General features: G+C 43.0%; 13 protein-coding genes across 25 annotated transcripts in view; 5 read left to right on the forward strand and 8 right to left on the reverse strand.

Moving 5' to 3' along the window:
• The window catches only part of LOC117586714 (histone-lysine N-methyltransferase, H3 lysine-79 specific), a 48,069-nt gene extending 43,336 nt beyond the window's left edge, over positions 1-4,733 (reverse strand). For 2 of the 3 annotated variants that reach the window (XM_034276990.1, XM_034276992.1), the window contains exons 1-2: positions 4,473-4,733; positions 3,477-4,011 (exon numbers count right to left, since the gene is read on the reverse strand). The gene's annotated coding sequence lies outside the window, so the exon portion shown is untranslated. The remainder of the gene's footprint in view (positions 1-3,476; positions 4,012-4,472) is intronic. The other variant, XM_034276991.1, reaches the window with a different exon arrangement.
• A 3,766-nt stretch (positions 4,734-8,499) lies between these two features.
• LOC117586169 (transmembrane and coiled-coil domains protein 2) lies at positions 8,500-30,592 on the forward strand. Of its 2 annotated transcripts, XM_034276078.1 has the most exons (10): positions 8,500-9,012; positions 25,354-25,553; positions 27,869-28,537; positions 28,607-28,671; positions 28,739-29,253; positions 29,324-29,444; positions 29,519-29,623; positions 29,694-29,807; positions 29,880-30,055; positions 30,123-30,592. In XM_034276078.1, exons 2-10 carry the CDS (start codon positions 25,406-25,408, stop codon positions 30,247-30,249), a joined length of 2,040 nt encoding a protein of 679 aa, XP_034131969.1. In that variant the 5' UTR covers positions 8,500-9,012; positions 25,354-25,405; the 3' UTR covers positions 30,250-30,592. The 2 variants fall into 2 exon arrangements, with proteins under 2 accessions (XP_034131969.1, XP_034131970.1); XM_034276079.1 differs by lacking the exon at positions 8,500-9,012 and having other exon boundaries at positions 25,410-25,553; positions 27,581-28,537.
• Positions 30,593-31,966: 1,374 nt separating this feature from the next.
• LOC117586190 (E3 ubiquitin-protein ligase RNF13) lies at positions 31,967-37,187 on the reverse strand. Of its 2 annotated transcripts, none has more exons than XM_034276116.1 (8): positions 36,861-37,187; positions 34,774-35,123; positions 34,443-34,710; positions 34,189-34,382; positions 33,927-34,122; positions 33,494-33,856; positions 33,284-33,434; positions 31,967-33,217 (listed from the first exon to the last, which is right to left on the reverse strand). In XM_034276116.1, the coding sequence occupies exons 2-8, from the start codon at positions 34,885-34,887 to the stop codon at positions 32,869-32,871; spliced, it is 1,635 nt and encodes a 544-aa protein (XP_034132007.1). In that variant the 5' UTR covers positions 34,888-35,123; positions 36,861-37,187; the 3' UTR covers positions 31,967-32,868. The 2 variants fall into 2 exon arrangements, with proteins under 2 accessions (XP_034132007.1, XP_034132008.1); XM_034276117.1 differs by having other exon boundaries at positions 36,842-37,187.
• Positions 37,188-37,677: 490 nt separating this feature from the next.
• On the reverse strand, positions 37,678-39,822 carry LOC117586050 (general transcription factor IIF subunit 1). Its single transcript, XM_034275894.1, has 4 exons — positions 39,675-39,822; positions 38,696-39,609; positions 38,030-38,620; positions 37,678-37,968 (listed from the first exon to the last, which is right to left on the reverse strand). The coding sequence occupies exons 1-4, from the start codon at positions 39,696-39,698 to the stop codon at positions 37,767-37,769; spliced, it is 1,731 nt and encodes a 576-aa protein (XP_034131785.1). The 5' UTR covers positions 39,699-39,822; the 3' UTR covers positions 37,678-37,766.
• A 54-nt stretch (positions 39,823-39,876) lies between these two features.
• On the forward strand, positions 39,877-41,620 carry LOC117586052. The gene is made up of 2 exons (XM_034275895.1): positions 39,877-40,086; positions 40,142-41,620. Exons 1-2 carry the CDS (start codon positions 39,952-39,954, stop codon positions 41,582-41,584), a joined length of 1,578 nt encoding a protein of 525 aa, XP_034131786.1. The 5' UTR covers positions 39,877-39,951; the 3' UTR covers positions 41,585-41,620.
• A 21-nt stretch (positions 41,621-41,641) lies between these two features.
• Positions 41,642-44,388, reverse strand: LOC117586049. Its single transcript, XM_034275893.1, has 3 exons — positions 44,223-44,388; positions 43,759-44,153; positions 41,642-43,693 (listed from the first exon to the last, which is right to left on the reverse strand). Exons 1-3 carry the CDS (start codon positions 44,376-44,378, stop codon positions 41,737-41,739), a joined length of 2,508 nt encoding a protein of 835 aa, XP_034131784.1. The 5' UTR covers positions 44,379-44,388; the 3' UTR covers positions 41,642-41,736.
• Positions 44,389-44,463: 75 nt separating this feature from the next.
• LOC117585886 (HEAT repeat-containing protein 3) lies at positions 44,464-46,438 on the reverse strand. Its single transcript, XM_034275640.1, has one exon. It carries the CDS (start codon positions 46,362-46,364, stop codon positions 44,481-44,483), a length of 1,884 nt encoding a protein of 627 aa, XP_034131531.1. The 5' UTR covers positions 46,365-46,438; the 3' UTR covers positions 44,464-44,480.
• A 261-nt stretch (positions 46,439-46,699) lies between these two features.
• Positions 46,700-52,621, forward strand: LOC117585884 (transcription elongation regulator 1). 5 transcript variants are annotated; one of them, XM_034275635.1, is made up of 8 exons: positions 46,706-46,998; positions 47,069-48,618; positions 48,681-49,014; positions 49,078-49,228; positions 51,039-51,431; positions 51,500-51,864; positions 51,917-52,246; positions 52,305-52,621. In XM_034275635.1, exons 1-8 carry the CDS (start codon positions 46,814-46,816, stop codon positions 52,429-52,431), a joined length of 3,435 nt encoding a protein of 1,144 aa, XP_034131526.1. In that variant the 5' UTR covers positions 46,706-46,813; the 3' UTR covers positions 52,432-52,621. The 5 variants fall into 5 exon arrangements, with proteins under 5 accessions (XP_034131530.1, XP_034131529.1, XP_034131528.1 ...); XM_034275636.1 differs by having other exon boundaries at positions 47,069-48,609; XM_034275638.1 differs by lacking the exons at positions 51,039-51,431; positions 51,500-51,864; positions 51,917-52,246; positions 52,305-52,621 and adding exons at positions 49,566-49,753; positions 49,844-50,220 and having other exon boundaries at positions 46,701-46,998.
• Positions 52,622-55,104: 2,483 nt separating this feature from the next.
• Positions 55,105-63,277, reverse strand: LOC117586070 (serine/threonine-protein kinase PAK 1). Of its 3 annotated transcripts, none has more exons than XM_034275920.1 (8): positions 63,212-63,277; positions 59,345-59,631; positions 59,111-59,265; positions 58,035-58,200; positions 57,349-57,966; positions 55,707-56,461; positions 55,422-55,640; positions 55,105-55,360 (listed from the first exon to the last, which is right to left on the reverse strand). In XM_034275920.1, exons 2-8 carry the CDS (start codon positions 59,502-59,504, stop codon positions 55,277-55,279), a joined length of 2,157 nt encoding a protein of 718 aa, XP_034131811.1. In that variant the 5' UTR covers positions 59,505-59,631; positions 63,212-63,277; the 3' UTR covers positions 55,105-55,276. The 3 variants fall into 3 exon arrangements, with proteins under 3 accessions (XP_034131811.1, XP_034131809.1, XP_034131810.1); XM_034275918.1 differs by lacking the exon at positions 63,212-63,277 and adding an exon at positions 62,825-63,171; XM_034275919.1 differs by lacking the exon at positions 63,212-63,277 and adding an exon at positions 60,103-60,224.
• An 862-nt stretch (positions 63,278-64,139) lies between these two features.
• On the forward strand, positions 64,140-65,033 carry LOC117586328 (nuclear receptor subfamily 2 group E member 1). The gene is made up of 2 exons (XM_034276319.1): positions 64,140-64,764; positions 64,822-65,033. Exons 1-2 carry the CDS (start codon positions 64,140-64,142, stop codon positions 65,031-65,033), a joined length of 837 nt encoding a protein of 278 aa, XP_034132210.1.
• A 159-nt stretch (positions 65,034-65,192) lies between these two features.
• On the forward strand, positions 65,193-67,630 carry LOC117586022 (pre-mRNA 3'-end-processing factor FIP1). Its single transcript, XM_034275857.1, has 3 exons — positions 65,193-66,654; positions 66,720-66,946; positions 67,014-67,630. The coding sequence occupies exons 1-3, from the start codon at positions 65,313-65,315 to the stop codon at positions 67,542-67,544; spliced, it is 2,100 nt and encodes a 699-aa protein (XP_034131748.1). The 5' UTR covers positions 65,193-65,312; the 3' UTR covers positions 67,545-67,630.
• Positions 67,631-68,108: 478 nt separating this feature from the next.
• Positions 68,109-120,742, reverse strand: LOC117586021. 3 transcript variants are annotated; one of them, XM_034275856.1, is made up of 15 exons: positions 120,327-120,742; positions 101,482-102,604; positions 98,308-98,687; positions 86,200-86,299; positions 76,953-77,063; positions 75,979-76,846; positions 73,016-73,106; positions 71,947-72,959; positions 71,713-71,889; positions 71,456-71,648; positions 71,128-71,392; positions 70,892-71,069; positions 70,801-70,812; positions 70,443-70,729; positions 68,109-70,370 (listed from the first exon to the last, which is right to left on the reverse strand). In XM_034275856.1, the coding sequence occupies exons 2-15, from the start codon at positions 102,245-102,247 to the stop codon at positions 69,613-69,615; spliced, it is 5,199 nt and encodes a 1,732-aa protein (XP_034131747.1). In that variant the 5' UTR covers positions 102,248-102,604; positions 120,327-120,742; the 3' UTR covers positions 68,109-69,612. The 3 variants fall into 3 exon arrangements, with proteins under 3 accessions (XP_034131747.1, XP_034131745.1, XP_034131746.1); XM_034275854.1 differs by having other exon boundaries at positions 68,109-70,729; XM_034275855.1 differs by lacking the exon at positions 70,801-70,812 and having other exon boundaries at positions 68,109-70,729.
• LOC117586023 (trichohyalin) lies at positions 77,439-79,333 on the reverse strand. Its single transcript, XM_034275858.1, has one exon. The coding sequence runs from the start codon at positions 79,234-79,236 to the stop codon at positions 77,635-77,637; it is 1,602 nt and encodes a 533-aa protein (XP_034131749.1). The 5' UTR covers positions 79,237-79,333; the 3' UTR covers positions 77,439-77,634.
• Positions 120,743-134,049: the final 13,307 nt, after the last annotated feature.

Genomic DNA, 134,049 nt, shown 5'->3' on the forward strand with positions numbered 1-134,049 from the left:
CTTTGCCCTGCATTTTCCACTCTCCTCTTTTTCGAGTTCGTTCCATTCTTTGGGTTTATTGTAGATTAGAGATCTATGGGAACAGCAATTTTCGAGTTTTTCTACATCTATTTTGGTTTCAGTGTTCGCTGCATTTGAACTTTTATCTTATCCCATTGCAGTCCCCCCCATCTCTATTTCTCCCTGAACATATCTAAATTTAAGTTTAAATTCTCTAAACATTCGAATAATATTTTACAGCAGGTCGGGTCGGCCCCATACATCCCACAGCACAGCACAGCACCGCACACCTCCCCCACATAGAATCCCTCTCCCATCATCATTATCTTTTTGTGTAAGTTTCTCCTTGTTCTTTTTCCACCAATTTATTCATCTATTTCTGTGTCTCTTTTCTGTGTATGTTGTATTTATGGCATTGTTTCGCTTTCGAGTTTCCGCATCATGAAAAAGTGCATCGGCAGCAACAGCGGACCTCCAAAATCCAACTATTTTCGTATCTCACAGACACACAGAGACACAAAGGCAATTGCTGTATGGCTTCGATGGATAGAGCATCTATGGATGCGACGATGGGGCAGGCAGCGTGGCAGTGATGGTATGCACTTTTCTATTTGCTGTTGAGTGATGCAAAGAAAACTAGAAATTTTCCTCAATATTTTTTTCATTTCATGATCCCAAAGTAAGCATTAAAATGAGGAAAACTTTTGTTTAGAAATACATCTAAAGTGTTTCCCTCAAGAGCAATGTCCTACCCCTTATTCCATTTACTTTCCTTGTAAATTTCCGTTCTGTTCTCCCATTAATTACATTTAATTCCACTATAAATGTTGCAAATGGGAATTAAAGTAGTAAAAACAGGGACGAAGTGAAAAATAAACAGTTTCCAACACAAAGAGGAATGACAAAAAATAGGATGCATAGATGGTATTAGCACAACAGACTTTATTAATGCAATAAACATTGCAAGGCAACCTTATTTTTACAAGTTTTTATATATTAATATTAGGAGGTACGTGTATGCAGATCTGCACATACACACACATATGCATATGTTTGATATGCATACTATCAAAAGCTTCCATAGGGAAGGAAAAGATGGAGCAACCACTAACGCAGAGTCAATGCTTTAGAGATGGAAGCAGCACCAAAGGACGGAGAAGGCGCTGAGCGAAAGGCTAAATTTTGGGTACAGAGGCGTTGCCTACCCTTAAATGGCATTTAACATAAAGCTAAAGTTTGTGGAGTTTGAATGAAATCTGTCAACCAATCGTTTCTGCATGGAAACGATGGACACAAAATAGTAACCATTTATGATCAAAGACGAAATCTGCTTAAAATCATCATTCCATCTCTGTTAAAAGGGTATCCATGAAGGCGAAATAAAGTGGGAAGCAAAAGCTGCGGTGCTCAATGTGGTCTGCCTGCACGTCTCTCCATGCCGCTTTAGTGCATGCATGTTGACTGCGCCGCCTAAAGCGGCCGTTGTCTCTTGCAGATTTTTTTTCTTTTAATTTTACTGTGTCGGAGTGTGAGTGTGTCTGTTGTGTATCCAATGCAGCAGCAGTGCCGCAACAACAAACAGAAAACAATTATTTTTGTTTAGTTTGCCCACGTTTTTTCCCTGAGTCTCTTTCTCTCTCTCTCTCTCTGTACACCCACTTAATTTTCCGTCTTCTTTTGTGTGGATTTCTCTTTTGGCACTTACTTCTTTTTCCCAACTGAAAGCAGTCGAAGAGGAAAAGAGAAATTAATTCTGGAGACGAATTCAACCCTCTCTTTCTCACTATGCAAAAAGCATAAAAGAAAAAACAATTGCAACTGTTAATTGACAGTTCCACTGTGCATGTGTGCCTGTGCCAATGGTCTGTGTGTGTGGATGGTGGATTGTGTGTGGACTGTGGCCAGGTCGGGGACTCAATGGGCAAATGGCACGCATTAGGTATGTCAGTGGTTTAGATACCAGCACGAAAAGCACGAGCACATGAAAGGATCTTCACATACACTATAGGAATTGATTTGAAAAATCTCAAATAATATCACTACGATATTCAGTAATTTGCAATTACTGTTATAGCTTTTGCACTATTTTCGGCTCATATTAAAAGGATATGCGGCTTCGGAAAGCTCTAGAAGACCTCATAATTTTTCACCTATCTCTGACACATATTGGTCCTATATCCATCTCCCTCTTCCACTCCCACTGTTCTCATATAGATATCTTGCCATGGATGTGTTAGTCTCTCTCTGTGTGTGTGTGTTGGCGATCTTGGCATCAAGTCTAACTAGTTGGCCATAATTGGTTTTTGGTCTTTGGCTTGTAATAAAACAAAAACCAAAACAAATAAATGAAAGACCGGGCTCTAACTTTGGTATTTTTGCTGCACGAGTGTCCAAGTTTGTTTGTGTGAGTGTGTGCGTACAACTTTTTGGTTCTTTTAATTGGATTTTATAGACTGCCACCGACAGACAGCATACATTACTTTTGATGGCAGGCAACAACGACATAGCGACAGGCAACAAGCGACAGGAAAAACAGAGAAAAACACACATTGTCGACAGTAGAAGGGAAATGCATGTAAATGTTTTAGATTCTTATTGGCTTTGCCGCCGAAAGGCTAATGGAGGAAAATGTCGCCAACTAAATTGAGAGATTAAATTTCCTCTCCTTCGAATAAAAGGATTTTGTTAAGTGACAGAAAATGCCTTCAGCTCCGAAGTTTCGAAGGAAATTGAGTTATAAAAAGGACATAAAAGGAAAGGATATATTCTCACATTCTCAATAAGGCAATAGGAAAATAAGAATACAATTTCTTAAAAACTTCCAGAAATCGTTTAAAAATTCGGAAAGTATTTTCTTTTCATTAACTTATTGTTGCAGTAAGGAAAATCCTATTATGTAGATTTCAAGTTATAGAAAACGGGTTGATTGCAATTTTCTACATTTTAATACATAGTTTCATGAAATTAAAGAAGTTCCACACGTGCTTAAATTACATAAAAGAGTTGTTACACATTTCCACCCTTGTCAATGCCCACTGTAATCCAACACACGCGCTCATTGCTCTTTAACCACAACCGAATGTTGTGCAATTAAAGTGGCCCAAATCCCACAAATTTCCGGCCTTATAGGCCGCAAAGCGATAAGTAAATAAAGAAAATAAACAGACACATTTACATTTGTACATTTCCGCTCTTATCAAAAAGCATAATGGGAGGGTGGGTGTAAGGGGTGTCGTGGGGGCCTCTCCCATCATCATTGTAACCGCAACCCATTTCCGCTCGAGGCTGTGCTGCACACACACACTCTCTCACAGAGTTGCTCAATAAATTTAAGAATTGAAGAGGAAAAATGTAATAAGAAACGGTAGTATGGAATGCAAAGAAGCGCAAAAGGAATAATTACAAAAACAAGAAAAGGGCGCGCACTGCACTGCCTCTTCTCGTCTGTTTGTTGTTGCTGTTGGATTTTTACTCACATTTTTTGCGCAGTCAGCGCTCTGTCGGCTGCTGCTACTTCTGTCCCTTTTTTGCTGTTATTTCTCTGCCGGCGGCTCAGCTGCTGCTCCTCTGCACAGCTCTGTTCTCAACCTCCCTTTTCGCTGCTGCTTCTTTGCCGGCTCCGAAATGCTATTCCTCTGCTTTGGCTGTGGCTGCTGCTTATCTGCCTTTGGCCTACCTTCTCACTTCTTCCTATTGCTGCTGCTGTTTTTTTTTTATATTTTCTTATGGCTGCTTCTTCGACTGTTGGCCGACGCCTCTCAAACTCTTCGTTCAATCTTTTAAAAGTTGTTGGATCCTATTCCATTCGTTGTAATTTGTGGATTCCGCTTAATACACTTTTTATTTTTGGCGGCACGCAAGTTGTAAAAACATGCCACATGCAAAATTAGAGGGGGTTGTGTGGGGGAAGGAGTGTAGTGTTGTTTTGCTGAAACCGCCAGTTCACTTATTAGACACTATAATTAACTTTATTATTTATAAACTATGTATATTTTTTCGTTGTTTTAAGCGCTGTAATAAATGCGAAATAATTGATTAAATTCTTTAATATATTGCTCTTCTTTTATCTTTAAATTTGATTTCTGCTGCTTCTTCTCAGACAGACACGAACACACACTCAAATGCACTCTCTGCTGCTGATTCTCACACACACACATATATAAACTCTTAACGACAGTGGCGGCGGCAGCTTCTTCTTCTTGCACTTCTTCTCTCTCTTCTCTTTCTGCTTTGCTTGGCTCTTCTTTTTTACATATATATATATATATATATACTCTTTTTCTTTGCTGCAATTTAAGCATTTGTTTCACACACACACAGAAGCAGGCAAAGCACTTTTTATATAAATATGTATCGCGCACATAAATATATATATATAAGCACGTACATATATATGTGTGGGCACTGATTTGCCGACTCTTTCACGCCGACTGGCGCGCGTGCACACACCAACACCTCAGCAACACACTCACGTAATTATTTCGCTTATTCTAATATATATTTTGTAGTTATCAAACTGTATGCACTCGCACTCGCGTTTGCACTTTGTTGCCTTTATTTTTACGAATTTATTGTATAAGTATAGAAACGAAGCGTTTTACTCTCGCCCCGAACAAAATGGTACACACCAACACACGCGAACGACGACGAGCGGCGAACACTTTTCTGAATTCAGAAAAATATTATTTCTATTTATTTTCCGCGGCGTCCACACTCACAGCAGAGTGTGACTGTGTGAGTGTGAATTATCGATAAAATATACAGTGTGACCCTCAAACATGGCAAAAAACCAACGTAACCCACTTAAGCCCCCTCTATTTAAATAGGCTAACAACTTGAGTAATCTGTGCAAAATGATATTGTTCGTAAATGTATCTTGCCAATCTATTCCTTTTTCTTTGATTTTAAAATTATTTTACCATGAGATTTCTTACATAAAATGCTTAAAAAGTGTTTCAAGTTTCAAAATAATCGCGACCAAATTAAAACACCCACTGGTCGACAGTGGGTTAATCCCTTTCTCTATTTCTCGATTTTGATATTCTGTTTCAGGTTACTAGCAAGCTCGGACTCTCAGCCTTGCAACTATAGTTTTATCCAATTGCTGAATGAATTGCACTCAAGATAGTTTAGTTTTCAGAACTTCCTTTTAATGGATAGGTAAAAAAAAACAATTAGGGCATAAAACTTAAGTGGGAATATCTATAATATCCTTTCCAAGTACATAAATGTATACATATTTATGTATATCTCGAGCTCGATTCATTCTCGGGATATACATACGTCTATAATACGATGCCTGCTACGTAAACTTTGGCGGCTTAATTTCTTTTAACAATATTCTCCAGGAAGATGAAATCCCATTCCTAATGTTAATTAGGGCTTAATCAGACATTTTCGACGTTAAAAAACCCCCAGTGCTGATTTTTTTAGATGGTTTGGTAATAAAAAGTATTGGGTGGGAAAAGTGTGGTATTACAGCCGTACTCAGCTAAATTTGCTGTCGACAGAAAGTGCCATAAAGTTCTTTCGTTGGCCAGTGTGACCAAAGTGGGCAAAGAGCGGATGTATGTGTTTGTTTAGAAAATTACATTTCCGCATTATTGGATATTTGATCTGAGTACTCAACTGAGAAAAGCTGACACAAAACAAATGTCGACCGAAAATTTGGTTCATATGAGTACTGGGCTTGAAAGGTAAACATGTAGTTATCGATATCGATGTAAAATGTAACTTTCGATATCGATGTATAATTTGTATTATTAATGTAGTTATCAATGTAAAAAAACACATATTTTCATCGCATCGGGTGTATTTCATGAATAATATTTTTAATTTAGTTGTGTTGCTGTTTTTAATGTATGGTTCGTGATAGGTGCAAAATGATCAAAATTGATAAATATTTTGGGCAGAGAGTACTTGAAATTTTCTAAAATCCAGATTGAAGACAAGATATCCAAGTAATTAAATAGAAAATAATGGGCCATGTTTTTTTTCTCATTTACGATTTATTGTATTTTCAATCAAACGGGCGCTTATACGCAAAAATGAGTTGTTAGAGTGCGATTTGGGGGAGATTGTTTTAGTATTTTTGAAAAATAGGTTAGACCTTTAATACAGAAAAATACTAAGATATGCCAAAAAGACATACATATATACACATAAATACCAGGGCTGACACTCAATAGGCGCTCAATTCGAAATCATATTATATTTAGGTTTGCAAAATTGTTTTGTGTGTTTTTTTCATTAAACTTCAAGTAATGTTGCAGTTAAGCGTATCCTTGCGGGTATGTACCAAGAATATGAATAGGAATCGAGATATATTTACATATGTGTATGAAGAAATCGAATTAGATGCGTGAATAGAAACAAAAGTGATTAAGACTTAGGTTTCAAAGCACCTTACATAACATAATTTTAACTTTAATATAATAAATAGGGTTTCCAGGTTTCCATGCACTCACAAACAAGTCGGCTAGATGTGGAAATTGTGTAGATACTGTGTATTTTACACATTTAGGTGGACATTTTTGCTTAAGCTCTGTTTATAATCCATTGGACTAATATGATTCCATAACATTAGTCAGTCCTGTAACAAATAGATTCACCAATCGGATAAAGTTATAAGTTCCAGTGGTAAGAGTCCCAAGTAGCTTGTAATATTAAAAGGAATATCACAATAGAGGAATATGGTTTTCCTTTTTAGGATTTTTGAAAATGCGACTAGTGGTATATAAGTCTTTGCAAGTAGAACATCAAAATCGAGAAAAATGTGCTAAGATTTACGATATATGTAAGTCTGCACTTATATTTTTGTTGGTATATTTCTGTGGGATTTCTGTGCTCATATCGAGACGCAAAAATGAGGACAGAGAAGAGAGGATCTTCTGACATAATCGTCTCTTTGGTATGTGACCGCAAGGTATGTTAAGGTTAGCAGGTAAAAAAGGACTTTTCGAAGCTCCCACCTTTTTCGCACCTGTTGAAACGATCCCTAATAGTGCATGCGAGAGCTTCTGGCAGGAGAGGATTTCCCTGGGGAGTTTCCATCACGTTCCATCGACGGTGTAATTTACCTGGAGCCACTGGAATTTTTGTGACGTATTTACCTTTGGTCGACACCTTATTTTTTGGTACAAATTTCGCAGCATGAAAGCTCCCTTGGTTTGCTAAGGGAGTTTTAAAACTCTTTTCGAGGGGAGTTTGAACAACTAATGAGAACAACTAAATATTAAATAAAATATAGTAAGGTGATGGTTGGTAAATGAAATAATAACTATAATTTATAATTTATAATCATTGCATAAAACCTGGAAAAATTCAAGACGGGGCGTAATTACACCTGCATGTGGGTAATAGATAAGAACGTGCCGAGCCCTGGACTGGAGGGACTTTAAAATCGATCTGTACCAAAAGCGATGGTATAAGGAGGTCCACTAGTTGTAGCCAATATCGGTTTGGTGGTAAGAGTCTATCAGACAGAGTACCAGTTCAGATTTCTAATGGCGAATGTGAAAACTTCTTTTGAACGGATTCAATAAGAACAGTGTTTTAGTTACATACGGATCGTCAAAAGCAAAGACTCCCTTAGCTTGGTTAACCGTTGAAGCAAAATTAATATCAATAGCTTGTGATCAAAGAGGACTCCTAAGTCATTTGATGTGGTGAGATAAGAGCTTAGATGTAGTTTGACATCATACGGTGTGGCTTTTGATATATGTGAGACGAGGGGCAAAGATTGTTTTCGGGAGACCACTGCTATGAGTGCCTAAAAGTCTCTCAGTCTGCGGGAGCTGAGGAGCTAGAAGAGGCTGCTGTTTCATCCCCATTCAATGTAACAGAAACCGGACAATCATTTGAAACTGGATGCTGGATGCTGAGTCTGAAGTTAGATTGATTGGATTTTGATTGGGGTATGGATTTATTTATTATTTTGTACCATGTTGTTGGAGCCTCCGACGAGGTTGGAGCCTCCGACGGCGGATGGACAGCCGTCGGTGAAGGTTGCCCTCTAGGAGTAGAAAATGAGTTCATCTGTTGTAGGAGAGAGTATATACAAATAAAAGAAAAGAAATAAAATCAAAGAAATCAGTTAATCATTTTTTGTCATTATCCGGTGTATCAAAAGAATGGATTAATTACAATGTATAAACCGGAGTCTAGCCCCAATTATATTGTAAAGATAGGAAAACTGCCCCCCAAACCACTGCGAGCTTATTAAAATATTTACTTATGATGCCTTTCCCTTTCAGGAAACAATTGAGTTTATCTCTTTTGTTGTGCGCACTTTTTTTCAAATTTTAAGATGCAAAGGGCATATCTTGGTATATTTTTAAGAGCCGGTCGGGCGATAATCTCTCGGGCACACTGAACGCTAAAATTATAAACTATAAAAGAAGGTCGGTAGGTATTTTGAAAATGAGGTGGTATATTTCGGTATATTTCCGACGGTCAGATGGTATGTTCCTTCGATAGACCCGCGGTCACACTGCCTTTGGCAGTAAAAACGTAAATATGTTTTAAATTTAGTTGTGGCCCACTGTTCGTTCCGTTTCGCGCATAAATAATAGTCGTCTAAGAGAAAGTAAAGTGCAAGCAACTAAATGAATTAATGATTTAAGAGCAAGAACCGCGAGAGTCGCGCAAACGAGAAGAGGAAAACCAGTTTTACCACCGTGCAATGCGCAGAGCCACAGCTAAAGAGAAACGGGCCCAAAGGAGGTGCTAAAGCAGGAAAAAATCTAGCGAAAAAAAGTTAAATTGTTGTTAACGCACACCAATACAGATCTCTCGCGGCATCTGTGGGTGTGCTCTTGTGCTCGTGTCAGTGTGCATTTGTTATTGTTAGTGCAGAGAGGAGGAAGAGTGAAAAGAGGCATAAAAAAAGGGCGTCGCAGTTTGCAGCAGCAGCCAAAAACTACACACGAAAGAGGTGTAGAGGAGAGGAAGAAAAACGAGAGAGTGGAAAAAGCGGTAAAGCGTTGGGTAGCTGCAACGAGCGCTTCAAAGGTGAGTGCGTGCCGAATATTGTTTATAGTTTCTTATTTAAGAGAGCGTTATGTGCATGCATATGTGCCCACATATGTATATGTATATCTCGGACCAAACCATAAAGGAAGAACAACTAAAACCACACCCACACATACTATCATTGTCCGAACAGTGAAAACACACGAACGTACCTGCCAACCCACGTATGCTTGGGTGTGTGTGTGTTATGGTTGACCAGGAGCGGGTTTCGGTCCAAGGGTAAAAGCACGTTTTGAGTGCCCTTCCCCCCTATGGATAGAGGAAAAGCAGAATAAAACAATCAATCATTTGTATTTCCGTTCCTGGACGTGTTTGTCCAGAGGCGAATTTGGATTTGGGCCGTGGTCCATGCCTCGAATGGCTTGCAGCACGTTTTGAAAGATTGCTTCATCTTCCCCCTATTCAAAAACTACAACGCTCCTGGATATCAAATGATCGACAGGGGCCTTGCCCAGCGGCGGTTTCTTCCATTCAGGTAGAAGGGAAATGTTGGTGCCCTATAAGAAAGAAAAGAGACTCAAATGTATAATCAATCAGCAATGTGATGGGAAAAAAGGGAAGCAGCACCCATAAAGAGAGTTGAATCGATGCTAATTGATGAAACATACGTTTATTTATTCTCCCTACCCTCATCTCACTGTGTCCGCTCCTGGCAATTGACACGGATGGCAAAGCTTTCGCTACTGCTGCTGCTGCTGCTGCTGCAGCGGGGCGACTGCACTTTGATTGCTATTTGTATGTTACTCTCTTCCCCCTCTGCATTCCATTGTGATATTCCGCTCCCCACACCATCAGCATGGCACAATTAAAGTTAATAACAACTTCAATTCAATTCATAATAATAATAGAGAGAAAATGCGTTTTGTGGCATGTTAACAGCAACAATAACAAATCAGAGAAGAGAGCCGCCTATGGAAACGAAAACACACACTCTCTTTCTCTCTCTCTATCCCGCTTGCAATCTCTTTTTCCACTCTCTCTGTTCAGCAAGTGCAGTTCCTCTTAAAGCCAAGTTGTCTTTTCTTTTGATTACTGCTTCTTCCTGTTTCGTTGGCATACCCTGTTGCAGAGATTCAATAAACATACCCATGATAGTGAACACTTCGAACAGATACTTCCCACACAGATAAACTCGAAACTCTTAAAATGATATTTGCTATACATTTCTAAAAAATCATAACTATTTAATTGTTACCATAGGCGCTGTCAACAGGGGCTGGGCTGTCAACAGGGTATCCCATTGTCGACAGGCACTTAACTATTGAGCATTATCTCCCTCTTTTTGTTGTTGGATATTCGGCGACAGGCACGGTTGAATCTGCAGCAACAACAATTGCAATTGAATTAAATTTAACAGAAATGATAACTGTATGAATGAGTGAATGAAATGAATTGTCATATTTCTCTCTTCTTTTTTTCTGTTCGCCTTTCCCACTCACACTCATGCTCATGGTAGGTAGGGGCTATGGCTATTTTTGGGGAGGAATCTCTGTGTTTAAATTATATATTTAATTTCGTGTGCAGATCCCCCAAGCCTCCCTCCACTCTCACTAATCTCTTGGTCTCTGACAACTGATGATTTTATTTATGAGGTGGATTGGTATATACCACAGCCATACAAATGTATACTATATCCTATACATACATATGTATAACCCAAAAAGCTATAAGCACATTGTATATTTTCATTGAAAAATGCTTTGCTCTCTTATGCTAAAATTTTTGTTTAATTTGATTTTTGAAATTTGTGCCTCGTGCATTGAATAGCCTTCGGCTCTTTTCGTCTCTCTCTCCAGTCTGTATTGTCTCCCTTCCTCTCATCGAAAGTTTGTTGCCAACGGCGCCAAAAGCACTTACACACACGCAAACCCCACGCACACATTAGCGTACCTTAAGAATTTTTGGAGAGGGCGAAGACCTAAGCGTCAGGCAGGCAGCAGGTGACGTCAAAAGAGCGGCGGCTGCTAGAGTGTGGGGAGAGCGTGAGAGAGATGAATTATGGCGGGGAAAGAACGTGAGATTAGCAATTGTTACGGTGTGGGGTGTGGGAGTGGGGCCTAGAAAAATAAGAGTCATTCAATCAATCAACAGCTAGCAAATGTTTTTAAACGGCAAAAAAGAAGAGCAAGAGGAATGGCTGCCCGTATGATCTGTAGACAAGATTGACAGATTTGAAAACTTTAACCAGCATCCCTTGTAGAACGTTTCTTTCATAAAATTTTGACTTAAACAAAGATATAAATTACATTTCTTATATTTGCCAATACAACTGCTCATATTTTCTATACTTACCAAGATATACATTTATTATCACACATTTTCAATAAAGTATAAGGCAAACAGTCTGAAGAATTCAATTAAGTCATTGACTCACAGGGCTTCGTCCCCGACATGCGGGCTGACTGTGCTGTCAATCAGTAAATGATCAATATCATATTCAATCAATAATTTTCCTTGATCTTGCACCTCTTCCTCGCCTTTCTCCGCAAAACCGTTTCCATAAATTACCATTTTGTCATGTGGCCCACTTCCAGTCTCTCTTTACGGTCCCAATTTCATTTTCTGTTTCTCTTTTAGCTTCCGATTGACTCTCGAGTTTCAAGTTCCAATTCCCATTAGTCCCTCAAAATACACCGTGCACCGTAAGCCGTATCATGCATTATGCAATATAATCAGAGCATAAAATACACGCAAATTATTTGCATATTTAATTAAAACGGAACGACCAAAAAAAAAATCGTGATTTTCGTTTGCGTTTTATTTTGTTCTTGAACTTCTCGAACCTCTCGTTTTAGCATTACGTTTTGTTTTAGTTTTTCCCCAATTTCCCCGTGAATGTTGTTTTGGGCGTGTGCCCAAAAGAGAACGAGAGAATAAGAGAGGAGTGAGCAGCACACGTGCTCCTCTTAGCAACAAGAGACCCAAAACTGACGCAACCCAACAATACAAAATATTTCATTAACATTTTTGTGATATTCAGCGTGTTTTTTATGGCTTTAGTTGTGGTTGATTTGCCTACAAACAAGGCCCTTTTTTGGTCAATAATACTAATTAGTATTCCTTAAAAAGGAAACCCTTTATTAGTACCCTTTTTGCGGGACACCGTAATCGCATTTAAGGATCAATAAGTCGTAGCCCATTCTCTATCGCCGTTTAGATTACATTTTCGCATAGGAATCCTCTCTGTTTTCTTTGGGCGAAGAACCTCTCTGGTCTCTCGAATCTAGCTGCTAAACATTTTATCATCCTAATTCGATTGATTAGCCAAATGAGCTATTAGATTAGCTACTTTTTGAAGTATTTCTTTATTTAAAACAATGAAGAAAGTGCATGCCATACAATGATGATATTTTTTGTATTTTGGGTACGTACACGCCATATAAAGGTGATTTTTCTTAGTATTTTATAGGAAATTCGCGGAAGTCTTATTATAAAGTGGAATTTCCCTCAGATTAGAGTTAATTAGCACGTATATAATGTGGAATTTTTTGAGTGGAATTAGAATTGCAGATGATGTCAGAGCTAATATGAGTTTAAATGTTTCGAATTAATCTGGGATGCATGCAAAAATGAATCGATTCCAGCCATAAAGATTTTCGGGTGGTTAAGTTTTTGATATATTTCGAACCGACTAAAACTAGTAGCTTTCAGCTGCTCCCATGTAAAATGGGATTATATTTCCTTCCCTTTCTATCTACATGTCTGTCGCTGTCTATCCTCTCTCTTTTTTTCCTCTCTTTTTATTTCCACTCTTGGGGCTTCCTGCACTCTCCCTCCTTCTCTCCCATATAATGATGTCTGAATATCAAATATTAAATTATTGATTGACAGACGACAGGCAGGTCTGTTCCGCTGTCGCTGTTTCTACCCCTTTCCCTCCGCTCTTCCCTGCCTGCCCGCAAGCGAAAGGTGAAAGTGAAAACTTTTGTCCCCTCCACTCTCTTTGTTTTCTGTGCAAAAAAATAAAAACAATTGAACAATTTATGTGTAAATTTGTGCACAAACGGAAGTTGTTGAAAACTTTTGTACAACGAGTGAATGAATGAACTCAGGGGGGATTGGATTCCATCCAATCATCAGAGAGTAACAACAGTCACAACATCATCCAGCAATCCAACAATCAACTTTAGTGTTATGCTGTTTGTTAACTTTTTAAGGTCAGTGTCAAATATGTACATGGAACGTATTTGGTCATCCAATCTATCTCATGGGGGAGCACTGCTCTGGGTCACCAATTTGCTACAATATGAGTCACTTTCGCACTCGTAGTGCCGGCAGAAGGGGAAACTTTCCTAAAAACAATTTGTAGGAAGAACAAATAGAGAGAGATTTTAATGGGTTTTAAGTGTTTAGAGGGGTTGAATCACTTTGGGGGAAGTGTCGTTCTCTGGAAAGAGTATTTAATCTAGATTTAAGATGATTTTACATATGTATGTAAATAATCCAACACATGGATCGTAAATGATGTTGCTTCTAAGGAGATATTTCCTCAAGTTGCTCTTCATTTTTAAAATATACTTTATAAACGATAAACCCACACACTAATTTATTGTTATGATCAAAGGCATTGGCATTGGCCATCTTTAGGCTGTTGGTGTTACCAGTACTTCTTTTTTTGGTGCTTCAGTTTTTTTCTTGGGAGCTGCTGTCCGCCCACCAAAGGTTATTTTAATTGTTGGATTTTTTGTTGGGTGTCATACATATGTTGGCCACATCCATATTTAAATATTTGTACTTTTCATGCTAATCAAAAGTCAGCTTACTTTTCCTGCTCTTTGTTTTAATTTTTAGTGTGTAAATTATTTGAGTATTGAGAACAATTTAAATTCATCAAGCGAATACACTCATGAACAGTGAATCATTTTGAAAAAGGTAGAGTGAGGGGGGAAAGAGGTGTGAGACGGTGAAGAGGTGACTGCAAAATGAGCGGAGGTGTGTTGGGCAGCAAGCAAGTCGGCTCATGCCTCATGTGCCACACTTCCTTCTCACAACATATCACGTATTCTCGTATGTTGTTTACCTATTTCCATCTCTTTCTGGCTTTGTATCTTTTTTCTCTTTCTGGCTCTATCTATGTACATTGGTATCTCTAACTCCTTCTGGCTCTTTAGAAATCTGTGAGCTTTTATAAACCCGTTTTGGTTACCCAGTAAGAGAGAAGGTATTATGGATTTAATGAGATGGCTTTTCTTTCTTACGAGCACTTTAGACATATGCCACAGGGTGTAAAAATACTATTTAGGTATAACTTAATAATACCAAGATCAAAAAACTGTATCTGTTAGTTTAAAATGAAACAGTTTAATGATAGAAGATCAAACAGAAAAAACTTAAGGCTTAAGGACGACGGGTGTTAAAGCGTCTCATTGGATTTAAAAGTTCCTAGAGACCTTCGAGTGCACAGAACAATGTATATTCTAGGGTATCCGAAGCTTCCATAATTTGCAGGAGCCATTTTCCTTTCCGGTTTTGTGATTTTTCTTTGTTTACGGCACAAAAAAGTCATACCAAAATGGCCATAAAATGCGAGTACAAAAAGTAGATGTGGCTCTATTTGTTATTGTTTATTTATTGCAAAGTTTGCGTTTGGTTTTTGACTTTTGGGTTTTTGTTTTGCTGTGTTTCCTTTGTTTTTCGCATTGTTTTCCGGTTCTCATCGGCTTTCAGAGGGGCATTTGATCCGTTCCGCGAACACACTTCTCAGACGCGTTTCAGCGTCTCAGCATTTCATTTGTTGATGTTTATTTGTATTTGTATTTGTATTTGTTTTGTATTTTATTCATTTATTTTGTTGTGTTTGTTGTTTCTTGGTATTTGCATTTTAGTCATGCGAGCGATGGGGCGTCTGTGTTTGCCTTTTTTTATTTTCTTACGTATTTCATGAGTTTTTTTTGTCTTTGTTTTTCTGCTGACAATTCATTGAATAACATTCGTTGTAAAAATGTTAAACAGGTTGATTGTATTGTTGATCGCTGTCTTTTCTTCCGATGATTCAATGATTCACTGAATAGTATTCATCAACAGCTGAAACAGAAAACTGTATAAAAAGCATGACAGAACACAAATTGTCAACACAAAAATTGCATAAAATGCGGATAAATGATTGAAAAAGTGAGCAAGAGATATCTCCATCTTTATTATGGTCTTAGGTGGGGAAATTTGAATGATTTGCATGTTTATTTTAGTAGAAATTATTAAAAGAGGGAAAAATGGGTTCTAGGAAATATCATGGAGAAATAAGAAACAATTATGACAAATACAAGATTTGTACAATGAAAAATGAGACTGAATAAGAATAGATCAAATAATTTCAACAGGAAAGTTAATAACGTTTTATAATAATTTATACAATATGTAACAGAGTCTTGATTGGCCCTCGTTATATTAATATTAAATATTCCTTATCGAAAGTCATGACATTTTCATCGTTTTCCATCATTAATTTCATTTAATTTGGGTTTTACTCATTGCGAAACATTTAACCAAAATAATTGCCAAACAAAAAGATGATTGTTTGCACATTTTGACTCGTATAATTGCTCAAAATAATTGCAGGGTTTGGGGGGTTTAAATGATTGAATAAAACTATGCATACAATTATTTCCAATACAATGAATGCCACGCCCTTAAGCGTCGCGTCTCCATTTCGTCATATTTCATTTTTGGGGGCCGGCAGACGACCGAACTGGCGGCTTAATTGACTCTTGGGCTTTGCGGGTCAATAACATTTACAGATTCAGTGACAGAGATGGGGAAGAGGCAGCGAGGGCCAACAGAGAACGGGAGATGTGGGCACAAAGGTGGGGATCAGAGAGGGCTTTTGGCTGGAGTTGGTGATCGAAAGAGGTGATCCCAGAGGTGAGGCAGGGATTCGGAGAGTGCTTTAAGATCATAAAGATACAGAGTTTGAGTGTTTTTATGGTGTCATGGGTTGTCATTTGTCATTTGAGGAAGCCGCTGAAGCTGAACTTTAAATCATTAAAGAGTTGTACCTCGTGCCTCGTGATTCAATTAATACGCGAAAGCATCTTATGATGTATGAGAGAGAGTCAGCACTTAATGATTCTTGAAGAACTTTCTTTTGGGGAGAAAAGAGGAGAAAATGTGTAGAAACTCAAATACAACTTTGGAGGTCAGAGAAAAAGTGCGAGAGTAAGAAGCTATTTGTTTAGGGGTTCCCTAATTTTTTAGATGCTTCCACAAAGTTCCTCTTATATTTCGGTATAAAAATCATTTAAAGAACACAAACCGCACATTAGTCATTAGTCAGCAGGAACAGCAAAAGCAGAGCCAGCAGCCAGCAGCCTTCAACTGAGGCCAGAGGTCAAGGCTGCATAATCGATAATCTCTTGATCTAATATAAACAAAAAGTGAAAAAGTGGAGTGGAAAAAGCAGCAGCAGCAACACCCACGAACTACGGAACCACATGGCCAAAAAGAGCAGAGGCAGGCCCAAGCAGCTAGCTACTTTAGCAATGAAATAGTTTTAAATCTGTCATGAATTATGGCCCCAACAAAAAAACACGAAAAAGCACGATCCACAACAGCCACAGACAGGCAAAGACAGTCGCATTTCATTTGCAGACAGACATGTGGAAAAAAGTATCTTCTGTGACAGAGTATATCTGGAAAGTAGCACAAAGCAATTGCTTTAATAGCTGGAAGAGCGGAAGAGAGAGAAAATACTGGACAAAAAGCATTAGATAACTGTCACAAAGGTAATTACTTGACAGCAAGTTGGATGTTTGACTGGGAAAAGCTCTTTCTAGATCACAAAAAATATTCATATATCGTATTTCCTTTTGCTGAACCCCACGTATGTTTTTCTTTGACAAATACTTAATCTTTTCTTGGAATAGAATTGGCCAGCAGAAATAGTGCCTGAAGATTGGGAAAGGTTCACGCTTTTTGCGCCTTTCCTTATCTAGTGTCCAAGTTACAGAGAACCCCACGCGCACACATCAGCTTATAGATTCGACAGAAACCCACACATCAGACACACACCTGACATTAATCAGCAATCAGTTGAGCCCTCAGGTGTTGGCTAAACCCACAACAAAAACAGAACGTTGGACAAACAGTCAATTCCCTTTTTCTGGGTGACACAATAGATACTCACTCTCGCTTCAATGTACAAATATTCGCTCAACTTTGAATCACCTTTGAATCATCAGAAAACAGAGCGCAGAAAAGAAACAAGAGAAAATAAAGAAAAGAATGAAAGGAAATCTGATATTATGGTTTATTGCAAAACTCGGATATAAAAAACTTTGCTGATTCATGGACTGACATGCATGAGGGTTCTGGCAATCGAATCGAAACTCAAAGTGTCGCACTTTATTGCGGTCAAGCAATAAATAAACATGCACACAAATATGTACATATGTATACTTGGAGATCTGTGGAGATCGGTAAAGAACATTTTAGATTTGGAGGGACATCTTTTAGGGATCATGTTTATACAACTGAGATTTGACTGACACTTGTGTCTACACTTTATATTTTTCTGCCTTTTTTGGTACAGAAAATAAATGCAGTTCTTGAGCTCTTGAGTTCTTGAGATCAACTAGCAGATGGTATTAGAGATAGCCTACCATTTTAAGAGGTGTGTAATAGATTTATATTTAAAGAAGCCTGGAAAAAGAGGAAATTCAATTACGTCGAAAGTAGCGAAAAAGAAACTTTAACTAACAAAATAATGAATATTTAATAAGCAAATCTTTTGCAATTTCATGTCTATCATCCCCTTTTCACTCTCCTTCGTTTTTCTTTTCACCTTTGAATTCCTTCTCTTTCACATCTGTAAAGAGATATTATATGGTGTGCCATAAAAAACTGATCATTAGGCGCCTCATTATCTGGCGCTACCTGAGGGACAATTTCCCTCTTGCAAAATCGCATAAATCTCCCTGGAAACAACTTATGTGTTTACTAACGGTTTATGGTACGCCGCTCTCTTCCGGAGAGTACATATTTTTTTGGGAAAACTCAAATTCATTTGTTTAGGCGGTAGTTAAAATTGGAAAGAAATGGATACAGCACGGGAGAGAGACGGAATGTATCATAAATCATATTTTTATCTTTGTGTTTTATGGTTTGGCTGATTCATTTGGAGAGATTCGTTTCTTACCATACGCTGCGGAGAGTGGAGACTTGAAATTTCAGCCTACTCATGTTGACATGAGTCTTAGAAATATTACTGTTTGCCGAAAGAACATGTCTATAAAATGTATAGTATAAATCTTGATTCATTTGGAGACATATTTAGTGAGCAGATTTTATGTCTAAAAAACAAGTTCCTTTCCTTTTTCACCGCTGGCCTCTCTTGCTACTCATCATCTTTCCGTGTTTGGGCACATTTTGTTCTGTGGGACAAGCACAGTTGAGATTGTAGACTTAGGCCTTGGGAACAGGCAAAGAAAAATTGGGAACAAGCTTATGTATATGTAAGTACAGGGAATAAATTTTAAAGTTTTAAGTCCGTGTTGGAAAGTGCACAGAAGCATCTGTGTTGCTTTTAACAGTGTGTACATATTATGTACATAAGTGCAGAGATTTATTTTTATAAGTTTTATGCGCACATTCCTAGAGTCTCAATCTGTCTTAGAAGGATGTTCCTAGTCATACTTATGTTACCAGCACGAAAATTCTCATAAACAGAAACGTTTGCCCTTTTTTTTTTAAATTGTATCTTATCTAGAGTTTACTTTTAATTTACCCACGTGCAACCTGTGCAACCCACTAATTATTATAGATAACGAATGAAAGAACATCACCAAAGAAATGCCCTCAATTGCACTCGGAATTTCTACATCGATATTCGTATCGTGTCTTCTTCCTATGTACCACATTCCAGTGGATAATTATACAACACCTGTGACTGATTGATTGATAAGTGTGATATGTTTGTAATTAAAATACAATTGCAGAATGTTGATATCTTTGGGGTTGATACGGTGCAAAAAACAGATCTGATTGGTAGGGTAATGTACATTTAAGTACTCTGAATATCGATCAACAGATTAGATTACAAATCAGGAACTGAGGAATCAGTGGAACAATTCAGTACTCTTCTATATTTATTAAATAATTATTACATTTGTCCGCTGTCCTAGAGATGCAGCTAAAAGAGCTTAAAAATTATCTAAAAAGGATTGTTACAAATGTTTTAATTAAATATTAAATGGGAAAATTTACCTACAAATTTGTATTGGTAAATATTACACTACAAAAGAATGGGTGGTTATGGACCCTATAGTTCCCTACTATTTCTCTTAGCATTTTCCAATTAGTTTTTCTTTTCTTTTTTTTGCCATATAATACCTTTTTTCTGGGCTATAATATCGTTTTTCCCTGGCTTTTCTTTAGCCTTTTTTGTGTGGTTTGTGCTGCTGCTGCTGCTTGTGATTTTGTTGCGGTTTGCTGTTGGCTCTGTAGTCGATTATGACAGCTTTTCGCTGCTCTTCGAGTGCTTAGCGCTTATCTGTGAACTCTGAAAACAAAAAACGAAACAAACGAAATGTTGCGCAACTTTTTTGTGTGTCGTAGTCGCAGTCGCATTCGCTTCGCGTTTTTGTTTTGTTTCGCGGTGAGGCATGAATCACGATGAACGATGATTATTTTTCCCTCCGCACTTGACACCAGGTGCACTACCTCCCTCTCTTTGCCTATCTCTGTTTGTTTCTCCTTCTGGTTTCCACATCTATGCCTCCCCCTGTTTGTGTACTTTTTCTGCCTTCTTGCCTTTCCTCCTCTCTCCCTCTCTGTTCGCACTTGACAAATGAGAACAAAGTTGTCAGAGAGACCCCAATAAAGTGCTGCCTGTCGTCGCTCCCCCTCTCGCGGCGACATTTGGCAAGCGGCTATCACGCCTCCCCCTCTTCCTTAACCTTTTCGTTGCAAAAAAACACTGCCTTTTTTTAACAACAATTTAAACACCTGCAACAATAAAACACAAGGCAGGCTAACGCAGAAATAAAAGCTACAGCAACATAAACAACAACTTTAACTGTTAACTTTTTGGTAGCCGAAGCATCAGATACGGTTTAAGATCGCTTGAGAAGATCTTTAAACGCTGGAAACACTCTAGAAAACACTTTTAATAAAAGAGTTATTGAAAGAAAAATATGCTTGGAATAACCTTCGTTTGGAAACCATGAAAAAACTCTCCAAGTACTCAAAAACTCTTCTTAAAACAAAAAAATAGCTCTTTTTGTTTTAAGAAAAGCTACTTCCAGAAAATATATTATCAGAAAATTTGATTGGGATTTGAAAAATACCCTTAAAACTGGCAAATGGCAAAAAAATAATATTTTAAAGGTAATGAAAGATAGTTACCCTTTGAGATTTTGATGGGGGAAGCAAATTAGTTGGAAGTTTAATCGACTCGTAATACCCTGTATTTAAGGGGACGTTAAAGAGCTTTCCAAAAACATGGCCCACATCATTCGCCTGTTGTTAAAATGTTGAGGTAATACTCTTAACGAATAATGGTAATGGCCCCTTTAAAAACATTCAAAAAGTTTTCACTCTGCTTTTGTTTTCTTTTGCTTTTTTCTGACTTGGCTGCTTTTATTGTTATTTCGTTAAGTTAACTTTGCAAATTTGTCTTTTCCCCCCCCAAAACACAAGTTCATTGAATGTTCCATCGCAAGCCAAGCCAAGCCTTGACCTGGCCAACAGTTATGCTGTTGGCTGGTTCGTGTTTTATCTTTGAGGTATTTCTTATATAAGCCATGAGTGAAAGACGGTGCGCAAAATGGGTAGAAAAGGTGTGAGTAGAGGAAAAGGGAATGAATATCACTTGGTATTTTAAAATATATTGCTTAAATAAATATTTATATAGATTTTTCATTGCTAAAAAAGCGAAAGAAAATTTTACAGACAGTTTTCTATGGTAGACAAAAAACACAAAAAGATAGTTCCATCGTAAATTCCATCAATTCCTTTGAATCCCTTACATCCCTTATAAACTAAATATAAACCTATTAATTCTTATCGATTTGCAACGATAAGTACTGAAATATTTGTGCGCCTTAGCGAAGTTGACATCCCATAAATTCCGCCTTGAAATAATTCTGGGTACTTTTTCGCACATGACATGATTTCTAATTGTAATTTGTAAATGTATGATAATTATTCCTAAAGATTTTCAAGATAGCAACGTCTGGAATGCCAGAGTTAAGATCATTTGAATTCTTGAGTTAAAAACTCGAGTCTTGAACTCAATGAAAACTGTAGTCCAAAGACGCAGCCGGGACGGTGCTCATGAGATCATTCGAAATTCAAATGCAAATCGACTCCAGAAACATTTGTTGTGTGTTGTAGATTTGTGGAACCCATTTGTCGTCTATAAAAAGCATTTCCACACACAACATTATTATTGCTAATGATTGAATTACGACTTGTAGGAGCAGATGGAAGAAGCAGGCGAACCGAAGAAGGAATGAGTGTGGGAGGAAAGGCAGTGGAAAAGGGGGGGGGAGGATATATAATGGACACCCAATGGAAATGCAAAACGAGACAGTAATTATTTTCTGACTGAATGACTGCCGCTTGTTGGCTGTCTGTCGTCTGTTGTCTGGCTGTCTCTCTGCCACTGTCTGTAGTTCGTAGATGTCTGCTCAGACTTATAATTTAATACGGTTCTTTATATTTATAATCCAAGCGTGGTGACCTTCACAAACGATAACCAGCTGCGGGAGGGAAGGTAGGAAGGTAATGGGAGAAACGTATGGGAGTCTCAGATGGATGGAAAAAACGTTGAGCTGCAGTACGATGGGAGAGTTCCATGAAAGGTGAGAGGAAGAGCTGAAAAGGAAGGTACAGATGGGAGGAGGCATCAGAGCTGCAGTCAGAGAGTCTCCGATGGAAGCAGGCTACAGATGATGGTTAGGTGAATGAAATGTTGGCAGTGTGCTGAAAAGTTTAAGGTGACAGGGAGGCATGGGCTGTTGCATCCACATGTTGCATGTTACCCGTAGATGTTCTATCCATCTGATGTCGTGGTCGTGCTGGGCAACGTTGCCGCATTTCATTCACTGAGTCATTCGGATAAATTATTGTCTTTTGTGCATAATTGAGGTCGGGGTCTGTGGGTTCTATTCTATCTTCTGATAAATTATCTCTCTGGACTTTGAGCGCCCACTTCACCCCACACCCCAAACAGTGGCCAACTGCTCGTGTGAACAATGCGGAAGTACTGCTTCCCATTAATGGGTTTCAGATTGTACTTGCACTTGCCATTGAGGATCGTAGGATTTCGAATAGACTAGTGATAACAGACAACCATTGATACTGATAGTATGCATATTCGTAGAGGGTTCTGTGTGGCACACATCAGCTGAAGGCTTGCCCCTATCAAGTACTTGACTTTTTCCGAGCTGCTTTTCACGAGATTTTTGCGACTTGAAAGCTGATAACTAAAGCGAAACACGAACCCAAAACAGAGATATGGTGACAAAGAGAGTGAGTGAGAGAAAGAGGGACAAAGACAGCAACACAGGTTAAGCTCGTGCCCAAGTCAATGACACTGAAAACAGCTTTTTGTTGAAATGCAATGCACATTGCACCAGAATTATTTCTGTGGATGCGACCTTAATTAAAGGAAAAGAGTGGATTAGACTTTAAAATAATTAAATATGGAACGAATTTATTTTTTAAACTCGTAAGCAGCTTTTGTTGCAATATTCTGCTGAGACTATGCAGACTAAATTTCTTTTTCTGCAAAATATATTAAATGCGTGTCGTTTTGTTATTATTATTATGGTTTTTGTTTCTGTTAAAACATCATTCCATTAAGTAGAAGGAGTAGGCGAAAGTACTAGCGAAGAAAGCGATTGAGACGCGGGTATAAAAAAAAAACAAAGTACACAAAAACAAAACAACAACAAAAGAAGGTTACAAATAAACGTTGATTAAAATTCCGAAACAAACAAAAAACTGAAACCGAAACGAAAGCAATAAGAAAGGGGCATAAAGAAAAATGATTATGCTCGAGAGAAAGAGTAAGAGAAGAAAAACGTAGTAGATGAGCCCCTCTTCTCCTTCTCCATCTCACTCTGCTTGTGCTTATATCCTCCCCCCTCCATATTCACTGCGTCTCTCTTATCACTCTTCTCCTCCCCCTTCCTTTACTCTTTCTCCGTCTCTTCCCTCATGTGTGCTGTGGCGCAGTCAAGTGCAGATGAGCATTTGGGTTGAAAGCGCAATGGACTGGGGAAGCAGAGCGGTGCGCGAGGCAAAGTCCATCTTTATTAGAGATGGGAGCGTGACAATCAGCGGATTGTGAACAGAGAGAGATAATTGTAAAGTATATCATAAAGTTAGGAGCCTAGATCGAATAATAGTCTAAATCCGTTACCATCCCATTCCAATATGGTTCCCCGTTATGTTGTTCTCTTGCTGCTAATGCTTATATGTTCTTGCTGCTATTAAACACGAGTGTACAAAACACGCACGCCCATTGCTTCCATCTCTAAGCATTATCTCTTGCTCTTGGAATGAGCTTACAATGCAAAAATATTACAGTACTGTAAAAGTCTCTCTCTATCTCTACACTGTGTATGCGTATGCTTATGCGTTTATGTGTCTGTCTGTCGGAGCTTAAAGGGATTTACGAAACGGAAAATTACCCGAAAAATGTAAACGAAAGTGAAGTGAGAAAAATGAAGGAGTAGGAGGAGGCAGAAGAGAGCGTGTGCATGTGGATGTTCCTGTCTCAATTGAAGTTACAATGGGGTAGGTCTTCGGTCTTTTATGTATTAAAATGAGTGTGAAAGTGAAAGATATACTGGCATTCAAGCTGATTATCACATCGGAATGGGAGTGAAGCATGAAGCATTCTCCAGCAGCGTAAGAGCACGAGTAATACTTTAACAAAGGCATCATCCGATTAATATAGATTAACTTTTGAAAAGGGCTTAACTTTATTGGAATCTGAGACATTTTCTGGTGAAATATTACCTGTGTATTTCTGTGGAGCTGCTTAGGCTTATTTCGTAAAAGGAATAAAGAACTACACTATAATACATAAAACATGCAACTAATAGTCTTCTGACAATTATTACAATCGTTTCATTATTTGTTGCAAGATCGAAGAAATCGAAATTCCCTGAGTGCTCGACTCTCGACCGCCTCCCACTTGCGCTCTTGAAATTCGCATTTCCTTGTGAGAACTGTTAGAGCCGGAACATGTGCTATCCATCGGTACAGCTCTTTAATTGCTGCCTCCCCCCACTCTAGAAACACAGAGGTGTTACATCGCTGAAGGATGTCTTATTTATGTTTTAATAACACAATTGTGTATGTGTGTGTGTGTGTTTCTGCTGGCAACAAGAAAAATGAATGTTTGTATAAATGTTTGTATAATCGGGTAAACAATTGTTATCATTGTGTGCCACAGCCCTGATGATGATGTGTCCTCCACCTCTGACTGCTTCTACCCTGACTGCTTCTCCCCTGACTGTACCTCTGACAGCACCTCTGAATCTCATCCTCTAAATATAAAACATCCATTGGCATGCCGCTCAGGGCACTTGAGTTCTGTACTACGTGCACATACAATATTATACAATCTACCAGACGGAGCAGGCCACATAATCGATCTATATAAGGTCTTCTCCCCTTCTGATATTGCTACTGGCGGCACCAGCTATACAAAGAGAGTAAGAGAGAGAGAGAGAGAGATTGTGTGTACAATGTAGGTGCCATTATCTTCAATAAATTGCCACCATATCAGGTCTATAAAAACATATACAAACGTGCAGTGGACGGAAAGTAAAGTGATAACTTAAGAGAATTTTGAAAGGGGATGGTATCTAAAAAGGAGTGAATGCATAGAACAAACTGTTCTTTCGATTGTGTATTTATTATCCCTTTCATAGAGTGTAGATCTGTTCCATAAATTATATAAAAAGCGCCTAAATTGTTTAAATTGTTCACTATTGCTTCAGTGTATACCCAACATTTCTACAAATGGAATCACTTAACACTTGAAACACTTTTTTACAAGAATATTTGGAATATTTTATAATATATAATCAGATGGTTTTCATCTTCCAACACTCTCAAAAAATCTCTTGCAAAATGCTAAGAATTTATAGAATTGTTGTATAATTAAATCTGCTCCAGTTTTATTATTATTCGTATTATATTTATAGCCGTGATTGTGTGTGATCGGGGGGATTGGATTATCAGTTGAATGGTTACGAGAGTTGATTCACCTTTGGACTTTGTCATACCGCAGCCTAGAAATATTATAAATGATTAAAATGGTATATATTTAATATATTTTATTGGTTTCTTCTCCTTTCTTTGTAGAGTGTGACAGAATCTGTGATCAGAGCCCATTGAATGGCAACAATATGCAATAATGGACGCAACGCCTAATGCGGTGGTGCATACGCCTACGAATCAAAGTCGGGATCTCTTAACCTTACATCCACTGCGTCCATCACGCGGCTCCAGTTCGAATCTACGCGCCAGTCGCAGTCCATCCGCAAGTCGCAGCACCGAACAGAGTAATTATTAATTAAAAATTTCCTAGATCTATCTTTCTTTAAAGAGAAGTTACATTTATTTCTCCCTGTGATAATAAGCCTCATAACTGCTTTGATTGGCGCGTGTGTTAATGCTGTAGCTTCCTCGTTCCTATCATCTTATCATCAGTGTCTCTGGTTTAATGGTTTTCATGATTATGTCTGGCGGTTTCAATCTTGTTTCTAACTAGGAAATAATGCTGTTATCAGTAGGTTGGGATTCTGCTGCTGATTCAATTAGCATTTCCGGCTATTAAGTCTGCAGCACACGAGCAGCATGAATGAAATGTGAGCTTAAGAAGAGGCAAATAATGTAGAAAATTGAATGCTGAATGAAATATAGGTTTAAAGAAGAGAATATAATGGGACCCTTAATAAGTTGAGAGCTTTAGGAAGATATGAAAATGTGAGTTGTGTATTGCTTTAATGGTTCAAGAAAAGATTAGTTAAATAAAGCTTACGCTCACTAAAATGTGACAGAAACTGTAGAAATTAGATGCTATGGGGAGAATGGGTGTCAGATTTTCAAATTTTCCATTTATGACTTTTGAACCAACAACCCATTAGATCTTAGTCCCAAAAGAACATTTTATAGTTAAAATATATAAACAACCATTATGCATACCAAAATAAAAACAAAAACAGTCAGGAAAAATAGAACAAAGCACAGAAAAAGAAAACTGTTTGTGCCACAAAGGAATTGTGGGTTCTTTCGAGCATATGATGCTCTCAATTTATGCTCCAGACACGAATGATGACTCATCTCCAAAGCAACCCCCCGCCAGCACCCTTGCTGCCTTACAGCCACCCTTAGAAACCACACACACGGCCGCACTTACAACACCCCAAATCATGTGTAGTTTGCTTATAGTACGAGTATTGGCCGCAATCAGCTTTTCGCAGAGCCATAGAAATCCAAAGAGCAAATTTACCAAAATTATAGCCTGCTTTTGTGTGCTTCGTTTTTATTGCAATTATTGATTGTTTATTGAGTGCCGATTGTTTAGTGCTCTGAATATAAACACACATACATATGTACATATCTATTCTATTAGCCATTTTTTTAAATTGTTCCCTAACCATTGTTTTCTTGTTTACTTTACTTTACATTTATTTTATTTTGTTTTATTTATCTTTCTTTGTATTCCCTTTCTTCAGCTTTTGTAACCGTTTGAATGTTGAATGTGTTGTAGCCTCTCGTACTACATTGCATACCACACACGATCCACAACAAAATAGAAACTCGAATTTCAAGCAAAACACAAATAAATCATTGATAAATGTAGGTATCTAAATAATCATTTCACACATATGGTATTAGCTTTATGTTAACAAAAAAATATGCACTGACAAATCTTTCATTAATCCCCATATGTGGGATTGTACTAAATAAAATATAAGCAGAAATACGCATCAAACTAACAAAATTGAATCAGTAAATCATATTTAAGTAACGCAAAGAAAAAGTTGGTTTTATTAGCTTTCCTTTTAATTTCGATTTCGCTGTATCTTATTATTTAGTGTCCACTGCACCTAATTGTTCTTTTTAATGTTTTTGTTGCATTCTTTGTGCTTTCGCCAAAAACTGTGGCACACGCAACTAAACAAGCCATTCAAACCTTTGTTGCTGTTCTCACCCACCTCTCTCTGTCTTTTTTCTTCCTCTTGCGTGCGCTCTTTCTCTCTCTCTCTCTCTCTCTCTCTATATATCTCTTTCGCGCCGCACAGGCTGTCGGGTCTAACTGTCAATCATTCACGTATGTGAAGACACATAACTCACTCAAAAAGCACACACACACACTAGTGCAAAAAAGCTATCAAAAGTCGCCCACACAGCACCAGCCATCAACACTCCGCTCTGTCATCACTCTCACTCGCTCTCTTGCCTAGCACAACCATCACTCACACTGTCACCTCTTACCAAACTGTTTCTCACATGCACTCACAAAATAACGCTTCTTTCTCATACACTGACACTATTTCTCATACTCTCTTTCTCTCGCACACAGCATTCACCATCAGCAACAGCACTTGCACATTCTCTCTCCCTTCCGCCATCCGCTCACTCATTCACACACAAATGCACAGCGGATGACACTGCTTTCATTTTAAGCTGGCGCCTATGTGCATGCAATACATTTTTCCCTGCTGCTTGTGCTGCGGCGAGACCAACGCGCTCTTATCATTCACATTTGAAGAACGAAACTAAAACCAAAAGAAAATATAAAAGACACAGAAATAGAAATAGCAATAACCCATCACACGTACCGTTTTTTCTATGCGCCATAATTTACCAGTGTCCAGGGAGCGGGCCAGCGAGGCAGCGGCAGCCACACAAACAGCAGCGGCAGCAGCAGGCGGTGCATCAGCAGTAGGAGCATCATCGTCTGGTGGGACAGCATCAGCAGCCACAGCAACAACGACTACGACAGCAGCCGCTGCAAACACTTCCGGTCCCGCTTCGGGGAACACCAATAGCAATTCTTCGGCCTCCTCCAGCACAGTGGCAGCTGCACAGGCGGCTGTCTACAGCGGCGGCAACACGGTGACCGGCAGTCTGGGCAGCGGTGGGGTGGTGGCACGTGGCTTTCGCAGCCACAGCCCCACCCACCGGCGTAGGAGTCGCGAGAGGCAGCGGCGGACCCATGGCTCGGATCAGGGCGGCCTATTGGCCTACAGCGGCCTCGTAGGCGTCAATGATATGAACGATTTTGGCGGTGTGGTGGGAGGAGGTACCCAGGGCGGCGGTGGAGGAAGTGCTGGCACAGGCAGTGGCCTGGAGGATTCACGATTGTCTGGCAACGAGGACTACTATTCATCGTTCGTTTCGGATGAGTTTGACAGCAGCAAAAGGCCCCGGAGATGCACCCACGAGAGAAGCTCCAGTGTCCAGGCCATTGATCGTTTGAATACGAAAATTCAATGCACCAAGGAGTCCATACGACAAGAGCAAACTGCCAGAGATGGTAAGAGAGTCCTGAAAGGAAGGAAATGTGAGACAAAAAGTATCTAAATTTGTCTTAATATACTTTCAGATAATGTCAACGAATATCTAAAGTTAGCAGCCAGCGCCGATAAACAGCAGCTGCAGCGCATCAAGGTACGAGTCCTGAAGAGTCCTGAAGAGTCCTCCTCTTCATTCCGTAATTTGCATTCTCTTTTTGCAGGCTGTCTTCGAAAAGAAGAACCAAAAGAGCGCACACAGCATCTCGCAGCTGCAGAAAAAGCTCGATAACTATACGAAACGAGCCAAGGATCTGCAGAATCATCAATTTCAGACCAAGAGCCAACATCGACAGCCGCGCGAAGTTCTACGCGATGTGGGCCAGGGTCTAAGGAATGTGGGTGGCAACATACGCGATGGCATCACTGGATTCTCGGGCTCTGTGATGTCCAAGCCGCGTGAGTTTGCCCATCTCATCAAGAATAAGTTTGGCAGCGCCGACAACATCAATCAGATGAGCGATGCCGAGCTGCAGGGCATGCAGGCGGCCAATGCCGCCGATGTGCTGGCGGCCAACGAAAGACTGCAGCAGCAGGTGCCAGGTGCAGGTACCTCCACCGGATCTGGTGGGGGTGGAGGACATAATAATAATACGGGAACGGGCAGTGGCACAGGGAAATTCAATAGTGACAATGGCAGTGAATGCAGCAGCGTGACGAGTGAGAGTATACCAGCAGGGTAAGAATATGACAAGGGGATCTCTTTCGCATTTTTACTAACGGAGGATCCTTTTCTTCTTGTATTGCAGCTCTGGCAAGAGTCAATCTGGTGCCAGCCAATATCACATAGTCCTCAAGACACTCCTCACAGAGCTGGCCGAGCGCAAGGCAGAGAATGAGAAGCTCAAGGAGCGCATGGAACGGCTAGAGGTATGGGGAGTATCCTCTCTTCCCTCTCTGGGAACGCACATTAAAATTGTTCTCTTTGCTATCTGATTTTATAGACAAGCCAAAAGGAATTTAATAACCTGACAGCCACACTTGAAAGTGAACGATATCGTGCCGAGGGACTCGAAGAGCAAATCAATGACTTGACGGAATTACATCAGGTTTGTAGGACACGATATGATGCCCCTTTGGCATAGTTCCAAATAAATAATCTTTTCTTTTGTTTTGCAGAATGAAATTGAGAATCTAAAGCAAACGATTGCTGACATGGAGGAGAAAGTACAATACCAAAGCGATGAAAGACTACGTGATGTCAATGAAGTACTTGAGAATTGTCAAACGAGGGTAAGCAGCAGCCAAGCAGCCCATAAAGGAAAAAGAGAACAGTGTCTAATAGATATATAATCCCTCTCGTAGATATCCAAAATGGAGCACATGTCACAGCAACAATATGTCACTGTTGAGGGCATTGATAATTCAAATGCCAGGGCGTTGGTTGTGAAACTCATCAATGTGGTATTAACGATATTACAGGTGGTACTCCTACTAGTGGCCACAGCAGCGGGCATTATAATGCCATTTCTTAAAACAAGGTACGGCTCTTCGACTCGTCATTCAATGCATTTAACTAATAAAACTCGTTTGCCTTTTCTCCTATAGGGTACGCGTCTTAACCACATTTCTGTCAATATGTTTTGTCATCTTTGTGATACGACAATGGCCGGATGTACAGGATATTGGTTCCGGTCTGGTGCGGCATCTCAAGCAATCGCTTGTGGTCAAGTGAAGTGGGACGTCCATGCACACCCCCCCCCCCCATAGTTCATACAACATTATGTTTCTTTAGTTATTAAGTTCTTAAAAGTGCTGCATATTATTTTTTTTTGTATATAGCTTTGTCGACATTTTTAAAACAGAAAATTGTATCAATTATCCCCTTTACAAAAAAAAAAACTCATTCATTCACACATGAAATCTGTACAAATCATAAATTATATTTCCTACCATATGTATCATCCGACACACATCCCCTACACACACTCTCTGTAGCAAAATTGTAATATCTTCTAAAAAGTGCTGATTACTCGACTAAATCTGAATGAAACAATTATACATGCTGTTTAAATGTATACTACTACGATATATGTGTTGATATATAAGTATATGTATATACACATACATATATGCTATCGTATTAAATAACTCTTATATTATATAAAGTGAAACAAAAACGTTTGTATAAATCCCGAGAATTACTTTGTATTTATTTATCCACATTCAAATAATGTACGTAAATGGTGGCCTAAACACTCGCATCTATATATAGCATATAGATATATTTATTACCCATATATACATAGATACCATATCCCATACGTACATTCGGGACAGCAGCTGCGGTGTTTCGCAGGCTTTTGGATTGGATCAACATCAACACACACACAAAGTATAATGAGTCCTTCTTCTACAAAAAAGGACGACTATAATTAAAGTTGAAAGAACCACAAATAAATATACAGATATGTAGATATACGAGTGTGTATGCACATACTATGTATACGTATAACATGCGTAAGAATCCAAAATGAGTTGTCTATTACTGCCGTTCGCGTGTTGTGTTGTGTTGTGGGAAAACATTCGTGTAATTATGTATGTCTAATTATGGATGTTTAATAGAGGGATCAAAGTACTGTAGTGTAAGTATGAAGCAGGGCTTGTGAAAAAGTTTCGGATTGGAGCCTTGATGGTGGAGTGAAAGTTTACATAATAGAGATATTAATGCTACCAGTGCTCATGTACAGCGACAAATTAAGATACGCCATTCCTCGTATATCTCAAATATAGACACCACAAGTGAGTTTAACTTGATGTGAGCTAAAGTAGTGGCTAATAAAGGCATCATCGCATTATGAAATAATCGCATATGGAGATCGAATCACAATAATTGTGGAATACATGAACTCCAACGTTTTAAATATATTGTATCCTCTCTTAGGATGTTATAACTCATTCATCATCCTTAGAATTAAAGCATGTATGTAGGAAATTTATCTGGCCAAGCTTTGCTCTGTAGTACATATAAAATAGGTGTTAACAAGTAATATTCAAGCCCTTGAGTATTCACAGCGATGAACTCCCATTTTCTATTAGTTCCATAGATGGTATAAATGCTGCTTATAAAATCTTAGCCAAAAGCCTCAAAAAGCAGATGTTGCTTCGTTTAGGCAGCTGCTTAGAAACAGTTGAAATACCAGATATTGCTCTGCCTTCTGTTAGAGCTCTCTCGTAGCAGTGCTTGAGGTCCAATTATTTCGTTACATCCCTCATTTGGTAAGTAAAACAGATCCCCAGACATATGTATTTTTTATATCCATTACGTTTATTTTTTTCTTCGAATGTAAATTAAATTTAAATTACACTGCCACAGCATTTCTAAATATACTTTATATATTGTATTTTTTTTGTTTCAAACGCATCTATGCCCTAATTGAATTTCGTTTTTACTTCCTTTGCATTTTAAAGGGTTTTTGTTTTTTGGGTTAAAATAATCACAAACTAGTTTTATGCTCTACTTTCAGTGGATTTTGTGGCAACTTGAAATATAATTTGATCATATTTGTTAAAAGAAGAAACATAGCGTACATTCATACATTTTATTGTGTGTTTCACTCCTCTGCCGCGCGCTCTCCTCTTCTAACTGGAAAATCATTTGCAACATTTGGGAGGTGTTTTAATTTAAATATTGTTGGTTTGTTTTTATAGTAAACTTAAAATTAGTTAAATCGAGAATAATATACAATGTACAGGCCCATATAATGCCACATCAATCGTTCATTAATCAAATTGTTTAAGCTTTAATTTCATTTTTTTGTGTGTTTAGTTTCAAATTAAAATTATAAACTAATTCCATGAATCACTCTGTTGCACTCGTATGTTTGTGTTTGTGTGTGTGTGAGGAGGTTTGTTTGACTAAAAAAAAATCAAATCTTAGCTGGTGGTATCTTTTGCGTTTTTTTTTGTTTTTGGTAAATTTTGTAGGCGGGTTCTGTGGTGTGTGCCAATCGTGGGATTAGGTTTGTAAAATGTATATAAAATAAATCACAATTTGTATACGCATATATATATATATGTATATGTACGTGTGTGTGTTTTGTGTGTCTGTGTATTTTGTGGGCGTGACGGACTCACAGGCCAACACAAGATCTGAGGGGTAGGGCCTACATATTTATTAATATTTAATAATAAACATTTATTAATTGTTTAAAACAAAGCAGCTGGTAGCCACACAGCTCTCTCTTTCTCTCTTGAAAGCGAAGCAAATCGAATTGTTCTTGATTAAAAACAAAAAGGTTGTTCTTTGGGGATCGACAACGACTAAGTGTACGGGGACATCCACTCCTTGCGCTCATATGAGAAACTGACGATCGGCAGCACTGTGTGGCAATGCGGCCACGCCTATGCCGCCCTGCGTGGGCGTTTGCAGGAACGCTGAATCGTTGGCCGCTGGCGTATTGATTGCTATGGGTTCGTAGATGGAGCGATGCGGTGGCATATCCTCAGCATCCTTGAAGGAGCCGCTTAAATTCGGATTAAGGATGTTATTCGATGCGGGCGAGGCAATGGCAATTACCCCCGTTGTTGTCGTTGCAGTCGTCGCGGGCAGCCCCATCGTGGCATTAGTACCAGACTCAACGTGCTCCAGATATGGCGGTGCTGCCACACTAATTGAAATCGCCGGACGACGAAACAGGAAGCTGCCAAAATACATTCAGAATTAGCTTCAAGCCACACGAAAAAACTCAATGAGAAATAAGCAATACCCAAAATTAATGCGCGACCAAATCGAGGGACGTTCTTCGTTCAACTGTCGAGCGAGATGTTCGGGCAAATTTGGTGCACGATCAAAGGGATTCATGCGCTCACGAGTGGGCGACGATGAGGTGTCCGGAAGTGAGGAATAGTCCAGCAGGGCTGTCACCAAAACAAAGAGAATTAAATGACTAATCAATCAGAGAGCACTAATTACGCACCATCCTCATCATCCGAGCTTTGAGTCTCCTGCGCTTCAAATGGATTCCGGCCAGCGTCAGCACGTCGAAAGGTGCCATGTCGTGTGGTGGCTGCAGCAGCAGTTGTTGCCACACTGGAGCTACTACCGGCCGCTGCTGCACTGGCAGCGGATGAGGCGGAACCCTGACCACCCTGCCGGCCACCATTTGGCTGCTGTTGCAGCAGCGGCGTTGTATCATCATCCGTGTCGGTGACACTATCCAAAGAAGGCTGTCGATTCCGACTTGCTCGTTCTTCGCCTTTCGTAAAAACCTTGCGCTTGCAAATGGGACAAACGCGACGATTTTCAGTCAACCAGGGATCAATGCAGTGTGTGTGATAGGCTGCAAGATAATTTTGTTGATTATCAATCGATTATCTATTCTACTGGAATAATGAGGGACTTCCGCTTACGATGGAAGCATGGCAGCACACGCAGCTTGTCATCCTCAACGAATTCATCCAGACAGATCACACAGGTATCATATTTATTGTTCGTATTGTTCTTTGTGTAGCGCAGCACAGGCAACTTCTTCAGCATGCTCTTGGGCAGTCGATGGCGACGCAAACGACGCTGTTCGCGTATGCATTTGTATATCATATAGATAACCTAAAGAACAGAACAAAAACATCCATGAAAATAGGGATAACTATATTACAGACTAGAGTCGCTTACCATGATGAGAAAGCAGAGGCCAATCAGTATGGAGAAGGGCAATATCAGTTGTGTGTTGATATTGAAGGGCAGCTCATCGTTGATGATTAGCACCACCTCGGGCGTGAAATATGTGGCCAGAGCCTTGCCCGTTGTATGGCCAACGAAGACGGAGGGTATGTGTATGCCCGACTGATTATCGGCGGACATTTGCTCTGCAAATTAGTAAGAGAATCAACAGGGTGTCCAAATGATTACCCGATGGATTTGCTTACCCAAATCATCTCCTTCGTTATTGTAGACAATCACAGCAGAGTAGCTTGCATTCTGTGCCATGCGCACCTTTATCTCAAAGGTGCAGCCACCGCCGCGTGATATCAGTGCCACAAATTTGGCCGCTGATGGGTAAATCAAATGCGGTGGCCTGCTCAGCAATTCACAACCATACGCTTGGGGCATGGCAGGCACCACGTACACCTTGAGACCATTTGGCGGCAGTAGAGGACCAAATTGAGCTGGCAAAGCATTGAATTCCTCAATCAACTGCAAAACAAGATGAAAAAATGAGTATTGATTGCTCTGTCATACAAAATATAAAATACTTGCCTGATTTGAGATGCGTCTATAGACAAGCACATGTCCACTGACCAAAGCCGCCTCATGGCAGACCAGACACAGACCCAGCAGGGCCAGTACCTGGCAGCTCTTTCTTGTGGGCATGCTGCTGCTGCTGCTGCTGCTGCTCCTGTTGCTGTCTGCAACTTGTGGTTCTTGGCTGAACAATTATTCCTCTTACACTGATGTTATTGCTGTTGCTCTTTAATGATTCCACTGCTGTTGCTCGTGCTGCTGCTGCTGCTGCTGCTTTGTGCTGTTACCATTCGCACTATTCGCATCTCTCATCTGTGTGCCACAGCCTGCTGCTATTTTTTTTAGGGTAGAGACTGGAACTGGTGCTACAGTTGTAAAAGAAACAGAGTTTATAAATGAGTCGAGGGATAATGCGAGCTCAAGTCAAAGGCAAATAAACAGCTCAGCTGATAAGATAAACGGCTTGTGATCGTTATTTTTATATTTTTGTGCATGCGTATGCGTGTTGTGTTGATTATTCCACAAACATAACCAAAATTGTATACTTCTTTGCCTTTACAGCTGTTCCCCGAAAGTGTCTGATGGCAGCGGACACCGAGACACCCATGAAAATGCATTTTGCAACTTATGTAAGAAAATCAGTGCATTTCGCTGACGTCGGAACTGTCTGTGGCTTTGCTTTGCACCGTGATTGAGCTCAATTTGCCATCAATTGAAGAATAGCGGCATAGTTTTTTGAAACTTCTTTGATAAGTAGCTCCAGATCTGTGTCAGTCGGCTTGGGCCCACAGAATGATGAATGACCACTGCCCAAAAGTTCATAGACTTCAAGAATGCAATCACACAAAAAATGTGGAATTTTTTCAACGAAAAATATCAAAAGCAGTTCTGTTAACATGTGCCGCAAATATGTATTAAATGTATAATTAAATAAAGAAAAACGTCACAGGCATCAGCACATCGTCGTATAGAAATGTCGCTACAAAAGAGGACAGAATATTGATAGACAAACGACGTAGCAGAAGTAGCAGCAAAAACATTAATGAGAACGTGACTTTTTTTGTATGAACAAATATTAAATAAATAAATAGCCGTACGGACATAGGCAGCCAGTGGTTCTGAGAGAGTTCTGTAATTGAAACGGAGAGACGCGTGGGTGCGATAAGATTTCAAACGGGAGATGATTCATTTCTAATTGCACCATGAGGGGGGGGAGGGGGGGGTTGTTCTGTTAACGGCTGGGTAATTTTTTTGCCGAACAGCTGTGTAGCCTGAAAACAGCTGATACTTCACTAAAAGGAAACATTTATTGTTTATAGCTAATTTCCATTTAAGGTAAGCAAAGAACAGATAGCTGTATTAGAGTTATTCCTAGTATTCCAGCAGGGATTCCATTTTCCATTTCATAAATTTCCAACTCAATTCCTAGGATACCCTTATTGACATTGGAACCGTCCCCCCCCCCCCCCCCCCCCCCCCCCCCCCCCCCCCCCCCCCCCCCCCCCCCCCCCCCCGCCCCCCATCAAGCACACACACACATTACACAAGAAACCCCACACGATCGATTATCCTTGCAGCGATAGGCATATCGATAAGCTAACGTTACTTATCGGACAATGCTTTTGCGTTACAGCGTTTTTTCGTTAATCCACTTCTCACGAAGGCTGACACACACGCGTAACCCACCCCACCTACACACACTCACGCATGGGTGGGAATACCTTGAACTTTACAAGGCGCACATCGCACGAACCAAAGCGAATTCAAGGTTTTACTTTACATACCAATACATATAAATAAATCTGTCCATGTACCTGTAGTGGCAATGCGACAACAGGTGAAAAGGGTTGGGAGCGGCCACAAAAGGAATAACCGATTCAAACGCTCAATTATTAACAACAAATTAATGCACTGGCTTTTGTTATGCTTTTTTTTGTCAGGCGTATCTCTCTCCTCCTATATCTGCATGTGTGGGTGGATGTGTTTGCGCGTGTGTGCGTGTGTTTTGCTGCTTAATTAACACCATACCACAACAAAGCAGCTGAGCTGATTTCCTGTCTTATTTCGCCCTTTATTCACGTACACTCGCATAGAGAACTCACTCGGTTATTGTTTAGTTCAGGAATTCTGTTGATTTTGGCTGCCACTGTTTTGCTGCTTCGGGGTTTATTTCTGCAACCAAACAAATCGTTTCTCTCTCAGCACTCGCTCGCCTTCTTGTCGCTAGCACTCGTCGCCATCGCAAAACAATTGCGTTTTATTTTCCTGCTGCCCTAGCACACTGCACAGGATCTATTCGTTGGTAATATTCAACAAGGACACAGGCGCTGATAATTGTAAAGCATGGCAATCGAAAAATCAGGATACAAAACTGCTGCACTTTTTAATTATTGGATTTTTTTTTAACCATTCCACACACCAGTGTGACCGGTGATTAAACTATAAAGATACCGTCTGACTTAAACAAATATACGGAAATATAACTTTTCACTTTCAAAATATACCGTAAAAATACGGATGAAAAACAAATACCCTGATTTTGATGTTCTGTTTTATATGTTTAGCAAGCTAAGACTCTCAGCCTTGAAACAATAGTTTTATCTGATTGATGTATCAATTTTCTGTAGGCTTGCTAGTAGTTTTAAAAATAGAATTCATCATCAGGTAATTATGAGTGTAAGTAAACAAGTGGATAGCTGCTGCATCCACTAGCGGTAAAAAAAAATACTGCGAAACGGACCATCAAACGTGCACATTTTCTCGTCAGGTGTCTCTGTTGATAACTACATGCATATGCTTTTTTATGTAAGAAATGTGTAGTTCCTGTATAGTTAGCATGTAAAAACATGCACAGCAGAGTGCATATTTATTTAAATGATCATTAATAGATTTATTTAAAAAACCAAAAACTAAATCAAATTCATGCGGGGCCACATTTGAGGGCAATTTAATCTTAAATCTAATGGCTACTTGAAATGCACAAATCTTGCAATCACATAATCTACAGCCTATTTAATCCACAAATACATCTTTCCTTGGATGGTGTGCTTTACGGGATTGATTTTCTTTAATATTTTCGTCATAGTCTCCACAAGGCGATCGCTCGAGACGCCAGTCTTTTTGTTCTTAAACTTGGTCAGCAACTCGGTGGCTGTCAAGGGCTTGCGCTTGAGATACCGACGCACCGCCTCCTCGGTTATGCCATAGTCCCTGTGGGAGAACAAACAATTAAGCAATAATTCTTTCGAGGGTATTGATGGGTGGCACTTACTCCACTTTGCTGCCAGAGAAGGAGGTGGGTAGCGAGGTCTGGATCTCGTTTTTGGTCCGTTTGGCTGGCGTGCTGGTGGGACTGTTGCTGGTGTCCGATCCGGTCAGATCGCTGGGCAGGCTGTTCATCTTGCGTTTGCTGGCATCGTTGTTCGCTGGCGTGGGAGTGGAGGATCGCGATTTGTTGGCGTTGCTGCTGGTCGATGGCTTGCTGCTGGCGGCACTCTCCTTATCCTTTTCCTTCTCCTTTTCTTTTTCCTTGGTGGCAACCTTCTTCTTGGGCGGCCCATTGCTGAGATCATCCTCAGAGTCTGTGCTGTCCGTGCTAAAGTCCGTGGAAGAGTCGCCACCGCTGCCGTTTGCCTTCGACTTCTTGTCATCCTTCGATGGCTTCTTCTTCTTCTTGTCCTTGGATGCTTCGTCTTTGTTCTTTTCCTTCTTCTTTTTCTCGCCATCCGCCTCATCCTTGTCCGACTCATCCGACTTCTTCTCATCCTCATCTTCCTCGTCCGAGGTGAGCAGCTTCCGAAGAGCATCCTCCTCGGCTACGCCCTTCATGTCCTTGTCCAGCTTGGATTCCGGATCTGGTTCACTGTGGGGAGGGAGGAGGCAACAGGTGTGTCAACAAGTGGCCGTCATATACAAGATAATGACAATAAAAACATACTCTTCACTGGACTCTGTGTCGTAGTCCCTTTCCCGGCCCTCTTCATCCCCATCGTCCGACTCCTCGAACGCCTCGTCGTCGACATCGCGTTTTTTCTTCTTTTTGTCGGCACCCTTTTTGCCCTTGCCCCCTTTGCCCTTGCTGCCATCGTCGCTGTCCTCCTGCTCCTTTTTCTTCTTCTCCTCCTCGTCTTCGGAGTCGGATTCATCCTCCGAATCGATCCACTCATCCATGTCGGTGATTTTAAGTTCTTTGGACTTTTTGGTCGCTGCCTTAAGTAGTTTAGCCTCCTCCGGATCCTGCTCTTCCTCCTCGTCGCCACGCAACCTCTTGCGCAACATAAGCGAGAAGTAGTTCATGACCTTCTTCCGACGGCCAAACTCCTGCTCTGCCTCCTCCGCCGAGAGGGATTTGTACCGCTGAATGGGTTGGAAATTGTACCACTCATTCAGGGGATACGCCTCGATGGCACCATCCGGGGCATGGGTGAACACATAGAAGGCTGCATTCTCACCTACGCCGCCCTCCCGAATGCCCTTGAACTTTTTACCCATCTTGCCGCCGACCTTCAATATCCAGGGCTGTGCCTCCGGCCTGTACTTGCGCGCTATGATGCCGAACTTCTTGCGACGTGCCTCCTCGCGTTGATCACGATTGTACTCGGAGCCGGCGCCAAACTTTGGCTGATCCTCGTCCATGCCTCGGAACTCCTTCATGTTGTTCTCCCTCTCCAGTTTGACATTTCGCCATTGTGCAAAATCTACATTCAGTGTGGCATTGAAACGCATCACATGGTGCTTCTTTCGCATCTTGGGCACCCTAATTTTAAACTCCTGGACATTTGACGATGCTGAGGCAGCCGCTGCAGACGTGGAGCTACTGCTGCTGCTGCCACTGGCAGTGGTGCTGCTTGGCTGCTCATGAAATGGTAGTGGGTGTAGTGGAAGAATCAACCAAAAAGAAGGGTTGTTTTGCTTACTGTGGACTTGGATACACTTGTCATGATAATTTTGATATTACGTGATTTTACTACTACTACTTTATGCTTAAAAATTAAATATTTGCGTGTGTTTTACTTAAAAATTATGAATTCATTGCAGAACTAGCGATGGGCAGATTGCCTGCAGAAATAGTGATGCACTTCGATAGGCACGGACTGCTATCGACATCGGAGTATCGCCATACATTTGATGTTTGATGTACATTTTGTGCTTTAAATTTTGTTTTGATTGAATTTCAAGGAATTTAATTGAAAAATGTCGCGAAGTGTGATGCTGACGGATGAACAGAGCAGATTGAATGCCCGCCTGGAGGCGCACATGGTGTACATATGCCCCGAGTGCGGAAAAGCCTTCCGGACACAGGCGGAGTGGCGTCAGCATTTGAATACAGTGAGTTCCGTCCGTCCTGGTGCCATGGTCCCATTCTAATGTGATTCTTTTGCAGAAACATGACTATCTGAAGAAGACCTATACGGACTTTAACTTTATACAAATCGATGAGCGCTACCATGAATGCCAGATCTGCTTCAAGTGGGTGGAGAATGCACACAAGACAATCGCCCTGCTGCAGTATCATTATTTCATGCACTTGGAGCACAGCGAGACATATCGCTGTGTGCACTGCCGCATGGCATACACCCGGAGACGGGCACTCAATGGCCACTTGCTGGACACACACATGCGCGAGATTGAGAAGTACGAGACGAAGCTGCGACAAATGAAGAGAACTCAGAACCACAAGGCGACGCCGACTGCGTTACAGGCAGCGTCCGAGCGAGTGACACCGAAACGTCGCGGCCGTCCGCCAGGCACTGGTCGCAAGCGCAACGATCTGCTGCAAAAGGCCCTAATGGACATTGATCTGCAGGCAGATGAGGACAAATCCTCCCAGGCCAAGCCGAATGTAAGCGAAGTAAACCTCGACAGATGCCTCACGGCGTACGAGGATATTGTGCGCAAGGAGGAGGAACAGAAGCCCAAGTATGAGGCCGATTTGGATGCACTTTGCAAGGAGTTTTTCGATGATCCCGATGCCGCTGCAGCCGAAGAGAAGGATGAGAAGAACCAAGAGATGGTCATCATTGAGATCGACGCTCTGGGCAAGGATGAGGTTGCGCAGCTAAAGAAGGATATGCACACAGACCCGGAAACTTCTTTCAGTGCAAGCAACGTAAAACGGCGACGAATGTCGACCAGTCCCACTCGGGACTCCGATACGGAGGTCTCCACCAATGGCCTGATGAAACTCTTATCCTTTTTGTGTCCCAAGTGCGGCAAAGAGGTCCATTCAATGGATGTGTGGCGAGAGCATGTGTTCGAGAAGCACGACTTTGAGCACTTCATTGAGAATAGCTTTAAGATCCTGGAGCCTGGACGCAAGAGCAAGTGCCTGCAGTGCCAGGAGATCCAGCCCAGCACCAAGAGATCCGAACTGCAGAAGCATTTCTTCAAGCATATGCCCTACCGCTCGTATCTCAAGTGCACCATTTGCCATCGCACCAAGACAAGTATGTCCAAAATGTTCAATCACATACGCTACAATCACCAGACGGAGCTGCAGCGCAAGAACAAGACGCAGCTGCTCATAAAGACAGAGCCCAAAAGCCAAAGCCCAAACCACAATCGGTATTCGGTCAAGGGAGAAAAGCAAGAAGACGAAGAAGCCTCCGACGATGGCGAGGCACTCCACTGCGATCACTGCCAGAAGTCATACAAGAGCCAGAGGCGTTACCAAAGACATCTGGCCATGTGTACGAGAAGCAGCAGTGGCACAATGCGGTCTGCCACACCCATCCAAGCAGGCGTCGATGCCCTGATGAATCATTTGCGCGAGGGTCGAATGCGCATGCATGACATATGGAAAACGATGCAGTTGCAAAAGTTGTAGAAAATATAATAATAATTCCAAGAAAATAATAATTTATCCCAAAAGAAAGTTGCAATATTTTATGCAGTGGACACCATTTCCCTTTACTTTAACTTCGGATTCATTCATGAAAATGGAGGCTCTGAAATCGCATCTGCAATGCGTGCAGCCACTCAGCCCACAAAATTCCAGCGTGCATCGCCTTTGGATCTGGTTTTGGCATGCTGACGACGACGACTACGTGGATTGTTTTTCCTGAGTTGGTTTTGGTAGCTAGAGTAGCCCGAATCCGATTTGGAACGATGTCGCCTGCTGCGGCTCCTACGCATACGACGGGCTCTGTCGATTGCTCGAGTTCGTTTTTGCAGACGTCTCGCGGCTCTCCTTCTAGCCGATCGTTCTCGCATCTTCCTGCTGTTGTACTCCACCTCATGGTTTGTGGTCACGATCATAACCTTGCCACGCTTATTGAGCACCTTTGCCTTCTGTACCATGGCCAGAAATCGTGCAAACTTTCTTTGAATTACAGTTCTATCCTCTATTGCCTCCCCATCGTTGGCCTTTTCCATTTTCTCTGCTGCTTTAACTTCATCTTCCGTTTCCTCCAAAGCATAGGAATCGTCAATATTATCTTTTTCAGATACAGCATTTTCTGGTGGAGGTTGACCTCCAGGGAGCGGAGGAATCTGCTGCTGTACATTTGCCTGCACTCCCACTGTGGCTACTCCTCCACCTACGGTGGTTACTCCGAGTACGGTGGAAAGTTCTCCGACACCTGGAGTGGTTGCTTCAGCTACAGTGATAAGTTCACCTCCTCCTAAAGTGGTTGCTCCTCCTGCTACAGTGGCGGCTCCTGCTGCAGTGGTGGCTCCTGCTACAGGTGTGTCTCCTGCTACAGTGGTGGCTCCTGCTACAGTGGTGGCTCCGCCTACAGGTGTGTCTCCTGGTGCGGTGGTAAGTTCTATTCCACCAACAGTGGTTGCTCCTAATAGAGCTCCTCCTGCAGCAGTTACTCCTGCTACGGTGGTTACGCCTGCCACAGTGGTTGCTCCTTCACCCTCAGTAGTTGCTCCTGCCTCAGTGGCAGGTTCTCCTCCAGCTAAACTGGTTGCTCCTGCCGCAGATATAAGTTCTCCAGCTGCAGTTGTTTCTCCTCCTACTTCTGCTCCTGCTGCAGTGGTTCCTCCTTCTTCAGTGTTAGCTTCTCCTCCTGCTGCGGTGGTTGCTGCACCATCGGCTGCTCCTGCTTCTCCAACTGTTGTCGCGCCCTCAGCTGCTACAGTGGTTTCCCCATCCCCGTCTCTGCGTTGGATTTTGCTTCTTCGTCGATTGGCGGTACGAGTCTTATGTCCACCTTTATTCCCTTTATTGGTTCGTGCCTTTTGCCTTTTTTTTGGATGAACTTTGGTTCTCTGACGGAGTGGAGGACTTCGCCTTTTGACAGATCTGCGTCGTGCTGCTGGTGCTTCTGTTACTCCACCAGAAGCTGGTGCAGTTGTCTCTGCCTCACCTGCTACTGCAGTTGTCTCTGCGCCTTCTGCTGCTGCAGCAGTTGTCATTTCTCCTTCTACTGCCGCAGTTGTGATTCCTCCTGGCGATTCTGTTGTGACTCCTCCTGCTGCTGCAGTTGTCTCTGCGCCTCCCTCTGCTACAGTTGTCTTTTCTCCTCCGCCTGCAGCTGCAGTTGTCTGTGCTTCTCCTGCTCCTACAGTTGCCTCTTGGCCATTTGGTATTTTCTTATATTTTGGATGTTTAAATGGCTCAAAGTCATGTGGTTCTGGGGAGTAAGGCTCCACATCAGATTCATTAAAAGAGGAGGACTCTGATTCAGGTTCCGTTTCTTCAGCTGCGGGAGGCTCTTTGTCAGGCAGGAGACGCGGTGGTATTACATTCCTCATGTAAACTTCATTGACAGAGCAGAGGTTCTTGTAGGTGGGATTGTGTCCAGACTGACATTCTGCGCCAGGAATCTTGCTGCTGTTGTAAATAGGTTGACCCAACTTAGGGGCGAAGGCATAGTTGCAGGTCAGATAGGTCTGGAGCCAGCCGTTCTTGCTCTGTTGGACAACGGCACAGCCCACACGATTGCAATTGTCGACAACCATTTGTACAAAGTTCTCTCTGGGCTTGCTGCGATGTGTGGGGGGGAAGTGAGCGAGTGGTTAAGCCTTCAGTAATTCCAAGAATTATCTTACCCAAAATGCGGTCCAATGTAATTCAAAATGTCATCCATGGTGGTGACTTCGTGCTCACGAAACCACAAGCCAATGGCATTGGAGATGATCTCCGGCATCCCACGATGCTTCGACAGGAGGCCACGATAGGCCACCGACTGGCCGACGTTCGCATATTGCAGGGTATTCCGGCACTCATCGAGGTGGGGCGAACACGCCAGCACATTGAAGCCAGCCAGGTAGGCCAGCTCCGGGTCCCAAGACATGGTGGCCATTTTAGCAGCCGCTGTTAGGCCACTGAAACCGCCACGTGCCACCTTATCCCTCATCTCATTTATGCGATTCACCAAGACATCCTGTAGCTGGCCATTGATTGGCAGTATTTCAGCATCCAGTGAGCATTTCTTGCCCAGTATCTGATGGACCACAACGATTATGAGTGCCTACGTGGCACATTCTCTTTGTTTTGTGGGGGGAATACTCACGTTCTCCTTTGCCTTGCATGCCACATGTTTCCCTCCTTTGGGGCAGAGGTTTGTATCGCAGTAATTAAGCGATTTAAAATCAATGCCTAAGGGAGATGCCAGTGGCAGTTCCAGCCAGAGGAGAAGGAACACCAGCACAGGTGCCAGCGGCGACATTTTCCAACCAGAAATCATTGCGAATTGAGAGGAATTCTGGCTTAGAGTTTAATCCCTTAAATGATCCATGTAATTGGCAATTTCTTTGGTTCAAAATGAATTTTATTGTTTACAATTTTTGTTTAAATAATATACAAAACGTGAAAAATTCGATTTAACCGTGTAAATGGTGGGTCGTCGCTCCTTAAGGTCACGTCGCTGTTGTCTGAACTTTGATTTGAACTGCTCTTCGAGGGTTTGGATGCGTTCGCACATATTCAAATCGGCAATGATCTGCGGCCAATCGTCGTCAGCAAAGATGTCCATCAAGGCATCGAGTCCCTCGGATAGGGCCCACAGATCTTCCTCCTGTGCACAGGAATTCAGCAGGAACTGGACAATGCCTTTGACGAGCGCCTCCGATAAGAGGCAGCCCAGTGTGCCGAGCATGCGGTTCCAATTGACTCGAATGTCCATAATTGTGGCCTTTTGGGCGCTCTCAATGATCATGTTTAAATCATTTTCGGTTATTTGACTGAAGAGATCCTTACGCGTCTTCAGTAGCGTCAAGGCGGAGCGCATTAGCGAGGTAATGGCCTCCATTATCGTGGCATCCTCTGTGCCCTTGAAGGCCTGCTGTCCGAGATGGAACCACATGTTGTAGATGTCATTGTAGCCACCCAGATCATGCACGGACAGAACGTTGCACAGATTTTGCAGGCAAATTAGATAGGAAACGCGCATCTTCGAGACCTTCTCGCGGATGTTCTCCTGCTGCGAGAGCAGCTTCTCCAGTGCGAGGTCCAGGGGTTGGGATTTCTGCCACAACTTCTGCACCACATTGTTCTGTAGGATGGTTTCCACGAAATTCAGCGGCAGGGCACCCGCATCATTGTCCGCCGACTGTTCGTTCATATCAAAATCGACGACACTTTCGGTCTCCGACTGATCCGAGTCCGAGCCCCAACCCGATTGATCGTCGCTCGATCCGAGGTTGGTGATGATTTCTGCCACCAGACGTTGGGCATCCAACAGATACTCCAGATTCTTGACCACAGAATCCGCTTCACTTTGGGGTTTTGGCTGATTTTGGCTCTGTGCTTCGGACATTTCCTCCGTCTCCATGGAGATTTCTAGCACCGGCGCTTCGTTTTTACTCTTCAGGTCTTTAATTTCATTCTTGCAGGTCATCAGCTGCGCCTGCGTGTCGATCGTTAGGAGTTTGTCCAGGCTGCTGAGGATCTCCCGCGTGTAGGCCGATGAGCAGGCGGGCACATTGCACAGAATTCCGGCCGCCAGAGCGCTCAGGTACAACAAACTGTGGCTTCCCTCCGTCACCTTGAGTAGTTCTGTCAGAATTGTGGCATTTGCAAGGAGGTTCCACGAGCTGGAGTTGTTTTCGGACACCACCAGCACCAACTGAGCCACTGAAATGGCTATCTCCAGGCCAAACTTCTGGTAGTCCAGGCAGAGCAGCAGATTCTTCAGAAAGTTCGACTGATTGAAGGCTTCTGTGGCTGTGGGGGAGCTCTCGCAGAGGTTTCGCAGCAAGTGTGAGGCCTGCAGAAATATGTCGGCATGCAGCTCCGACTCGAAGCACACTGGTTTCGTAAGATCGTAGCCCGCCACCAGAGACAGCAGGGCAGTCAATATATCATTGTCTACTAGAAAATCGCAGACCTCTGAGCCAAAAACGGAAAGGTTCCTCAGCGCTCCAGCGGCAGCGTCGCGAATGGCCATGTCCTTGTCGCACAGCATGGGTGCGGCAATGCGGACCAAGTCACTTTGACAGATTTCCTGCACCTTTTCCTTGCGCAGGGCCAGCACCGCGAACGAATGCAGTCCGTTCAGCTTTTCCTCGACATCCGGTCGTTGGAGGTGCACACTTATCGCTTCAATGGGTCCGCAGCTCTCCTCCTCGCTGTCAATGTCCTGGCCATTCATGAGGGAGGCGTCCAGTCCTACTCCGGCGGGGGTGTGTGTCTTTATTTTCCGTATTTTCCCCATTGCAAACAAAATCCGCGAGTGCACGTGTTGGAAAAACAAATCGGTTTTGAATGTGTGAGGGGTGGGGCCGTGCTACTACACGGCGCTCTGCGATAGTTGCACGAACCTGTAACTGTTCACAAGCATTTTCTTATTTATTAGCCAAAGCCGTAACCATAGATTATGCCTATGCGTTTTTGATAATATAGCACAGTATGATTTTTCTTTGATTATCAATTTAAGTCTTTTTGCTAATATTAGCTAAGTTCAGATATTTAGACCAACGGATCGCACTCATCTCTAGGCACGTAGCCGCTTTCCAGCACTGTCGGTGTGCACCAATCGATTTTTGACGTATCGAAAGCACACCTGCTTGTATTTACAGCCCTAGCGGCAGAAATGTGCAGAAAAAAGTGTGAAAAATTTTAAATGCAAAGCGAAAAAAGTGCAAAGCGAGTAATTTGTGTGCAATGGAAACGAGTTTAGACGAGAGCATGGACAGTGATCGGGCCAGCTCGCCGGTCAACTTTCAGGAGGCGAATCAATCTCCGCCAGCAGTCGCGTTAAATATCAACGGCAATGGCAGTGGCAGTATCAGTCAAGAGGGGCCGAACGGCGTTGCTATAGCGAAGGAAAAACCGACCGAAGTTACTTGGTGAGTATCTGATGCCGACTATTCCACCCGATGGCGATATATAAGCATACTAATTATGGTCTTATTCAAGGAGTAAACCTTTTAATGCATTTAGTGGGCGCCCCATCGGCGAACACTCGGCCCAGCAGCAGACGCTGCAGCAGCAAGCGCTCCAGCAGCAACAGCAACAACAACAACCGCCGACACATCACCAACAGCTGCCTCCCCCGGGAGCCAATGGTGTAGCTGCTGCCACACCAGAGATTTGGGTGGAGACCAAGGCGGAGGATGGACGCTCCTACTATTACCATGCAGTGACGCGGGAAACCACCTGGACACGTCCGGATGGGCCCGCTGTCAAGATAATGACCCAAACCGAAGTCGAGGAGATGGCCAAGAGGCCGCCCAATGCGGCCATTAAGTCGGAACTGAAAACTGGTGAGCCATCGATGGGCTCTGAGATGTCAGCAGTGCCGCATCTGACATCCCAGCCACCGCCTCATCTGATGAGCCAACCCCCACCGAATGCATCCGGTCCGCTTTTGTCGCAGCCTCCGCCCAATGTGCGTCAACAGCCGCCGCCCATGTTTCAGCCACCCGGGATGCAGCCGCCTCCTGGCTTTGGCCAACCACCCTTCTGCATGCCCCCGCCAGCTTTTGGTTTTCCGGGGGGTGCTGCTCCCGGTGGACCCTGGGGCGTGGGTGTACCACCATGGCAGCAGCAGCAGCAACAACAACAGCAGCACATGCACGCACCGCCCGGTGGCCAGGATAAGCCCGCCAAGACGCTGATCATCAAGCCAGGCGTCATAGATCCGGCGGTGATTGCCCGTGCAGCAGAATGGTCAGAGCACCGTGCTCCGGATGGCAGACCGTATTATTATCACGCTGCCCGCGGGGAGAGCGTATGGGAGAAGCCGCAGGCTCTTAGGGACATGGAGGCGGCCCGCATGGCTGCACACTCTGGTGTGGCTCCAGCAGTGGGTCCTCCAGGCGGAATTCCACCCCATTTGCTGCCCAATCCGATGATGCACATGCCTCCGGGCACAGCGCCACCGGGATTTGATCCGCAAATGGCCTACGCAGCAGCTGCCGCCGCAATGAAAGCGAACACCGAGAGCGCCAAGGCATCGCAGGCAGCCGCCTTAGAGAAGGAGGCGAAGAAGGCCGCAGAAGAGAAGCGGAAAAAGGAGGAGGAGCAGAAGAAGCAAGCGGCGGCCACGGCCAAGCAGACGGACAAGTCGCGTCCCGTCACAAGCACCCCCATTGCGGGTACGCCCTGGTGTGTGGTCTGGACGGGCGATGCTCGTGTCTTCTTCTACAATCCCTCGACGCGTACTTCGGTGTGGGATCGTCCGGAGGATCTAATGAACCGCGAGGATGTGGACAAGGCCGTCAACGACAGGCCCGAGCAGCTCAAAACAGAGGAGGAAAAGTCCACGGAAGCAGCAGAACAGAATACCAGCGAGGAGGCAAGAGAAGAGGCAGCCGCAGCCTTGGCTCTGTCGCAGGCACAGCAGCCAGATGTGCAGCACGTCGAGCCAGAGGAGGAGGATGACGAGGAGGTCATAAAGATTGGCACTGAATCCGAGTCAAGTGTCGAGGAGGTCCCCACCAAGCGCGTGCGGATGGGTAAGAAAAGTATTGAGCGACTATAATTACTATTTGTGTCTCGCCCACTAATCTGTGATCTTCCATTTTAGTGACAAAATCGAAGCGAGCCGAGGATGCTGCGTTGGAGGCCGAGCAGAGGGCGGCCAAGGAGCGAGCCCTTATACCCCTGGAGATGCGCGTCACTCAGTTCAAGGAGATGCTGCGGGAGAAGGATGTGTCGGCGTTCAGTACGTGGGAGAAGGAGCTTCACAAGATTGTTTTTGATCCGCGGTATCTGCTGCTCACATCGAAGGAACGCAAACAGGTATTTGAAAAGTATGTCAAGGATCGGGCCGAAGAGGAGCGTAAAGAGAAACGCAACAAGATGCGACAGAAGCGCGATGATTTCCGTAGCCTAATGGAGGAGGCCAGGCTGCATGGCAAGTAAGTATTGAGCGACTAAAGGCTTAACTGAATGGTTTGCTCACTGCCCATCTATTTTCGCAGATCCTCCTTCTCAGAGTTTAGCCAGAAGAATGCCAAGGAGGAGCGATATCGGGCCATTGAGAAGGTGCGCGAGCGCGAGAGCCTCTTCAACGAGTACATTGTGGAGGTGCGACGACGCGAGAAGGAAGACAAGCAGCTAAAAAAAGAACAGGTAGGCTTATGGCAGGTTATCCGATGCTGTTCAACTTTCTTACGTATGCAAATGAATCGATGTATCTATGCCAATTATATACCAAACCAAATATTCTATATACATTATCTATTTTAATATTAATCTGTATGCAAAGCGTATTTACATAATATGATTGATTTTTTGTTAACTTTTAAACATAAAACAACGTGTGTGAACCCAACCAAATCTGAAACTGAAACTGATACTGAAACCCTGAAACGCATTGCATTTGCCCTTTGACCGACGACGACCATGTTGTGTTCCGTTGTGTCCACACAAAAATGCATTGCCTGTGGCCACTGTTTACCACTGTTAGCCACTAGCTACTACAACTAGCTACAGATTACAGCACAAATGCACCACCACCACAACCACCACTCAAATAGACACCAACAAAAACCACACAAATCGACAGCAACAACAACAATCTTCTACAACATCTTTATCGTCTGCGTCGTCATCGCACCATCGAACACCACGCACACCACGCTTGCAAACTGTGTGGTGAGTTTTCTCAATCAAACCAAAACCAAAAGAATTCCATTTAAAAATTTGTTTTTCTGTAAAAAAAAAACAAATTTGGAAAACAAAAAGACATTTTATATGGACAACAATGGAAAGGTTCGGTTCTGCCAATATACTACAAAATATTGTGAATAATTGTTGGTGTGATTTCCACTTCCCGCCCCATGCCCCACGTCGCCCCGAAAATGTAGGATGTGATGTGAGGATGTGATAAAAATGGATAATTAAATGGAGCAGAAACGGATAAATGGCATTGGAGTTATTGGCATTTTGTAAACATGTACAACATGATGAGATCATGTTGGTACATAGAGAGAGAGAGAGAGAGAGGGAGAGTGAAAGAAGAACCCTTCAGGAGGTAATTGGAGGAAGGAGGAGCTGCAGCAGCAAGGAGCGAACGGAGGAGAGCCACAGCTTGCAGGGTGTCTTCGGCGCGCTGAGCAAACAGTATGAATAATACGTAATTTAATTAACCCAATATTTTCCGTTTATGTTTTACAATAATAAAGACACCCATCCCCACGCCCCGCCTCAAGAGTTCTGTGTGGCCCCATAATGGAGCGCAAAGAGATCCGATGTCCCCATGTCCATGGAGATCTTTGCACTTGCAGGCGCCCCTCTAACCTTCACATATAACTTTATTGTATACTATTATATGTATTTATTGTAGCTCTATAAAACACTGTACGCTTCGGCCATGGCCTGAAGTCTATTTATGTAAACAAATTCAAAGGCCCTGCTTTAAGCACGTAAACACAGAGAGAGAGAGAGAGGGAGCGGAAGTTAGCCAAACGTGGTCTGATTATTGCTTGGTAACCATAAATGCACTTGCCTTGCCTTTCCTTTTGATTGTATTTTTCTTTTGTATTTTTCCTACACCCTAAACATTACTTTCACACACTTCATTTCTCTTTTCTGTGGTCTGAAAGTCCTTTCCTGCTTTTACATGTAGATCTTCGCTCTCTCTCTTCACGCAGCTAGGGCCTAAAACTAATCAAAGATCTTCTCTTTCAGTTACGTCTTTGAAAAACTAATCCAAAATCATCCTCTCTTGCAGGGCAAACCGAAGCGTGTAACTATGTTTTGTTAGCCATAAGAAATTACTAGAAATTTAAGCGCTAAGTTTGTTTTTTAAGCCAATAGATGGTTAAGTGAAGACTCGCATCAATGCCAGATCTCTAATTCGAGCTTTTTGTTTCTTTTCTCTTCCGCATGGCTGTCATGTCAAATGTCATTCTCCTCCTTTTACAAACACACTCTCTAGATACGCAAGGACTTTCTCGATATGCTGCGGGAGCGGCACGACATTGAGCGGCATACGCGTTGGTATGACATTAAGAAGAAGCTGGAGTCGGATCCGCGGTATAGGATAGTGGACTCGATGTATCGGGAGGAGTACTTCGAGGATTATCTGCACGTAATGAAAGAGGAGAAGCGCAAGGAGCGTGAGCAGCGGGAGCAGCGGGAGAGAGAGCGGCATCGGGAACGTAAATCTGATCGCAAGGACAAGGAGAAGGACAAGGACAAGGAGAAGAGTCGCAAGGATCGTGTCCGTAGTCGCTCCAAGGACAAGGATCGTGAGCGTAAATCCTCCAAGGACAAAGACAAGGAGAAGGAAAAGAGCAAGTCAGAGAAGAGCAAAAAACGAGACACACCCGTAAGTTGTTTCTTTCTTTAAGAAATTTGAGTGATCCTTTACCAAACGAATTTTTGATATTATTGCAGGAGGAGGGCGAACACCATGACGACTCGGAGCGCGAGGAGCGTGCAGGAAGCGATGACAGCGAAGTGGCGCGTCAGCGGGTGAGCGAAGCCGAGCAGAAGCAAAAGGAACGCGAAAAGAAGCTCCGTGCTGAGCAGAGTATTCGCGAAAGAGAAAAGGAGGTGCAACGAACCCTGGCCGGTCATCTGCGTGATCGGGACAAGGAGCGTGAGCATCACAAGCGGGACGAGAGCATTGGACACTTTACGGCCCTGCTGACGGATCTCGTGCGGACTGCAGACTTCACCTGGAAGGAGGTGAAGCGACAGCTGCGCAAGGATCATCGATGGGAGCTGATCGAGCCACTTGATCGGGATGATCGCGAGAGGTAGGCAACGAAACCAATCAATCAATTCCATACTTAGTTTTCTTTTCTGTAGAATCTTCAATGTACACATTGACAATCTGATGAAGAAGAAACGCGAGAGATTCCGCGAAATGCTCGACGAGATTGGCACCCTACAGCTGACGAGCACTTGGAAGGAGATCAAGAAAATGGTTAAAGAAGATCCGCGATATCTCAAATACAATTCGGAGAAGGGAGAGCGTGAGTTTAGGGATTACATCAAGGACAAAACGCTGCACGCGAAGACGGCGCTGCGTGAGCTCTTGCAGGAGTGCAAGTTCATAACCCACAAGAGCAGCGATCTCATCAAGGAAAATGCCAATCATCTCAAGGAAATACAAGATATACTCAAGAACGATAAGCGGTAAGTTGGAACATAGAATCTTTTCTGAATTTCAGCTCTAATATCTCCTTCATTATAGCTACTTGGTGCTCGATCACTTGGAGGAGGAGAGGAACGTCATTGTGTTGGGTTTCGTGGAGGAGCTGAACAAACGTGGACCACCGCCACCACCCACAGCATCCGAATCGACGCGTCGCAACAAATAGTGGCACTATGGCCCTCAGACGAAGCCCATAAGCCCCTTACCCCCAACGCCCTAAAAACAACGCCTAAACGCTAATCACTAAACACTATATTCAATTTAATCTAATAAATTAAATTATTTTATGTCCTGTGTAGCTTCTAATATTTTAATTATTTACAATGAATAAAATACACCACATACACAACAAATAATTGCTGACACTTGTCAAGATTTTCAATCATATACTCGTATATATATATATATATATTTATTGATCATTTATGTAATAATATATAAGATTTGCTTTTGTCACCTATACATACATATATATCGATCTTTTGTTTGCAATTTCATAAATCTATCTCTAAATGTACTTCTTATACACCATTTAATTTCTCTTTCATCGCATCGTTCATCGTTCATCGTTTCCTTACACGGTTCATTGCTACCCATTTATTGTTTCATACACATTCGTTCGTTCTGTTCGGTTTTTGTAGTTTTTTTTACCAATCTGTAAATACGAATACCATAAATTATACAATACACAAATACAATACAATAATCTCCATAATTTTAGTTGCATATATTTTCATATTTCGTTTTCCAATGCCAGGCGTCAGACTTCGTTTTCCTTTTTATCATCATCCTTCAGCATCTTTGCATTTGGCTCTTCTATCATTCAATCAACTCTCCTCTCCATCGAAAAGATCTTCCAGTTTCTACAGTTTTGTGTTTTTGTTTTTTGTTTAGGAACTAATAGCGAAAATAATGCGCTGTTTTTGTAAAAAATTCTTTTTCCTCTCATTTATCATAATGTTTCATTTGGTTTGTTTCTTGGTTGTTAACGAATGTTCCACTAGCCAAATGGTCTGCTACTTGGACGAGGGACGATACACACACTATTTTGTAGGGCATCTGCTGATCGAAATATCGCATCTAATAAATAAATAATGAATGATCATCTATGACCTAATGTCCCATAATGTTCTTCATGTCTAACTTAGCATGATTTTGGAAGTTGGAAATTGAGCGATAAAGATCGCTGTCAGGGAAACGATCCGTACTAATGAAATGTAAATGACCCAAAGCTAAAATTTATATTTTAATTTCAATTCATAAGTATCTGAATGAAAAATTTAATTCTTACTGAACCCAAAGTAACTATTTGTAGTAATTAAATCTGAATGATCATAAGCTCTCACTGATCCCCAATCAATTATTAATAAACACCCTTCCCATTTATGTATACTCACCCCTTACACACCTCCTACACATTCACACACTCCACTCTCTATCGCTGTTACCTGGTGTTTTAGTTTAGACTGACTATTCTATAATTTGTTTCTTTACTATATAGTACGTCTAGATCATCTGTTAGTTTCTATCATACATATACTCGTATGTAATGTACTATTTACTTAGTGTTTTGCTCTTATTTAATGCATTATTACGGTTTCGGTTAGGCACAAAGTAACTGGTTTTCCTTTCTATCCGTCATCGTCTGGGGGGTTTTGGGTGCTGGTTATGTCTCTATGGTTCAGTTTACATGCTAATTGCTTATTCTCTAGTTATACTCGTACTCGCATATTTAGTTGCTACTATCAATGCAATGTTAGTGTGTTGATTTTCTTCGATTCTTCATATATATCATTCTCTCTACATAATATTGCTACAGGTTTGATTTTGTTGGTGTTTTTGTTGTTGTTGTTTCTATAACAAGCCACATTGCATTTGTTTGTAAATTCAAAAATACAGGTGTGTGTGTGTGTGTGTTTGTCGTGTATTCTATATATCTCTAAATATAATTAGTAAATTCTATTACAATTAGATTTTTCTCGTTTGTTTTTGATTTACAGACATACAAAATCTGGAGAGTGAAGAGGGTGTCATTGGGGGGGATCTATTCAAAAAATCTCAGCCAAAAAAAGCATACAACAAAAAAGAATAGCAAATAAAACATATGCACTTAAAATCATATATAAAAAATATATATATATTTATTACATGAAGCAGTTTAGGTAACTAAACTAAAATCAGCATTAATACTCCTAGTCATTAGATTAGTTATCAATTCAAAGCAGTTCCTCCTTCTCCTCTCTTACGCATTCTTGTAGGAATTGAATGGGAAAATAAATTTAAAAATCAATAGTAGTGCTTTATACATGGTACATATATCGTATCGTATAATATATATTTTGTTTTGTTTTTTTAAATGCAAAAGTTACCAATTGTAATGTTTTATAATGTAAATCTGGACAACTATAAAGTAAATGTTTTTTTTTTCTTAAATGATTAAATGATTCTTTTCAAGTGTACAAATTTCAAAAGCATTCAAAATGCTTGATTTGATGCTAATTTTTCGCTTCTCTATACAAAATACAAATGTAAATTTAAGTTTTGGTATATAACAAAATCTTTGTTTGGGAAACATGTTTTTCGTTGGTGTGTGGTGTGTGTGTGTGGCCAAAAGTCGGGTCTGTTTTTGTTCTGAAAACCAAATTGTTGTGTAAATTGAACTACGCGTGTGTTGTCTCCTCTTCATCATCATTTCCTCTACTCTGTTGCAGTTTCTCTTAGCGTTTTGTTTGTTACGAGTAGAATATATAATAGAATATAATATAATATAATATGTATGTATGTATGTATATAATACGTTTATATAAATAATTAATAATAGTAATCATAATAATCATAATCGTTAATCCATCATAATCATTAATAATCCATAATCATTTGCGATTTGTAATTATTGTTGCTATTGTTGCTTGCTATTGTGGTTCTTGCTGTTGCTGAAGAAGTTCTTGCTGCTTTTTGCAATAGTAATTCATTAGTAATGGTTAAATAAGCTTTTTCTTCTTGGTTGACAATCAGTTGCCCTTTGTGGCCTCTTTGGCGGCCATAATCAAAGGCGTTAAACTGGCCAATGGACGTGCCAGCTTCAGGAAGGGATGCTATTAAGAGATTCAAATTAGGAATAGTTTTGAAATCTTCTATAAACTCTAATAGTCTTACCTTTAGCAAATCCATTGCACTGGCTCTGCGCTCCACTTCCACTTCCAGACACTGATCGAGAAAATCTTGAAATGCTTCGGACAGCTTGTCTTTTTCTTTAATCTCTGGCTTGCCATTGGTGGCAATGAGGTACAAGGCTTTCAGCGGATTCTCATTCAAATATGGCGGTTCGCCCTCCACCATTTCAATGGCCATGATACCCAAAGACCATAAGTCAACCTATTGCATAAAGAAGAAATCAATTACAATTTTTAGGTTATAGATTGAGTAGAGTTTAATCCATACCTTGGGACCATACTGCTTTCGTGTGACCACCTCGGGCGCCATCCAGTATGGCGTGCCCACCATCGTTGTGCGTTTGGATTGCTCTGGTGAAATTTGCGCACAGAAACCGAAATCAGTCAACTTGACCGAACCATCCAGGCCAAGCAATATATTATCACTTTTTATGTCGCGATGGATCACTTGATTGGCGTGCAGGAACTCTAGTGCCTGCAGCACCTCCCGACAGACGGCCGCAATCTGTCCCTCGTCCATGCAGGTCTCAGTGACGACATCCGTCAGCGAGCCACCCGGCAGATACTCCATCACTACCCACAGCTCTTCGGACACCAAATAGCTGTCCAAATAATTCACCACATTCGGATGCTTGTTCTCTCGCATCACGAGGATCTCATTGATGATAAGCTCCTTCTTCGGCTGCTGCGAGAGGTTCATTTGTTTGATGGCCACCTCCATGCCCGTCGAGGATTCGATGGCCGTGTACACAGTGCCCGAGGCGCCCTGCCCGATCTTCTCCATTTTCGTGTACTTGCGATTGGGATCTCCAACCGAGACGATGGTGCGCAGTTTCTCCAGAATTTCCTCGTCGGACATCTTCTTCTTTTTGGCATTGGCCGCCCGCGTGTTGGGAGTGACTGCCGCTGCTGCCTGTGGCACGGCAATTTGATTGCCAGCGGCCGCTGGTGGAGCTCCTGCCGCTGCCACTGCAGTTGCATTCAGATTGTTGCCAATCGCCACTGAGGGATCGTTGTACAGGTCTGTGTGCAGGCAGGTGGCATCGTCGGCAACGGCGTCCGCGACAGGAGTGGGTGAGGCAGGTGTTATGGTGGTAGGAGGCGGTGGCATGGGCATGGGGAGCACCGACGAGTTCCGAGCGGAAGATATGGATAGCATCGATGTTGGCGTTGGACAATGGATCGATGGCAAGGCGTTGTTGGTTGTGGTTGTTGTTGCATCATCGTCGTGGAATGATGGAAATGATGAAAAGGAGGAAGCAGAAGAATGGTGATTAGTCGTTGGTGCATTTGTTGCTATTGTTGCTGTTGCTGCTGCTGCTGACTCGGCTGCAAACTGCTCTTGCAATATCGTAGTAGTAGTAGTAGTAGAAGTAGTAGAAGTAGTAGTAGGACTGGTAGTACAACTAGGATTAGTAGCAGACAAAATGGTAGAACTTGTTGTTGTTGTTGTTGCATCAGTGCCTTCTGTTTCTGCTGTTGCCGATGCTGATGCTGTTGCTGACGTCGAGCTGCCCCCTGACGCTGTTTCGTTTGTTTGTTTGTTTGGTTGTTGTCGCAGTTGGTTTTAAATAGTGTATTTTGTTTTTAGCAGCAATTAGAAGCAGTAGTGTTTTTTCAAAAACAGAACAGAACACAGAGGCGATACAAATAACAATAATAGAACATATATTAAATCTTCATTTAGAAGAAAAATAGTTAATTAGTTTTTAACACAACAAAACAGAAGACAAAATCCCGATGGGTGAACACCCTGCCTGCCAGCAATTGGGTTTACTTCTCAATCCTCTAAAGAAAAAACGCAAACAACAATTGCTGCCAGGTGGCGAATTGGCCTCCTTTAAAGGTTCGATCAAAACTATAACTAAAACTAAAAGCAGGATAGCAGCCAGTCCTGGCACAACACTTACTTGCATTGTTCTTATTCTTGTCCAGCGTCGTCGTCACATTATTGTGATGCAGCGGGGATGGTGCTGTCATCACCTTATGGTTCTGCAGTGGAGTTGTGGGCGTTGTGGCCGGGGCTGCTGGCATTATGAGGGGCGAGGGCGCTGGCTGCAGTTCCTCAATGGGTCGCGTGTAAATGGATTTCGTGCGCTCGGGTCGCGATGCCACCGGAGGAGGTGGCGGCTGGTGTGACGCCAGTTGCTGCGGTGATCCGAGCATATCGTCCTCATTGGCAGATGAATGTTGCGATGTGGATGAGGAGGCCGTATGGCCGCCAAAATTATAAGAATGCGATTGACTGATGCCAATGTGATGCTGCTGCTGATGTTGATGCTGCTGTTGCTGATGCTGGCTATGCTGGTGCAATTGTTGATGCTGATGTTGGATAATATGCTGCTGCTGCTGTTGGTAGTGATTGCTCAGCATTTGTCCTGCCACGGCCACGTTGTTGGCATTGGGTCCCAGTGTCATGCTGCCCAGCTGCACGCCAATCAGATTGCCGCCACTGTTGGAGCCATGCAGTTCCGAGTCCGTGGGCGTGCTGCTGGGACTGCTGCTGCTCACGCGACTTAGGGAAGAGCCTGAAACAAGAAAGGATTACATATTAAGTATATAGAGTAACCGGATTAGGAATTTAAGAAATCCTCACCTGAATGCGTCGTTATGGCATTTGTCATGTATTTGGAACTTGGCCTCTGTTTGGTGGTGTTGTCAAACCACTTGAGCACATCTAGAACCGCCTGGGGATTATTCTTCTGCTCCTGCTTGCTGATGTTCGAATTCATCAGCAGACGTGCCCATGCCTCCGGCATACCCTGTAAAAGGCAACACACAAATTGTTTCAATATAAGAGATATTCCACGTAAAAGCTAAGCGAACGAGAGAGCGCATATATGTATGGAAGGCGTAGGGGTAAGGATTCTTAATTTTGGGGCAATTTGGATACATCAATGCTGGGGCCAAATCATTCCGATAGAAAGGGTACATCGACTAAAAGCATTTTCACTACGAAATTGCAGCCATAATGTTGTCTGTGTTGGTTGAGTAGTGTAAGTGTAATGGGAACTAATGATGGGCACCGATCGACAAACATCGAATGGAATGATTAATTTAATAGAATAGACAAAAGAAAATTAATGAGACACCGATCTATCTTGATACAAACATCGAATGCTAGGGAACATCGAATGGAATGGTTTGATATTTAGACGAAAGAAAGGAACACAACACAGTCAATGGTTTGTTGGGAAGAGAAACTAAATGAAGAGCTAGCAAGATTTCCATTGCGTTAGACGTGGAGTTTACTTACTTTCATGGGCAGCTTGAAATAATAATGAATAATAGAAAGTCGGTAAAGAGCACATATCGGCGATAAACAACATAATGTATGTATTGGGTATAGGGTATGTAGTATGTTTATGGCAGAGTACATTTTATATAATGGCAAAGCAAAATTAATGAAAAATTTCATTGGATATGAAACGATTTTTAAAAACTCCTTTAGTAAAAATAATCGCAATCAGTTCTTGTTAGCATGTGAAAGTGTTCTCTTTCGTTTTGAATTATTTTCATTAAAAGCTTATCAAATTGTAGGTTTAAAGCAAATGAAAACATGAGATTTCCTTCAGCTATTTTTAGCAAAATGAAAATTTACGGCGAGGCACATGGAATAATAATAAATATGTACCCAAGGTAAACCGATCCAATAAAAGCCATTAAACTCACCGTAAATTCTCCGGTTAAGGCATCGAAACCCACATGCACCGTATGCTCAAAGTTTGTCGGATACGAAATGTTTGGTTTGGAGTCTGTGTGCGAGGGTTTCGAGCCTTTGATCTTGTTCTTCAGCGTCTTCTTCTTGCGGTCGCCATCGTCGGGCTCTTTGGTGGGGAAAAAAGAGAAGCACATTGTACCACTGGTGGCCACATACTAATCACAGTTTCTATGGCACACACTCACCCTTGGGCAATGGTCGCATATCAACAGGCGGAGCATCACCACAGCCCCCGGCACCACCACCACCGCCGCCCATGAGGGGTACTCGCTCAATGCCAGCGCCACCGCGATTGCTGGTGAGGCGTACGGGCGGCGCCGGTGGTTTATCTTCTTCGCTGGACATGCCTTCTGTGGGTGGTGGTTCCTTTCCTTTCCTCACTTCCTTCTCTTTTCGCTGAGTCTTCTTCCTCCTACTCGTCGTCGTCTTCTACAGCTTCTTTATGAACAGCTGTTCTGATGCCCGAAAACAGCTGAAAATGGAAGGAGGGAGAAAGCGAAAGGAGATTGTTTTATTCAAGACAACAAGAAATGATTTCATTCTTGGTGAGTTCCCACAGATTTCCAGCATTTTCTTATCTATAAAAGCTTATCTTCTCTTTTGATTGTTGTTTTATCAATTTTTTTTTTTGCTTCAGTTGCAGTCGCGTCCGAGTCATAAAAGTTTTGCGAAAACTTAAAATTTGTCATACATCAGAGCATTTATATGTACATTCATAGATATACTACTACTTATACGCAGCTATATAGCATACGTCTGGCTGTTTGCTTATATATTTCACAGAATTCTGCACAAAATTATACAATTTTTGCCCACTTTATTATTTTTTTATGTGAAAATCTTGAAGATCACGTCAAATTCGTGTTGTTGCTCTCATTTATTTTGGCATGCGAAAAAACACACATAAAAATGTTTAAAATGGTTAAAACACCCACACACACACCAAGTGTTGCAGGAGGAACAAGAACAAGAACAATCAATTTATCAATATGGGTCGTCCGACGAACTGAATCCGACTATATTCTATTGGGGGTATTGGGGCCCTCGCTCTTCCTCTGTCACCGCAGTGTTGAGTGTCACTGCCACTAGAACAGCCGGCAAGGAAACACCGCCAGCTTTCCTCCCGCTCTCTCTCTCTCTCGATCATATACCCAGTGAGAGCCAACAAACACAACAACTCATGCATGGAGAGAGGGTGCGAGAGTGGGTGTAGCAGCCACCATAAAGAGCGCCACGCACAGTGTTCGAAAAGCAGCAAACAAATGCTTCCTCCCATATGCCCTGCATTGAGTTTCTTCAAATCTCAGTGAAGCCCACTGTGCGTTCTCTCTCGCCTACGCTGGCGATCGACCCCCCCCCCCCCCCCTCAAAAACAACAACGTTATGCGATAACAAGAGTGACTTCGATTAGCTCACGAAACAAAAACAATGCAGCTCACGCATTCGGAATTACAGTAAAAGATACAAGAGAATATGACTAGAGGGCACCGATTCTTTGATACCCTTAATTAATTATTATTTATATGTCCGCCACCTGTATATACAGGTGTGTATACAGGTGTTTAGAATTATTATGTCTCGGTGCTAATTTATAGCTGATGTAGTGATTTATAGTGCTTTCTTCAATGCGTTACAAACCCTTTATCTAATTTGATTACCTGTTTAATGGGTATGAAAACAAAGCAGAAATTACAGTAACAACATTGCTACCCCGGGGCACCACCACCACCATTAATATGTAATGTGGGCGGCAGCGCAGACAAAACATATGATGGGCGAGCCAGAGAGAGAGTCAATCGCTAGGCGCCTGTCTGCCTTTTTTGCCGGTGACGGCGACGTCGACTGCGCAGCTTTTATGATTCATTTATCAACGTCAGGGCGTTAAGAGTCAATGCAGTCAGTTCAGAGAGAGGGAAACAGCATATGTATGTATGTATGAGGTCTCTTGGGAGGAGGGAGGTGCTGAGTGTGAAAACACTAACAATTTGTATGTGTTTTTGTAGGTTTGTTGGCTTTATGCCCGAAGAGACCATTTCCCGATTCGCGTCTATAGGTAAATGTTGTTTTTAGATCAAGAAACAAACTTCTCTGGGGAGCGCCAGCGACGGCGGCGGCGAAGAGCGTGTGGGCGGCGTCCCAGAATTGGGTTAACCGTGTATCTTTCGTTGTATCGAATTTGTTTCTTTTTTATTGAAGTTCATGTAAAATCAATATACATATACTGTACGTATAGCGGGCTTTTGCGGTCTCTGAACTTTTTTCTTTCTATTATATTTTTCTACTGGCCGGGCCTAATGCAAAATTATTCCCTAATGAGCAAAACACATACACACACAAGCACACGCGAACACACAGGAAGCTTGACAACACTTGCGGCATTTAAATTAGTGACAGAGGTGAGGAAGGATGGCGGGGTGGGAGAGGGAAGGGGAGCTGCCGGGCCAGGGTGGACTTGCCTCTCAAGTGGGGCAAGCATAGGTGCATGTTGCAATGGCAAACAGCAGAAGTAACAGCAGCAGCAGCAACAACAACATGGGGCATGGCGTGTTGCAAGTGCATTGAGTGGCGCTGGGCTCCAAGTGCTGAAAGAAGCCACAAACATATACGGACTTCTCGACAATGTTTATGCGGTGGAAGATAAAGTGATGTTTAACAGCGGCAAGAAATACTGCAGTATGATTTAATTTGTTATACTCCATGGATAACATGAGGTGTCCTACAGTGGGGATAAACGATATAGTACCGCTTAGAACATCGCGGATTTGTCACGCATAATCGCTCGATGGAGAGGAGGCACTGCGACTGTGGCGGCGACGACGAGCGTAGCGTCGTTGTCTATTTTGGGTTTTGGACGCCAGCCGAAAGCAGAAAGCACCAGGCGGAAATGTTATGCCTTTTATATTTTTCTGCTTGTCTGTTTCCTCCCATCCCTCTCTGTACGGTTCTCCGTTATAAGTTGGTTGTTCCGTTTTTACCTGGACTAAACACACACACAAACGAATGTATAGGCCCAAACACCATACGTACATATGAACATACATAAATAAAGCCCCGTTAGGACGCGGCTAACTGTTAAATGCCAAACAGTTGCAACACCAAATTGTAGTTTATGTAAATTTCGTTTTGCTGTTTCTGTGCTTTGTCACGTTTAGCTTGCCGCATTGCACGTGCCCCATCGATGCGGGGGGAAATGCAGTAAGAGGATGAGGGGAAATCACCCTGTATATGCAAGCAGCTTGTTGACATTTTTACCCCACCTCACACCCAGTACACTAAACACACACACACAAATTTCCCCTTACACAATGCCAAATGTTATGGGGAAATATATTTGTGTGCACGTAAAACTGGAACAAACAGCAATGTGTTAATCTTAAAACGAAAACCACTTGAATCGGTGCTTTCCATGGCATTTTCCGGAGCATATCTCAAAGAAAACATAGATCCCATCCCGCACACGCACACACAAGTTGTCGAATAGAGGGGGAGGCAGAATGTGTTGGAAAAATCAATGCACATGTGTGCGTATGTGTGCTTGTGGAACCTCCTTTCAGTGTGAGTCAGAAGCCAGACCAATTGGACTTGCAATGTACTCTTTTTTATGAATGAAACACTCTCTCCTTCCCTACCCTCACACGACACTCTAAATGGGAATGGGGACTCACTGCAGGTAAGTCTTCGGTAACACCCTGTATGCCGCTTCGCTCGAAGTGTACCCTGCAATCTGTCGCTTTCGTTGCGGTGCACTGCTGTGCTGCCAGCACTGCAGGCCTTCTTTTTTCGTGGATTTCTTGAAGTTTTCCTTAAGCACTCAACAACACTTCACTGCACACACACACACACACACAGTGGGTATTGTTTTTCCCGTTTTCTTTAGCGTTGGTTGTCGTGTAATATCCGACACGGGAGCAGCATAAGTAGCAGCAAGAAAACCATTTGATGTTCCACTAATATCAGTGCATAAGACCCAATGGAACGGTTGCGAATTGTTAACAACGCGCGCGCTTTTCCGCCGCTATGTTTTGTTTTTTGTTTTAATATATATTATTTACATTTTCCGCTGTTTATAAAAAAAATTAGAAGACGGCAGCAACAGTGTGACCACGGATTTATCGAAGAAATATACCGTGTGACCCTATTTAATATATCGAAATACACCTTCGCCTTTATTAAATATATTTAGGAGCAATCTTGTAGTTAACCCATTTAAGCCAGATCTAATTTACTCAATGTTTTTTCTACTTAATGTAGATGCTATGTACTTTCTAAAATGTACCCAATTCCCATTTCTCAACGCTTTCAAACAACCACTAATTTTTTCGTCTGAAGTATTATTATGTTATACCATAGAAACAACAAAATACCAAAGCTTAAAAATATACCAAAAAGTGCTTATAACGATTGTTTGAACATTTTGGAATTTGAATTTGTTATTTCCACTGAAATTCATAACTAATTTAAGTCTTTATTGAAAAAGCTTATGGTCAACGTATAAATAAGTTATTAGCGTTGAAAATAAGTTTATTTGCAAAGCAACCAAACAGTTAAAACCGAAACCCAACCCCACCATTGCCACCCACCCCCATAAGGATGTCGCCCTTCAATGTTTACCCAAAATGTCAGCACAAAGGACCTCTGTTCGGACATTTCGAGTGGCCGACGCGCGACCAATCATAGAGCAAAACAATAATTGTTTACAAATTGTTAACACGCTGCGGAATGATTGTCACTTTTGACACGCCACGCCCACACCCACGCCTCCACCTCCGCGACTCGGCATACGGCTTATCCCTGTCGAGTAAATAGCGAAAAAAAACCTCAAATCATGTTGAAATACTACCACAATGCACTCGTCTTTGATTTGCATATCATTTGTGGGGGTATGTCGATGTTCTTTGGGTTCTGGGGGAGTTCCTCTGATGGTATAAAGCCATCAATATCGAGGATGTTCCATGTCAGTTGGATACCAGACGGCGCACCATGTCGATGTTCAGCTCCTGTGAAGTGTGTGGCGATCAGAGCTCGGGTAAGCACTACGGCGTCTCCTGCTGCGACGGATGCTCCTGCTTCTTCAAGCGCAGCGTGAGGAAGGGCAACAGCTACGCCTGCATTGCCATCAAAGGAAACTGCATCGTGGACAAGGCGCGCAGGAATTGGTGTCCCTTTTGCCGCTTCCAGCGTTGTCTGGCGGTGGGCATGAATGTGGCGGCCGTTCAGGATGAGCGCGGGCCGAGAACCCAACAGTCGACGGCTGTCTACAGGTACAGCCGCAGAACCACGCCACAAACGGTGGGGGCTGCCTCTGGAAACGGTGCTCAGGCGTTGCACTTTCAGATCCTTGCCCAGATTCTGGTCACCTGCCTGCGACAGGCGATGGCAAATGAGCAATTCAGCAGCCTGGAGCGGCCGCAACAGGATGCCATCCTCCAGGTGGTGTGGAGCGAAATCTTCATACTGCGAGCCTCGCACTGGTCGCTGGACATTAGTGCCATGATCGATGCCTGTGGCGATGACCAGCTGAAACGACTTATCTACGAGGCCCAACAGCTCAGAGCCGATGTCTTGGAATTGAACTTCCTAGAGACGCTTATACTGTGCAGGAAAGGTAAGCACTGCTCCAGTGATTGGATGAAATGTATACAACATTCCCTGTCCCTTCCAGAACTAGCTCTGAGTGCGGACTATGCCATTATCCTGGCGACCCACTCGAATGGCGCTTTAATGTCTCTCGCGCGTTACACTCTGCATCAGTCGAACTATTTGCGCTTTGGACAGCTGCTACTGGGGCTGCGACAGCTCTGTCTACGCCGTTTCGATTGTGCTTTGTCCTGCATGTTTCGAACAGTAGTCAGGGATATATTAAAAACATTATAAATATATTTCAAAAACTGGCGCCTAAAAATGTAGCTTCATTTATGGTATTTGTCTTTTGGATATAGGCGGTAACACTGAAAGTATCGTTATCGCTCATATGCGATGTTGCCAGACAGTTGCGATGTGGTTTTGTTTATGTGCTGCCATAGAGGTGGGAAACATGTATCGCATTGTATGTGATATATATCGTGTTGATCGGCTTCAATTTTGTTTTAAGTGAAAATTTTGGTTTTTCGCATGGAATTTTAACAAGAAACCATCGAAATAACAAACAAAAGTATGGCTGATGATGCGAACGAGGATAGCTGGCTGTACGGCACCTCGAATCCGGACTCCACCACAAACGAGATTGGCAACGGCGACGATGCGCTGGCGGCCGAACACGAGGCTCAGGCCCTGGCCGCCGTGGTGGCTGGCGACAAGCCGGGCTCCAGTGCACCCTCCCTGCTGCCCGGCTTCACCAAGGAGGAGGTGCCCGAGTACAGCGAATTCGATGATCCCGCAGAGGAGATGGAGGAGGACGAAGAGGCGCTGCCGGACACCACCGACCACCATGCGAGAGGGCGAGACGAAGACAGGGAGGAGACGAGAACGCCGCCGGACCAGGACGAAGACGAGGAAATGGACGAGGCTCCGGCCAGGAAGGAGCGCAATGGTTCTGGCTCCGACGAGGACGATGACGATGACTCGGATGACGATATCAATGTGGTGATTGGCGACATCAAGCAGGCGCCGAGCACATTCAACATCAAACAGCGCCCCAACCTCTTGGCCGGTGGCACGGCCGCCGACAAGGCCAAGCCGGCTGGTCAGGCCGGAAAGTTCAGTATCGAGGACTTTGAGGGTGCCGGCACCATCAATGGAGTGGCCGTGCACGAGTTCAGCATCGATTCGCTGGAGGAGAAGCCGTGGCGGAAGCCGGGCGCGGACATCACGGACTACTTTAACTACGGCTTTAACGAGGAGACGTGGCGTGCCTACTGCGAGCGACAGAAGCGCTTCCGCGTGGCAGAAAGCGGCGTCGGCCTGGCCAGTCTCACCCAGAATGTGAGTCAGAACGCTCCGATTGGGATCCTGAATGACGGTGGCATGAACATGGGTCCCCCGGGGATGCACAACATGCCGCCCATGATGGGCATGAACGATGGGGGCATGCAGATGCCGCCGCCGGGCATGCCGCCACCCAACATGATGCAGCACCAGCCACGTCCGGGCATGGGCATGATGCAGCGACCGCCGCGACCCATTTCCACCACGGGGGGCGGTGTCAAGGAGAATGCCATCCAGGTGATGACCGCCGAGTGTCGGGAGTATTCGCGTGGCGGCCTGGGACCCATGGCGCCCAATTTCCCACCGCCCGGAGCCTCCGATGAACCCTTCTTCCACGAGCCAGAGCCCTTCGACTATGGCTACGAGCCCACTCAGGAATCGCAATGGGGCAACGACAATCCCGGCTGGGTGCCCACCGGCATCAAAGAACTGACGCCCGGCCACGCTCACATCCATCAGCCGCCGCCCGGCATGCCGCCCCAAATGAATGTGCCGCCTCCGCAGATGGGCGGCCCACCTCCGCAGCTACGCGGCATGATGCCGCCCAATATGCGAATGCCTCCAAACATGAGTGAGTTCTGAATGCGGGTCCCTGATCCCTGCCCCGATTACTTATGCCTTGATGTTTTATTGTAGATATGGGTCCACCGCATGGAATGATGATGGGTCCTGGCAATGGACCGCCGCCTGGGATGAGAATGGGCATGGCGCCGCCACAGCGTATGCCCATGGGCGGTAACAACAATGGAAATATCAGCAATTTGGCCTCCTCATCCTCTGCCTCCTCCTCAGATCGCGGTGGCTACGACGATGAGCGTGAACGACGGCGACGGGAAAAGGACAAACAGATCAAGAAGGATGCGGTAGGTCACATCCATCCTTCATCCATCCTGCTGATTGTCTAAAGAGATTGTTCTTTGTATCTTGCAGCTGCGCAAGGACTTCATCGAGATGCTGCGGGAACGACACGACATCGAGAGGCATTCGCGCTGGTATGACATCAAGAAGAAGTTCGAAGCGGATCCCAGGTATCGTGCTTTGGACTCGTCCTATCGGGAGGAATACTTTGAGGACTATCTGCACATGCTGAAGGATGAGAAGCGCAAGGAGCGCGATGTGAAGGAACGCGATCGTCATCGCGACAAGGAGCGATCTCGGGACAAGGACAAGGAGAAGGAGAAGGAGAAAGATACCAAGGACAAAGACAAGGAGAAGGACAAGGAGAAGGACAAGGACAAAGACAAAGACAAGGAGAAAGAAGAAAAAAAGGAGAGCTCCCGTGTACGTTCCCGCTCGCGCGACAAGTCCAGTCGCCGCAAGTCCAAATCCCGCGAAAAGGAGCGCAGCGAACGCAGCAGTAAAACGGGTGCTGGCAGCAGTTCGGGAGCGACCTCTGGCTCATCGTCCAGCCGTGGGGACAAGAAAAAGTCCCATCGCAAGGAAAAGGAAGAGGAGGAATAGCATTTGCTTAGATACTACATGGAAGACGAGGGAAAAACAGCTACACCCTAAGCAGCTGCCGATCCACACACACACACACACCACACGCATACACACAATCCAAAATACACAAAACGAAACGAACATTTTTGAAAGAGAAAAAAACACTTCCAATAAATAATAAAAAAAAAAACAAAGAAAATGTATCCTGGGAGAACATTGGGGAATTCTCTTCAGTTAAGGAATACGTTCGATTTAAGGTTGTAATTCATTTAGATATGTTCTCCCGATAATCTAAAAGTGTATTCATTCAGTCTGTATAATAATTTGAAATTATTCCGCTGTAAGATGGTAATTTGATTTATACTCAAATTAAATTAGAGCAACAAAAATCACACAAAAATCTGTGTAGGTTAAAAAAACAGCAGGGAAATCCTTTACATATTTAAATACGCCGCAATGTCGCTGCCACAATACAGACAACAAACAAAAAGTAAATGAAAACCATGAAAACAACTAATCCGCCCGAGTCCATTCAAGAGGGCAAAGAGAATACTCGTATCATCCCGCACTTGAACGGCCTGGCCTGGCCTGTCCATTTGGTTTACGAGTATTTTCATTCGATGTTCAGTGGGGTTTTTGTAGTTTCTCAGTGACATTTAAATTAATAACATCGTAGAGGATTTTAAAATAAATTTATGCATTTATTTATTTGTATGCCTGTATGCCAGTGTGCTGATTAATGCGAGAGAGAAGTGAATGAAATTGAAATATCAAATAAAATAAATGAAAACCTGAACAAACAAATTGACAGCCACAAAAGTGTGGTCTTAATTAACACAAAATGAACGACACATGGGAAAATAATGATACCAATACAGAGTTGTGTGCATATTAGATGGCTCTTCTGATTTTCCAGCTGGCTATAATGTTTCGTGCTTTTTCGGTATAATTGACATCGTAATTGTCACAAATTTGAGCATAATATTTTTGAGATGCAACCAAATGCAATAGGGGAAATAATAATTATGATCATTTAGATGGATTTTACACTTAATTATACTTATGCTAGCCTTTTCTGGGGGTTAGTTATAAAAGTTGTGTGTGTCTGTGTGTGGGTTAGTTTTGATTTATATTCCACTCCAATTTCTGCTAGAGATCTATGTTGCATTAGAACTGATATTTAAGGTTGATTTCCTCAATGCGGGATAGATACACACGCATGCACTGGATGATGAGAGTACGAGTAGTTTACAATCCGATTACACTAAGGAGCGGTTAAAAAATATACTATATATTATTATTATTATATCTGTATATCATTAGACAGTGAGACGACAAACGAATCTTTTCGGTTCTTATCCATTCTACAGTATTGTTTAGACTTTCTATATTTCATTTTAAAAGTAACAACGATTGTCTTTAGAAAACTAAATTCACGTACGCTCAATACTTATAGGATAATCGTATATATATATACTATATAATGTATGGAGTATGTCCGCTATATACTAAATATTCTGTGACTGATTTCAATTTTTTTTTAATTCTCGAAAAAGGAACATCATGTGTGTATATAATATCTGTATGTTTATTGTATATTCTATGTTTAGTTGCTGTAATTGAAAACCCATGCAAGTGGAACAAAGAAACAGCCCGAAAGTTCAGATCAGATCAGATATACATATACATAATAGTTATATTTTTGTGTGTGTTTTATTTTGATTACGAGAGACAGTCAGTAGTAGTTTCAGATGCATTTGATTATATTCAGATTTTGGTTTAGATTTCGGCAAACTCATTGAGGAAGAGATCGAGATTCATTCTATGGAACAATGGACAGTGATGGGGGGTATTAATAATCCTCAACTAAATTGTACTTTCATTTTGCAGCTGCAACCAAATTTTGCATGCATCCGAGGTACTTTGCTTTCCACATCACAACACGCGCCACAAACTCATTTGCATTCACACTCTCTCTTTCGTATTCACACTCAGATTCATTCGACTCACCGTACACTCAAATCGGGTTTATGTTTTTGGCCTACTTGTGGGCCTAAAGCTTGGTTTATGGGCCTTAGATTGTGCCCTATCTGCTCAAGAGCTGCTCCACGTTTAGGGTCAGCTCTGGGGCAGTATTGGGGCTACCATTGTTGTTGTTATTAGTGGGACTATGGGCATAGATGCCATTGAGGGTGCGGGATGGCGCCGGCGATGTGGGGGCCGACAGGAGGGGCGGACTCAGGGCCAGGGGCGGCAGCGGCGGTGACTGCGCCTCCAGTGTTGAGGGCGGACTACGGTTGAGATTGCTGTCGAGACTGCTGTGATGCTGCGACGATGCGGGCGACAGCGGAATCTCCTCGATCTTCTCCAGATCCTGGGTGATCGACGACGAGTTCTGTTTGTGGGCCCGCGTCAGTGTGCCCTTGGGGCTGCGCGACTGCGTTTCATGGATGAGGGGAATATCCAGCATCGAGCTCTTGCTAGCACTCACCAAGGCCGCGTAGTTGGTGGCCTGCAGAGAGTGCTGATGATGCTGTTGTTCTCCCTTCGCCTGCTGGTCATCCCGATCGAGACTGAACTGGCGACGCAGCAGGCGACTGGAGCCGGGTTTGCTATCAAATTTCGACGTACTGCCGCCCATCGAGCCGCCACCACCGCTGCCCGGCCCACTGGCCACGCCTGCCCCTACGCCGTGACAGGCCCCCGCATTGCCGTACAGATACTTGCCATCGTAGAACTGGGTCAGATTGCTCTCACTGGGACTGAGACACTTGTAGTGGTTGTAGGGCGAGCTGAGGTCCATCATCTCCTCGATCTTCTTGTACAGCCGCGAGCTGGAGCCGCCTGTGGAGTTGGGCAGCCGATTGAAGCTGTTCGGATTCAATAGATTGTCCGGCGTTAGTTCGGACAGCTTACGGGACTGTGGACTCGTGCTGCTGGGCGTCGCCTTGCCGGGAAACTCCGGACAGAGTGTGGCATTCGGGCTGATCGTGTTGGTGGAATTGGAGTCCAGCGAGTACGAGTTGGGCAGATGTCCCACGGAGGCCATATCCGAATTGGCTGGCGGCGTAATCTCCACTTTCACTTCCACCGATTCCCCAGCCAGCGAGGAGCTCTGCGAAGATGAAGGATTCGTGCTCGTGCGGGATTTATTCGCCTGCGCTTTCAACGTGATGGAGTTCCTTATAAGCGATTCATCCAAGCTTTGGGGGAAGCAGTTGAATTTGTAATTAAAGAACTTATTGAAGAGGGTTTTCAACAATTAATGACCTACCCATGCGACTCCCTGGGGTAAGCAGGGTATAGTTTTGAGAAGAGTTAAAGATAAAGGTTTAGGGAAGATTTTGCCATTGTTTTATACTCACCCAATTGGCGGTGGTGCTGGCAGTGGCTTATCAAAACCCTTCCTGCCCAGCAGCCAGAATGTGTTCATCATGCCCTTGCCTTTGATATCGATGAGTCCTCGAGGCTCTATGGCATAGCCACCACGCGCCTCCAGCCGATCGCGTGTCTCTTGTGACATGTGTATGCGCCAAGAGGAACCTTTGAGGGGAGACAAGGAATAAGGAATGTAAACCAAGTCAAGTACAAGTCGAAATACCTGTAGATTCCATTCTGGAGGCTGTGTTGACTGTATCGCCGAAGAGACAGTAGCGTGGCATGGTCAGACCCACCACGCCGGCGCAGCAGGGACCAGTGTGCAGACCAATGCGCAGCTGGAGCGGCACACCAGGCAGATGCTTGACATTGAAGCGACCGCTCTGATGCAGCAGATCCAAGGCCATGGTGGCTATCTGTTCAGCATGATCGGGTATCTTGACAGGCAGGCCACTCACCACCATATAGGCATCGCCAATGGTCTCCACCTGAGAGGCAGAGATATATCATTTCCGGAGAGATACGTATAATTGATTTGGGATGTCACGCACCTTGTACACATTATACGCATTGATGGTGGCATCAAAGATCGTGTAGAGATCGTTTAGCAAGTCCACAACCTGCACTGGGCTGCAGTGTGCGGCAATTGTTGTAAAACCAACAATATCGCTAAAGTATATGGTAACATCGGAGAACTCTTCAGGATCAACGCCCAAGCCCATTTTGAGTTTCTCAGCCACAGAACTAGGCATTGAAAACGAGTGGAAATTGTGGATATATATCGATCTATATGGAGATGAGAACCCACCTTGGCAACATGCGATTCAGCAGCTGTTCAGTCTTCTTTCTTTCAATATCCAATTGATCGGTGCGCTCTCGTATCAGCTCCTCCAGATTATTCGAGTATTTCTCCAGCATTTGGAACATTGTATCCACAAAGTTCACCTTTCGACCATGATTTAGCATCTTGAAGCGCTCATAAACGCTGCAAAAAAAAGAGTACTTAAATAATAGAATAAGGTCGAAGGGTAATGCCACTTACGAATTAAAATCTGGTCGCATATCTGGCTGTTCGGCCCAGCACTGACGCATGATATTGATGGCCTCCGGCGGTGCAGCACCCTTCGAAACGGAGGGACGTATCAGTGGCGGTGGCTTTTTAATCTTTGTAATAATATCCTCCGGCGAGAGGGAGAGCATGCAGTAGGGCTCTCCGCGCACCACAACCTCCTGCATGATGATGCCAAAGGAGTAGACATCCCCGAGCTGCGTGCCGAACTGGATGCGTCCGTGGTGCTGGTGATGATGCAGGTGCTGCTGCTGATGGGTCTTCATGAGGCGCAGCAGCTCGGGGGCTGTCCAGAGCAGTTCCTTGGCGCTGCGTGGCATCAGTGGCAGGCCCTGAGCCTCGTAGAAGGAATTCAGTCCATAGTCGGTGATTTTAAGCACCCAACGGGCATCCACCACACAATTGCGAGAGGTGAGAGCTCCGTGAACGCGCAGCGGAGAGGTGTGCAGGTAACGCATGCCTCTGACTAGATCCGTGAGCAGGCTGAGGCGGAAGGACCAGTCCAGCTTGATCTCATCCATGATGAGCACATCCTGCAGGGATCCCCGAGAGCAATAGTCAAACACCATTGCCGTGCGATTAGGATCAGAGAGCCAACCAATCAGCGGATTGATGTTCTCGTGCCTCAGTCCATGAGCCATAACCAGCAGATCCATGGCCTTGGAGCGCAGCTCTGCGGAGCCATTCATATTAATCTCCTTGAGCTGCACCAGATCCCCGTTATAGCGCGCTCTCATGTCCAGGTGTGCGGGATTGTGCCTGGCCAGGCTGCCCGCTGCGGATGAGCCTCGCTTTCCATTTACCGTGGTCGTGGTGGAACTACCCACGCCACCCGTGGAGGCTGCTGCTCCGGGTATCACAAATCCTAGATTCTTAAGCGATCCAATAGAACCCTTCAGCAGATCGGGCTTGTCCACCTCGGGGCCACCGAACTCCTGGAGCTGCTGCAGCCAACAGCAGAGCATGGCCTCAATGCCTTCATCCACCTGAAAAGGCAAGAGAGATTGGTAATCTCTGCTCGACTCGTCATGGTTCTACTTACCCTTCGCGAATCCACTGGGAAGACAAAGTCACTGGCGGATAGAACTATCTTATTGGGACCCTTGGAGAGGCGCTGTCGCAGGAAATAGTTTCTGGAGGAACAAGTTTAAGAATTACCCAAGAAGAGCCATCACAACTGACACCTGCCTGTACAAGTTGTTGTCTACTTCAATAGAGCTGAATAACTACTTAGCAGCAGCGGAGGCTTCAATTAGCTGCAGCATCCAATCAAACACACACTTTCCCCTCTTCTGGCCCAGTTTCCACTCCTATCCCGTTGGCCAATGCAATCTGCATCCATTAACCCAACCGACCCACAGAAGAGCTCAGAGACCCTTGGCTTCGTTGCGGTTGGGACTATAAAAACTTTTTACTACCACATTCTTAGTTACACCTAACAGTTCTGTAGCGTTTGTGTGTGGTCCACTTCCTGGATGGATGAAGCCAGCTGGAGGCAGGGTTACCCGCAAATTCATGCAGCAATTGTTATGCCAGAAGTTTTGTTTGGGCCACGTGGCCCAGAGTCAAGTCAAGTCCGGGTTAAGTGTATTAAGGGGCATTAATGGGCTACACCCTAAGTAGGGCAGCAGAAACTCTTTTCGGCCACACGTGTACCGGTTGTTAACTAGATTTCCAATCCAAACACACCTCCCCGCCACCCAACAACCTGCTCAGCCAAAGAGACAAACGGAAGCTGGCATTAAATTTAGTTTTTTTTCCTTCCCATTTATGGCAGAACTTTTTGGGGCTTAGCTAAGGGCAAAGTTGTGTGTGTGTGTGTGTGTTGACAATGATTCAGGGATTAATGCAGAACGAGGTCAAGCAAGGTCATAGATCAATCAATAAAAGAAAAGTTAAGTATGTAAATATACGAGTACATAGGTACATACCATAATCCCTGTTTCTCTTTCCGTTTTGCTACTTTTATTCTCTTTATTTTGTATATTTTTGTTTGCATTTTGCATGCCGCGGATTAAAACAAACACTTTGTCAAATGTTAGACCCCGAGGGTATTCAAGCAACGTTGTTGCGGACCAACTTTTTTATATATTTCCCCCTAGCTGGTGTTTCTGGTACAGGTGTGACCACGGACGGCCTTGCGCTGGGATCTCCTTTTGTACCCTTTAAAAGGGTAAAACATTCCCTAGAAAATGTTGTATACTAGAGTAACTGTGGAAACAGCTCGTTAGAACAGCCTTAGTGAGCTTTTACACTCTTGTTTCACAAGATAATTCCTCGAAAAGCAAATTTTAATGAAAAATTAAAGCAATGGCTCTACAAAAGGGTATCCAATGCCTCTGCCTAGGAGGCTAGCTAACCAGCCCTGCTTCCTGTTTGTGCTTTTTTGCTTCTACTTCTCTCTCGCGCTAATTAAAACTTCATGAGTTGCATTTTAGAGTGGCTGGGAAAAAAGTATCTCTGATTGTTGCGGTTTAAAGTTGTGTGCTAACTAGCTTAAAAACGATTAAAAAACAATTTTCAGTTAATGGACGAGAGCGTGAAGGTGAATGATCAGGGGACAAGCAAAACAGGATGTGGTCTAGGGCTGATACCTCGGGGACGGCCACAACAGGAAATGTCGTTGGCATGTCACATAGTCAATGATTTGTTTCAGCCGCTTTCGATGTGTTGGTTTCTTCTGCATAAATGTCAACTGTCAGGAATTCCAGTGGTACTCGTGTGCGTGTGGCCACCTGTTCTACGCTTTGACGAATGTAATAAATTAATTAAATGCTTGTTTTAATGGTCCACCTATTGGCAGAGTGAGAGGCCTGAGAGTGTGTGAATGGGTGGTTGGGCTGGTTGATTCGTGGGTGCGTGAAGTGTGCGGTTAGCTATTGATTTTCACGTAGATAACTTCAATCAGGCCACAGACCGACCATTTGAATTTGACCTTAACTGTTTCGATATATCATCAGTGATGCATGCAGATAGCCCTTGACTTTGGGCCAGCTTGCATAAATCATTTTCGAGTGTGGTTCACGATAATTAGCCGTATAACAGATACGTACATATCCAAATGTAGCTTAAAGGCAATCAAAAGTCAAGTTGGTATTGTCTTTGGATCAATTAAAGTGGGTTTGGGCATCTGTGAAGCGCTTTAGAATTGATTAAGAGTAAGTGGCTCCCTCTATAGATGTATCTAGATGGTAATTATCTATCTATAGGCTTATCAGGGGCCGGTCAGTAATATCAGTAAGCTATTCGTTTGGTAATCTACAGATTTATCTGATTGCCTTTGGCATACCTAGGACGTTTTAGATATAACAAAATTCTTTTAGAGTAAGTGGCTCCCTCTATGGAAGTATTAAATTGTGTTTTTCCAAAGGTCTAAAGAGTTTTGAGCTGAATATAGTGGTGCAGACCAACCCATGACCTTAGCTAGTTAATATTCCTATAAACTTTGCTTGCCCTCAATAGCTCCCGAACCAAATAAAAAATACATACAATGTTTCAATCGATTCTAAACCCAACTGAATGCCTTTAGAGAGCAGATGCACCAACGTGATTAATAAAATTAAAAGCGAAATTGAATTACAATTTATTCGCTCGAACAACACAAACAAACAATTTTTTTCGAGTTGCGGCAAAAGCAATTAGCATCCAACTAATAGCTGGGGAGGGGGTAGCAGGAAAAGCGAAACAGAGAGATGAAAATGAAAATTCTCCCGCTCGCAAAAATATTTTTGTATATTTTATGCCCAATTGGATTTACAGAAAAGATGAACGAGTGGCTGGCAGCCTTTTGGGGCGTGCTAATTGATTTTTTTTCAAGCGCTGGAAAAGTTTGCTGCTGCCGGACCGAAAACCGAATCTTAATTACGCCCCAGAAGCCTCTGTTTCATCTTGTATTTGAAGAGCGTGTTCCGGCTTACGATTTCACACGAATTGGCACTTAAGATTTGTGTGCTTTAAAGATACTCTCCCCCATTATGATGGCTAAAAATATGAATCAAAACTCACCTCAGGGCTATTCCGGCGGCCACACTGCCTGCCACAATGATCATCAGAAGGCCCACACAGATGGCCACGATGGTCCAACAGATGGCACCACAATGCCACAATTGGACGCTGCTCACCAGCAGCCATTCATCGTAGCCCGGTTGCACAGAGTGGGTGATGTAAGAGTCCTCGCTGCCCCCATCCGCGGCGCCATTCGCCATCCTCCTTCTGTCACTCCACTCCAGGATGAGCAGAGGCCGCCATTTGTATCTGGAGGACACCATCCGAACGTTGGCATCCCGCACAATGTCCAGCACTATGAAATCATATTTGGGAATGGCTTCCTTTCGACTGGCATTCGCTTGGGCCGCCGCCGTGGCAATGTGCGTGACAATCAGATCGTACAGGGGAAAGAGCTTTATGTAAGGGTAAAGTTCATCCACACTGGCATTGTGGTGGGGCCCGGACCCACCGGTGGTGGTTCCACCAGTCGAAGCGTCATCGCTGGTCTGCTCTCCCTGTGGTGGCATCCGAAAATTCTGCATTGTGGCCATCAGACCGGCGGCATTCAGAAAGTGTCGATGCTTATCGCTCAGCAGCGTCAGCACCAACAGATTGCTGGTGACCAGCCCCGAAACGGAGCTCGAGTTCCCGCCAGTGGCCAGATGCAGTGGCGGGGGATGGTGGCGTCGAAGGTGGGCCAGATATTTGTAGAACCGATGCTCGACATTCAATGAGCTGGCCACCATATCGATGAGAAGTATTTTCGTGTGCTGTTTGGTCGGAGGCGCCGCCTCAGCCGCCTCCTCCCCATCCGCCACCACCTTTTCCATGCTGGCCAGCAAACGGAGCGTACTGTCATCGCCCAGTGGGGCCGTGATAATAATTGCTATAAGTCGAGACCCAAAATGCAATGAGCCCCTCAACCGTGGTAGTAGCACCCAGCAACAGCTAGGCGACCAGTGTGATTTTTGTGTTTCTTTTGCGATACTCACCTTTGCCTGGCTTATCCTGACCGTGCAGGTCACGTACAGTCCTGCCAATTTCAATGCGATATGGTACATGCAAGTTGGCCGCTATGGCCAGTCCTAGGCCCCAATTGTCGTCTGCAAAATATTGACAGAGACAGAGATAGAGAGTGAGAGAGCGATAGAGATATGCTGTCGAAATTAAATTGCGTTTTTGTGGCACGTAAAGTGTTGGTGGTGTCATGTGTCTATACTCTGTTCTCTGTTCTCTGTTCTCTGTTCTGGTTTTGTTGCATGGCCCTCCAGTTTAGGTTGGTTCCCTTTTATTGGGTTTATAATTTGGCATGCCAGTGGTAGACCCCGTTTTAGGCTGAAGCTTGGTACCCGTTCTGGTTTCATAATGAGCTCTGTTTGAGGGGTTTTTGTCTGTGGTTTGCTTATGCAAATGTCAGCGCATAAAAGGACAACCGTGGAGTTGATAAAACTAACTTTTTCCGTATAACAATATCTATGTGAGGTTTCAACTGAATTTATTTGCATAGATATCAATACGATATACATTTATGGGTGACTGTTTCCAACTGTAGCCTTATATATTGTGTGGTTTACAGGCCGAAACAATTATTTATAAATGTATATCGTGTACATCATGAAATATTAAAATATCCAACTAACTTTCAACACAATTTAAAGAGCAGAAAGCATGCAATTAATAGAACTTGCAGTGACAGTTTCTAAAGCCCGGCCGATGTGGCTTCTTTGGGGCTTCGGGGGCCGCTTTTTCGGTCTTCTGGCAGGGAATTTCGGGTGGCAAATCGCAACCGTCGAGAGCCATAAAGCTGCAATGTCTGCGTGCCGCCTCCGGACAGGGACACTTGTCCAGGCTGGCATTGTCCACCCGAGCCTTGTACTGCTGCTCAGTGATGGGGGCCCGGGGCACATATTTGTTGGGGTCACAGGCCATAACCCGCCAGTTGGGATGAGCGCGCAGGTAGTCGGTGCCACTCTCCAGGTACTCTTTGGCCAGTTTCTTGCATGCAATCGGATCATCGACAGCCTCCCGTAGCTGACTCTCGAAGTGGGCATTCTCCTCTGCCTGGATGCGTTTCATTTCGATGACCTGAGCATCCAGGGCGGCGCGATGGCGAAGCTGCTTGCAGAATTTCATGGCGTGGGTGACCTCCGGGTGGACAAAGCGGTTCTCGGGCATCTTGTTCTCCCGCACTTCGGCCTCCAGGCGCAGACGTCGCTCGGCCTCCTCGCAGATTTGCAGCTTGAGAATCTCATGGCAGCGTGCCGCCTCCTCCCGCTTGAGGCGCGTCGTCTCAGCAATGTTGCTCTTGGTGCAGATGTCCACCTTGTAGAGATCGGCCGTGCGGTCGTCCATCATCTTCTCGATGCCCATCTCGAGGGCCTGCATGCGACGCACATACGCCAGATATTCGAGGGTGGCACGATTGAGGTCCCGCTTGGCCTGAGCAATGTTTGCCCTGGCCTCCGCCTCCAGGCGCTCCGTTTCGCGACAGAAGGCGGCATGCTCGGCCTTGTCGGACTCCCAGACGGCCAGCTTGGCGCACCTGCGCCGATGTATCTCCTTTAAAAGCTCGTCCCTGTATGCCAGATTCTTGGGCGGAGCAGGCTGATGATCCTTGTCGAATTGCTCCAGGCGTATTTGCTCGAGTATTTCGTTGAGGGCGCGGGCCTCTTCGCGCTTCTCTTCATCCTTACGCGCTAGCTTCTCGGCGTTGTCGAGCATTTGGATGCCCAGGACGTGCTTCACCTGCAACTTTACCTTCTCGCGTCGCTCGTTCTCGCTCTTCTGAGCGCAATCGTACTCCTCCCAGCGTCTGCGGTTCAGCTCCAGCCAGATCTTTTCCTGCTCGCACTCGCGGTGCTTCCTGCGTTGATTCTCGAGGATCTGCTCCTGCTGGATGATTTTCGTCTCGAGCAGATCCTGGTGCCGCAGTGCCTCGCGTATCTCGTAGCAGTTGAGCATCACCTGTTGGACGCGTTTGTCCTCTATGAACTTGTTCTGCTCTTTGAAGTTCTCCACCTTGATGGCTTGCAAATGTTCCTTGCGTTCCTTGATATCCTGGCCGATGCGGTTCTTCACCGTATTGGAGAACTCCTCCTCGTACAGCTTGTCCTCCGCCTCGAGAAGGTTCTTTAAGCAACGACTGCGCTCGTTCAGCTCCTGAGCGGCTACTTCCTTGGCCTTGTTGACCAACAATCCAATTTGGCAATGCAAACTCTTGCGATCCGTTCGCTGGATGAACTGAAAGTGCTCCTGGCCATGACCCGACTCTTGCATGGTGGCCCAATCGATTAATATAAAGCCCAAAGTATATAATAAGGAAAAAAAATAACTATTGAAAGTATTCTGAATTTCTCAAGTTGTGTGTCTAGGTTTTGTTCCAGAATGAGTTGAAGGACAGTAAAGGCAAAGGGAAACGGATTCAAAATCTATCATTTGGTAGCACTCTGTTAAGTTGTTCCCCCTTTAAAATCTGCATGATGTATGCTCCACTCAATGGTGGAATCCACAAGACAAACACACAATGCACCTCCATTGGACCCACGGGCTCCATTATGGTCTCCATTATGGGTTATGGTCTCTGGCCCAAAGTGTTCCATAGATCATAAGTGCAAATGCAAAGCCCATAAACACCCGCCCATAGATTTTACTGCGCTGTCATGCTCAATGTGCAGATTTCTGTACATAATTTATGGAATCTCACACGCAAGGAGAATGCTCTGTGATTTGGAGCTGGCCAATGGGATGGGTGCGGTATAAGTTTCTGACGAAAAGCTAGTATGACAATACGCATACGTAGAGCTGTCAAGCGTGTCATTTTGTGCAATTGTTCAGCCTTGTGTGAGAATTAAATTTAATTAGAACTGACACGAAGGGGCCGTTCCCTGTGGGAAAAGCAAGCAAAATGGAAAAACTTGTGGGAGTTGCGTGCCTCTTGTTCGCTGTTTTCGTGTCACTTCTCGCTCGCTCTCTTGTGTCGCTCTATCAACTCAATTAGCAATGCAGCTGACAACACGCTAATTAACTGAGATGTGAGCTGGAAAAACTTGCCAAAACACTTGGACAGCTGTTGGCGGCATCATCCACATTAGCAGGAAGCGGGAAAAAGGAAAAAGGAAGAACCAGAAGCCTGCGAGTCTGAGAGCACCTAAGATCCTGCCTGCTGCGCTGGCCAAAAACTTTATGGCTGAGCTCCGCAGTGCATGTTTGCCCAAGTGCAAAATTGTGCAATTACGCAGCTCTGCAGAGCAACACCAGCGAAGAGGACGACTTCCTGCGCTGCAGCCCTCGCCTTAGTCACACGTCGCATGGGAAGCTGGCTGGGTTTCTTTTTGTTTTTTTGTGTGTGTTCAGTTCTCTTGGCCTTGTCTTGCGATTCCATATTCAAGACAAAGTTTAAGGCTGCAGAAACATTTCAGGCGATTTGCATAGCCATCCGCCGCGAACGATAATAAAATGTAATAACTGCCAGGGCAGAGACAACCATTTCGTGTGAGTGAGTGCCTGATAAGCCATTGCAGCTGCTCCCGGCCTTCTGTTCTTCCGCCCATCAGAGGCCTGAGGGCAGGATACTGTTTCTGATTAATGTAGAGCTGCTCTTCACCATGATGAAATTTCCTACTTTATTATGGTTGGGCCATCTGTGCCTGGGATTCAGTCAACCATTCACTGTGGTTAATTCCTTGGCATTCTTTGGGCAAGGCCAAGGCTCATCTTACTCGGAGGTAGGACGTAGCAAAAGCTCATAGTTAACGCCAACTGTCTGTTGCAAGCACAGCCACACATACGCAGATGCATTGGACTCACTCTTTTGCACACATGTGCTCTTTCCTCTCGCTGACATAATGCACACCCATACAGATGAGTGCTCCTCATGCTCATATTTGCATTTGTGCTTTTTATTCCGAGCTCTCTCAAAGGGTATATGCTATTCGTGGGGTAATAAAAATATACCCACTCCTTGTTATTTGATTTTAGTAGAGATAAATGATAAAAGTATTATTTGGTTTCACATTCTAAAATAAATATAAAAAATATGCCAAGTAATTATGCAACAATTTGTTTAAAAATAAAGCCAAGACAAGGTCCCTCATCTTCAGCATAGAAGTAAGTATTTAAAATTATATTATAATCGTACAATGACTTCCCATCACTTTGCAATTGAAATATGATTACTAATTGTCTAAATTTTTTTTGTTATTGTTGTACAGGCATTTCAGCTACTATCACAAATAGATAGCTCAACCGCATTGCTTTACTTTCTAATGGGTATCCTTTATTCATGCGCTCGACTCAAAATGTAAATTGCAGCTGTGGCAGTGTGAGTGTCTGTTCCTGTGTCTGTGCCTGTGTGTGCCTACATACATATGTGTACATATGATTATATCCATGTATGCATAGTGCTTTTAAATCCACAGCATTTTCTTGTGCGTGTGTATGGGTTAGCCAGCGAGTCTGGTCAGCCAGGCGATGTTATTTACAATCAACTTTCCCAGCAGCCAGAACCCAACGCCCGGCAACCGACAATCCTCAAAAAAAGCAGTAAGAAATATTCGAATCAATAGCCGAAGCTTTAAATGCCCTGAAAGACTCATCGTACTTATGATTTCGGTGTAATACCATTATTGATTTTTGGATTTGATCTTGGGTTCCTGCATGTAAAATAATGTACTCTTACAAAAAAAATTAAATAATCATTATACCCCTGTAAGAGTATGAAAGGTAAAAAGGCGGGCACACACAAAAACAAAAAGAGCTCTCAAAGAAAATAGGGAAAGAGAAAAAAACTGCATTGGAAAATCCATAATACAACAGAAACCACAGCCGCATGCCCCCCACCTAGAGCACTCTCCTGCTCCTCCTTCTCTTCTCCGATTTGCCACAGATCAAAAATTTCCAGCGGGTAAACGAAATAAATGCGACGTGCTGCGCTTTTCCTCTCCGTTAGGGTTACATAGTAGAAAGTTATTTATTTTTTCGTTATTTTTTTGGACACTGCGAAAATCGGAAAATGTAAGCAACAAAAAATTGGCTGAAAATATACAAAAGCACAAATAAATGGGCGGGCAGGTAAATAAATTGGCCAAAACCATAAAACAGAATGGCGCAGAGTTGGGCGGCTAGAGAAAGTCCTCAGAGGAATGGAATGGTTAGTTGCTGTGTGAAATTGAAGCAGATTGCGGGGCGCTGACTGGATCCGCATTCATTTATCTAAACGAAGCCACATGCAGTGCTGTGCTCTGAAATGCTTTTGCTCCTTTGCTCTGAAATGTAATCAACACATGTCACACGTGGCGTATACGTTATATCATTTGCATAGGCGTATGCCAAGAAAAGACGATGTCAACGCTGCTGTTGCTTGGCTATAAAATTTATGGGAAACAGATCGGCTTGTCCTTTTACGTTTTACTAAGTTTTAGAAAATGAGGAGAGCTTAAAAATCGCCCTAAAGCTTCAGCTATCTTGCTACCTTTATGGATACATACTATTATGTTAATATATATTTTTCTGTGCATTAAATAGTTGATATTGTAGGACGCATTGAAGTGCATCCTTTTTGTTAAAGCTACTCCTGTCAAAGGCAAAATATTCATGAGTGCACTTAAGCAAGCTAACTGGATTCTGTTTAAAAATATCAAAGAAAAGTTGAGCACACTCTAATGTTCGAAAGTTAAGCCACATGTTCCACACACGCAATTCGACCGCTGACCATTAAATGCTCATAATAAACTTGTCCCCTCATCAAAAACCACTTGCACACATCACAGATGGCCCCTGCTTGTACATGTTGAAACTTTCATTAAAGGTTATGGCATAAAACTTAACCCCGAAAGGCCTCAGCCGAAAAGTTGTGCAAACATTATTTCAAATTATTCGCACATTTCCATGCTTTCGAAGTGGGTGGGGGGTGGCATTCAAAATGAAGCCATAATTTACTCTCCGCATAAGATGTGCCACACACTTTCCTTTTATTTAATTGCAACATTTTCGAGGTGGCAGACACCTTATCATGCCGGCGACAGGCAGCATAAAAACTTAAATATAATTAAGTTTATTTTATGGATACATGTGTGAGTGTGTGTGTGTGTCAGTGTCGTATGCATGCGTGGGTGTGTGTGTGTGAGGGGAGAGAGTTGAAAACTTATAGCATACTTTGCAGCTGTACTCTTGACAGTTTTCCCGCATTGTTGCACGGTTGCTCGATTGTGGGAGGGATGGAATGGCATGGGCGGGCGGAAAAGTTGCTGCAGTCCATTGAAATGCAATTAAAGTTGCAAATTGCTTTTTCTATACATACAATTTACATAATGCAGCAGAGATATAATCTTTGAGCAGAAACTTTTGTCCCATAGTTCAATTGATTGGCTTGGCTGGAGGGAGTGGACCCAACTTCGTCATTAGAAACTTCTTGTTTCGTATTTTGCCAAAGAGTATAAAGATTTCCGATAAAGATTTTTGCATTTTCTGTTTCGGCTGTCCAGACAAAGTCAAAGTGAAAGTCAAAGCAATCAGTGGAAATGGAAAGCTCTGGCATATGGCCACCTTTTTATGGTCACCAACTCCATTAGCTGTCACTTAGTGTAAAACAAATCATAAATGCTGCTCGGGCTGCAGCAGAACAGCAGAGCTTTCCCCTAATTATGCTGTCATAAAAAAAGGAAGGCATTCCCATCAGCAATGCTAATGGGGCGTGGCTGTAAGTCCTGTGCCCAGTGCCCAGTGCCTAGGGCCCATCACGTTAATTGTTAAACACTTGAGATTAATGTTGGGCCTGGGCCATCAGCATCCGCTGGCTCTTTTGCCACCATTTTATGGCCAATTTATAGACAAAGATGTTGCAGCATTATTCATAAAAGTTAGGGTCTTCCGCCGCCTAACGCATCCCCCACAGGATTCATGTGGGGCATAAATCAAAGGAGGTGTGCGTGTTGCCTCCTGTTTGCCCAACTAAGCGGCCATCAGGGGACTGCTTTGACTCTACTTCTGTTCGGTCGTTCGTTGTTCGTTGCCACCCCTCCACTCTCTGACTGCTCGTCCGCAGATGTGTGAATCGGACTGGAGGTCACGTTCTATACATGTTGACTGTGTTGCCAGTGTGTGTGTTTGTGTGTTGGTCTGGAGGGTGGCTTAAGGACTTTTCATGGCGGAGTGATTCGGAAAACATGCAATTGTTTATAGGGGTAGAGCAGAAATCTTTAATTGACAACGTTATTGCGTTGGTTCAAAGAACTCAAAATGTTTAAAACCAAACTATCGCAAAACTTTTCTTTCTAGATCTTCCCTTATTCTTTGAGCAACTCTCTCGAGTGCGTCTAAAGTTTCCTTTTACTCTCCCTGGTTTTTGGCAACGTTTTTATGCTTTCTCTCCATAGAACTTTAACTGCCGTCTGACTGATTTTATTAGCTGGCATTTGATTTGCCATCCTCCTCCTAGTTTTGCCACATCTCCATACCAGCATCAGGACATCTCAATTTTGGTTACGATTTTTGTGTGTTTGCTTGGAGCTCTGAATTTACATTTTTACTTCTTGGGAGATTGTCGGGTGCCTGAATGGAATCTCCCTGTGGCTTGCTGTACTTTTATTTTACAACTTTGTTTTTATGCCATTTCTCTAGTTGTTCAGCTGCTGTCACATAATTTGCACTTCTTTTGCCGTATTTGCTTTCTTTTGCCGAGGGGTCAACAAACTTTGCCACAGTTGAATAATGGCCAATAATTAAGCCGAGAGGGGGAGCCAACGAGTGGCTAGGAAGGAAAAGTATCTATGCTGCTGGAGTCTGAGGAAGAGTGACTTTATTTATATAGAGAGAGAGAGAGTCTCCTTTTATTGACTTAATCTATTGATGACTTTACACCTAGGAGAGTATAGTTTCTGAGTGATTTTTCATTTTCTGAATGGATTCCAAATTTCCCCGAGTGTAAATGTTTTATGCAATAAAAACTTTTACTGGAGCAACTTCTGTTTTCGATTAATCTTTAATTGATTGCCTGAGGGCGCGGCGCAGCTGCATTTGATTGGCAGTTAAATTAATTAGGCAGCATGCGGAATATTTGAGACCAGACCAAAAGCCAGAGCCAGTATATATCTCTCTCTCTCCCTCTCTATATCTGTCTGCACTATTTGGCTGTTCCGGCTGATTAGCTTCAGTCACCTAATTAAATTTCAAATGCAGCGCAGTGCCAACTTAATGGTCCTCGGTTTCTGTTGACTCTCCGTCTGTCTCTCTCTGCTGCTGCTGCTATCTTCTCTAGCTGTCAGCAAACACTCACACACACACACAGAGGAAACGTTAATCATAATAATGTCACCACTAATTGCATTGCGTATACGCACACGTGTACTTAGAGTCGACTACAAGCAGCAGCTTCCTGCCTCAACTTGCTCTCTCCCTCTCTCTCCCCCTCTCTCTCTTGGTGTTCTCTGTGTATTTCTCTCTTAATTCGCTGGCGAACCCATAATTTGGTATTATGTGGGCGCGACCGCCACCAATGCCACGCCCACTGCTGACTCCCTCCACCGAAGCTCTGGGAAATGTGTTTATTTAACATTTAAGCAAACAGCTTTTCCGCTAACCATACAGGAGAATCGAGAATGAGTGGGATAACAATGAGATGGATGGGTTTTGGCTAATATGGGATGGTGGGCGATATCGGAGAATGAAATATAAGGATGGGTAGAAGGATTGTAGATTCGCTATAAGGAAAGAAGCTCTGGCCGAAGATATAAACAGGAAATAAGGAAGGAGTGGGAAGGAATATTTCAAAACATTTAATTAGAGAAAGAAAGATGTGGGATGGATAGATAGATATATACGAAAGAGTAATTAATTTTCTATAATATATTCAATAAAAGAAAAGCTGCAGCTACAGACTCCTTTAGCAACTTTCATTGTGAAGAGTAACTAAGCTTCCCTTTGATTTCCTGCTTTTAATTTGCAGAAAGAAATCTGCCGCTGGAACTAGATATTCACTCATTTGCATACCCCGTGAAACCACCACCACCATCTTCAAACAGATGCGCGCACCATTCTTGAGATTAAGTGTAAAATACCTAAGAAAAATAAAAACCATTTAAAAAGTTGAATCACCAACTTCAACTCTAGCCGCCCGAATATTTTCCATTACCATTTCAGCATTTAAGCAAAAAAGCAATTTCAATGCAAATGCCGAGTGATCAGAAAAGGAAAGCCTGCAGGAAAATGGGTGGAAAGTGTGGAGAAGGAGGAATGAAAACTTACCGCCAACATAGATATCAACCTGCGACCAATTCAGTTTGCTGGCAATGCTCTGCACGGCCAGGGAAATTGCCTCGAATGATGGCAGAAAATTGCTTGAGATCTGCAAGGAAAGATACGTACATTTATTGTTAGATGGAAAGCGGGAGGGAAAAGATGTTGTGCCGAGGTTACACCAAATGAACGAACTTAAATGAAGCACTGAGACCTGGTCTCCAGACCCCATGGCAGCTTTATAAACATAACTCTACCGGTGTCCCCAACTCTTTCTATCTTTGTGGCATTTCATTGTTTTGTTCTGTTTATTCTGTTGTTGCCACCAGACTCCAGTTGTTGTCCCTTTCTCAAATCCCAAGTGCTCTACCCAATGCCTCCTCTCCCCTATTCACCATTCTCCATCCACAATCACCTTTTGTCTCTGTGGGCAGGCAAATGAAAATCTAAACACGAACTCTAGTGCCTTGTTTGTTAAAGTGAAACAAATTAAATGCTTAAGCAATTAAAGAATACAAACTGGAAAAGAGGGTGGATGGCAACTGTGATGTCCACTTGGCTGCCGACAATGGAAATCTGAGTGTGGGGTAGAAGCACAACTTGTGGATTACAAAGTGGTACAAATTAAACGACGAGAAATTCTGATTTAAATCAACACTTTGTTGCTCTCTGGCATTGGAAATTGATAGAAAAGTAATTAAATCATTTTAAAACTTAAACTTCGCAGTAAATAGATTTTGCGAATGAAATATTGAGGAAGATGTGTTTAAAATTAGTTTTCAAGCTACATTTGTGACGGAAATTAAGTTCTGAATAAATGCTGAACTAGTAGTAAATATTCAGCCGTTGAGTCTGTTATGCCAGAGGTTTGGTCGTTTCCGGCAGTTCCCTCTTTTTTGATTAAATAAATCAAATATTCTTGCTGTCCCAATGTCCAATTCCATGTAGAATTTATGCAACATTTTCTTGTTTGTTCTCTTCTGTTCCACGAAAAATTAACAAGCACACACTTCAGATAACGAGAGACCCCGTCTTGCAGGGATTTTCCTTTTGCTTATTTACGAGGCTCGTCAGACAAATAAATCTGCAACAAGGCCATAGACAATTCAATCATGTTTAATCAAAGCATTAGACCCATTCCACAACGAACGAAACTTCAATCAATAATCGGGGACTGACTTTTAGTCCCCCTAGACCCTCATACATACATATTGCTCCCCCTATTATGCTCTCAGAGTCTTCCCCTATATCTCCCGCTATTATGCTCCGTTCAGCATTTGCCCCCCATTATGCACCCCTCCCTCATCATCATAATCATCGTCGTGCTCGAGCATAAAAAGGTCCTTGCTCGTTTGGGTGGCGGGAAAAATTCGATTTTCCATTGGCATTGATGTGGGGCCCAGCCCAAGCTGGTCCTGGGGGGTTGGCGGCACTGACAGCTTTAAGTTAGTTTTTGTACCTTTTTGACCTTTTTGTTCTGCTGTGTGCCTGTGTGTGTCGGCATGTTTTTTTTCCAGTTTTTGTTTAGACTCATTTGTTGGCTTGATTCGAGCTGCCTGTCCAGGCTTGGCTTCATTATTTTGGCAGACGAAATAAATTGAAAAACGTTTTGGGAAGAAGAATACGTGTAGGCTGCCTGGACACATACAATTTTCTACAAAATTGAATTTGAAAAGCATCAACAACTGTAACAATCAGAGCAACAGCAACGCCGGAAGCAATCAATGAAGGAGGCCCTGAATAACGGGGAGGGTGGGACATTTTTTCCATTGAAATTGAAAGGTTTCTGATGTGATTAGGCAATGATTTTTCACAATTTCACTTTACTTGTTGTTCTCTTTTTTACTTATGCTTTATGACACACAAAAATTGGCCATTATCGGGACTTAGTTTTGGGCCGAACAAGGCGTACTCGTAATGGCAGAAAATGTTCTGACATATGTCAAGGATATGGTGGAGCTGAAGGGAGAGATTTCAAATGGAATTGCTTTCCTTTTTGGGTAAACTATTCAATAGAATTCGTATTGGCCTTATTAACCGTTTGGCTCAAATAAATGACCGAAAACAGAGCCCCAAAGGTCCCACAAACAAAACAAATGAATGAACCTCTTAAATCTTGTGATTTACTCTGATTGCACCGCTCCCTATTATTACAGCTGACTGTTTGTTGCACTTTTCGTCCGCCCCTCCAATAAGCTGCTGCCAAAGTTCAGAAAAGTTTTCCATTCGATACAAACAGCAAAGGAAGTGGGGTGCCAGAGAGTGTGGTGACAGGAAACAGGAAGTATGGTTGTGGCCGTGGGTAGTGGGGTGTGAAGTAATGCAGCAAATTGTTAAAACAATTGCAACAATTTGGCATCGAAGTGCATTAGGTGTGTTCTCTATTGACACAACGTGACCAGCCATCGTACTCCAAGAATTTACTGGGTTTTCCAGTTTTCTTCTCCCTCGTACCTCTTCCCGTTTTTCCTATTTTCTACCAAGTTCACCCTTTTGGGGCAATATACAATTGCAGAGGCGCCTCAGCCCTATTCAATTCAGTTTTTATTGTTTGGACTTTGTTTTATGGCACGACAAATTGTTTAACGTTCAATCAATTTAATTAATTTGCCAAGCAGCTGGAGGTGGAAATATATATTATTTTTGACCAAGCAGCCGGAAAATGAGTTTTTCTTGCGCTTTTCCTTATTGAGTTTTCTGTTCATAGGTGAATTGCTCCTTGCTGCTTGGCCCTCAGACGGAAAAGAAAAAAATGTTATGCAAAGGAGCATCATGAGCACAGGGGAAAAAAAGAATCAACATTAATCACAGCTCAGCAAATATTTGACATTTGCCAGCCTCTTTGGCAGATTGTCAAGCGGGTGGAATCGGAGGCGGAAGAGAAGCTCCTACCAACCTGCCAAAGATGGGGTAGTGGGTAAGGGTGGGATGGGTCTGGCTTATCCCCGAATCCCGACTCAAGCATCATCTTTTGTTGCCATGTTTCATGTTTTTTTCGCAGCGCGTGTGTATTTGTGCATGTATTCTCTGAATGCTTTACATAAGAATGCTTTCGCTACACATAACAGCTTTGTAAACCTATTCACATGTCAATAACTCATTTAGGAGGCACATACTATACGGCGGAGGAGCATCTAAACAAATTACAAATATCAATTGATCTTTTCTGGCGATTTCTATATCTCTATACTGGCATTTGGTGCAAATGGAAATATTTATGCGTTCTTATTAAATGGATTGCCCCTGAAAACTGAATGGGGAATGGAATTTGTGTGGGTGTTCACGCTTGAAAATTCTCTTATGGTTATGGTGACAGACACTCAATAGAGGAGACCATTTTGAATATTAGTATTAAAGAATCCAAGTTGTAAAGTTCTCTGGAAGATATTTGATGTATTAATTTAATGTTTGAATTGCCAAAAACTTTGACCAATTTCGGCAAAAAATGTGGTTCCCATAAATATTATAAAGTTCCTTGAAGAAATAATATCTTCAAAAGACAAGTTACCAAAAAGATCGTAAAAAAGTGAACTTAATTTCAGAGAACTTTTCATTGACAAAGCTGAATTTGTGTCCTCTTTTATTTAGAGCATCCTTTGCAGGTTTATTCCTATTCAATTTGAAAGCACGAAGCCAACAGCTGGCGCTTGCAGATAAAAATTAATGCGAGAATACAGTTTATTTCTTGTATTTTTTTTGGTGGGGAAGATGCCATCATTATTATCAATATACAATAAAAGAAAAGCATAAGGCAAAACTTTGGCCGATGGGGCACTTAATTTGCTGTCATTTAACTGGAGAATAAATGGCCCAGACATGCGGCTGCAACCGAACCCATTAAGATGCCACAGAACCAACACCAAGACAAGGCGGAAACGAAGGATGAAGTTTTGGCCTACATCTGACTTTTCCTCTTTCCTCTTTTCTATTTTCAATTTAAGACTGAGACGGGCAGAGATAGTGTTAAACAGAGAGAAAGAGAGAGAGAGAGAGAGGTGCAAGCAGACGAAAAGCATTTTTATTGTGTGGCAAAGTGGCAACAAACATTGAGGTGCTATAAAGTTACAGCAGCAGCAGGAACAGGAACAGACCACAGCTGACTGAATGTCCAAAATGGCTGTCACACATATATGTACATCGCTACAAATACAAATGCAAATCACACAAATGCGCACGTGCTGGTATTCCCAAATTGTTTTCACTTTCTCTTTCCCAAGCACATGGCAAATGTCTACACTTTTTCCTCAGCTGTCTTGTACCCAAATTGAATACGATTTGAATTACGAAATGTTTGCTTGATGTATTCTCTTTTTCTCTCTCTGCTTTACTGTACCCTTTTGTTTAGGAGTATAATGGTTTTGTAAAGAGCATTGCGCCGGCACAGATGACAGTCACAAGAGATTCAGCGTTGCCATTTTGCTTGGCTGTAGATTGTTTTACGGTTTATTTGTTTCTGTCCGACAAATTGCTTTTTAATGCCATAGTTATGTCCTCTATTTTTTGTGCCATGTAATTTCCTGGCCAAATTGTACTTGCTTTTTGGCTTGAAGAGTAATCACTCTAAGGATCTCTTGCTGTTATTTGTAGTTTGTTGTCAGACCCTTGCGATAGGCCAATGGCTGAGTTTTGTGGGGTAATATGTATTTAGGGGGTTTTGCCTGTATTTAAATTGAATTAAAGCTGGTGACAGTTTGAAAAAGTTTACGCTTTACGGGGCCATAAAGATGAATGAATGGATAAGGTGATGGATGGTCCCTAGCGGATATGAGCAGGAAAGTGATTTGACGGCTTGTTAAACGTTTACATTTTTAACGAAATGATGCTCTAACCCTGCCCAAAGTCCTGTGCCCCTGACCATTAAGCGCTCTCGTCTTGCCACACGTATGTGCAGCACTTTTGTGGAGCCAACTTTATGAATAATTGAGCGGTGCCCTAAGTGGCAGTCAGGCAGGCAGGCAGGCAGTATGGCAGTAAGGCCGACAGGCAGCCTCTCTCAGCTGCCTTTTTTATGAGCAGCTCTCTCTCGCGCTTTCACTGTGTGAAATAAAGGACTGAAAATGAAGGAGAAAATGCGGAAAAAGGTTTCTCTCTTCACAAAATAAGCATCATTGAATTTATTATGATTTTTATGCAAATTGCTGATGCTGCTGACTGCATCCCCAAAGGGGCGTACGATGAATGCAATTAATGTGGCATGGCAGGCAGAGCAAAAAGGTTTTATGTCCCTGCCACTTAGCCTAACGAAGGGCTTTTGCACCCAGTCAGTCCCTCCAAGAATCTGTCTCAAAAGGTCACCATCCAGAGAATGTTTCTGTCCAGCTAATTGCCAGCTGTCTCCCGTTTGAAATCTGTTCGAAGAAAGTGCGAGAAAGTCGGGAAAGCCGGGAGAGGATTTAGCAGCGAAGCTGCTGACAGCTGTGGCTGGGGATAAACTTGGCCACAATATTTAACAGAAGCTTTAGAATATGTTTAGATAATTCTGGGTAAAATGAAGTGCTTCTAAAGTTGGTTAAGAGTTCAGCTAAATTAATGGAGATGTTCTGTTTATTTAATGCACATTTAATGTGAATTTATGAAGCTTCGCTCAATTAGTTGTGGCATTGCGTATGACATGCAACATTGTCACGTATGCCACAGAAAATATCTCTCCCACAGATATAATGGTTTGTTTAGCTCGAAATGGAATTGCTCCTCCTGTTTGTTTGTCCTGCATTTGACTTCCTGCCACAGACGAATCAAATATGCCACTCACAGAAGCCCCGAAATGAAATTGTTCTTAATTTTCGTGATGCGAACCAAAAATCAATGAAAATACGTACATCCGCAAATCAATATCCCCCAGGAGTCATGCACACAGGAGTGTGGAATCAGCACGAACACGAACACACAGATGCAGACACCTGCTGACACAGCTACAGATACAGATACTCTCGTATATGTCTGAATGACTGGCTTGCTTGCATGTGTAATGTGGCACCTGCAGTCAACAGGAGGGTTAAGTGGAATTATGGATGGGTCTGAGCCGGCTAAAGGCAAATGTATTTGGCACTTGTGACCGAGGCTCAAGCGGTCCTGATTGAGCGCATCCTTGTAGTATTTAATATCCACTGTAATCTGCATTTAAGTGTGCGAAAGGTCAATGTGATTTTCATTTAAATTAAGGCTGGAGCTCGATTTCTTTTTATTTAAAGTTTGAAGCAAGATTCATCACTTCTCCTTTAGTTTGTGCTCCAAAAAGTAGTTTTCTTTGAAATTTGTGCCAACTGTTTGGCTGACTTCAAAGGGGCGTGATGGTTCATTGACCGTACACATGGCAATATTTCCTTGCTTCATTGTAAATAAGCCAATTTCTGCTTTTAGCTGATGATGATGCTACTGCTGCAGCTCCATCTTATATGGCACTTTCCCCCACCCTCCCAGTGTTCCCCTACTTTTGTAGCTTTTCTGCCATCTTTAGCTCTTGCTGCAGGTTTCCTCCCATCTTTTTACAAGGCTTCTGCAGCTTCTACATCTTCTTTTCCAAGTCCTCTTCCATCTTCTCTGACTACTTCTAGTGCCATTTCTGTGGATTCTGGCAAACAAAGCTCCATTTGCTTTGATATTTACTGCAAAATATTACATATACGTCGTCGTCGTTCGAGGCAGCAGCGGGTTTTTAGCGATGCTTTCAGAAAACTGCAATGAGGGGGATATGAGTGCAAGCATGACATGCTGACAGCTGCGTTGTAAGTTCTGTTGTTAGCTTGTCGCATGAATTTGGCCAAAACAGAACACACACAAAAGGGACAGCGGGAAAGGATGCGGAGTTGCACATGGGGCATGGGCACGAGTGCCCTTAATTGTGTTTGTGTCTGCTGACTCACATTTGAGCTGCCATGAGCTCCGAAATGGAGAGTGGAAATAGTAAAAGTGGCAAAGTGGAAAGCTGCTTAAAGTTTGATTAGCTGACAATGGGGCGTATGAGCAATTTTGTTGGACATTAAAGTGGTTCGTTGCTCAGTGAATGAGGGCGCTCCCTCTTTCTGTATGGGATAGTATGGAAAACACAATTACGAGGGGTATGCAAAAATTGCAGTTCGATCTATGCCAGCAATTCGCAATCGAATTACAAAAATGCTAAAAAATACGGCAGATTCTCTGAAGTGCCGAAATTCAATTTGAATGCTTCCTGCTCCCAGGGGTATAGGCGTGGGTATGGGCAATGGAACGCTAGGGCGTTCCATTGGTGGGCGGGGCCGAGGCGCGTAAACAGCAATCAATCATGGAGCATGCAGCAGCAACAGCAGCATCAGCGACAGCGGCAACTAGAAACGGTAAATCAATGACCAAACAGGATGCCAAGGGCAAAGTGTCCCAGAAAAATATGAAAAATCCCATAAAAGAGTCTCATTTAAAGTGGGACTTTACTAGTAATGATAAATAAAAGAATCCACTAATAATCTACCATTTGAAAACACCATGAATATAAATAGAAATATTTAGAAATCTCTCACACAGCACAAGCCAAGCAAAAGTTGATCATCATAACCCACAAAAGGCAAACAGCTCAGAGCTCTTTCCACATATTATTTATTAAAATAACATTCTGTTTCCTCCATTTCCTCAGCCAATCGTATTGACACATCCATTGTTAGTGTTCTTTTTTCTTTACCCAGTCCACAGGACACTCTCTCGAATGGTCATATCGGTGCATAGCCAGAACGAATGTCATCGTTATCATCGATGCAGCGCTCAAGCTGGCTATGGGATTGTCAATTGTCAAACTGATTGAGTGTAAGGCAAATGCTCAGCAACTGCGGAGTGTTGGTATCCACACATTTTTGTGCCATGAAAAACTGCACTGCCAAGTGACTGACGAACTGACACTGACGGAGCGAGAGAGAGCGAGGGAGTCCCTCCTATGAATGAATGACTGACTGACTGACAAACGCTTGAATGCAGTTCCGTCTCTGACTTGACAGACTCCTACGTTCTTCTGCTTCTTCTCTCATGTGACTTGTTCCGCTTGCGTTCATTGCAAATTGTTAGATAAATGGCAAAGTCGATCCAGATTGGCAATGCATTGTGTTTTGCCGGCATGGCAAAGCGTTTCTTTGAGTGATTTTAAATGTCTCGCGGGAGTGGGGTATGCCAACCCATTCTGCCCCTCAATTCAAATGCAACATTAATCTTCATTAAGCTATTTGCAAGTTCCCTCTCTCGCTCTATCTCTCTCTCTCTCTTGGGGATTATTCAAGTTATATTGGATGGCACGCATACCAGCAGATTTATTCAAATATATATAAATATATGTGTGTGTGTGTGTGCTGCAGGGTCAAACTCAATTTACCGTATTAAGCGATTGAAGCGGAACAAACAACAACAACTCAAACAATAGTTGAAAAACCCACAAAAGTTAACAAAATGCAGCAAAAGTTTAAAATACTGTAAATTGCATGAAATTGATATGGCTGGAAAAAAATGCCAAGGAACGTACGGCTAACTTCATGGATAGAACTGTTATATACCCTTTTGATTGATGGACTTGCAGCTGTTATCAAAATTAGAAGACTCTCTCTGCATAGAGGGTCGCAAAAGAGGGAAAAACCACGCTTCTGAGAGGATTGAAAACTTTACTCGGTTTGGGGCGCTTTTGCAGGGCTCTTCGGATTCAATGACCGTTATGGAAAACTAAGCCCGAAATGTGTTTGATGCGGGCTTCTATGCGTGTTTTCATTTTCATGTGTGCTCCGTTACGGCGTGCTGCATATTTGCACAGTGGCTCAGTGGCCTAGAACTAGCTTTCATCTCTTTTTAGCCATGTTTGCAACACTGTGATTACAATTTTGCTTTGGTTTCATCCCAGTGCCTGGGCGAGTGTCGACAGAGATGCCTGGCCCGAGTGGCGTATGCGCAATTCCCTGCTATACAATGTCAACGCTTTAAGCTGACCCTTTTTCCCTAGCCCATTCGCAACATCCTATCGCTATTCGCTGCCGGCCTGTACTCGAAAGCCATCCCGCTTTCATTCTGCTCTCTGTACATTCCCAAGGCGCTTGGCAGTTTGCAAATTTTCCCAACTCTCTGGCGGCACTACTGCTCTCTCCCGCTGAAGGAGCGGCCAACAAAGCGCATCAATTGCAACTTTTGTGCGGCATTTGTGTCGCTGATTTAAGGGCGGAGCTGGTGCCGGTGCCGTTGCCGGGGCAACCGACTGTGCGGTAGGCGTGTGCTATTGCAGCAGCAGCGCATAAATATTGCACAGCGCATAAAAATCACACTTAATTGCACGTTTTGTTACTTTGTTGCCAGTCGCGCTGGTCGCTGGTCGGAGGTCCACGGTCCATGCGCCACTCCCCACTGTTGCTGGTGTACTCCCCAATGACCCCCGTGGTGGACACTTCAATGGCGGAATATCTCGTTTATGGTCTGCTGTCTCTTTCTATGTTTTGTGTGTGGCATAGTTTCAGTCTTGCAACATACTTTGTGGCACTCAATCTCTCGTTTCTCTTATTGTTTCACGATTTCATTTATTCAAAGGTCAGATATTTTTGGCTTCGTGGCTTTTCACATAACCAAATCGATGGAAAATTGGTTTTGCTTTTCTTAAAAGCGTATCTGAGCTGCACCTTGCTCCCAGTTAAGCTTCCTGTCTTGCTTGGGTTTTGCTTTGTTGTCAATTAAAATCACTTTTATCTGCTACATTGTTTTGTGGGGTCTGCCAGGGTATAGCAAGCCATGGACCTTGTGGCTGCAACAACTGCGGTTTAATGTTCTATGGTACATGTGTGCATGCGGCAATTGGTGTTACTTTCATGTGTTGTCTGAGCTCTTTGTGGGTTTTTCCCATTTAATGGTTTTTAGCGTTGAACTTGCTAGCAGGAAGTTCTTTAAAGTTTTCTTTAAAGTTCACCTTACTGGGTGTAGTTTCATTTGCTTCTGTCTGACGTTTCCATTTCATCTTTCTAGCTTTCAATTACATTTGAGCGCACTTAAAAGTGTACATTAATTATGTGAAATTTATGACATAATTTGTTTTAATTTTAAAAATAATTTCCTCTAAAAAAAACATCCCTAAAATGGCTCTCATAAAAAACTTAAGCAGGGGCTACATTTCTGGATTTTTTGTGCAAACCAAGCGAAAAAATTTCATGGCGTACTTATAAAGGCAGCAACAGAATTTCAGCTGCCACAAGGGAAATACCCAAACGAGAGAAAGAGAGGTGGAGAGTCATTAGGTGGATTTAGTTGGGTCGGCTATAGCTTTTTCTGCAGTTTGCGGCTTTCTGCGACGCTAGATGTCGCTCTGGCTCTGGCTGTAACAAGTTGTTTGAAGAGCTCTGTGACGGAATTTTGAGTACTTCCCCTGAGTGGGTTATGTATTTTACGAGCACTATGCGTTTTTTTTAGTAACTGACCAAGCACTTGCCAGCAAATGTTGCTCCTGCATTTCATGTGCAGTTGTGCATTTCCAGACCAATAATAACTTGCAACTGCCATAAACCTTCGTCAGCTCATGAAAATGTACGTAAAGACAGACAGACAGCTGCCTGGATAAGCAACATTTTTGTTGATGATTCTGCAGCATTTTTATGGGAGAGCCAGAGAGTCTCTTCAGGAGATGGAGTACAACACAGCACTCTGCTGAAGCTTTAAACAGCAGCAGCAGGCCGTGGCTATTGGCATGCATCAAAGTAAGAATTATTGTAGTTGCTTGAAGGCTTTTGCTGCTCCATCAGCATCCTTATTGTTGGCTGATTTGCATGGAAATTATGTGCAAGCTGCTCTCTTCGGTCCGCGCTGCCATACATCTTTTGCAGCAATAACCTCTCTGAAGTCCCTAAGCTGGCAGTTCATTATATGGCCATTGCTCATTTCTCTGGTCTCGGCTATGGTGCTTGTCCTGATGCTGGTGCTGGTGCTGGCACTGACAAACTCATTTGTCAATCATTTTGTCATAGTTTGTCAGTGCATTTCATCGCTTTTCAGATTTTCATTAATAACTTGGCTGACACTCTCAACAAGTTAACAAACTTTCGGCCAGAAAAAAGAGAAAATTCCACTTGTCAATCAATTGTCAGGCAGAGGAAAATCCTCAACAAAATATACAAAAGTAACGAAGGGAATTTTTACGAGTACTTGGCGAAAAGTTTTTCTGTGACAGCTGGAGTTTGGAAATTTTCATAAAATATTCTTTGGGGGGCACTTGTTGGCATGCACTTCGAGAGTGTGGCAAGTGTTGCGCCTTGTTTCACCTTTGCCCCTTTGGCTCAACACTTGCCACCGAAAGTAATTTCATGCTGGCGTCGACTTTCATCAAGCAATTTTCCAGCATATTTCGGATAGTCGGATAGTACACCCCCACCCACAGCATTTCCACAGAAACTCTTCTTCATTTCCAGGGCCATTGCCGTAGCCTGCTTTTCCATTTCCTGTTTGCCAGCCACCAACCTTCAACCTCCTCCGACCACAGACTTGACTTGATGAAGTTTTGTGGTGCCAACTAGTCTTCTGTCTCTGGGATCCCATCCCGCTTCCATGAATCCCATTGCCCTTTCCATCTCCTGTTCCTCTTTTGCCGTCTGTGCCTCAGGGTTTAGTTTGCCAAATTGCAAATTTAAGCTACAAAATGCCTGTGGCTTCTCCTAGGCTTTTTCGTAGTTATTTGCTTTCAATTGCTGCTTAATTAACACATGACATATAACCTCCTACATCAGCTAATAAATATGTACACATTTCTATTAGACCGAAAATATTTTTACTACCAATTACATAAGTGAGCAAATGTTTGGTTTTATCTACAGGAACTCCACATGGATTTGTGGTAATTCAAGTTGACTTGTAAAGAGCAAAGATGTGGTCAAGAATTAGCCATGAATGAGTCATCAGGGGACCAATGAACCTTGGGTTCAAATCTTTATTGATTTCAGAACTTAAAACTTCTTTAATATTTACCACAAATATGAATTTCTTTAAGGTTCTCAAGTACCTTTGAGCGCTTCTTTAATTTGAATACCCTTTTGAATACCTTCTTCAATCAACAGCACCTTTGAATGTGTGTAGGTACACACCACGTCTTAATAATTACCCTACCACCTGAGTTGTTTTCTTTCTTCTTAAGGAAAGGGACATACTCACTTTCATTCGCGGACAGGGCCACAGCACGATGGTCTTATTATAATCGTGTGCTAGTTGTTCGGCCAGCTGATGACAGTGACCCAAGCTGCGGGCATCGTTCCAATGATTGCTCTCCTTCCAGTCTCCTGCTGACAACTGATTCACTTTGGCCTCCTGCTGATGATGCTGCTGCGGCTCCTGCTGATGTTGCTGACGTGGCTGCTGCCTTTTGGCTGGGTCAATGTCCACATTTTCAGAGCTATTCCCACCGTTTCCATTTTGGTTCGGGATCAGATTCTGGTTCAGGTCCACGTCGGTGTCTGCATTAATGCCCGCATTTAAAGTCTTTACAACGCTGGTGTATTTCGGCAGCTCCAGTAATTTAATGAAGCCACTTAAATCTGTGCGTTGGCATCGTCGTCATCATTGCAGAGAAGAGTGTGGAAGAGTGGAGGGCAGACCGAAAAAGAAAGAGAAACATTTTATGTGGCATATAAAAAACTTGTGCATATTTAAGCCAAGACCTCAGTGTGTCTCTTTGCGTATTTGTGTGTATGTATATGTGTGTTTAAGCGGTGTAGTAAGTGTTACTGCTGATGAAGGCAACAGCCATGCCCTCAGTACAGAAACTGTCTGCCACAGCAGCAGCAGAAATTGTTGCTCCTCAAGTGCCTCTCCTTTGAGGTTCTACGGGCAGTGCCTGCTAACGGGGGGACTAACGTCTGGCAGTGCAAGTAACTGGCCAAGTATCCGACAAGTGGCCAGAATTATGAATGCCTGCGATAGAGCCCATTTCTCCAGGCCATGTTCTTGATGTGCTTCAAGTGGAAACGGGATCAACACTTCAGAGCAACAGCAACGGCAACAACAATTACACTTCACACATATGTAATTTCGCAGCTAGTAAATTTCTGCCCATGAAAACTATAAAAGTATGTAACTATCTGGAATCTAAAATACATAAAATACTGTTCTAATCCCCGAAGCTTAACAACTTTCGCTTGTAAATAATGTCCGTGATAAATTAAAAACTTTTGCGTGCCAAAAGGCAAAAGTTTTAACTAATGTACCCTGAATATTTATACCCGAAATTAGGTTTGCGCTGATGATTAGTTCTTTAAATGAATTTGGCCATAGATTGCGATAAGCCCAGAGTTTATGTCAGTCAGCAGAAAGTCCCACTTTAATTTGCGGGGACTTTGCCGGGCACGGCGGACTGACTGTCTTGGAAAGTTTCTTTTACTGCGCTGTCCACCGTCTGGCTATTTGTTTTATTCTTTCATTTGGCATTCTTGGTGCTCAGTTCTTTTTCCACAGTCCTTAGTTTCCAGTTCTTTCAGTTAGTTTTGAAAGTAAACACGGGTGTACGAAAGTATCTTCTACACATGGAAAACTTTGGCGCCAAAGTTTCTGTCAATTGCAACAATTTCTGTGCGTTGTGGAAAGTTTAAATTTGATATCTTAAATTTCAATGCGAGGTGCTGTTCTGTCCTATGAGGTGTCATAAATAAAAGATAAAACTTTCTAACAAATGCAATACATCTAAATTGATTTAAATGCCAGAGAACTGACAGAGAAATTCAATTTGCAAACCAAACTATCCCATGCGATGCGACAAATAAATTCCATTTGCCTTAATGTGCATATGGTGGCTGGTTGTTGCTGGTTTTTATGTTTTTATTGAAGTTGAATCTAGTTGCACATGGCTTCCCTTTCGCCCCCGCTTTCCAGCCAGTGAAAATTTATGGGCCAGAGAGAAGACCCTATGGATGGCAAGTGCACAAAAGCAGGCAGGGAAAAAATCTATAAATTGTATCCCTTTGCCTACCTCAGGACGAAATTAAAAAGATACCCGACCCGAGGTTAGTGTATGGTTCTGGGAAATAGTTGGAGAATATATGTTTGTAAGAGACCAAACAATGGCAAAGGATTGATTGGACTTGGATGCTGCTTACACAATTCCTTTACAATCGAATGGAAAGCACTGTACATATGCCATGTTGTGCAATTATTCTCGTAATTGATATCCAAGCAATGACAGCTGCTAATCCTCTGAACAAATCTCCCCTTTTAAATTTGCTTTTCTTTTCTTACACATTTCTCTCCCACTCTCTCGACTGACAAGTATTCTTGGCTCTTACTCAGCTATTGGCTTCTCCCTTCGAGCAGGAGTGAAAAACTATCATAAAACACTTAAGCTGTGAATGCTTGGGGGGCTCTCAAAGCCAATGATTCTTTTGCCTAGCTTTAATAAAATACTAAGTCAGCCACAGCCCAAGCACAAGCCCAAGCCACAGCCACAGTCCTGAGCAAACTTCGAGTGCGGAAATTGTGAGTTGTCACAGGCAGGGGCTACGAAATATTTATGATACGAATCGAAGGGGAAAGCAAGTGGCAGGAAGGCAAGAAAGTTTCCCCTTTTTTCCTAATTGAAGGAGCTATAATTAAAGTTGTAAGTGGCCCTGGAAACTATAAAAAAGTCAAGACTATTGCAAAGTCCAAGCTCAAAGAAAGGACGTGCTTAAATTAGTTTAAATTTATGGATAAAAAAAGGGCGGAATATTTGTACTGCGAAAAGAAAAAGCGCGAAAAGCGGAAAGGGAAGTCAGCCATAATGCATGCAAATTGAGTTTGCAGAAAGCAAAGGCAAATAGAAAGGCTTTCCATCCAAGGATCCAAAGCTGCTGTAGATTTCAACTTTCATCCTTTTAGAGTCATTCCTTTAATATTCTAATAATGTACGGGTTAATCCCCAGTTATCTCCATTTTATCCTTAATTTGGCGGTCATCAGATAACTTTATATTTAATTCCTAGCGCTTGATTCGTGCGAGAATTTTCCCACTCAATTAGAAAAGTTCTCCGATGGCTTCCCCTCTGTTGCCTTGGCCAAACATTTGCCTCAAGCAAACAAGCTGCCAATTCATCTTCATAAATGGGCGAAAAACCCTCAACCATGTTGTGGGCGTTTGTTTTTTTTTTTGCCAGAAGGGAAACTTGAGCAGACAAACACAAATCATCGATAAAACACGATGTGTAAATGCATGTTGGCAGGGATTTCCATCAGGGGTTTACAGCCAACAAAATGTGTACCAGGCAGAGGCTTTTGATGTTGCCAGATGATGTAGGTTTTTGTTCGATTTTGTTGGAATTTGGGTTGTTTGTTTTTGTTTTTGTGTTTTTTTTTGTGTACTCACCCACATCACGTAGAAAATCGACGCTGACATTAGACAAGTGCAGTTGGAAAAAGTCGAGAAAATTGTGGAAGCCCTGTTGCACATGCATCATATCAGTGTGCAATGCTGGCGGTATTAAAACGCCCACCCGTTGAGCCTTAGGGATTGCTTTTTGGTGTTCTTTCTGCTGTCTTCTTTGACGTTGTTGTTTCTGCTGTTGCACGTACTGTTGTATCTGTCTCTTCCCCTCTTGTTGTACCTTTCGCTGCTGGTGCTGATGATAATGTTGCTGCGCTTCTTGTCCCTTATCTGGGTGTTGCTGTCGCTTCTGTTGCTCTTGCTGCTGTTGCTCTGTGTCCTGTTGATTTTGACGTCTCTGACGTTCAGCTTCACGCGCATTACGTGGGTTCCTTGTGGATGATGTTGCTCCTGTGGCTATAGCTGGTTTCCAAATTGAATTGCTGCTAAGTGTTGTTGCTGTTTCTGCTGCTGCTGCTGCTGCTGTTGCGGAAGTCCACGTAGCCACAGCTGTTGATGCTGCACCAGATTCACTTGCTTTCTTGGTCGTTTTCAGAACAAGGACACCCAATGAGGACACCGAAGCGTGAGAGATGGAACTGGAAGTGGTATAAGACGCGGAGGAGGAGGAACTGATGGAGGAGTCGGTGGTGGTAGTGGTCGAGGAGAAGCTGATGGCTAAAGAGGCAGCACTATGGGGGGAATTGAGAAAGAAGAAGGCTGTCAACAGCAGAAATAATTTAGCAATTTGACAGATTGTTAACTTCATTTATGTTGCGTATTTTTCTGTGGTTTCTGGCGGTTCGTTCTTCTTATTGTTGAAGGTTTTTTTTGCTTGTTTTGGTTTGTTGAAGGTTTTGCTGTTGAATGTATTGCTTTTGTCCCCCGAATAGTTGTTGCAATTTTAATTCTGGTATTCCTGGAGCTGCCTTCTACTTCTTAGCCCACTTCCAAGCAAAAGCTGAGCGGGCCCTTCTTTAAAGTCCACTCTCAGGGCCCTTTACATTTTGTTGCTATAGTTGTTGTTGGTGTTTACTGTATGTTGGTTGTTAATGAACTCTGACGCAGTTTGGTTCGAATTTCCCATAATTGTGTCTCCATTTGCTGGCAAATTGCAGCCTTCCGCCTGAAAATGGAAAAGAGGGGGAAAAATTGCATTTCTCATTAAAAGTTTTCACTTGAAAAGATTTCAATTGTTGTTTTCAAGTGGTGAGTACTACTATTTCAGGAGAATTGAACAACTGGGAATAGGCAGTAATATAGGGGCAGAGTGTTACTGCAAAAAAAAAGAGAGTCGTAATCTACCCTTCATACTGATGCCCGTCTCTACCCTTAACCATTTTCATTTGTCCCATTTTTATGTGCCTTCATTTCCAATTTGTTTAATGACAACGGCATTTGCTCCATATAATTTACCATTCACACACCTGACGCCTTGATTTATTGAGAGTTCTTCATCACAAGCATCTATATCCGGGTTCAGGGACTACTCCATCTACCCCTGCACACACACACACACATTTGTAAGCACACAAATTAATTAAATTTAAATTTCAAATTAGTTTAAAAGTTCCGCTGGCACATGAACATCCTCGACACACACACACACACATTTAAGACTGTACAGCCAGACAGGATAGACCCACGAATACAGACATACATACATACACATTCAGGGGCCAGACACTCACACAGTATGTCACGCACTCGCTTCCGCTGACGTTTCTACTGTTGGCAGCATTTTCATGCACGCTTAAGCATTCACCCACACACGAGCATACAGTAACCCACACAGCCTTAAAATTCTATGTATATACATATGTATGTATGTTTGAATGTGTATATCCTGCAAAAGAGAAGGAGAGAGAGGCACTTCCAAGCTCTGCATAATTCAGGGCGCAAATTCTTTTTTAGGCCTGTCTCTGGGCCATAAAAACCGTATTGCCATAAAATTGATTGTGCCTAAATAAATATTTTGTATGTTTAGATATCGTCTTCCACATCTAGAATTTCATTGAGTCACTGGACCTAGAATTTCATTGAGCTTTTTTTGGAGTTCATTGAGGGAACACAGGCCTAACTCTTTTTTGCTTTGTTTTTCCCTGTGCGTGGCCCTCATTTTGCTCACTCTGAGAGGAAGGTCACTCCGAGGAAAGGAGGTGGCACCCACCCAATTGAGGAAGAGGAAACCGCCTATCCAATCACCCATACTCTCACACACTTGAAAGCCATTTAAAGTGTAAAGTTCATTTCAGTCTCTCTTCTATTCCCAGATGCCTGGAGCTCTCTCACCTGAATCCCTGCCAATTCTTATGGTTGATTACCTGCGTAGCGCATTCGTGCGGCAAAATTTCAATTCATCAACATGACAGTCTTAACTTTCATTTAGATATTAAAATATATTGTGGCACACAACAGCTTTATGCCTGCGGGCCATTGTCATTCGATTGCCCGGAAATGATTGATGCTGCTATTTTGTTGTCAATGGGCCAAAGTAAATAATTCCACCGCCCCTACCAAAAAATTATTTCCAGTTGTCGGTGATAACGAAAATTGCCATACAATGACAATGCCCCAAGAAATGGCTGCCAGAGGGCAGTTGTCTAAAGTGTGAAGGTTAAAATGGGGCCAGGAATACACATGTCGGCCTCCCAACTGCTCTTTATTAGTGATGGATTGTGCTGGCCTTATTAGGAAGGTACAGGATGAATAAAGCAAACTTTTGGGAAAGCCAACATTGAAGCCATATGTGGGGTAATACTCGTAAGTAGTCAAATTAAGTTTGATTAAATTGTTAATTATTATAAAAAAAATTTTGTTTTAAATTGATTCATTCCCTAAAAGTTTCGATAACTTTTTATGTCTTTAATCACAGAAAACGCTGAACGTTTTTTGGTTTTAAATGTGGCAGTTCCTGAACAGATCATCGCTTTATAACCCCTCAAGAAATAGGTAGCTAAATTAGACAATTTAAAGGGAATCCAATTCAACTCGAATTAGCAATAGAAAGTGTCCTGTCAAACCATTCTCAAACGAAGGAAAACCACAGGAAAAATCTCCCACAACTTGACCTTTCAACCTCTTATCCCTTTCCATTGTGTTCGACGGTAAATGCAATCCGCAAAAGAATGAAAACCTTTTTACCCTAACGAACGAAAGTTAAAGTAAAAGTATTTGCAACGACAAAATTGCTTTTAATTTTATGGCGTTTCATGAGCAGCGTAATAAAGCAGCAAAATTGTAGTGGACAGCACTGGGTTAGCAGTGGTTACAGGGGTGCTACAGAGGAGGGTGGCACACTGAGTAAGGACTGCGTAGGGTACGGGATGGGTAGGAGTAAGAGTGGGGAGGTACGCCTGTATAACAACCATTGCTGTGATAAACAACATTGACGAGCCAACGGTGGTCGTAGTGCTCCGGCGTTTATATAAATAAACATATTTGAAACTTTCAAGGATGCGAGCCATAAAATTGTGAGTGGGAGCTTGCTGGGAAAATGCTGGTAGCTTCGCTAGAAGAAAGCTTTATTTCGAATTGCGGCTGATAGATCTTGGATGCTGTGACATTTTTCTCTTTTGCACGCCTCATCAGTTCTTGGCACTCTCCTCTCAGCTCTCAGCTCACATCTTGTGTTTTGTGTTTATTCTATTTTATTTTCCTTTTTTATTTCATTCTATCTGCCCCTCTCTCGCTCTTCCTGTCTCTGTGTGGCAGTGAGGGATGTTGCCTATTTTCATTTTGTTATTGAGTTTTAGCCCGGTTCGTCCTTTCTTAAGGGCATTATTATTAAGGTATACACAAACATAGAGATAGGGAAGTTATGGGTATGTATACATAAATGTCTAAATTGTACTCTGTAAGGGAGGGTAATATTATTTGCATGGGATGTTTCTAATGCAGAACTCTAACCAATCAAGAATTAATCCCTATATCAGCTTTGAGGGGATATTTACGTGTATGGAATATATTTAATTCGGTTTGCCCATATCCCATAAATATTAAAGCCAGGATCATTAACGAGAGTATGCCAAGTTTCGGCCTTCAATATGCTTATTTCTTTATTTTTGGTTGACGGCTTTTGGCGTCGATGGTGCGTACACGCAATGGTGCCTGCCTTCATCATCCTTGTAAATTTATAACCACTTGTTTTCCCGCTTATTTACATACATATTGACACAGCACAAACGACAGTTAGTGTGAGTGAGTATCGGACCGAGTGTGTGTCTGTATGTTCGTATCTGAAGCATCTTTAATACGCATACATATGCATTGGGCCATGACAGGCTTGAGGTCGAGCCAGGGCCGGATCTGGTCTGCGTTCAAAGAGCACCACCAGAACCAACGCCAGCACCAGCGTTGACATCTTCACCAAACTAACAATGTAGGGAGTGGATTGTACAGCGGAGGAGTATACATATGTATGTGGATTCTCTAGAGACAGTGGTTGGATGGCTGGCACTTAGGACATACAAACAAACCCTTAGCCACATTTATCAAGGGTCTGTTAGGTGTCTGCGTGTCTGCTTGTCAGTTCCTCGGCTTTATTTATCATATGCTTTCGGTTATGAACGGCTGTTGTTGACCCTACACACACAAACACACACACACACACAAACGCACAAACATGTCGTGTGGGGTCTCTTGCGACAAAGATCTTCAAAAGTGCCCCTCGATGGGCCATAAAGCTCTCCCTTGTATATAACAAATTTCAGTTCTCCCCTTTGCATACTCGTAGTTCTCGTTCTCCCCAAACAGATTAAACTGTCTCGTTTCTTGTTTATCCAGTTCACCTTCAAGCTGTTGGTGTAGCTCATGGATATGGCGACTTGATCTGCCCTCCCAAGAATCCATAAATTGTCATGCATTGCATCATTCTCCTGCGTTCTTTACGGCTTTTTTTTTTTGGTTCTCTGGTTTCCTCATTTCTCTGTTAGTTTATTTTGTTGCTCGGAGGATAAATTTATATGCGCCCTGGGCAGTGTTGTCAGTGAGTGTAATAACTCAATTATGTGGTTGTCCTGGTTGCATACAAACATATGTATGCGTCCATACTCCACCTTTCTTCTTTTGTGTTGAGTGTTTTTATCCTACGGCTGTCTAATCCTGGCCCCAAGGCTTTTCGTTTTTTTTTCTTTTTGCTAATCTTTACCTACCAAGAGAAGGGTCTTTCTTTCCTCCTCGGCAACTCAATGAATGCCATAATTTAGTTTCCCAGGGATTATTTGTTTGCTCTTTCACTAATTTCAATTTAAATTGTGAGGCTGCCCGAAAAACTTTGTCGCGTTAAATGCGACTAACCAATCTGTCGGCTGCTGGCGGCAAAATTTTCCCCGTTGATTGCGTTCGTGTTTGAGGTAACGGGTATCCTGAGTGACTTGTGTTTTTGGATGGGGGTTTGGGTTGAATTTCAGTGTGGTTTTGTTTGATGGTCTTGTCTGAAGTTCGGTTCGTTTTTAGATTGTGTTTTCGGTTAATGTCTGGATATCTGTGTAGGTTCGTTGCAAACAAATCGATTCAAAGCGCCAGATAATGAAAAGAAAACAGGAAAACATTTTCAGCTCGATCTTGTTTGCATTTGAAGCTAAATTTAAGTCATTCAAGCTAGGAAATGCCTTGATAGCAACTTTGTTTAAGTTAAACCAAACTGAACTTAAGATTATAGAAATATTTTGATTATTCCTGCATTAATTATTCATCAGCCTGCGGAAACTACATGTGAACGGTAACCTTAAGGTTATATACAGAAAATTTGGTCAATCCTTGGCAAATATTATTACCATATCACACATATGTACATAGATACATATTTACATACATACATACATACATACCATTTCATTTTTTAATCTTGGTACCATTTTGATGAAGTTCTCTGTTAATGAAAAGAAAACATGCAAACATATTCATTTGCAAAAATAATAAGATATACGCAGAGTTTTCTCAAATGTTAATTGCCTTTAAATATAACCCCATTTTAATGACTCTTTCGACACTCTTTGGAGTGTTCTCTTTAATCTCCTGCATGACTTTAAATTGAGGGATTCTTTGGTATGGAAGTGCATATCTTTGACAAACCCCAAAACCATTCGACTGGCGATGTTCTCGGTATTATTTTGGCGTCACTTTGTGGTAATGGAATGAACACATTTTTAGCTCAGTTTTGCTGTTTATTTTGGAGAAGATCTGGCGTATTTCTTAAAACAAAATTGTTTTACTATTCTACTAAATGTTTTCAACCCTTTTGAAACGTTATCGAGTCCTACTTCTCTTATTTTAAATAAAACTCCCACCATTATGGTGAATTCTCTTGCATAAATCTTTAGCGGGATACAAAAGCTCTTAGCTCTTGTATCCATGGTACGCGTAGTATCATTCTGATTGCATTCCGTGGTTATGTTTTATCTGCTCGTAGTTGTTCTTATTGCTGCCTGCCATTGGCGCTGCCGTGTTATGGCTGTTGCTGCTGCTGTGTTGCTGTGCTGTGGTAGCGCCAGAACTTACATAAAAACCCGCCCCAAGGAATGCTGCTGCGCTGCTGATGCGATGCGATGCTGACGCCGATCCCAACTCGCGTGTGCTACTCATGTGTCTTGTTTTGGCCGCCGCCGTAAAAGCCACGCGAGTGGAGTTCCTCCCTCTCTTTCCGGCTCATCTTTTTCGCCATGCTGGCGGTTATTCATGTCTAACAGAAAAGGACGCTACGCTGGAGAGGGTGTGAAAGAGAGGGGCGAGTGACACATGTAACGCTTGCAGCGTCGTGCGAAATTTTTCAACATTCGCGCGCGCTTTTTCCCCTACCCCGCACGTTGGCTGTCGTGAGCCTTAGGTTTGCCTACTTATTTTTCTTCTTGTTGTTTCGTGTGTGCTCTTATCTTTATACTTACTATTTGTTTGCCCTTTAAAGAGGGTATTACGATGTGGCCTACATATCTTAGCAAGCAGACAGTATAGCAATTGTAGTATGTATGAATTTTGCAAACATTCATAATTGTTCAAAAAAAAAATGTTCATACAAAGTGCATGACCAGATTATATACTTACTTACATACAAATGTATGTAACTTTCATAAAAGATAGATCTCAGGGTATCCAAAGAGTCGAACCCTAAGGCACATTTTTCTTTCTTGTTTTTAGGTTTTTTCGCCTACTTTTGGCGACAAAAATCTCTTGCGCAACTTTGGGAGAGAGAGAGAGAGATAGAGAGAGAAAACGAAAGGGTAGGGGCGGACTGAATGAGAGGAAAGGAAGGATTGCTCCCGTTTTGGTTTTGGTGCTTTGTTGTTTATTACCGTTACAGCTGTTGGTCCTGCCTGTCTGAGCGTGTATGTACATGTCTGTGCGTGCTCGCTCGCTTGGCTTATAAATGTGTGTGTGTGTGTGGGCGTTTGTGTTGTTTTGTTTTTTTTTCGTCTTTCCGTCTCGTTTGTTGTTTGTGCAAAAATTAGCGCCAAAGAGGCATGGGGGCATGCGGCATGGGAGCCGAATGACAACAACATGAACTTGAAGGCGTCTGCAGAAATTTTTAGCTACATGCAGGAAATCCATGCCATGCCCCACATTTGAGGCTCTTCTTCAAGAATCTGCTCTTGGAGTGTTGTTATTGTAGGCAAAGGAGATAACTTTTCGCATGATATTTGTGCCTTTTGATTGCCGTAAATGCCAATTGACATGAATGGGTTTTCTTTTCGTAACGTTGGCTTTAATCAATGGCAGACCGAAAAAGTGGGGATTTCCCAGAACTATAGTGGATTTTTAGGGACTGTATTCGTATTTGTGTGTTGCTTAAAGAGGGCGGAAAACTTTTGATTAAATGGAAATTTCAAGCAAAACTTTTAGTCAAATTAAAAAGTTGTTTGTCTTGTCTTTGATTCTGCATTTATTAGTGGACTTTTATATACAAACAGATTTCCTTTGAATTAAATTTATGATGAGTGGTACTTTTTTTCTAACTTCTAACTTCATTCATTTTTGCCGCGTGAAAGAAAAATTTAATTTTCCAACAGAGAATAAATCCTGTAATGCCAAGAAAAATCTAAAATAATTTCCATCACATTATTCGCACGAATTTATGTAAATTTTGTAGCATCCTCCACTCGCATAAATAAATAAATATACATACATATGTAGAGATGTACATACTTTCATATGTATTTACATACATTTATTTACATGGAATTATTTCGAGCTTTTCGTGTTTGTCAGCATTTTGCAGCATCCATCATTAAAATATAAGAGTAATATGAAAACGCATAAATGAAAGCTCGCTAGATACTAAGAATCTAGTACATAGAAATGTGCTCATACTATTAACACTTTAATACATACAGGTACCATAGAATATCTATGTATCTATGCTATGTTCATATGTAGGTCCTTTACCTGCCCAAGTGTTCATATAATCCATAGAGCATAAATATATGTATTTACAATAAAAAATATAAATATTTATAACATTTCGCTTTAGGGGGCTTTTTGGTTTCAGTTACAGTTTGAACCCAAATCAACGTTAAAAGCCATTTTGCATACATAGAAGAAAATTGCAAAAACGCTACTCGTTTTTCCAGGTGGTGCAAGAGGGCTTCTCAACATTTTTATTCGCATTTTATTTGATTTGCTCTTAGCTCTCTCTCTTTCTCATTTTCCCTCTTTATTCATCTCCAATCTCTTGGTTTTCCTTTAAGTGGAGTTCCAAAAGGAAAAAAGAGCTCGGAATAAAGAGCCTGGGAGCACGGCACTTAAATCGTGTAAAGGTAATAAAGGAGGAAAAGTCAGAGCCAAACGATTCCTTGTTTCTCCACTTTGGCTTGGTATTCCTTTTTTTTGCCGCAGGTCGATATCTATGGATTTCAATATACAATACATACATAAAGGATGATAAATGATTTACGACTGTTTGTCGGGTAATGTTGCCCAATTAAGTGAATTGTGTTCGAGTACGAGTATGGCTAAGTAGATACATGAATCTTTATGGGTAGCGTTGTGTGTTTCTGGGGCAGGTAAAGAAGGAGGTGTACTAAAGAAACCAATCGAGTTTGTGCGCAGACAGAGGTGGAATGACTAAGGAAATATATTTTAGTTGTGTCATGTCTCACAGGAGTTCAAGAAAATGCAAAGCATTTAATCTGCGGTAAAGCATCCTATGTGTGGAAGGAGCTTTAGTTAAAGCCAAATGTATATGTTTTATGATTTACTCTGCTGTATTCGTCTTTAAAATATGAAAACACCAAAGATACCTATGTACATACATACATATAAAAATGCTGATTGCCACAACCATCTTTCTTAGACCACTTCCAATTAAGAAAACGTTTGGGGTTTTCTGTTATCACCTTCAAATTCTAGTCATCTCTTTCTACTAAAACCTTCTCCAATTCGGTTTAAACCCTTAAATTTGTATGTTTATTTTATCCATTTCCTTCCTCACTCAGCTTAAACCCTCCTTCGGCTCACCACTTGCTTAGGTCGAACCTCTTTGATGGCTTAACCAAGTTAGCTGACAGCTGAGCCGACACACACCCACAACCAGCAACCAGCCAGCAATCACAAATATACCCACCATAGATATAGAAGGAGGCACAGCGAAAGCCCACTCATTAGTTGGCCAACAACTGTATGGGGAAAGTGTTGGTCGAGTAACTGAAAATTTATGCAGCCAAATTTGTTTATTTGTTCGGTGAGAGGCGGCCAATGCCAGTGTCATGCCGCCCCCTTTGCTCTTTGCATAAATTTTCTTGGGGTGTTCCCATACCATAAACACTTTGCAATTCCATTTCGAATCCGCAAAAATATATTAACATTCTCATCTCTCCTTCATTCGCTCGTATCTCTGTTGAGAACAAAATTTAATTATGCGCACGCTACAAATTTGTTTTCCTTCCTCAATGCTTTCCCTATTTTCCTTTGGCCTTTCTTACCCTCTATCTGTTTTTGTCTGTGTGTGCCATTTGTATTCGTTTTTTCCCAATTTCTTTTTGGGCTTTTGGCGATTTTTATTGCATTTTTGCCATTTGCTGAGCCAACTCTTTTAATGAGTTTTCATGGGGTGGGATGTGTGTGTGTGTGTGTAGGGTAACCCTTTTTCTCGGGGTTTCTTCCTTGATTCTAAGCCTCTTTTAATGCGCTGGGTCATTGCTGTGACGCAGGCAGCCTGAACACTTGGCTTTTATTATATGGCTAGGTGTCATTCTTTGGTAGGCCACCAATTGGGTTAATTGAATTTTCAGTCGAGCTGTAGACTCCTTTTGGGGTCTTCTCTGCGACATCTTCTAACTCTTTTGGGTCTCTCTTATGACCAAGAACCTCTGGATTTCACCGTCTCACTGGAACTGAAATGCTTTGGGGCTTTGCGTCCTGCGACAATCTGGCTGTCAACTAATTTCATTTAGCTCCATCTCTCTGGTGTGTGTCTGTGTGTTTCCTTGCCTTTGGGCCATGCCATGTTGGTCGGATTAGGCCATATACGACATGTGGGACAGTTTTTTGGTTATGTATGGCCCCTGATGTCTAAGCTGTTGAGGTTTTCCTCTTGCTGGTTTTAGATTTTATGTATTTTTGAGAAAATGAAAGTCTCGGTTGTCATTCCCTGCATCGCCTGACAGTTTCTTAGCCAGAAGAAAATCTTGCTGATGCATTTTACTTAGGTGGTGTTTCCGGTTTGCTTTATATCTGGCTCTCTATTTCCCTGTAACCACAGCTGGTGTCGTGTTCACATTAGGATTTATAATTGAAATACAGTCAAACTATGCGTAAAACTTGTTGAACAAAGTTTTGGGCCAAAAAAAATAAAAACAGAACATTTAGCGCCAAAGGCAATGAAAACTGTTCGTCCAAAAGGGTGCTCGTGTGTACTTGCGTGCGTGTATGTGTGTAATTGTTTTGGCCCACTTCTAAGCGCATTAGACCCACACAAAAAAAATTCTGGTAACTGCAGCGAAAATTGAAACAAATGGCCAACACAGCGGCGGGGCTTTAAAGAGGCGTACGCTTCGTACGAGGCGCTAAGAACACAAGGTTTTGTGTATGTTTTCCTGTTTCCTGTTTCCTGTTGGTGGTGGTGGTAGTGGGCACCAGGCCACGTTTAGGCCACCTGAAGCGACGACCAGTTAGCTCATTTACATTCAAATGGAAATGAGGGAAAATGTCGCACATTTTCCCGTGGCCGTGTGAAAACTTTTAATTTCCCCAGCACGAATACGAGCGTCCGAGTGGACAGGTTGCCGTTTGGTTGGTTAAATGGGGAAACCATAATCACTTTGAATGTCCTTTAATGAATTAATTTAAGTGCGACTTTGACAAATTGCAGGAGATAATAAATGGTTATGTGGAGTCTCATCACATACGTACATATATACATATATCTGTTTGTATCATTTATCTGAATGGACGTGGCGGAGTGCCAGCGTCAAGTGAATGTCAGCCCTAATGAATTTCTTTCACTAGACTTTTCCTTTCTTTTTGGCGGAAATCAGCACGCAATCCGCATGGCACTCAGCCAACTGGAAGAGTGGTTCAAATAGAGAGAGAGTGGATAGATAGAAAGTGGAATAAAGGGAGAGAGAGAAGGAGGAAAGGAGATAGAGAGATGGGCAGAGGAACATAGACATAGACCGCATTTTAAGATTACAAAGTGTGTGACAAGTTTATGAGTTTTTGGCGGCGCTTTGGCTTAGTTTCTCAGGGAGGATGATATTTACTCTCCTTCATATATGTCATAAGCTAACGCCCCATTAATATTTATCTGTCTCTTTCCCTCATTTTATTTGCCCTGCTTTCTGTGTCCGTGTGTGTTTCGGTGGTTTACCGACCATTCGAATGAGTTCATTGAACTCGCTTGCGTGACTTTAATTATGCACCGCCAACAAACACTCGGCCAAGGCCTTGGCAGGCCTAATTATAGCTGAAAAGGAAACGTAGTCAAAAGATCAAGCTACTTAAAGTATGCTCCACTTTTCTGCTTTCACTTTTCCCCTACAGAATACTCCAGTTTTCTCACCAAAGCAATCTCTAGTTTCAGGTTTATCTAGTCTTTAGAAGTATCCTCCATTTGTTGCTTTCATTATAAATACATTTGAAAATTCATCTCCTGTTTCATTTGGACCTCATCCAATTCCCATTAAATTGCTTTTCAGAGTAGCATTTTCCTTCCATATTTGGCACATATCCCTTTTAAGTTTGCTTCCATAAACCATTCTCTCCAGTATGAAGGAAGCACATCCACATATAGGACAAGTGTCACACACTCTAAATCCCGGCAAGTTTCACATTGAACCCTTTTATTTTCTTTCCTTTCTTTTTTCCCCTGTCAGCCAAAAATGAATTTTGGGCACAACCCAGAAAAATAAAAGGTAGAAAGGGAGGACGAAGAAGTGCAAACAAAGGGAAAAGTATAGTACAATTTTGTGGAGAAAAGGGCAAGCTGCCGTCGTTTGTGATATTTTTAGAGACTTCCTTTCTCTACCCAGTAAGAATTTCCATCCTGTTGTTCCCCAATTTACGTTTTCATTCAATGTTTGGGTGGCGAGTCCTTCTAGGCGTAGTCCTGGCTATAAAGTTCTAAGGCTCTTTTTGGGACTGTTTCTAAGGCTCTTTCTGTTCCTGGTTATAAAACTGTTTCTGGTCCTAGCTATGAGGCTGGTCTCTTGGTTCTATAGCTGGTCCTTGTTCCTGGCCCCGACTGTTGTTTATTGCGTAATTGTTGGAAAATGGCGCCCTCGACTTGGCTTGATTTTGACTTTGGCATTTACTTGGCTTTTGCCTCTGGCTTGTCTCCTGGTCTAGCTCCACATTCTGTTGACTGTTAGGTGAAATTAAATTGTTTGCCTTGCATGCTTTTTCCTCTAGCCAGTTCCCCTTTCCTTAGCCTGTACCTTCTGCTTTTCCTTAGACTGGTTTGTATTTGAGTTAATGCTTAGGAATTTTGATTCTATAAAAGTTTTTAATTAAAGGCATTTATTTGCCCATGTTAATTTGTGTTTATTCCGAGAGCAGCAGCAGCATCAGCTTCATCAGCAGGATGCTGCCAACAATCCTGCGGGGGCATCCGCTAATTAGGCGCATTTAATGACATTGTCAGCGGCTTCCTCTTCGTCTTGTCCTCAAGTCGTGTCGTGCAAATTACTGACCACCAATGGTTGAAGGGAGGAGAGATAGGACTAACCAGATGGCCCAGCCCCGGCACATCCATTTATATACCTTTTTATATGCAATTAGATGTCTGGAGGAAAGGGGCCTGGCACCTGCCCAGACTGCATAAATCACGGCTTGGAGTCCATTAATTTGTGCCTTGGCTTCTACCCTAATTTAGCTGAATGCTTGTAATTGCTTTCCGGAGAAAATAATTGATAGCCAAAGAAAGGCCAAAGCGAAGAACCAGCCACAGCAGCATGACTTGTGGAGTCAAAGTGGTTGACACCTTGTGATGTGAAGGAACATAAAACCGTGGTCTACGGTGTGAGTTACTCTGCTTTCAGAGTCAATTGATCCAACAGGAAGAAACCCTTCAAGGACTCGATGGCTCACTAACTACTGTCGAAACTACCGCCAATAACAAATTTCCATAACCAAAACCATATATCCAACAATTCGAATAATGAATGCATTAAACCAACATCATTAAATTTTAAATACGGCTTCAAGCAAATGACGGCCAAAGAATTATGACAATTTAAATGAGAATAAATTAAACACATTGAACAATGTTCGTCAATTGTCCGACGCACTACGTATACGCCACCGGTACTTAGCCATCATTATGACAGAACATTCAACTCTCAACCACATCCACAAGAGCATAATTATGTCATGTTTCACACACACCACAAACACACATGCAGTTGCATGGATTTTCCATTTTTAACCACACAGTCGGGCACTTACACATTTTCAACTGGAATATTCAATCAAATGAATTTGGAACTTTTAATCGTTTCCTGTTCTGCGCTTTGTTTGTCGTTTAGTCAGCTAATTAGTCGCTTCTAATTAGCCAGCATAATGTTCCCAAGATAATACTGTTTTTGGCTTTTATTTGTATCTTAAGGATACCCCCAATTGTATGGGTGTTTTTGGATGGATATTCTGTTTCGTATGCAAGTGGATAAATGTTCTAGTTAAACCGCAATTGCGAATACAATACCAGAGAGGTACAACAAATGGCATCGTTTATCATTTAGCATAACAAATTCGCAATAAATTGTATTATTGGTTTGGCTGGGGAGTGCCCCTGAGGCTGCTTTACAAATTGTTATCCATAGAAGGGCGGGGCTTTACCTATATGTATGCGGGGCATTAAATCATATTTGACAAGACAAATTAGCATGGAAGTTCTAGGGTGTTCAGGGTGCCAGTAGTGAAAGAGACCAAAAACAATGAGTGACAACAATAAAGCGTTTGCTTGCGCAATAAATGCTCAAAAGACAAGGAGTAATAGTAAATGAAGATGCAACGCACTATAGCCTTGCACATGTAAGTATAACTAAATGTAAAGGGTCCACCCATCTGCACCTTGCACACATCCAAAATGTCATCTAAGAGTATTTTAGAATTGTTTGCTTGCTGAAGCCTCTAGCAGATGGTATGGGTATGATGGTTATCCTTGAAAGTGTGCACACTATAGAAAGAGCTGAAAAGGATGTAACGCCAAGAGTATCTTAAGATTCGGATTTAAATTGTGGCGCTCCGTTCTGTACTTTTTGTTTTGCCTGCTCATACGCCTTGCCTTAGCGTTTTTCTCGCTCACCTTCGTGCAGCTTCTTTTGTCTGTTTACAGCGTGATTTTATTTAAAAAAAAATTTCGTTGTGCTTCCGTTCCAGTTTTCCCCATTTTCCACACACAATTTCCACCTACCTCCCCTGTAACCGTGTGCCCTCTTTTGGCCATCGTCTTCTGTTGACTGTTTACGCATTCGCCCAACGCTCAACTATTCATGTGTCTCTCTCTCTCTTCGTCTCTTTTTGAATGTGTGCCCTCCTCGCGTTCTCGCTTGTGTCTCCATCTCACCACCCACTTCATGTGTCTGTCTTTGTTGTCTCTTTCTTTTTGCGTTTTCAATTCCAGTCAGTTTTCCTTAATATGGCATTAAAGCAGATTGCACTGCTTTAGTGTGTGAGTATGTATTTGTGTGAGGAGTAAACAAATGGAAATCGGAAATATAATGCGTGGCAAAAAATTAGATGCAGTTGGGTGTCGAATATGAAACGGATATTTGGGTCAACAAAATGGCAAACAATATTCGTATGGAACAGTCAACATTTCAGTGGTGACCCGCAATTCAAACAGTTGAATGAAACTCTTGAAAAAAGAGAAAATATATCAATATTACTTTTACCCCATGGGTTTGTTTCAAATAAATTTGTCTTCTGATGAGACTTTCGTTTGATCGACTTACAAAATCCACTAATATTAAAATATATGAATCTTTCAGCTTCTTTTAGCTTCAGATTCTGTGGAAAAAATCTAAATATCCTACCTATTTATACGGTACATATATGCGGAGTGGACTTAATTATAGTGTTCATTCATTCAACCATTCTTCTCGTACAAAATTATAGAATACATTAAAAAAGACCATACATAACAAACGAGTGAAAACAATTCCCATAATCCACTGAATGAAACATTTGTTGTAAGTTCACATAATTAAATATCATAAATTATTCTGCCTTTTCTTTTAGTTCTATATATTTCTTTATAATTAATTTATTTCATTTCATATATAAAATGCATAAATAAACCACAGAGAGCCCACCGAAAATATATTGCGAAAAAAACCAAAAATATAATTTACATATCGCAGACAGCTTTCGCACAAAAATATTAAATACAATTCCAATTAATTAAATTGCGAAATAAACATTAAATATGATGCTGTTTAACCCCCGCTCACATGCTCCATTTGTGTTTTCCACGAAATACAAATACAAACACAAATAAATATTAAAGCACATAAAAAAAACAGAGCCAAATAAAATTGCAATGTTAAGGAAAAACAAGAAAAAATGCTTGCCAGCTTATAAAAAATGTAATAAACGATTTTTCAGGCCATTCTGTGTGGCAGAAAAGATGAAGAAGAAGGAGGGAAAGGTTAAACATCCCAAAGAAATAATTACGGGGAGTTTTTACTAAAAGCAAAACAAAAATTCAGCGGAAAAATTAACATACAATTTTTTGGAGGAAAGCCGCTTAGGTCAAATGAAATGCAGCCAACCTGAAATTGAGGGTCGCCTTTCTAAGAGACAACGAGAAAGTGAAAAGCAGCTACGCCCATCATTTCATTAGCATTCCATTGGCATTTCTGACCTGAGTAACGAGTTTCTCTTCATATTGTCCAGATTCGGGATTCGGATTTGCTTTTACGTTGGATAGGTCTTTAGTCTAGGGCTTGAAGCTTAAACTCCAATGCTAAAAAGAGTTGCGGGTGAAGGTTACAAAGAATTTGTGAAGAGGATGGTTTGTAATCTTTTTTTTAGGAAAGAGCAGTTGAGCGGGAAAAAATTAAATTTGCATGATTTGGTAGAATATTATAAGAACAAATTCTTTGGCAAATTCTCCTCTTATTAAGCTTAACATTATGAGTATCTAAGGAAAAAGCATCACATTTACCCTAGACATACGAGTATATAAAGAAAGAGCATCACAAATTCTCATTTCACTCTCTGCATTTTTCGCTTTTAATTTGCCACAAAAGCTTGGCATTAAACAAATAAAATGTTTTCTCTGCTTTCGGCCTGGTTATTGCTTGGCTAAGTGGATGCCATTTTAAAGGGGGAGGTTCTGTCTCAGGCCTGCTGACGAAGCGCTGAAGGGGACACCTTTTAATTGGACTCTCCTACGCCTGCCGAATGGCATAATGGAGTGGCATAAGTCTACTTAACACACCAACAGATTGCAACGCAAAACAACAATGCCATCACACTCATGTTCCCAGTTTTCCACAGCACTTACAGGCCCAAGGGCCTTGTGCCATAGGGCTTTGTCTTTTTCTGTTATATCCCGAAACAAGAGATTTGATTAACATTTTGTCGAAGCCTCTGTTCTGGCACCGAGAACAATGGCCAACAATGAAGCGGGAAACACAATGTGGCATTGATTTGTACATTTCTGATTTATAAGTCCTAATGTGTGGATGGATGAGCAGAAGCCTAGTCGCTAATGATTACACAAACATGACGTTACGTACGTTGGAAATACGAGTGGAATCTTTTCTCTAGACAACCCTGATTGAGTCCCGGGACCAGTGAAGCGTAGCATATGAAACTGTCTTATGTCTCCGTTTCTGGATTCTGTGGAAAAGTGGTTAAATTATGGCCTCCTGTTACACAAACAAACGGAGGTATGCCATGCAAAATTGTTTTAGACTGTGAGGGAAGTTAAAGCCACAAGACGGAAGTTGTAAAGGCAGTGGAAAACAAATGTTTCACTTGGCCTTTTGACAGCCTCTCGTAAAGCGCTCCAACTTGAGTACCGAAAATTACAGCAGCAACAATAGCAACAAAAACAAGAGAGTGTCCTTGCCGGGAACTTTTTGTTTTCACATCGCAGCATGGGTATAGGGCCTGTATGTATATTCACATAGGGACATCGGTATATGTATGTACTAGAGTATCAGAGGGTGTGTGTGTCGGTGTGTAGATTTATGTGCTGTATGTGACAAGTTGAAAAGTTTGCGACAGCACGCGGCAGGGCACTAGGAAAAGCTTAAGTCTAGCTAAGAAGTTGCCATACTTTGTCTACTTTGTAGTGAAACCATAGTCTGAGAACGAAATTAAGATGAATTTGGAGAAGACATTTAGTTGGTTAATTTAAAGAGATGGCCTTGAGATGGCGAAAGCTTTGACGGTTGCAGGAAGTGAAAGTGGGTTAATGGATAATACTTAAGGGTAATTGGTAGGGTTTTCGTGAAGTGGTTTCTTTTTGAAAGAAATGTCTGCTGAAGGTTGCCTATTGGTTGTCGAATTTATCTTCAAAACAATTATATTCTAAATTATTGTCAAAAATGCCCATAAAATTGGCTAATCAATTTTAAGTTCACACTAAATATAGTTGGAGCTCAAAGTTAAAGAGAATATCAAAAACAACGATGAAATTCCCAAATGATTTATGCCGAATGGGCACCTTAAAACACTCTAAATCAGCACAGTATTCATAAATGACACTGACCCAACTCAGACTCTATGAAAGATTGACATACCCACATACAGTCATCAAATATTAACTGCCAAGTGGCATGCAAATCGTTCCGAATTTCATCCACCTAAAAGTATTCTATTAACCTTTTCTTGCGAATGATTACAGTTCCACTCAGACTGCCTTTGTTTGTTTTGTTATATTCTTGGAAGTTTATCGACTAACCCCGCACCCAAGGAGCTGTCATTTGTTATTTGTTGAAAAATTTGTCTGTCTGACTTTTGTGTGACTTTGTCGCTTCAATTTGCGCGTGTCGCATGGCTGTCCCTGGCTTTTGTTCCTTCTCTAAGCTTTATTTATTTTATTTCATTCTTTTTCTCAAGTGGATGGATGCTGCTTCTGTTGCTGCTTCTGCTGCTGCTGTTTGGAGGGGTTATGGTCATTGTTATAACAAGCAGGTTGATTTGGCTAACAAGCAGAAGATGAAAGGGAACGAAGTGTCAGAATCCTCTGCAATTTATGAGCTCAAAGTGGAAGAGCAAGCAGAGTTATGTTGTTACTATTTAAATGCCAGAAATAACTCAAGAAGGAAAGAGGTCTCGGTCTCGGTTTCTCCCCAGCTAAGTGCTTAACTGACTTGACTTATTCTCTCTCTCTCTCTCTCCCACCATCAAATCCCTGCTGTGCGACATGGCGTATGCGTAACAATTACAAAAAGCATACTCACCCACAAACACTGTCCCTGTCCTGATGTATGCGAGGGCTTCTCCCCAGACACCACACTGCTTGCTGATGGGGTAAGCCGCTTTGAAGGCTGTCGACGGGTCAAAAAGGCTTGTCTGCCCTAGGAGATTTAGCTTGTTTGACGTCCTTTGCCTGTCTGCGACACGCGCACACTTCACTTCAACACACACAAACTCGCACGCACACTTCGAGGAATAGGAAGGCGGACTTGGACTAGCACGCACTTTCGGACAGCAGCAGGAAATCCTTTTGCCGGAGGCAATTAAAACGCTTCGACCGTTCGACTTTCGTTGTGTATCAAATGGTATTTCCAGCAAAAGCTTTTTGGTAATTGTAGACAGGACACGTTCTGTCTTGTAGTCTCATATATCCTTCAGCCTCAGCCTCTCATCACAAATTTCACTGAAAAATGTAAACGGTTTTTGGGTTTATGGGGCGGAGATTTTCGTGGAGGAATTGGCGAAACGTCTCACAAATATTTGGCAATTAAGCTCAGTGAAAGAGCGTCGGCACACGGTGCGTATGAGTGATGTGGGTGGCGGCCACTGCCAGGGCTATGGCGATGGCGGAATCGGAATCGTAATAGGAATGCCTTACGAGTACGTCGTAATGTAAGCAGGCGTCAGCCGGCTGGCGTGTGTCATCTTTAATAGCAGCCATGGCGACGACCATTTGCAGGGGGACAGGGAAAGGTATGTCCTTCCTGTTGTTGCGGTTTGTTGTGTGATCTGATCACGTATTAGCCGGGCCAACAGCCGGAGCACCGACACTCTCTGGCAGAGAAGACGTTTTACAAATGAATGTTCTACTTTAACACTAAAGGCAAAGGAAAGGTCCTCTAATCTTGTGGCTTACTTTTAAGCTGCTTCAAAAAATGCCTGGTACGTGAGTCCCATCAGAAAATATTTTAAAATCCTTTACATACGTGGGATATAAGGAGGGATCTACTTTCAATAAACCCAGTACTTCCTGGTACAATAGCACAAGAGTCCGAAAGTAAGGATATACTCTCCGATACACGAGCTTGTGATAGCCATATAAGACAAGGTAGCACACCGTAAAGAATATGGGCCAATTTCAGTTGAATAAAACATTAAAGTATCTAACATAGATCACTGCTATTTCTTTTAGCATAAATCGCACATGATTTGAGGCTTCGGACTTTGGATTTGAAAGTATTTAGTGGATACGACGGCAGCCTTTTGCTATCTTAGAAATTTATTTAAGTGCTCATATTCCATGAACATACCAACTCTTTTCGTGATCTGTTTATTCACAAAGTTCCGATTTTCTAATAGGAATCCTGTTTTAAAGATATAACACACATCCTGTTATATGGAATGGCAATTTGAACTTTCAATTTGTATACACAATTCATGATACCCTCTGTTAAAACGCTCATCAAGTAAGTTTGCCCTCAAATAGTGGCCAGAATTGTTGGACCAAGACCAACACAGCAACAGCCGCCGCAGCACCAGTAGCAGTAGCAGTAGCAGCATCAGCCCAGGCTCATTAACAGACATCCCGTCCGACTGATGCTATTGATATGCCTGGCACACCATGACTTTCCAAGCGTATCCCCCCATACACAAGCGCACACTCACATCAGTACACACAATTACCAAGAGTCGATGCCTGCTGTACCGCCTGCCGTCAAGCGGTTCATTCATAAAAATCCTACGTTCCGAGCAATGTTAAAACTTTAAGGACACACCACACATATGGGGCAGCAGCAGCAGCAGTTTGCGGTGAAGACTTCTTGCACCCTGCACACTGTCACATTTGCCCCGTTTTCCGGGGTAGCACAATCCGTGTTGCCTACTTTCCGGGCAGCACAAGAGTCCGAGTTACGCGCGCGACTTTCGCTGGATGCGAGAGCAGAGGATGTGATGTGTTTTCCGGAGACACAACCAAACGCTTCGGGACTTGCACGGGAACTGAAACTGAAAACGAACTGAGTCTGATTGGGTCGCAGCAGCCTTCGAAGCCGGAGACAGAGCCAACATTACTTCGTCTGTGTCGGCAGCGAAAGTGAAACGTAACGCATACGCAGCGGTGACCCGCTTCCCCACTAGCTCGGCCGTAATGAAAGCTTTTGCTCTTCCTTTCATAGAGCTTTCAGAGAGCGGTAGAGTTGCAGAACAGCTGACTTTTGTTATTGCCGGGCGGCCTACCCTTAGTGTTCTTGTTGTTGTTAGACTTTGGCTCTGAAATTGTGTTTATGCAAAGTTTTCTTAGGGGATTATTAAGTAATTGATTGTATTTACGATTTTGACTGCTGTTGACATAGCGAAGGTCACGCTCACTGAAGTTTTCGGACCCAAATATATTCATATATATCAATTTCTTAAGACAGCTCAGGCTCAGTATCCTCTCACCGATGGCTTTTGTGGCTGGCCAATACGGCTTACAATAGACAAAAGAATGAAAGACAGACTTCACAAAGTGATTAATCGCTTCTTTGAAATCTTGTTTACAAAAATCTTTAAATTCTGAGCAATCTAGGCGGTAAAACCTACTTAAAACTCCGCTCTATAGCGTATAAGTGGCTGACACCCCAACAATTGGCTCCCTTAAAGCTTTCTAAGCACACATGCCACCCAGTTTTCGGTCCGGTACAAGCCAATTTATGAATGAATAGGCCATACTTATATATATGTATGTACTTAGGTATCGTCATTTTCCTTCCTTCTCGTTAGGCTTTCTTCCTTGAGCTGCTTGCCTGCCTTTATGTTGATAATTTGATTCGCATTGTCAGTGGTTTTCCGGGGCTTTGTTCACTCCATGAATGCCATTATATTCCACTTATTTTGTGTCGGTTGCCAACGTCGATTCTTTGCATTTAATAGGAATTTAATTATGTGCGTACGCATGTATGTATGTGTATACTTGTACTTATTCGTGTCCCTGCTCAACATCGAGGCTTTTGTGACTGTGCCTATTATTTCAGCAAGTCAAAATCTTTGACTAAAAATATGCCTCTTAAGGGTATTTGGGACGTTTAGTCATTAATAATGAAAGCATTTTAATTACTTGAGCAGCTTAGCATACACTCCAGAGTTTGCATGGGAGAATGGGCATGGAGTGTGATATATAGGAGGCAGGGCAATCAGATTTCAGGTCGTGAGTATTTTATCCAATTATCTTGTTTACTTTTGACTGGAGCTGGAGATACTTACTGCTGCTTGGATGAGCACGATATTTACAACCAGAAAATTTAAATGCGAGTATTTTACAGGGTATGAGAAAAGAATAAAAGAAATTAAAAAATTCTCCCTAAAAGGGGCGGTAATAAGCGGAAATAAGAAAAAGGTTTCTCTTAAAAAAATTAAGTCTGCGTCTGTGTCTTAAATATAAAATGTCAGAATAAAATGCATATTTAGTTATATCTAAAAAAAACCTTATATCCTTACTTAAGTACAAAACAACTTTTAGCAGAGCTTTAAAGTTGGAACAATTCAATAGACAAGAACCAATAAAACACTTGCAAGAAAATGTTAAAAGCTTTCCAAATGAGCTTTAAGTTGGCTAAATTTATAGCAAGAAACTTTTATGTCAGTGACGGGAAGCTCAGGATAAAGCTTTAGCTTAACTGGTTAAGATAAGCTTTCTTCTTATGTTTTAAACCTAAACTCAAACTTAAAATAACCAAACTTTAGCCGTTCAAACATCATTCCGCCACATCACATCTCATAAGACCTCAACCAAGTAGACTTACATATTAAACTGAACTATCAACAACCAAAATAACCCAGAAGGAACCTTCCCAATCATATGCAAGCATCAACAAAAACCAAGCACATTATCTTGCTCAAAGCACGCCAGAGCCTTAATCATTCAACAAACACCAATGCCTTAGCCACTGGAAACCCTGTTTAGCCTGAAAGGAAAGGGTTTTTCCTGCCTTCACCATTCTCTACGTAAGAATGCCCCCAAATACCACAATTTCCGCCTCCCCCTAACACAATATTATTGCCCAACTTTTTGCCAAGAAGCCTTTTAGCAGCTAACTGACCTTTTGGCAGGGGTGTGCTCCTTCCCACAATGACCTCAGCAGTGCCCCCCGAAAGTTTATACAGGTCAAAGAAAATATTTTGGATGAGCCCAATAACAATATGAAAAGTTCCTCAGCGGGGCAGCGTGTGCCAGTATTACCCATCCACATTGTTTGCTTTTGGGAGGCAAGCAATAAAACAGAGAAATTAAATTTCTATAAGTAGGAAACAAAACACAGAAGCCAAAAATAAAAAAGAGTTAACCCAAAATCGGAAAATGACCCGAATGGAAACCGCAAGCCGCAAACTTTGCAGCCCGATCGACGAAGGTAAAAATGCATGAAAATCGCTTTAATTTTCCAGCTGCGGCTGACCATTAGCCACACCGAGAGAGGATGAGAGCAGGGACAGTACCCATCTGCTTGATTACATTTTACCCCTGATTTATTTTCCGACCAGGCCTTGGGCTTCGGTCCGATTTTGGCAGAGATTCGCCAAAATAAATTGGAAACTGTTTATGGCGCTGAAAAAAAAAATCTAATTAAATTGGCCAGCCATTTGCCTGCTACCGAAAACTTAGCCCACAAAACTTGGTTTAGTTTTCAACACCTGCGAACATGTTTACACTTCCCGGAAAGCCCCCGCTCCGACACGGAATCCGACTTCAGCTTCGATTCGGGGAAAAGTTTTGGTCAGGCTGTGCTTTTGCATGCCAGGCACATAACTCATTTCCAGCTTCCTGCTGGTCTCCCCCTTTTTGGGAAAATATACATACATATTTGTTTAAAACTGAACAAGTCAACTTTGTTAATATATATAAGATAAGTTTCAGTGTTTCCTCTTGTTAGCTTCAAGCATCTTCTTATCTGAGTGAGCTTTAATATTGGTGGCACTCACCTGCTGCCGTTCGCTTCACCTTGACCAATTTATTTGCACTGGCTTTATTATTGGCAAACTTTTGAAATGACTATCACCCATCCAAATAAATAATGAATCTTTGCATAACTTCAAAAGGCAAAGTATGCTTTTCGCCTGATAAATGCGAAAGCCATGGCATGAGTCAGTCCCTCGAAAAGCCAACTCATTCAATTAACGCGCCCATTTGGATTCAATAAATTTCGAGTAGAACACTTAATGGTCACGAAAGAGAGGTATTGCGGAATGGTGATGGAGAAGGTAATAAAGATGATGGAATATTACGCTGAAGGTTAAATGTTTGTAACTAGTTTAAGGATATATACGAAGTCGTGGCATGGAGTCATGCACTCTTCCTCTCCATTGTTCGTCCATTTATAGAGCATCCCATAGTCTAGAATTCTTGCCCATACTATTCCCCTTGGACATCAACTCTTTTTTATGACCATCCATTAAGGATATATTAAAATCAACATTGTGGAATTTTTATGGGCCTCCCCCAAAGTGGGCTTAACAATGAGTGTGTTGAAATAGGCCTGGTCCAGGCAGTTGACAAATACTATGAGGACCGAAGGAATAGGCAGCGGTCAGTGTTTAATGTCAGCGCCTACATGTCCTGAACGTAATTGCGCATACGCCATGTTGCCCAGGAACGATAACAAAGGGGGTTTACCACTTGTTTCGACAAAAAATGAGCTGCGGGTGGGGAAATTCCAGCACGTCGTCATAATTTACTACCTCCGAGCAGCTGAAACTGTAGAAGCCATAAAAATGAGGCATCAAAACCATTTAAGGCAGCAACTTAGCGACATTGTCTTGGCAATCCAAGAAGCCAAATGAGCGTACAATTTCCAAGAAAATTCCTTTGTTAACTCAGCTTTATTTTGTTTGTGTGTTTCAATTGAAACTTATTAAGGCAAGAACAAGATCCAAAAAATCAAAAGGAACACACGAAATGAATTGGGGACTCACTGGAAAAGTAAATTAGCATTGTCTTTAAGCCCAAGTAAACCACAGTCGATATCATTAAAATGTAAATTTAAGCGTTGGAAAATGGGTGACCTAATAGTTTATTTTGCAATAACGATTAACTAAAATCTTTTCCTAATAGTTTTTACTTTAATAAAGATTAAGTGCCACATGACATTAATAATAAAACAATCTCCATTTAATCGGGAATGTTAAAGCATTCAGACAAGCCGTAAATGTGGCTCCATTCATAAATATAAAATGCGAGTTGTGGATGGTAAAAGCCATCTGCCAATGAACTAAGAAAACAAAATTCCCTACTTTATGTTACACTCGTATTTAAGAGAGTACCGAAAGAAAAGAGAGTGGTGTCTGCAAGAGAAAATTACCCTCCAGTTTGGTCAGAAAATGGTTCAAGTCTTTTAATGTTCAATGGTCCAAAGCAGCAATAAAGTTGCTTAAACAAATAAATTGAGTCTTCTTATGATAAAAAAATAGCCTTCGTTAAAAATCTTTATTTAAAAACTTTGTAAATATCTTATTTTTATTGTTTTTTTTTTAAATTTTTTTATATTTTGTTACAAAGCTTTGCCATAAGGAAGACGGTTATTGAGGAGCATGATAAATATTCTGGTCCGTTTCTGTATAACGGTACCTATTCCCATTTGTCTTACCATCCAATTAGCTAACAATGAACATGTTTCTCTTCATAACATTATCTTCTGTTTCGGGGGAGAGCGTAAATTGCACACTAAACATAACAATAAACAAAATTTGTAGGGTTCTTTGCTCCCGACGTAATTTTATCTTTAGGGGCAATCAGGACTCTTTTCCCATCTCATAATAATTGAGATATATTTTTGGACGCAGCATTCGAATCGCAAACGGAATTCAATTGATAGGCTTGTCAAATTGGCAGACGATTATAATTTGCCATGGGCCCGGAGAATCCGAATCAGCTACGATTCAGCTAGAGAGCCAGACGGAGGGATCGAACAGCAAGGTCAGGTCAAACTTTTTTCCTTTGTAACGCATTTGCAGCTTATCTTTTTTCTCTGTTTTCCTGATAGGCCATAGCCATAAAGGACTCATAAAACAGTTCGATATAAGTGCGAATGGCAGACGTCAAGAGTCATAGAGTGTCCTTGACATTGATGGGCATGGGAGATGGAGAAGTAGATGGTCTAGAGCTGGAACTTGGCCGTCGTCGTCGTCGTCTGCCCCCCGAAAACAAACGAGTAATTACTTCCGGTGCCATGTTTATCAAGTCAAAGTTAAAGCCAAATGTGCAGCGGAACAAATGTTTGAATGTCTGCATAAAGTATCTTTCACATTTACGTTTTTCGAGTTTTGAAATCTACGTTTTGTGTGCAATGGTCAATGGGTACTTCGATTTTTTTAAAGAACATCGCTAATATATAACTTTATGGTTCACTTTTTGGTTTTTGGGAGCAATAAAGTTATAGAATCTTAGTTTGAGTGAACGATCGAATTATCAAATAGGGGCAGACATTTTAAGCCTTAAATTTTTCAGTTTTCCCCACTGAAATTCCTTAAAATTCCTTCGACATTAACCTTAAAGGGTATTTCCACATCGTTGTATCAACAGACTTCACGTTCGTCGTGTTTTTCTTCCGTTTGCCATGAAAATAAATGCGCCAGAATTTCTTCGTAGATTTTTTACCATTTTCCATGCATATATTAGGATGCTATTGAACGGCCATTAGGCCAGAGGGTTTTGGCAATTGCCTGAAACCAAACCCACAGACAGACCCCGAAAAAGGAGCAGCAATGTCGTGCGAGTGCAGTTCTCATTTAGCCATAAAGTATTCACTGTCACTTGGCTGATTGCATTTATAACAATTTTTTGCTATTAAAATTGTCTTTGGCTTATTCCCAATTGCAGGACATATTTTCATTCTCGGAGACTTTCATTATGCCAATGCCAAGCCAAGGCAAGGACAAGTCACACAAAAAGTTGTCGACAATCCCAGAGACACATACTCGCAGTCGTAGTCACAGTTTTGAAGAAAAGTTTTTGTCCGTCAGCACAAAAAGATAAAGTCTTTGATTTCGAAGGGATTTCCATAGCTTTTAGTTGAATTGAAATGCGTCCAGACGGGTGATCAGGAGGGCAGCAGCTGAGCTTGAGCCAGAGATACGACTATGACAATGAGTAAAGAACTGAGAGTGGAATCAAGATTGGGGAAAACTGGTGGAGAAAAGGTCAGCATAATTAATGTTGATGGCCATTGACCGACTTAGACAGGGTGTTATATAAATGGTTTGCATTCAATTTCGGGTGCTGGCATTAATTTGTCATCAGTACAAATCTTGTCAGGTGGATCAGGCACGTGCCCGAAAGAGGTCCTTGCCCAAATAACTGCTCACATAATTAATTACATTCATTTGTGTTTCCTGATTTGTGTACGACCTCTTTGCCGTTGGGATCCATCATTAATATCCTTTCATATTGATTCCCTTAACGGAAACTCTTTCCCCATCTCTAGAAGTCTTGAACCTTTTCATACGCTTTTCTGCATACATTTTTTTCCTCTTTTCCTGACAACGCTGCGTATGAGCAGCGTTTAATTGAATTGTTCATTGACATTTTGCTTTGTCGCAGTCGATGCCAATGCTGGGGCAACCCGTTTACATTGTCAACTTTTTAATTGAGTTATATAATTGCATACTGCACAAAGTTCCCTGCTGAAAAGCGATGCATACGCTGCCAGGGGTGAACAAATTTCCGCCACCCAACTCTCTAAATTGAAAAATTCCAAATTAAAATGTATAGCAATGCGGGTGGAGGGCGTAGAGGGTCCTGGAAAAAGTTTTCAAACTGTTTTTGATATGCTGTGAAATATTAAAATAATGGAAAATGTGTGCGCAACACCCACTTGATGCATGTATACAATGGCATCGATAGATGGGTTGCTTCTGATGGAGCAGAATAAAAGATCAAAAGAAAATAGTTTTCCCATGGTAGATGGTTAAAAATGGCAGTAGAGCCTATTCTCCGATAGTTCATGTTGGACGTACACAAATCTGGTACCTTTATTTTCTACCTTAATACTAGTTATAGCTTTATACAAGTTTTACCCAAAAGTTTTTTATTTTCTGACTTTCTAGAACTTTCCTAAAGAAATAAGCACAGCCGCAGCACAGCTGTTGAATTTTTTTATGTTATTTATGGACATAATAAATACCCACTCTCTACCTCCCGCACTAAAAGACTCCCAACCACCCTCTTGACCACGTTAAGAGCTCTCAATATGGGTTGTCCAGGTGTCGCTCCTGTTTGATTAGGTATGTATATATAGACATGCAATATGTGGGCTGGCCACAACTTGAGACTTATTTATGGCATCGACAAACCACTTGATGGCATCTTTCAACTGCTGGACACGCCCACAAACAATTCAGGGAGTGAAATGCAAAAGAGGGTCTTTTGCAGGGCACAGGAAGGCTGTACGGGCATAGGCCATTCATTACTCATATCAATTGGCCCGAAGGCTGGACTATTTGCGCACACTCTCGACTGAGTTAATTGGCTTATATTTAAATGGATTTTTACAGACCTAACGTAGAATGGGGAGCTGCCTACCTCTAACTATAGGTATAATATGTGTGTATGCCGCTGACTAAATCTGGAGTGAGTGTGTCTCCCTTCTATATCAACATATGTATGTTTATTCCTTCTAATTAATTATCTAGCTTTAATAATAATTTAAATATAATAATAATAATAATACTTCTTACACTAGTGGGTATACTCATAATGAGGGCCGTATTTGCTGGTGGGAGTGGGCGCCCGTCGCGCGCGGTACTGCCGCAAAGCATTGCTTCGCACGCTCGAAGGCTCCTACTCCGTCTCCTGTTTACGACTCCTCTCCAATGCTCTCAGCGTTCGCATGACGCTCGAGGCGAACTCTGCGGCCGCTTCCCATGTCCTTGGCTCGGCCAGCATGATCGGCACCAAGGTCTCGGAGGAGATCCTGGCGCCTACTGCTGTCTCCATGCGGTGTCGCTCGTGGTCGAACCGGTGGCATTCGAAGAGGACGTGCTGTGCATCCTCCACTATGCCGGTGCCGCACTCTGGGCACCAGTCCTCCGTCTCGTGGCCAAAGCGCTTGAGGTAGCTGCGGAAGCAGCCATGACCGCTAAGCGCTTGGGTGAGGTAAAAATCTACCCGGCCGTGCTTCCTCTCCATCCAGGCTTGCAGCTTCGGTATGAGGGTGTAAGTCCAGCGCCCCTTAGTTGACCTGTCCCACTGGTTCTGCCATCTGCTGATGCTGTTCCTCCTCGCTGCAGCCTTCAGCTCTGCTCTTGTCGCATCGCTTTCGCCCTGCACGGCTGTATGGATCTCCGCTCTCTCCCTTATTAGCTCCCTGAGTGGGACTTGCCCCGCAATGACTAGCGCAGCTTCGTCCGACACAGTCCGGAACGAGCACGCTATTCGTAGGGCACACAGCCTGTACGTCGCCTCAACGCCTCGCATGTAGGTCTTTACCTGAGCGGCTTTCGCCCACGCGGGCGCTGCGTACAGGATCTGCGACGTCACAACACTCGTCAGGAGCTTCCGCGTTGCCTGCTTCGGACCTCTGGTGTTGAGGAGCATCCGTGAGAGCGCTCCTGCGGTTCCGCTGGCCTTCCTCTGCACGTACTCCAAGTGCTCCTTGAAGGAGAGGCGAGTGTCGATGAGCACCCCGAGGTACTTGATTGCCCTCTGCGAGCGTATCGTGGTGCCACCGACCTGCACACTTGCAGTCTCTACAGCTTTCCGGCTCGATATGAGCACCGCCTCGGTCTTCTGCGCTGCCAGGTCCAATCCGGCGACCGTAAGCCACGACTCCACGGCTCGGACGGCCGCGTTGGCGAGCTCCTCCACTGCGGCAAGGTGCTTGGCCACCACTACTATGGCGACGTCATCCGCAAACCCCACCATGCTGGTGTTGGCTGGCATCGGGAGTCTCAGGACTCCGTCGTACATGGCGTTCCAGAGCAGGGGTCCCAAAACGGAGCCTTGAGGGACTCCGGCTGAGACTTTGTATGCCCTGGAACCCATACTGGTCTCGTACGTCAGCACCCTGTCGCTGAAGTAGCTACGCGCTATCCTCTGTAGGTAACCAGGGATGTTGAACCGCTGTAGGGCCTCTAGCGTGCGGCTCCAATCTGCCGAGTTAAAGGCGTTCCTTATGTCAAGTGTCACCACGAGACAGTAGGATTTGGATCCTCCTCTCCATCTGGAGCCAGCGCATGCTTCCTCTGCCGTTTTGACCACCTTGGAGATGGCGTCCAGCGTCGACTTCCCCTTCCTGAACCCGTATTGCTCCGGGGATAGGCCGCCTGCTGCTTCGATGGCTGCGCTCAGCCTCGTGGCGATCACCTTCTCAAAGACCTTCCCTATCGTGTCCAGGAGGCAGATGGGCCTGTACGAGGATGCCTCACCCGGCGGCTTGCCCGGCTTGGACAGCAAAAGGAGCCGTTGCCTCTTCCACCTCGATGGGAACGTACCCTCGTGTAGGCATCTGTTGAACAGACCCATGACCTCGCTTGGGATCAGCGCTAGTGCCAGCTTNGGTGCCACCGACCTGCACACTTGCAGTCTCTACAGCTTTCCGGCTCGATATGAGCACCGCCTCGGTCTTCTGCGCTGCCAGGTCCAATCCGGCGACCGTAAGCCACGACTCCACGGCTCGGACGGCCGCGTTGGCGAGCTCCTCCGCTGCGGCAAGGTGCTTGGCCACCACTACTATGGCGACGTCATCCGCAAACCCCACCATGCTGGTGTTGGCTGGCATCGGGAGTCTCAGGACTCCGTCGTACATGGCGTTCCAGAGCAGGGGTCCCAAAACGGAGCCTTGAGGGACTCCGGCTGAGACTTTGTATGCCCTGGAACCCATACTGGTCTCGTACGTCAGCACCCTGTCGCTGAAGTAGCTACGCGCTATCCTCTGTAGGTAACCAGGGATGTTGAACCGCTGTAGGGCCTCTAGCGTGCGGCTCCAATCTGCCGAGTTAAAGGCGTTCCTTATGTCAAGTGTCACCACGAGACAGTAGGATTTGGATCCTCCTCTCCATCTGGAGCCAGCGCATGCTTCCTCTGCCGTTTTGACCACCTTGGAGATGGCGTCCAGCGTCGACTTCCCCTTCCTGAACCCGTATTGCTCCGGGGATAGGCCGCCTGCTGCTTCGATGGCTGCGCTCAGCCTCGTGGCGATCACCTTCTCAAAGACCTTCCCTATCGTGTCCAGGAGGCAGATGGGCCTGTACGAGGATGCCTCACCCGGCGGCTTGCCCGGCTTGGACAGCAAAAGGAGCCGTTGCCTCTTCCACCTCGATGGGAACGTACCCTCGTGTAGGCATCTGTTGAACAGACCCATGACCTCGCTTGGGATCAGCGCTAGTGCCAGCTTCGTCGCTCGGTTGGGAATCGCGTCCGGCCCCGGTGCCTTCTTGGGGTTCAGGTCTCTGCCTGCCCGCAGCACCTCTTCCTCCGTGACCTCGCGGATGTCGTCCAGGCTGTGCTCTGGGCTCGGGGATGTTGTTATGGGCCGCCCTTGCGGGAACAAGGTCATAACTATCCCCTCCAGCACTACTGGGTCTGTCGGGGCTCTGCTTCCGGCGTTGATGTTCTTTACCACCATCTTGTAGGCGCCTCCCCAGGGGTCCTCCTCTGCGGCGTCGCACAGCTTGAGGAAGCACTCTCTTTTGCTGTCTCTGATTGCGGTCTTCAACTCCTTCCGCGCGACTTTGTATGCCTCGCAGCAAGTCACTAGACGCGGAGTTCCCCTGGCTCGTTGGAGCTGTCTTCTCGCTCTGTGGCAGATTTTGCGGAGCTCGGCGATGTCCTCGTTCCACCAGAAGACTGGGGCATGGTGTTTCCCAAACGCACTTCGCTGTAGCATGCTCTGGTCACAAGCCGCTTCCACTGCCTCCCCCAGCTGGGTCGCCCACTCGTTGGCTCCACCGGTCTCTGGTGCCGTGTGGGTACGGAGGGCGCTTGCGAAGGCCTGTGTCCTCAGCGTGGCCTGCCGATACGCCTTCCTATTCTGGGTCTGAGTAGGGGCTGCTCTTCCTGGGTCCGGTTCGCCAAACACGCACTCGATGGCCTCGTGGTCGCTAGCGGTGTAGGCGTTGCTGATTTTCCAACAAGCGGTTCTGGCCAACGCTCTGCTGGCGAATGTGAGGTCGATGACTGACCCCATGCCTCCCCTGCTGAACGTTTGTTGGTGTCCTTCATTGAGCAGCACCATGTCCAAGGTGGCGAAGGCCTCCAGCACCGTGCGTCCTCTAGCGTTGGTTCGGGAGGACCCCCACTCCTGGGCCCAGGCATTGAAGTCGCCCCCGACCACGACGACGCTTCGTCCTCGCAGGTCTCCGATCAGCTCGTCTATGATGCGGCTGAAGGTCTCCAGCGGGAGGCTGGGCGCCAGGTAGCAACTATAGACCCACATCCCGCCTACTTTGCCTCGAACGAACCCCTCGGCCGACTTTATGTCGCCGATCTGGGGCGTCTCCACTCCGCATGTCCACAACGCTGCTCTGCCCGAGCGGTCTGTGGCCCAGTTGCTGCAGCTGGGAGCCCTGTAGGGCTCGCTGAGGATTGCCACCTCCGATCCCCTCTCACGCACCGTCTGTTGCAGGAGGTCCTGCGCGGCCCTGCAGTGATTCAGGTTGAGCTGGATCAACCGCATGTCTTGCTGCGTTGACCGACCCTGCTGAACGCGGCCGTGCAGCTTTTGCTGCCTGCCTGGTGCCTGGACTCCTTCTTTCCCGCTGCCGAGCAAATGAAGCATGATGGCTCGTTTGTGCAGGCTGCGG

Source organism: Drosophila guanche, unplaced genomic scaffold (assembly GCF_900245975.1).
Source record: "Drosophila guanche unplaced genomic scaffold, DGUA_6, whole genome shotgun sequence".
Lineage (NCBI taxonomy): Eukaryota > Metazoa > Arthropoda > Insecta > Diptera > Drosophilidae > Drosophila > Drosophila guanche.

What these genes read in the sequence shown, in the direction of transcription:
- LOC117586169 (XM_034276078.1), top strand. Translation starts at nt 25,406, where the DNA reads ATGGACGCAACGCCTAATGCGGTGGTGCATACGCCTACGAATCAAAGT. An exon ending in ACTTGACGGAATTACATCAG is followed by an intron (nt 29,624 to 29,693) that starts GTTTGTAGGACA and finishes TTTGTTTTGCAG; the next exon opens with AATGAAATTGAGAATCTAAA. An exon ending in ATGCCATTTCTTAAAACAAG is followed by an intron (nt 30,056 to 30,122) that starts GTACGGCTCTTC and finishes TTTCTCCTATAG; the next exon opens with GGTACGCGTCTTAACCACAT.
- LOC117586190 (XM_034276116.1), bottom strand. Translation starts at nt 34,887, where the DNA reads ATGCCCACAAGAAAGAGCTGCCAGGTACTGGCCCTGCTGGGTCTGTGT. An exon ending in GCCTCTGCTTTCTCATCATG is followed by an intron (nt 34,123 to 34,188) that starts GTAAGCGACTCT and finishes TCTGTTCTTTAG; the next exon opens with GTTATCTATATGATATACAA. An exon ending in AAGCTCGGATGATGAGGATG is followed by an intron (nt 33,435 to 33,493) that starts GTGCGTAATTAG and finishes TTTTGGTGACAG; the next exon opens with CCCTGCTGGACTATTCCTCA.
- LOC117586050 (XM_034275894.1), bottom strand. Translation starts at nt 39,698, where the DNA reads ATGACAAGTGTATCCAAGTCCACA. An exon ending in CAAGTGTATCCAAGTCCACA is followed by an intron (nt 39,610 to 39,674) that starts GTAAGCAAAACA and finishes TTTCATGAGCAG; the next exon opens with CCAAGCAGCACCACTGCCAG. An exon ending in GACACAGAGTCCAGTGAAGA is followed by an intron (nt 38,621 to 38,695) that starts GTATGTTTTTAT and finishes CCCTCCCCACAG; the next exon opens with TGAACCAGATCCGGAATCCA.
- LOC117586052 (XM_034275895.1), top strand. Translation starts at nt 39,952, where the DNA reads ATGTCGCGAAGTGTGATGCTGACGGATGAACAGAGCAGATTGAATGCC. An exon ending in GGCGTCAGCATTTGAATACA is followed by an intron (nt 40,087 to 40,141) that starts GTGAGTTCCGTC and finishes ATTCTTTTGCAG; the next exon opens with AAACATGACTATCTGAAGAA.
- LOC117586049 (XM_034275893.1), bottom strand. Translation starts at nt 44,378, where the DNA reads ATGTCGCCGCTGGCACCTGTGCTGGTGTTCCTTCTCCTCTGGCTGGAA. An exon ending in CATGCAAGGCAAAGGAGAAC is followed by an intron (nt 44,154 to 44,222) that starts GTGAGTATTCCC and finishes GTGGTCCATCAG; the next exon opens with ATACTGGGCAAGAAATGCTC. An exon ending in TACATTGGACCGCATTTTGG is followed by an intron (nt 43,694 to 43,758) that starts GTAAGATAATTC and finishes CACACATCGCAG; the next exon opens with CAAGCCCAGAGAGAACTTTG.
- LOC117585886 (XM_034275640.1), bottom strand. Translation starts at nt 46,364, where the DNA reads ATGGGGAAAATACGGAAAATAAAGACACACACCCCCGCCGGAGTAGGA.
- LOC117585884 (XM_034275635.1), top strand. Translation starts at nt 46,814, where the DNA reads ATGGAAACGAGTTTAGACGAGAGCATGGACAGTGATCGGGCCAGCTCG. An exon ending in GAGGCCAGGCTGCATGGCAA is followed by an intron (nt 49,015 to 49,077) that starts GTAAGTATTGAG and finishes CTATTTTCGCAG; the next exon opens with ATCCTCCTTCTCAGAGTTTA. An exon ending in ATACTCAAGAACGATAAGCG is followed by an intron (nt 52,247 to 52,304) that starts GTAAGTTGGAAC and finishes CCTTCATTATAG; the next exon opens with CTACTTGGTGCTCGATCACT.
- LOC117586070 (XM_034275920.1), bottom strand. Translation starts at nt 59,504, where the DNA reads ATGTCCAGCGAAGAAGATAAACCACCGGCGCCGCCCGTACGCCTCACC. An exon ending in TATGCGACCATTGCCCAAGG is followed by an intron (nt 59,266 to 59,344) that starts GTGAGTGTGTGC and finishes TCCCCACCAAAG; the next exon opens with AGCCCGACGATGGCGACCGC. An exon ending in GTGCAATGGATTTGCTAAAG is followed by an intron (nt 55,361 to 55,421) that starts GTAAGACTATTA and finishes ATCTCTTAATAG; the next exon opens with CATCCCTTCCTGAAGCTGGC.
- LOC117586328 (XM_034276319.1), top strand. Translation starts at nt 64,140, where the DNA reads ATGTCGATGTTCAGCTCCTGTGAAGTGTGTGGCGATCAGAGCTCGGGT. An exon ending in GCTTATACTGTGCAGGAAAG is followed by an intron (nt 64,765 to 64,821) that starts GTAAGCACTGCT and finishes TGTCCCTTCCAG; the next exon opens with AACTAGCTCTGAGTGCGGAC.
- LOC117586022 (XM_034275857.1), top strand. Translation starts at nt 65,313, where the DNA reads ATGGCTGATGATGCGAACGAGGATAGCTGGCTGTACGGCACCTCGAAT. An exon ending in GCGAATGCCTCCAAACATGA is followed by an intron (nt 66,655 to 66,719) that starts GTGAGTTCTGAA and finishes GTTTTATTGTAG; the next exon opens with ATATGGGTCCACCGCATGGA. An exon ending in AACAGATCAAGAAGGATGCG is followed by an intron (nt 66,947 to 67,013) that starts GTAGGTCACATC and finishes TGTATCTTGCAG; the next exon opens with CTGCGCAAGGACTTCATCGA.
- LOC117586023 (XM_034275858.1), bottom strand. Translation starts at nt 79,236, where the DNA reads ATGCAAGAGTCGGGTCATGGCCAGGAGCACTTTCAGTTCATCCAGCGA.
- LOC117586021 (XM_034275854.1), bottom strand. Translation starts at nt 102,247, where the DNA reads ATGAAGTTAACAATCTGTCAAATTGCTAAATTATTTCTGCTGTTGACA. An exon ending in GGTTGATATCTATGTTGGCG is followed by an intron (nt 77,064 to 86,199) that starts GTAAGTTTTCAT and finishes AATATTTTGCAG; the next exon opens with ACGACAATTGGGGCCTAGGA. An exon ending in ATGCGTATAATGTGTACAAG is followed by an intron (nt 71,393 to 71,455) that starts GTGCGTGACATC and finishes TCTGCCTCTCAG; the next exon opens with GTGGAGACCATTGGCGATGC.